Source organism: Schistocerca serialis, chromosome 4, assembly GCF_023864345.2.
Source record: "Schistocerca serialis cubense isolate TAMUIC-IGC-003099 chromosome 4, iqSchSeri2.2, whole genome shotgun sequence".
NCBI lineage: Eukaryota > Metazoa > Arthropoda > Insecta > Orthoptera > Acrididae > Schistocerca > Schistocerca serialis.
Window position 1 is genome coordinate 135389047 of NC_064641.1, and position 144179 is coordinate 135533225.

General features: G+C 42.8%; 1 protein-coding gene across 1 annotated transcript; it reads left to right on the forward strand.

Annotated features, from left to right (window-relative positions):
* Positions 1-24013: 24013 nt before the first annotated feature.
* Positions 24014-105807, forward strand: LOC126474323 (testis-specific serine/threonine-protein kinase 1-like). Its single transcript, XM_050101789.1, has 5 exons — positions 24014-24316; positions 42768-43019; positions 74000-74302; positions 105505-105651; positions 105700-105807. The coding sequence occupies exons 1-5, from the start codon at positions 24014-24016 to the stop codon at positions 105805-105807; spliced, it is 1113 nt and encodes a 370-aa protein (XP_049957746.1).
* The last annotated feature ends 38372 nt before the right edge of the window (positions 105808-144179 follow it).

Here is a 144179-nt window from a genome sequence, read left to right on the forward strand (position 1 = left end):
CAATTTGTTTTGATCTACTGATGACCTTACTAGTCGGTAAACGACAGCGTCATCTGCAAAAAACTTACGACGGCTGCTCAGATTGTCCCCCCAATCATTTATATAGATAAGGAACAGAAAAGGGCCTCTAACACTACCTTGGGGAACGCCAGAAATCAGTTCTGGTTTACTCGATGACTTTCCGTCAATTACTACGAACTGTGACCTCTCTGACAGGAAATCACGAATCCAGTCAGATAACTGAGACGATATTCCACAAGCACGCAATTTCACTACAAGCCGCTTGTGTGGTACAGTGTCAAAAGCGTTCCGGAAATACAGAATCAATTTGAAATCCCTTGTCGATAGCACTCAACACTTCGTGCGACTAAAAAGCTAGTTGTGTTTGTCAAGAACGATGCTTCCTAAATCCGTGTTGACTGTGTGTCAATAGACCGTTTTCTTCGAGATAATTCATAATGTTCGAACACAATATATGTTCCCAAATCCTGCTGCATATCGACGATAGTGATATGGGTCCATAATTTAGCGGATTAATCCTGCTACCTTTCTTTAATATTGGTGTAACCTGTGCAACTTTCCAGTCTTTGGGTACGGCTCCTTCGTCGAGCGAGCGGTTACACATGGCTCTTAAGTATGGAGGTACTGTATCAGCGTACTGTGAAAGGAACCGAACTGGCATACAATCTAAACCGGAAGACTTGCTTATGTTGAGTGATGTAGGTTCTAACAGTAAGTTACTCGTGTTAGCAGCTATTCTTGATTCGAATTCTGAAATATTTACTTCGTCTTCTATGGTGAAGGAATTTCGGAAGACTCTGTTTAGTAACTCTGTTGTAGCAGCACTGTCATCCATAGTATTTCCATTGCTATCGGGCAGAGAAGGCATTGACTGTGTCTTGCAACTGGCATACTTAACATACGACCAGAATCTCTTTGGATTTTCTGCCAGGTTTCGAGACAAAGTTTCGTTGTGGAAACTGTTATAAGCATCTGGCATAGATGTGAGCCCTGAATTGCGAGCAACATATCTGCTGACAACACAATACCTTCCGCTTTCTTTTATACCGGCGGCTACACGGGTATCAGGAGCTGTGTGGCGTGGACTGGGTGGTTTTTTAGGTTAGGCAGTCTTTCGAAAGATCAAAAAGGGCTCCAGTCTTAAAGGGTACAGGGCAAAGAAACGACGAGAATCGACCAAGCAACAGTCGGTATTGTAATTGTAAATTGTCGTAGCTGTGTTGTAAAAGTACCAGAGCTTCAAGCACTGATAGAAAACACTGAAGTTGAAATCGTTATAGGAACAGAAAGCTGGCTAAAGTCGGAGATAAATTCTGCCGAAATTTTTACAGAGCCGCAAAACGTGTCCAGAAAGGATGGATTAAATAAAGTAGGCAGTAGTGTGTTTGTGTCTGTTCGTAGTAGTTTATCTTGTAGTGAAGTTGAAATAGATAGTTCCTGCGGATTACTATGGGTAGAGGTTATACTCAACAGCCGTACCAAAATAATAATTGGCCTCTTCTACCGACCCCCCGACTCAGATGATATAATAGCTGAACGCTTCAAAGAAAACTTGAATCTCATTACAAATAAGTACCCCACTCATACAGTTATAATTTGTGAACTTCAATCTTCCCTCGATTTGCTGGCAAAAATACATGCTCCAAGCCGATAGTAGACAGAAAACATCTTCCGAAATTGTACTAAATGCTTTCTCTGAGAATTACTTTGAACAATTAGTTCATGAGCCCACATGAATTTAAATGATTGCGAAAACGCACTTGTCCTCTTAGCCACAAATAATCCTGATCTAATAGAGAGCGTCATGTCGGATACAGGGATTAGTTAACACAAGGTCATTGTACCGAAGCTCAAAACCATATCAACCTGAACCACTAAAAATAAACGCAAAATATATCTCTTTAAAACAGCACATAAAAATTCGCTTGATGCCTTCGTAAGAGAGAGTCTCCATTCCTTCCAAGCTAATTATGTAAGTGTAGACCAGATATGGCTCAAATTCAAAAATACGGTATCGACAGCAATAGATAAATTCATGCCGCATAAGTTAATAAGAGACGGGACTGATCCACCATGGTGCACAAAACACGTCAGAACACGGTTTCAGAAGCAACGAAAAAAGCGTGCCAAATTCAGAAGTACGCAAAATCCCCAAAACTGGCTAAGTTTCACGGAAGCTCGAAATTTAGTGCTGACGTCAATGCGAATGCTTTTAATAGATTCCACTATTAAATACTGTCTCAAAATATGGTAGAAAACCCAAAGAGGTTCTGGTCGTATATAAAGTACACCAGTGGCAAAAAAACAGTCAATACCGTCACTGCGTAATAGCGATGAAAATGTTACTGTTGATGGTGCCACTAAAGCGGAGTTACTAAATACAGTTTTCCATAATTCCTTCACGAAAGAAGACGAAGTAAATATTCCAGAATTCGAAACCAGAACAGCTGTTAGCATGAGTGACATGAAAGTAGATATCTTAGGTGTTGCGAAACAACTCAAATCACTTAAGAAAAAATGGTTCAGATGGCTCTGAGCACTATGGGACTTAACATCTGAGGTCATCAGTCCCCTAGATTTAGAACTACTTAAACCTAACTAAACTAAGGACATCACACACATCCATGCCCGAGGCAGGATTCGAACCAGCAGCGCGGTTCCGGACTGAAGCGCCTAGAACCGCTCGGTCACAATGGCCGGCTCACTTAAGAAAGGCAAGTCTTCCGGTCCAGATGGTATACCAGTCAGGTTCCTTTCAGAGTATGCAAACACAATAGCGTCTTTATTTGCAATCATATACAACCGTTCACTTGACGAAGGGTCTGCTCCTAAAGACCGGAAAGTAGCACAGGTCACACCAATATTCAAGAAAGGAAATAGGAGTAACCCATTGAATTACAGACCCATATCACTGACCTCAATTTGCAGTAGGATTTTGGAGCATGTACTGTACTCGAACATTATGAATCACTTTGAAAAAAATGACTTATTGATACATTAAGGATTAAGGCAATATCGTTCTTGTGCAACACAGCTAGCTCCTTATTCCCATGAAGTAATGAGTGCTGCTGACAAGGGATCTCAGATCAATTCCATATTCCTAGATTTCCAGAAGGCTTTTGATACCGTTCCCCACAAGCGACTATTAATCAAATTCCGTGCATATGGAGTACCGTCTCAGTTGTGTGACTGGACTCGTGATTTCCTCTCAGAGAGGTCACAGTTCATAGTGATAGACGGTAAATCATCGAGTAGAACAGAAATGATATCTGGCGTTCAGCAAGGTAGTGTCATAGGCCTTCTGCTGTTCCTGATTTATATAAATGATCTAGGTGACAGTTTGAGCAGCCCCCTTAGATTGTTTGCAGATGACGCTGTAATTTACCGTCTAGTAAAATCATCAGACGATCAGTTCCAATTACAAAATGATCTAGAGAGAATTTCTGTATGGTGCGAAAAGTGGCAATTAGCACTAAACAAAGAAAAGTGCTAGGTCATTCACGTGGGAACTAAAAGAAATCCGATGAATATTTTGTATACTATAAAACGCACAAATCTAAGGGCTGTCAATTCGACTAAATACCTAGGAATTACAATTACGAGCAACTTAAATTGGGAAGATCACATAGATAATATTGTGGGGAAAGCGAAACAAAGACTGGGCTTTGTTGGTAGAACACTTAGAAGATGCGACAAACTCACTAAAGAGACAGCCTATATTACACTTGTCCGTCCTCTGCTGGAATATTGCTGCGCCATGTGGGATCCTTACCAGGTAGGATTGACGGAGGACATCGAAAATGTGCAGCTCGTTTCGTGTTATCGCGCGATAGGGGTGAGTGTGTCACTGATATCATACGCGAGTTGGGGTGACAGTCACTTAAACAAAGGCGGTTTTCTTTGCGGGGAGATCTATTTACGAAATTTCAATCACCAACTTTCTCTTCCGAATGCAAAAAAAAAAATTTGTTGACACCCACCTACGTAGGGAGAAATGATCATCATAATAAAATAAGAGAAATCAGAGCTCGAACGCAAAGATTTAGGTGTTTCTTTTTCCCATGCGCCATTCGTGAGTGGAGTGCAAGAGCAGTAGTTTCAAAATGGTTGAATGAACCCTCTGCTAGGCACTTAAGTGTGAATTGCAGAGTAACCATGTAAATGTAGACAATTCCACATCACTAAGTCAAACAGATAGTGCAGATCTACACGTAGAAGAACTCGTTATGCTCTCTTACTTTTATCCAATGCCCATTCACGGAGAACGAACACCAGATACCAGTAAAGAACGTACAAAAGCGCTTTTTTGTAACATTTTGAGTAGGCTTTCATGGGATAATTGCCATCTGTCTCCAACGTCTGCAAGTTCAGTTTTGTCATCATCTCTGTAACACACTCCTATCAGTCAAAAAAAAAAAAAAAATTGTCACCGCACTTCCTCCACTTCTTTGTATACCTTCAGTACGCCCTGTCAGTCCTGTTGGTATGTGTCCCACAAACTTGGGGAATGCCATTTTGTCAAATAAAGACATGGTTGTAGACCATGGCTGTTAAGTGAAAGAAACCGTTGATGGCGTACAGCAAACAGCCACGACTTGGTTTTTGGTTACTTCATTTCAAAAGTACCGTTACCGGTTTCGAATTTTTCACAATCCATCATCAGATGGTTTTTTCATGCTTCCATCAAAACAAATTATACACTGATTTTCCTGTGAGATGCCATGAAATGTTCATCTGACGCATGTGTTTTTGCAGTTTAGCATGGCAACTCACAGGAAACCAATGTATAATTTGTTTTGATGAATGCATGAAAAAAACCATCTGATGATGAATTGTGAAAAATTCGAAACCGGTAACGGTACTTTTTAAATAAAGTAACTCAATACCAATTTGTGGCTGGTTGCTGTACACTATCAACAACTTGGGCAGTATTCTAGGATGAGTATCACGAATGTTTTGTAAGGAACCTCCGTTGTAGAACGACTGCATTTCACCAGTATTCTACCACCAAGAAACCGATGCCTGCCATGTCGCCTACTCAAGACTGAGACTATGCTACAATCCCATCTTATATTAATACAAATATTTGCAACCAGATATTTTTATGAGTTGACTGATTTCAGCTACGATCATTGGAATTTTAGTCATAAGATGCTACATGTTTCTCATTTGTTAAAGTGCTTAATTTTACATTTCTGAACATTTAAAACAAGGTGCCAAAGTTTCCGGGACTTTGACGTCTTATCGGGATCTGACTGAATATCCGTGTAGCTTCCTTCAGACAGTACTTCATTGTAGGTAACTACGCCGGTGGCCAAAATTAAAGCAACAAAGGGAAATTTTGCAAAGGTTGCGTTTATTTTGCCACAAAACAGTATAAAAATATGATAGTAAAGTAGAAACAATGTAAAGAATACAGACCGTAATCAACCTCAACTTGCATAACAGTAGACAAAAATGTTCTTCGTTTTTTTTCCCAAGTTAACGGATTTGCACACACTTTCTGACATCTGGTTAATGTACTCATTATGGGGTGTGACCATCTCTGGCAACAATAAGGGCCTGACAACGACGTGACATGCTGTAAATGATGCCATCAGTCTCATGTTGAGGCAATAACGGCAGTTCTTCCTGCAGAGATGCTCACAAGTCTTGGAGAGTGGTTGTTGTATGCTGACGTGATGCAACGCGTTTTCCTAGCGCATCCCAGATATGTTCTATGGCATTCAAATCGTGAGAGCTGGCAGGCCACGCCACGCGTGCAGTATCCTTACGTTTCCAAAAAAACATAACCCCTCATGCTCTATGAGATCGAGCATTATCGTCCTTCAATAATACGAAGTCTGGCCTTACAGCACCTCGCAACAACCGCGCATTAGATCCCAAGATCTCCTTACGCTACCTGACAGCAGTTAAATCTTGCTGATTCACCCTTACAATTTCGTGAAGAGGTATTCGCGTGGTCAACATTATCCCTGCCCACACCATTACGGGTCCTCCTCGATATCGGCCTCTTTCCACGATTTTTGGTCCCGAAATCGTGTTCCACGTGCCCTCCAGATGTGAATCCGTCGAGAATCACTCTCCAGACCAAATCGGGACTCATCTGTGAAAACAACATTGGTCCACCGTTCGACCATTCAGGTGGAATGTTGACGGTTCCACTCTAGATGTTCGCTTCTGGAAAGACAAGTCAGAGATCAACAGACAACAGGTCTCCAACAATAAAAGCCATTCTGCTGAAGCCTTGTGCACACCGTTTGCCTCGATACAACTCGTCCAGGGGATGCTGCGAGGTCAGATACCCTTACATCCAAATAACGGTCCACTCTTTCTGATGTCACACGCGGTCGGCGCTGTCCTGCTCTCCGCGGTACTGTTTTGGGCTGTATAAACTGTCGCGTCATCCGAGAAACAACAGAACGATTCGCATTAAGCAGTCGGGCACATCAGCTTGCGACACTTCTGCTTCCACTTTTCCTATGGCCCTCCACGGCAGAGAGCCTGTAGACGTCTTCTCTGTGCCATACTGCACCGTCTGTGACTGAGTGCACAGCGATTGAGGATGCGGTACTGTCATGCAAACACTATTCCGCTTGATATGTGCCCTGACTTCATTGCTGGCGTGGTTGTCCGTTCATCAGAATGCCACATTCCGTGCAGAGCACGATCGTAACTGTATCAGTTGACAATTTGTATGATTATACCGTGAATTAGATACGGGAGGAGTAAATAGTAGTTTGTTGCTTTAATTTTGGACATCAGTGTACATCGCCTGCAAAAAGATCGCGTTACTTCAATACCTCTCGATGACTTTCCACGCAAGAGAACGTACTGTGTCCGCCCTATCAACAAATCCTCAGTCCAGTCATAAATTTCGCTTGGTACCCCATATGATCGTACTTTAGTTAATAAGCGTTGGTGTGATACAGAGTCACATGCTTTTCGGGAATCGAGAAATACTGCAACTACCTGACTGGCTTCATCCATGAGTTTCAGCATCAAAGCGCGAATTGGTTTCCGCACGACGAATTCATGCTAGCTGACATCGAGGAAATCATTGTTTCCGAGGTACCTCATTATGTTTAACCTCAGAATATGTTCTAAGCGTCTACAATAGATTAATGTCAAATCTCTTGCACGCTAATTATGTGGATCTCTTCTGCAACCCTTCTTATAAACGAGTGTGACTTACTTTTTCCTTCTACTATCGTTCACAGTTTGTTTATTCGAGAATTAAAGCAGGAGGAAGCTTAGTCGTCGATTCTGTATCGAATCTGACAGGAATTCCATCGCGCCTCTCAGCTTTTTATCGATTTTAGTAATTTCTTCTATTTCTCATTGCCGCTGACCTAAAGATCCCAATAACTCACCTTTGCAGAGTGTACATCTACATGATTACACTGCTATTCACAATAAAGTGGCTGGCAGAGGGTTCAATGAACCACCTTCAAGCTGTCTCTCTGGCACTCACTCTCGAAGGGCGCGGGCAAAACGAGGACATAAATTTTTCTGTGCGAGCGCAAATTTCTCTTATTTTATTGTGATGATCATCAGGTCAGTATTCCTAGATCATCCTTTTGTAAAGTAACACTTGTACACGGAGTTTCCGTTTAGCATCGGGGAAAGCATCTTCATTCCTCAAGATCTCGCTCTACGGGAACACCGTAGCGTCGAAAACGTCGGTATGAAACATTCTCTCAGCAGCCGTTGTTTAGGTACTTTTTGGAGTATGATTTTCGTCGATGTATACTTCAGCTCTAAGATTAGGATGTTAACTATATGCTGTCCCTCCATTACTGTGGGTGAAACGCAACGTTACTATTACGCTCCTGAAGTCGACTTCCTCTACAGTCTACCTGGAAATCGAAATACGCGATGTATATTACAGTGTATTTGACGACAGTCACTTTTTTTGTACACCCGAGACATTTCTTGAGAAGCGACGCAGTTGCCTAGCAACGTTATTTTTCGCTGAACGAAAATTAAAAATCGACGAGAATGTCGCCATTTATAAATTCTTAAGTGACTGGAGCTGATGTCTGCCAGTATCGGAATTCTCAGTGGGTGAGTTCTTACGAAATGATCTTCTCTATGTCCGTAGTTACGTTCATTTTCATAAGAAGTAATTCTTGTGTCCAAAACGGTTACGTAAACGCCTTGGTCTCTTGCTGCTCCTTTTAAGACACAAAATACGCCAAAATAGTTAAAACAAATGGCAGCTGCTCGCTTCTGTCACCCTCAGGATGCATATGTCTTTCGCTAACAAGCTCTTGTTTCACATTACTGACTATTTATTTGTGGCCGTGCGGTTCTAGGCGCTTCAGTCTGGAACCGCGTGACCGCTACGGTCGCAGGTTCGAATCCTGCCTCGGGCATGGATGTGTGTGATGTCCTTAGGTTAGTTAGGTTTAAGTAGTTCTAAGTTCTAGGGGACTGATGACCACAGATGTTACGTCCCATAGTGCTCAGAGCCATTTGAACCATTTGACTATTTATTTAGCATCTTAAGATAAATTTCTATGAATAAGGTACTAGTATACATTTTTTTCGCCAGTTTTTCTTGCATATATATCACATGCTTATCGGTCTGTTTTTGGTTATAGTTATGTGTTAGTACATAAATATACGTTTTAAAAACAAAGTAACATAAACTGGTACACATTTTTGAGTCTGCTACAATACACATACCATGAAACTATTACGTCTCCTTCAATATTTTTGTTTCATCTGAGAAAAAGTCATTGACTGAAGAAAAAGGACTTTCTAAGATAAATCATATTAACTTCTGTTTGAGAATGTATCCCAAACTTCATATATGTGAAAGTAAACACTTGTATACTTTTATTGTCATACAACTGACGCTACATTTGGGCCGAATTACTTTATTCTGAGACACTCCTAGCTTCACGCAGTTTCTTGTCGAATGGCGTGTATCCAAACTTTTATTAATTTTGCTTCTTTTGCAGTATGAATACTTTATTTGCAAACATTTGAATGTCCTCGAATTTCTATACCATAGCTCACTCCAGCATTAAAGTATGAAAAGCTTTCCATTACGAGAATCTTGGCAAAAACTTTTAAAACATGTTTGGGAGTTATATCTATCTCTGCACTAAAAAATATGTTCACGATTTGATATTTAATTACTGCATCATTATATATTGTTTCTCATATTCTTCTTTGTATCATTAAGACAATTTTGTATCAGAAGTTTACGTGCCGTAAATTGCCGTTCACTGTGTCTTCCATATAACTGAAATGATATTTCATTTATTATCACCAAGGTAGATATTTCACGACACCGTTAAATACATAATTCTTTCGAATCAGTCAGCGGTTCAGTATTACTAGAGAAATAAAAGTAGCATGATACATACAAATAACACAAATTCTCACTAGTTCACTGCCGATACAAAGGACGTTCGGAGCCTCCCTATATCCGTAGGTTTCTTAAGTATAAAAGCCGACTGCATATCGATGACGGAAGATGCTACTGATAACAAACAGACGTTTGGTATTCGTTGCAGACACAGTGCATTTCAACACACCATAAAATTCGCATTCCATTATTCTCACATTGTATATGTACTCTTTGAGCGGATCTTCAACTTCCTCACCAGTAGAACTTCCTCATTTCCGTCACATTCGAAGACCTATTCCGCAGGTATTAATACGTTTTGCAGTGTTTCACTCGCAAAGCACCCAGTAACAAGTAAGAATTCTGCATCTATACCCCGCAAACAACCTACCCTGTTTCATTCGCGTGTGGGGCGTGTGAGGGACTAGTGGCGATAAACCTCAGTATGGAATTAAATTCCTCCGAATTTCTCGTCGCGGTCAGTTCGCGAGGCATATATAAAAAGGAAGTAATATGGTGGCCAATTCATCTTGGAAAGTACGCTCTAACACGTCCTACAGTAAATATCACCGTGATGCACAACGCCTCTCTTGCAGCATTTGCCACTGGAGTTTGTTGAGTATCTCTGAAACTCTCTTGCATTTACTAAACGATACCGCAACGACACGTGCCTTTCGTTTCGTCGTTGCATCTCCCCCCCCCCCTTCTTCCCCCCTCCTCCCCTCCCCCACCGCGCGCCCTCGGTCTCTACTTTTAATCAGACGAGGTAAGACGCCATTTCTAGATAAACTATATTTCCTTAATGTTCATCTAAAAGATCTCAGCCTGGCCTCACCTTTTCTCACTCCTTGTTGCATTTAACCACTCTGCTTGAGATTGCTCCTATGTACGTCTATCTCATTAGTCTTGACAATAAGTCTTCCACCATGTCTCGAACCATGTTTGACACTAATGATTACACTTGGGTTGGACGCCAAAAAAATATATTTTCTTTATTTTTCATTTCTTATAACGCGTCTCGGTATCACCATCATCGGATCTGTGGTATCAAACTGTAGCACATGATAAAGTTGAGAAAATATCTTTACAGCGACGTAGTGAAGCTGAGTTACATACCTCACTTCCATAGATAGTACCTCGCCATTTTATAAACATTCCTTCATGAAGTCAGTTCGCATACTAACTCAAGCCGTATGGCACGTTACAAGGTAAACATCTTTGCCACTACGTGGCGTTAGCGACTTTTTCAGTGCTGACTACAGAAGAAGGTAGCTACATACAATACGTTACTTGCATGATTCAACTATACGTAAACTTAAAATAATTTATACATGTTACGTCCATTAGAATAGCGTATTGCGACCGAAAAAGTTTTGCAGCATGTTAAGCGTCATTGCGTTTATACTACAATTTTACCGAAAATGAAAACGTACTAAGGTGCGTCTATTTCTCAATAATTTGGCGGCGCACATCGATGGTCATCATGACATCTAGCAGGAATACATTTTGCTTGTTGGTGGAGATAACAGCAGTTGCATTATTAATTTTATACTACGTGATGAAGTATTTCTAACCCTAGCAGTGTTTTATACTCATTAGGCCTTTTTCTCCAATCATATACCGGCGTCCTGTTATGTTGTCGTAAAAAAGTTCCTAATCCTTTGTTTCTTTTTAAAATTAGTTTCTTGTTTCTCACTGTAATTTGATGTCTTATGACAACAAGGTGCATACTGCTTTACATTACTTTTAATTTTATGCTCCGTGATAGAGTTTGTTTCAATCCCGGTAGTGTTTCACATCCGCCACGCCCTTTTTCAATTGGAACAGGGCAATCAAGTATGTTGTAGTATTAAACACTCCTGGTTCCACCTCCCTATCTTTTTTTTAAATTATTTCTTGTTATTCACTTAACTTGATGTCTTGCGATAGCACTGTGCGTACCGTTTTTATATTTCAATGAGCCTAAATTAATTCTTTTGAATATTTAGACATGTAGATAAGATCTGCATCATGATGACTATAGCTCGTCGTGTGTCCTGTGGCTGCTTACGTTTCCATACTCCTGCCGCACTCCATCATAGAGTTGCGGTATGTCACTGAGTTATCGCGATAAAATTAATGCTTTCGGTCCTTTCTTCCCATATTTCGTACTGCTACGTTTTGTCTTTCACTGCCACGCACTCTGTACTTCGATCGCTTGTTAAAACATTCCTTGTATTGTTTTGAACATTAGGTTTTGTCTTGTTTAGACGTACCTCTACAGAGCTGTATACGTACTTTAAAGATAAGTTTTGTTATTCGCTATCACTCATGATGTACTTACATGACTTGTTAAAATACTGTTTGGGACCGATGACCTCACCAGTTTGGTCCCTTATGAATTCACACACATTTAAAATACTGTTTGTATCATTTTCAACTTTAGCTTTCATATTTGTATGCATAAATCCGTACAGAATCGTATAAGTATTACCTGATATGAGGCTGGTTGTAGACTGTAAAATTTTAATGTAAATGCAATGATATATCACATACTACGAAATTTTTTTATTGCATTGACGTACGTTGCATAGATAGTGCTCAAACTACATATGACTGAACTGGGCGAGTAACATAAAACGTATGTATCTTCTTTTGTCATTGAAAATCAAAACGTCCTTCACGCCACTTAGTGGTAAAGCTGATTACCTTGTAACATGCCTTCTGCATGAAGTAATTTACGCACTAACTTAATGAAGAAATGTTTACAAAATGACACGATTTTATTTATGAAAGTAAGGTATACTGATCAGTCAGAATATTATGACAACTTTCCTGATAGTCCGGCCGGTGTGGCCGAGCGGTTCTAGGCACTACAGTCTGGAACCGCGCGACCGCTACGTCGCAGGTTCGAATCCTGCCTTGGGCATGGACGTGTGTGATGTCCTTAGGTTGGTTAGATTTAAGTAGTTCTAAGTTCTAGGGGACTGGTGACCTCAGAAGTTAAGTCCCATAGTGCTCAGAACCATTTGAACCATTTGAACCTGCCGGATAGTCGGTGTGTCCACCGGATAGCAGAGCCAATGCGTTGTGGCACAGAATCCATGGCGCCTTGGTAGACCGCTGGAGGGAGTTGGCACCACGTCTGTTGACACATAAGTCACGTGACTCGCTTAAATTCCGGGGAAGAAGGCGATGAGCTCCGACGCCACCTTCAATCACATCCATGATGTGTCCGATCGGATTCAAATCTGGCGAGATGGAGGACCAGCACAACAACTGTAACTCGCCACTGTGTTCGTCCAACCACTCCATCACACTCCTGACCTTGACAAGGCGCATTATCCTGCTGAAAAATGCAACTGTCGTCGAGAAATAGGGTCGTCACGAAAGGGGTGTACGAGGCCTGCAACCAGCGCCGTCATTGTGCCTTGGACGAGCTCCACTGGGCCAATGGATACCCATGTGAATTTTCCTACTGAATATAAGGGGGCCGTTGACAGCTTGTCTCCGTCCCACAATACAGATGTCAAGGAGCTGTTCACTGGAAGAAGATGGATACGTGCCCTCTCATTGCCATGGTGAAGAAGCTATCGGCATTCATCAGACCATGCAACACTCTGCCACTGCGCTAACGTCCAGTTCCGATGGTCAGGTGCCCGTTTGAGTCGCAGTTGCTGATGTTGTGGTGCTAACATTACCACATGCATGGGTCGTCGGCTGCGGAGGCTCATCGTTAGGGATGTTCGGTGCACTGTGTGTTCAGACACACATGTACTTTGCCCAGCATTGAAGTCCGATGTTAGTCCCGCCACGGTTCACAGCCTGTCCTGTTTCATCAGTCTGCCCAGCCTACGACGTCCATCTGTAATGATGGAGGGCTGCCCAACCCCAACGATGTCTGGACGTGGTTTCACCCTGGTTTCTCCACATGTTGAAGACACTCTTAGCTGCACTCCTCGAACACCCGGCAACTCATGCACTTTCCGAAATGCCGAGCCTTCAGGCCATCACAATCTGCCCTCGGCCAAACTGAGATAGATCACGCGCCTTCCCCATCGTACCCACGGACAGCACGCTCACTGCTACTACATTCTTTCCGCGCCAAGTGACGCTGCTATCGACTCGACGGGATTATATCGATAGTAGATCTGTGTATGTTCTGGCTGATCAGTGAATGATCACTATGCATGCTGTAAGTAATCTAATGTCGTCCCCACGATCCCTGTGGGAGCGATATGCAAGGGGTTTTAGTATATTCCTAGAGTCATCCTGTAAAGCCGGTTCTTAAAATTTTGTTAGTAGACTTCATGCGAGATAGTTTCCATCTATCTTCAAGAGTCTGTCTCAAAAATGGTTCAAATGGATCTGAGCACTATGGGACTAAACATCTATGGTCATCAGTCCCCTAGAACTTGGAACGACTTAAACCTAACTAACCTATGGACATCACACAACACCCAGTCATCACGAGGCAGAGAAACAAGAGTCTGTCTGATCAATTCTTTCAACACCTCAGTGACACTCTCCCACGGGTCAAACAAACCTGTGACCATTCGTGGTTCCCTCCTCTCTATACATTCAATATCCCTTGCTAATCATATCGGGTACGAATACCGCACACTTGAGCAATATTGTAGGATGGAAAATTTTAAACATGGCTGCGAATCAGCAACTGTATAAATGTGAAGAGGGTGAAAAAATAAGCCAAAAAGTTGCAAACCAAAGGTTTTTTTAGCCCTTCACCTAGGTTTCGATATTAATAAAAACATTTTCTTCAAAATGAGTGGGCCGGCCGGAGTGGCAGTGCGGTTCTAGGCGCTACAGTGTGGAGCCGAGCGGCCGCTACGGTCGCAGGTTCGAATCCTGCATCGGGCATGAATGTGTGTGATGTCCTTAGGTTAGTTAGGATTAATTAGTTCTAAGTTCTAGGCGACTGATGACCTCAGAAGTTAAGTCGCATAGTGCTCAGAGCCATTTGAACCAAGCCAAGCCAAAATGAGTGGGCCCTGTATATACGGTTACAAACTATTTTTACACATAAACAAAATATTAATAACAAAAAATATTTGTGAGGTAAGGATACTAACTTGTTGTCTGCCGACGGTAGCTGATTGGTCAGCGTGATGGATTGTCAATCCTCTGGGCCCAGGTTTGATTCCCTTCTGGCTCGGGGAATTTTCTCCGCCCAGGGACTGGGTGTTGTACTATTATCATCCTATCATCCTCATCGTCTGCAGGTCGCCGAAGTGGCGTCAGATTCAAAGACCGGCACTCGGCAAAAGGTCTGCCCGATGAGGGCCCTAGCCATAAGAATAAATAAATAAATAAAACTCACTTGTTACATTACATGGTGGTACATTACACTAACTGAAGCCGAGCGACTTTTGTCATGTATAAAACTGATACTAAAACCAGAAACATCAGATGCCACGGTTTAAGACAGTACCCAGATTATACTCAACGTAATTCAGAATAAATACACAAATGTATTAGCCCACTAATAAAGGATCTTGTCTACATAAAACTATAACAGGAGGCCAAAGAATAAAATATCTGAAAAACATAAGTATTCACCATGCCGGAGACAAAGACGAAGTGTTCAAAGATAGAGGCTTAAGTGGTAAGAAAAAATTGGGGTGTAGAGGGCGCTAAATACAAGAGCGTAAGAATTACGCCTAGCTTGTGTTAAGTAACAGGTTTTTACATCATAGTAAGAAAGAAAATTTCTTCTTCAAGGTTACTAATAATGCAATATGTTTACAGATATACAGTTCGTATAAAATCTCTAATACATTTTCTGACAAAGTAATAATGTACCCGGGTTCCCGGGTTCGATTCCCGGCGGGGTCAGGGATTTTCTCTGCCTCATGATGACTGGGTGTCGTGTGCTGTCCTTAGGTTAGTTAGGTTAAAGTAGTTCTAAGTTCTAGGGGACTGATGACCATAGATGTTAAGTCCCATAGCGTAATGTTGTTGCATTAATTTGTGGTGTAAGCGGTGCTGATATTCAATACCATAAAAGTGGGTTAAAAGCTGTGAGCTATGTGAGGAAGTTAACCTTGCATTACTGCGCAACTGTTTCACCAGGTATCCAGTCTAGCTTACCAAATTCCCAACGAGACTAACACTAATTATAATCTTTTAGTACTCATCTTACGAAAACCGGTGATATATATATATATATATATATATATATATATATATATATATATATATATATATATATATATATAAAGAAATAAATCAGCTTATATTTAGGCATTTATTTTAACATTGATCATTGTTCCGTTAAAATTTCAGCATATCAAACTTGATTCATAACTAAACTGATGCCTTATTTAGGATTGTGAAAATGTGAGTTTGTAATCTTACGGAACACATCAAGTAGGGAGCCAAGATTGGGAGACTACATACAACACTGCATTCATAAAATAACATACGAAGAACGTTGAAACATATCCAAGAGGAAATCAACCACAACCAACCGATTCAATTTTCACCCAAAGAAGTTACGTTCGTAGCGCAATCCTGTCCGTCATGAAATTACCACACACTGGTATACTAAATTCGTACTAACTCTCTGTGAAATCTTCCCGAAAAGAATAGCTGAGGGCTACTTTGATGCTTACACCACATGCTTCACGTGGTCAACTTGGTTTACACAAAGAGTGTAACTCCACAATAATTTTGATAATTAAAATAAATTACATCGAAACGCAATTTACAAAAGAAAAACCTCGAACTGGTTACTATCGTCTTACTATTAACCTGATGGGTCAAACAATTGTATAAGCACGTGGTACTGGTCTCACAAAGTACACCCTACGTGGGTTGAACATAAAGAAAAGTTGCTATATTGAAAAATATTGTCAAAACGAGACGTTATAATCTCACGCACATTCGCATTTAAGATTGATGATCTTAGTTAGAGTTACTGATCAACACGTGGTTCCACTTTACTCACAAAGTAGTGACAAAGCAACTACCGGAAGATATTCTGAACTTCACACTCGAATTACACTGCGTTGCAATTTAAGATAACATTAGATATTTTAGAGCTAAACCTGAAATAAAGGTGATTAAATTTTCAGTTAGGCTGAACTTAAGAAATCCATTGTCCTACGGACTTAGCAGACACGCGCTTAGCCAGAGATCTTACCACTTCAGACGCTCGCCGCGGACAGACTGCCCTGCGCTCCTACCGAGTGTGCTTCCCAGATACAAACGGAAGTGACCAGAGAGACAGCTTCCTATGCCAACATGACAAGGGACGGACAGGAACATACTAAGAATGGAAACCTCTCTGCTTTTAGAAAGCGTAGCTACCTGTTCCGACGTTGGTCCTACTGTTCTCTAGCAGACAGGCTTGTCTGCTACCATCAAGCATGCAACTAGAAATACATTTGCTCATTCATTCTCTCACACAGAAGGGAAGGGGGATGACAGTATCTTATCATATACAGTATATAAAAGAAAGCGGATGTAGGTTCCGTATGAGACTGTGTGACATGAATTAAATATAAACTGTGTTTATAGTGTAGTAGTGTGATAACTATTTCTTGTTTATGTGTAAAAGTAACACGTTTCACTGCTCAGTCTCCTCCCAGATAGCCATAAAAACCACAGTAAATTTAGAAGATGAATTTATGCCGTAAATGACAACAGATTTAAGAAATTAACATGAAAGGAATCCAACAGAGACCTTTCAATAGTGCTCAGAGCCATTTGAACGTATAATTCAGCATGCAGAAGCTAGAATTACAAAGAACCACTGTTGTAAATACGTTGGTGAGGAAGAGCAAATATGAGCTAAAACAACGTCACTGAAAAAGAAAATTCTGCTTAATACTGCGGAAGCTTAAGCGCTAAGGAAAAATTGGAATCCATTGTGCCCTATATACATTCAAGCACCAAAGAAACTGGTATAGGTTGGGTTGTTTTGGGGAAGGAGACCAGACAGCGAGGTCATCGGTCTCATCGGGTTAGGGAAGGACGGGGAAGGAAGTCGGCCGTGCCCTTTGAAAGGAACCATCCCGGCATTTGCCTGGAGCGATTTGGGAAAATCACGGAAAACCTAAATCAGGATGGCCGGACGCGGGATTAAACCGTCGTCCTCCCGAATGCGCGTCCAGTGTTCAACCACTGCGCCACCTCGCTCCGCAAACTGGTATAGGTATGCATGTTCAAATACAGAGATACTTAAACAGGCAGAATATGGCGCTGCGGTCGGCAAAGTCTATATAAGATTACAAGTATCTGGCGCAGTTGTTAGATCGGATAGTGCTGCTAAAATGGCAGGTTATCAAGATTTATATGAGTTTGAATATGGTGTATAGTCGGCGAACGAGCGACCAGACACAGAATCGCGGGGTAGCGATGAAGTGGGGATTTTCCCGTACGACCATTTCACGAGTATACCGTGGATGTAAGGAATCTGGTAGAACGTCACATCTCCGACATCACTGCAACCGGAATAAGATCCTGCAAGAACGGGACCAACGACGACTGAAGAGAATCGTTCAATGTGACGGAAGTGAAGCACATCTAGGATGCCATGCAACGTGCTCTTCAGAAGAGATCTCCGCCGCCTCTTAATCTTACATATTTATGGACAGCCCTGCACGATTCATGTTGTCAGTTCCCTCTAACACATCTTTAGACATTAGTCGAGTCCACGCCACTTCGTTTTGCGGCACTTCTGCGTACTGGCGAGGGCTCCACACAATATTATGCAGGTGTACCAGTTTTCTTGGCTCTTCAGTCTACATGCGCGTAAGCTCTACGTCAAGTAACGTAAGTTTACGTTAAAGCAAAATGAAAATCTCTCATAGAAAGCCAGTAATAAATGCAATAATTATGGAGGTATACATCAAATATAACATTATCTGTGAAGCATTTATGCGGCAGAGTGCTACTGTACGTAAATTTGGCGAGTAGAAGATAAGATTTCTACTACAAAAAATTACTTTTGTTACAATAACGTGAAGGAAAGAGTGAAATGGATAAAGTTGCATCGTCCGCAGCTCGTGGTCGTGCGGTAGCGTTCTCGCTTCCCGCGCCCGGGTTCCCAGGTTCGATTCCCGGCGGCGTCAGGGATTTTCTCTGCCTCGTGATGACTGGGTGTTGTGTGATGTCCTTAGGTTAGTTAGGTTTAAGTAGTTCTAAGTTCTAGGGGACTGATGACCATAGATGTTAAGTCCCATAGTGCTCAGAGCCATTTGAACCATTTTTTAAAGTTGCATCACAACATAAAAATGAGAAGCTTCTGCTTAACTGTACGGAGGCTTACGCAGAGAAAATATAAACCATATTACGAAATACAATTTTTTGGAATACAATTGTAGGAAAATGTGCTAAACAGGCCACGAAAAATGAAACCGAGTGATATGAAATGTCAGTAGCTCAGCAGTAGAGAGGAAGTACTTCGAGGAAAACGGCACATTCGTCGATGTTAGAAGAGGTTGGTAAACATGGATCATGTGCGCAGCAGTTAAAAGCCGTCAAGGAAGTGCTTACTCGCGAGTTGCAACTGATCGTTCAAAATATTACCGTCTCTCTTAGCAAGATGTCCATAAATTTCAAGTTCTTCTAATAAATACAGTTTCCAGCCTTTTATTTCTTTTCGAAAAATTACGGTTTCTTCTATTTTTCTTCTGAGAATGGTCATAAATAAGTAAATGTTCAGCAAGAGAGGAATTATGAACTTTTCCCACTTTCTTAGCCAACAGGTGCTCCTTATATCTGGCTTTAATAGCTCTACCAGTATGCACTACATAATAGCTAGAGTAATCTTAACAGACGATTTTATAGACGCCTATATCTGTAAAAGGTTCAGTTTTTAATGTATGTACTAAATTTTTCTTTGAACTGTTGTTAGTAGAGAAGGTAACTTTACAACCGCATTTTCTAGTCAGAAGACAGCCAGTCCTATAGGACATATTACCTAAAAATGGTATCGAAATGTATTCGCCATTTACCTCTTCATTCCTATTCTGTTTCTTGTCACTTAGTGTTGAAAAATTTTTATTTGTCCTTTTGTTACTAAGTATCTGGTCGATTACGTCTTCTTTATAAGAATTATTGCAAGCAATAGTCTTAATCAAATTAACTTCTTTCTGAAAATCATATGGGGAACGTGGCGTTGTTAAAGCACGAGTTATTGCTGAATGAAAAGAACACAACTTTTATCATCTGCGAAAAGTCTGAGGTTACTGTTACATTGTCGGCAAGATCACTAATGTACAGTATGATCAGAAAGCGACCCAACACACTCCTCTGGGACACATCTGAAGTAACTTCTACATCTGTCGATGACTACCCATGCAAGTAAATTGCTGCGTCCTCCGTATCAGGAAATACTCAATCCAGTCACAATTTCACTTGATACCGCACACGATCATACTTTTCATAATAAGCGTAGGTATGGTATTGAGTCGAATGCTTTTCGGAAATCGAGATGTGCTTTATATACCTGACTGCCTTGATCCAAAGTTTTTAGGCCGTCATGTGAGGAAAGTACCTGCTGCTTTTACGAAGTCCACGCAAGTTGGCGTAGAGGACGATGTTCTGTTCGAGACACTTCATTATATTTGAGCTCGGAATATGTTGTAATATTCCACAACAAGTGAATCTCAACGATGTTGGAGAGTTGTTTTGTGGATCACTTCTGTCTCCCTTCTTGAAGAAAAGTGTGACATGTGCTTTCTTCCAGCTACTGGGCACGTTTTTTTTTTCTTTGGGAGACATACGGTGGATAATCGTTAACAGTGGGGATAACTAATCAGTATTTTGGTTATTGAATCTTACAGGGTTTCCATCGGGTTGAGATTTAGTTCGGTTTTAATTACTTAATCTCTTTCTCAACGACACTGACACTAATATGAATAAATTGGTGCACTCCTGAGTGTTCGTTTGTAAAGGAACATTTGAAAACAGAGTTAAAGATTTCTGATTTTACTATGCTACTTCCAATTTCAGTTCCTGTTTTCTGTATGAGCGACTCGACACTACCTTTGGTACCACTAACAACCTTTACGTACGACCAGAATTGCTTCGGATTTCGTGAAAGATTTTTCGTCACTCTTCTGGTACGGTAGTCACTCAAGGTTTCACCCATTGTTCTCATGACTGCCAAACGCATTTCATTCAGCATCTTTCTGTCTGTAGCCCTATGTGTTTGTATGCAATACGTTACATTTATTTACAATCATGTTCATATTCACAGGACATTTACATTACTATGTGCTGCAGGATCGATTAGCATTTGAAACATATCGGCCCGCGGGTTCGATGTCAACATCCATATCGTGACGCAACACGACCTACCGGTAAAATGTGTCTGGGGCTCTCGTCGTCGCTATGAAGCGAATGTAACGGATCAGTGTGCTTGAGCAGACGTGCAAGATGTCTCACAGACGTATGCGAGAATCGTACCGCCAAATCAGCGAATTTGAAAGAGGGCGCATTACTGGCATGGGAAAATGTGATGCATCCATCTGGGAAATTACTGCACGTATGGAACGAAGTGTTTCGGCAGTGCAACGGGTGTGTGTAGAATGGTTCACGGAAGGCAGTAGAACACGACGATACGGGTCAGACCGCACCACCTCAGCCGCGCCCCTCCCCGTCCCCCTGAGAGGATTGACACGTGATCCGAATGGCATTGCGGGACAGATCTGCGTCCTCCTCGGCCCTGGTGCAACACGGAACAGTACACCGTCAGGGTTGACAGTCCACAGTCCATCACCGTTTATTACGGCATGGATTAGGTGCGCGTCGTCCACTTCACCACCTACACTACTGGCTGTTAAAATTGCTACACCAAGAAGAAATGCAGACGATAAACGGGTATTCATTAGACAAATATATTATACTAGAACTGACATGTGATTGATTGCATTTTCACGCAATTTGGGTGCATAGATCCTGAGAAATCAGTACCCAGAACAACCACCTCGGGCCGTAATAACGGCCTTGATACGCCTGGGCATTGAGTCAAACTGAGCTTGGATGGCGTGTACAGGTACAGCAGCCCATGCAGCTTCAACACGATACCACAATTCATCAAGAGTAGTGACTGGCGTATTGTGACGAGCCAGTTGCTCAGCCACCATTGACCAGACGTTTTCAAATGGTGAGAGATCTGGAGAATGTGCTGGCCAGGTCAGCAGTCGAACATTTTCTGTATCCAGAAAGGCCCGTGCAGGACCTGCAACATGCGGTCGTGCATTATCCCGCCGAAATGTAGGGTTTCGCAGGGATAGAATGAAGGGTAGAGCCACGGGTCGTAACACATCTGATATGTTACATACACCGTTCAAAGTGCCGTCAATGCGAACAAGAGGTGACTGAGACGTGTAACCAATGGCCCCCCTTACCATCACGCCTGGTGATACGCCAGTAAGGCCATGACGAATACACGCTTCCAATGTGTGTTAACCGCGATGTCCCCAAACACGGATGCGACCATCATGATGCTGTAAACAGAACCTGGATTAATCCGAAAAAATGACGTTTTGCCATTCGTACACCCAGGTTCGTCGTTGAGTACACCAATGCAGGCGCTCCTGTCTGTGATGCAGCGTCAAGGGTAACCGCAGCCATGGTCTCCGAGCTGATAGTCCATGCTGCTGTAAACGTCGTCGAACTGTTCGTGCAGATGGTTGTTGTCTTGCAAACGTCCCCATCTGTTGACTCAGGGATCGAGACGTGGCTGCACGATCCGTTACAGCCATGCGGATAAATGCCTGTCATCTCGACTGCTAGTGATACGAAACCGTTGGGATCCAGCATGGCGTTCCGTATTATCCTCCTGAACCCACTGATTCCAAATTCTGCTAACAGTCATTGGATCTCGACCAACGCGAGCAGCAATGTCGCGATACGATAATCCGCAATTGCGATAGGCTACAATCCGACCTTTATCAAAGCCGGAAGCGTGATGGTACGCATTTCCCCTCCTTACACGAGGCATCACAACAACGTTTCACCAAGCAACGCCGGTCAACTGCTGTTTGTGTATGAGAAATCGGTTGGAAACTTTCCTCATTTCGCGTCTGTAACATGTCATCTTCGTGGTGTAGCAATTTTAATGGCCAGTAGTGTAGGTGTAAACATGGTTAAAAGCTAAGTGGTATCATAGATTTCCGTAACTAAGTGAAATTCCGTAAGATCCTGCCTTATTACAACCTGTGGACATGCTCGGTCTGTCATTAGATACATGTGCGACTGTGTTCATGTAGCGGCGAGTTTCAGCCTCAGTCCTGTTAAACGTATAGCTACTTGCTCCGTAGGCATCTACATCTACGTCTACATGATTACTCTGCAATTCACATTTAAGTGCTTGGTAGAGGGTTCATCGACCCACAATCATACTATCTCTCTACCATTCCACTCCCGAACAGCACGCAGGAAAAAAGAACACCTAAACCTTTCTGTTCGAGCTCTGATTTCTCTTATTTTATTTTGATCATCATTCCTACCTGTGTAGGCTGGGCTCAACAAAATATTTTCGCATTCGGAAGAGATAGTTGGTGACTGAAATTTCGTAAATAGATCTCGCCGCGACGAAAAACGTCTTTGCTTTAATGACTTCCATCCCAACTCGCCCATCATATCTGCCACACTCTCTCCCCTATTACGTGATAATACAAACGAGCTGCCCTTTTATGCACCCTTTCGATGTCTTCCGTCAATCCCACCTGGTAAGGATCCCACACCGCGCAGCAATATTCTAACAGAAAACGAATGAGTGTAGTGTAAGCTGTCTCTTTAGTTGACTTGTTGCATCTTCTAAGTGTCCTGCCAATGAAACGCAACCTTTGGCTCGCCTTCCCCACAATATTATCTATGTGGTCTTTCCAACTGAAGTTGTTCGTAATTTTAACAGCCAGGTACTTAGTTGAATTGACAGCCTTGAGAATTGTACCATTTATCGAGTAATCGAATTCCAACGGATTTCTTTCGGAACTCATGTGGATCACCTCACACTTTTTGTTATGTAGCGTCAACTGCCACTTGCCACACCATACAGCAATCTTTTCTAAATCGTTTTGCAACTGATACTGGTCTTCGGATGACCTTACTAGACGGTAAATTACAGCATCATCTGCGAACAACCCAAGAGAACTGCTCAGATTGTCACCCAGGTCATTTATATAGATCAGGAACAGCAGAGGTCCCAGGACGCTTCCCTGGGGAACACCCGGTATCACTTCAGTTTTACTCGATGATTTTCCGTCTATTACTACGAACTGCGACCTTCCTGACAGGAAATCACGAATCCAGTCGCACAACTGAGACGAAACGCCATAGGGCCACCGCTTGACTAGAAGTCGCTTGTGAGGAACGGTGTCAAAAGCTTTCCGGAAATCTAGAAATACGGAATCAACTTGAGATCCCCTGTCGATAGCGGCCATTACTTCGTGCAGTAGTATCACGATCCCTTGAGGCGTTTTCATTTTACATCTTTTCGCTCGTTTCCTTTTGAATGATCCTAATAGGTGTCTGATTGGGGCTACAGTCTATCGTGCACGTTTTCGGGCTCCTGGGAGCTACAGGTGTCTTGTTCGGTGTGCTTGCTGTTGGCAGTGAGTCAGCCCGGGACAGTGACGAAGTACACGCGCTTGTCCGGCAGGGACTGGAGGGGCCATGGACAAAATGGCGCAGTCGGCGGGGCTGGGGCAGTCGCCCAGCGAGATGGCGGTGCTGGCGGAGCGCGGCTACCAGCTGGGCAAGAAGCTGGGCGAGGGCTCCTACGCCAAGGTCTACGTGGCCGAGTACCGGCGCACCGGCAGTGCCGACAACCCGCAGGTGGCGGAGAAACTCGCCTGCAAGATCATCAACACAGCCGACGCGCCCAAGGACTTCGTCCGCAAGTTCCTGCCGCGCGAGCTCGACATCATCGCGCGCCTCCACCACCCGCACATCGTGCACATGCATAGCATCTGGCAGGTCAGCCAGCACTCCACTTGTCGGTCGCCGCACTCACTGGCACTGCCTACAGTAGTAACTATCCCCACACGCCTCTCGCTGAGCTGTTTCTGCACTGCACCTACGATTTCTAGTCCTGAACATACAGGGTGTTTCAAAAATGACCGGTATATTTGAAACGGCAATAAAAACTAAACGAGCAGCGATAGAAATACACCGTTTGTTGCAATATGCTTGGGACAACAGTACATTTTCAGGCAGACAAACTTTCGAAATTACAGTAGTTACAATTTTCAACAACAGATGGCGCTGCGGTCTGGGAAACACTATAGTACGATATTTTCCACATATCCACCATGCGTAGCAATAACATGGCGTAGTCTCTGAATGAAATTACCCGAAACCTTTGACAACGTGTCTGGCGGAATGGCTTCACATGCAGATGAGATGTACTGCTTCAGCTGTTCAATTGTTTCTGGATTCTGGCGGTACACCTGGTCTTTCAAGTGTCCCCACAGAAAGAAGTCACAGGGGTTCATGTCTGGCGAATAGGGAGGCCAATCCACGCCGCCTCCTGTGTGTTTCGGATAGCCCAAAGCAATCACACGATCATCGAAATATTCATTCAGGAAATGAAAGACGTCGGCCGTGCGATGTGGCCGGGCACCATCTTGCATAAGCCACGAGGTGTTCACAGTGTCGTCTAAGGCAGTTTGTACCGCCACAAATTCACGAAGAATGTCCAGATAGCGTGATGCAGTAATCGTTTCGGATCTGAAAAATGGGCCAATGATTCCTTTGGAAGAAATGGCGGCCCAGACCAGTACTTTTTGAGGATGCAGGGACGATGGGACTGCAACATGGGGCTTTTCGGTTCCCCATATGCGCCAGTTCTGTTTATTGACGAAGCCGTCCAGGTAAAAATAAGCTTCGTCAGTAAACCAAATGCTGCCCACATGCATATCGCCGTCATCAATCCTGTGCACTATATCGTTAGCGAATGTCTCTCGTGCAGCAATGGTAGCGGCGCTGAGGGGTTGCCACGTTTGAATTTTGTATGGATAGAGGTGTAAACTCTGACGCATGAGACGATACGTGGACGTTGGCGTCATTTGGACCGCAGCTGCAACACGGCGAATGGAAACCCGAGGCCGCTGTTGGATCACCTGCTGCACTAGCTGCGCGTTGCCCTCTGTGGTTGCCGTACGCGGTCGCCCTACCTTTCCAGCACGTTCATCCGTCACGTTCCCAGTCCATTGAAATTTTTCAAACAGATCCTTTATTGTATCGCTTTTCGGTCCTTTGGTTACATTAAACCTCCGTTGAAAACTTCGTCTTGTTGCAACAACACTGTGTTCGAGGCAGTGGAATTCCAACACCAGAAAAATCCTCTGTTCTAAGGAATAAACCATGTTGTCTACAGCACACTTGCACGTTGTGAACAGCACACGCTTACAGCAGAAAGACGACGTACAGAATGGCGCACCCACAGACTGCGTTGTCTTCTATATCTTTCACATCACTTGCAGCGCCATCTGTTGTTGAAAATTGTAACTACTGTAATTTCGAAAGTTTGTCCGCCTGAAAATGTACTGTTGTCCCAAGCATATTGCAACAAACGGTGTATTTCTATCGCTGCTCGTTAAGTTTTTATTGCCGTTTCAAATATACCGGTCATTTTTGAAACACCCTGTAGGTGAGGCGACGGGGTGGAGGCAAGGAGCACTTGCACCGCACTTTAATACGGTACCTACATGCACAGTCTAACATATCTGTTGCAACACTTGGTCTCGTTTCTGTCACCCACAGCGATAGCAGCGCCCCAAGTGGCCATCAAGCGACATTTATGAGTACGATATTGGCTGGAGCGAATATTAACGTTTATACAAATGAAATTATGCAATTTTGAAGACATTACTGGCCTCATACAGACATGATTGCATGTGTATAAACTGAAGTAGCAAGCGAAAATTTGTACCATGTTCGGGAATCGAACCTGGATCTTCTGCTTACAGGGCAGGTGCGTTAACCACTAAGCAACCCTCGCACAGTGGTTCACACAACTGCACGGATTACCCTGGCACTCGCTACTTCAGTTGGTTGGTTGGCTGTTTTTTTTTTTTTTTTTTTTTTTTTTTTTTTTTTTTTTTTTTTGAGGGGGGGTGGGACAGTGGACCAAACAGTGAGGCACAGAGGTCATTGGACCGAGCAGATTATGGAAGGATGTGGCCTTCTGAAGGAACCATTCTGGCATTTGCCTGAGGTGATTTAGAGACATCACAGGAAACCTAAATCAGGATGGCCACACAAAGGTTTGAATAGTCGTCCTCCTGAAAGGAGGGCAGTGTGCTAACCACTGAGCCACCTGCTTCATTCTATACGCATTAGATCATATTTGTATGAGACTAGTAGAGTCTCTGAAATTGTGCCACTTCATTTCCATAGGTACCTGCACCTGCATTTTAAGCTGGGTCCCCCATTTACTTTCGACGCTGAGGTGCTATTCCAGAACTTGGAGAGACTCAGCAATTCTGTTCATGTGTAAAGGGGGAATTTCAAGTGGACTGGCATGGCACTGAGAATTTGGATCAAGGAGCGAGGCCTTCCAGGGTAATCCCTGCAGCTACACTATGTGATCAAAAGTATCCGGACACTCCCAGAAACATACGTTTTTCACATTAGGTGCATTGTGCTCCCACCTACTGCCAGGTACGCCGTATCAGCGACTGCAGTAGTCATTTGACACCGCGACAGAGCAGAATGGGGCACTCTGTCGAACTCACGGACTTCGAACGTGGTCAGGAGCAGTGGGGCAACCTTTGTACGGCCCCACTCTCCATTGTTGCCAAATTTATTCAAGATGGCGGCGATGATGTCATCCAAGATGGCGGCATGTAGACTTGGCAACAGCGCATGACGTCATCCAAGATGGCGGCTTTTGGCAGAAAAATAGGCCAATTGGGCTATGTCCACTAACCTAACCCCCAGAAAAAATTGCGGGAATTTCGAATTTTGGCGGGAAAATAGATCAATTGGGCTACGTCCACTAACCCTCCAGAAAAATTTGACGCCAAATTCAAATTCCAACAAGATAATGCATGCAAAACCATACTTGTCTTTGTTATTATTCATTATTAACATTCATTACCATTTATTATTATTTATTATCATTTACTATTATTTATTTATTATTATTATTTCTTTCCTTTCTCAGACGTTATGTCTGGTGAAAAATGGAAAGTGACGTGGTCCTTGATCAAGCGTGACTTCCTTTTAACTGTCTGGTATATGTTACATTGCATTTAGGTACTTTCAGATAATTGAACATGTATCAATAATTACAGATTTATGTAGTTTTATATATACGTTTGGATGTAGCTGTATTGCGTTGATGTACTGGTGGATATTGTGTGGTATGACTCCTGTAGTTGATAGTATAATTGGTATAATGTCACCTTTATCCTGATGCCACATCTCCTTGACTTCCTCAGCCAGTTTGATGTATTTTTCAATTTTTTCCCCTGTTTTCTTCTGTATATTTGTTGTATTGGGTATGGATATTTCGATTAGTTCTATTACTTTCTTCTTTTTATTGGTGAGTATGATGTCAGGTTTGTTATGTGGTGTTGTTTTATCTGTTATAATGGTTCCGTTCCAGTATAATTTGTATTCATCATTCTCCAGTACATTTTGTGGTGCATACTTGTATGTGGGAATGTGTTGTTTTATTAGTTTATGTTGCATGGCAAGTTGTTGATGTATTATTTTATCTACATTGTCATGTCTTCTGGTGTATTCTGTATTTGCTAGTATTGTACATCCGCCTGTGATGTGATCTACTGTTTCTATTTGTTGTTTGCAAAGTCTGCATTTATCTGTTGTGGTATTGGGATCTTTAATAATATGCTTGCTGTAATATCTGGTGTTTATTGTTTGATCCTGTATTGCAAACATGAATCCTTCTGTCTCACTGTATACAAGTATATTGCCTTTTCTTAGCCATGTGTTGGATGCGTGTTGATCAATGCGTGGCTGTGTTAGATGATACGGGTGCTTGCCGTGTAGTGTTTTCCTTTTCCTTTTTCCTTTCTTCCTATCTGTTGATGTTATGTGATCTAAAGGCTTGTAGAAGTGGTTATGAAATTGCAGTGGTGTAACCGATGTGTTTATATGAGTGATTGCTTTGTGTATTTTGCTAGTTTCTGCTCGTTCTAGAAAGAATTTTCTTAAATTGTCTACCTGTCCATAATGTAGGTTTTTTATGTCGATAAATCCCCTTCCTCCTTCCTTTCTGCTTAATGTGAATATTTCAGTTGCTGAATGTATGTGATGTATTCTATATTTGTGGCATTGTGATCGTGTAAGTGTATTGAGTGCTTCTAGGTCTGTGTTACTCCATTTCACTACTCCAAATGAGTAGGTCAATATTGGTATAGCATAAGTATTTATACCTTTTGTCTTGATTCTTGCTGTCAATTCTGTTTTCAGTATTTTTGTTAGTCTTTGTCTATATTTTTCTTTTAGTTCTTCTTTAATATTTGTATTATCTATTCCTATTTTTTGTTTGTAGCCTAGATATTTATAGGCATCTGTTTTTTCCATCGCTTCTATGCAGTCACTGTGGTTATCCAATATGTAATCTTCTTGTTTAGTGTGTTTTCCCTTGACTATGCTATTTTTCTTATATTTGTCTGTTCCAAAAGCCATATTTATATCATTGCTGAATACTTCTGTTATCTTTAGTAATTGGTTGAGGTGTTGATTTGTTGCTGCCAGTAGTTTTAGATCATCCATGTATAGCAAATGTGTGATTTTGTGTTGGTATGTTCCAGTAATATTATATCCATAATTTGTATTATTTAGCATGTTGGATAGTGGGTTCAGAGCAAAGCAGAACCAGAAAGGACTTAATGAGTCTCCTTGGTATATTCCACGCTTAATCTGTATTGGCTGTGATGTGATATTATTTGAATTTGTATGGATATTAAGTGTGGTTTTCCAATGTTTCATTACTATGTTTAGGAACTGTATCAATTTAGGATCTACTTTGTATATTTCCAATATTTGTAGTAACCATGAGTGGGGTACACTATCAAAAGCTTTTTGGTAATCAATGTATGCGTAGTGTAGCTACCTTTGTTTAGTTTTAGCTTGATATGTCACCTCTGCAGCTATTATCAGTTGCTCTTTATATCCTCGTGCTCATTTGCAGCAGCCCTTTCGTTCTTCATTTATAATTTTGTACTGTGTTGTATGTGTCATTAATTTCTGTGTAATGACTGAAGTTAATATTTTGTATATTGTTGGTAGGCATGTTATGTGGCTATATTTTTCTGGGTTTGCTGTGTCTGCTTGACGTTTAGGTTTCAGGTAAGTTATTCCTTGTGTAAGTGAATCAGGGACTCTGTATGGGTCTGCAATGTAACTGTTAAATAATTTAGTTAGATGTGAATGTGTTGAGGTGAACTTCTTTAGCCATAAATTTTCTATTTTATCTTTTCCAGGGGCTTTTCAATTGTGTGTAGAATTAATTGCTCAGGTGACTTCATGTTGCAAAATTATCACTTCAGGCATTTGTGGTATCATCTTGTATATGTCTGTTTCTGCTTGTATCCACCATGCATGTCTGTTATGTTGTACCGGGTTTGACCATATGTTGCTCCAGAAGTGTTCCATGTCTGTTATGTTTGGTGGATTGCCTGTTTTAATGTGTGTGTTATCTATTGTCTGGTAAAATTTCTCTTGGTTTGTGTTGAATGTTTGGTTTTGTTTCCTTCTATTTTCACTTTTTTTGTATCTTCTGCTTCTTTTCATCTAATTGCTCTATCACTTCTTGTTGTGAGATTTTACCTAACCTTTTTCGTTTCTTGTCTGATATTTCATTTCTTATAAATTGTGTTAGCTGTCCGATGTCTTTTCTCAGTTTTTCTATTCACATCTGTAGCCTGTGTTGCCACGCTGGTTTTGTGGGTTTCTTCTGTGTTTTGGTTGGTTCTGATCTCTGCCTAGTGTGTATATTTAGTGTAGTGAGTGTTCCTATATAAACCTGTAGTTGTAACTCTTCCATAGTTGTATTTTCATTTATTTTGTTGTGTATGATGGTGTTGATAGTTGTTATTGTTGTTTCGACTTGTGGGTTATTTGGTGGTCTATGCAAGAATGGTCTAATGTCTGTATTTATGTCTTTGGATTCTATATATGTCAGTTGAAATTTTTCTTCTATATCTAACATGTGTGTCACTTCGTGTTTTATTTGTGCTTGTTCTGGTGGCTGTCTTAAGATTTCGTTTTCCTCTGATTGTTTAACTGATGTGTGTTGTTCTTTGTTTGTTTGCTCTGTGATGTTTGAGTCCATTACTGTATTTTCTTCTTCTTCTGATTGCACATTGTTTTGTTCCCGTATTTGTTGTACTTGTTGTTTGATGTTTTCTAATTCTGACTGGGGTGTCCTGTTATTTTTGATTATTACACGGATCTGATCAGCTAGTCGTTGTTCTGTTAAAAAATTTAATTCTGGGTATCTGGTGATAAATTTTGTGTATACTTGTGATCTGAATCCAGTTGTGTTGGTTCCTAAGTTTGTTGCTTGGTAATAACAGAACATGAGGTGTCGGTTAACTTCCTCTGACCATCTCATCCTCTGTCTTTGTTTTCCTTCTAGAGTGGTTGCAGGAACCATATCCTGCAAAACACCTCTATTTGGATTTAAATCATTTTCCGTGTGGCTAGCAGTGTCGTTACCATTGTGGACGGGCATAGGGTTCAAGCGTCGTCGCCGACCATGACAGTGCTTGCCCGAGGTTTCATTAGTTCTGTCCTGAACCAACTAATCATACTAAAAGGGGGGTTACCCCTCGCTAAGTTAGTTGACTCTCTCTCGTGCATGCGTTGTAGTCGGACACGCACCCCGCGGACGTCCGACCGCTTACGTCACACACCCTCGGTCGCCCCCTCCATACACGTGACGGACATAGTCTTCTGTAAATATGCTAACACCCACATCGCCTACCTAACCTATCAATTACCTAAGTACTTAATTCCACTTCAATTTTAATCATATTAAATAATTATATTTACAATATCATATACATATGCAAAGGTGTTCAGCTAGCGACCTTCAAATACTTTTAGAGGACCAGACCGCAACCTCTTCCTAGGAACCCTCACCGAGTTTGAATTCTGTCAGTAAAGAAACGTCACTTCCACTTTCGCTACAAACCTAAGAAAATTGTGCGTAAAGAAAAGGCACTTGTATTAATCTCATCCACCCGACCAGCACTTCCTCCTAGGATCAGGCCCCAAGTGTGAAATCTGCCAGTAAACAAAGCTCACTTGCGTCTTCGCTACCAACGTAAGAAAATTGCTGAAAACGAAGTGTACCTCCCCCACCACTTCCTAGGGGGCAGCTGGTAAAAGGACTCAACCCGCACTAGGCTGATGGAAGGACGAAGGAGTGTACTTTATTTATTTGGGGGCAATTTATTTAGCAATGGAGTATATGCACCACAGAACACACGCTCTGACATGCCGCACACCATACAGACCTGCAAACCACTAGCACATAACTCATTTGTCCGCAGCTCGTGGTCGTGCGGTAGCGTTCTCGTTTCCCCCGCCCGGGTTCCCGGGTTCGATTCCCGGCGGGATCAGGGATTTTCTCTGCCTCGTGATGACTGGGCGTTGTGTGATGTCCTTAGGTTAGTTAGGTTTAAGTAGTTCTAAGTTCTAGGGGACTGATGACCACAGATGTTAAGTCCCATAGTGCTCAGAGCCATTTGAACAATTTTGTCCAAACCCGAACCGAACTAAACAACGTTATCACAGTCTTTAATTTCACCACAAATTTGAGTTATTACATTCGGTCCTTCTTGTGGATTTCTAAAAAAGAAACTGCTCGCCACAAATGCTCAGTGGTTGAGTACTGAAACATGCCACGCAGATACTATGAAGGCCAAATTTTCACACCTGAATATCTTTCCAACTAAACAATTCCAAAACTTCCAAACTTCGCTGAATTGTCCGTAACTACATCAGCATTTATCACGACACGTATCAAACGCGAGGAATTCAATATTCCTTCATTTTACACATAATGAGAAACATCACATTTAACATGTCCTTCCGCGACCCAAGCTGGTGAGTGATTCCCTTCTTGCAGCCTCACTCCCAGTATAACTATCAGGTAACGAACGGGAACCGTCTCAATTCTGATTGGCTGATCATACTCGCTGCCAATCAGAATGCTCGCTCATGATCATCCTCGTGCCAAAAATAGCCTGCACCAATCCTTATACACAGACACATTTGTGTCAATCTGACATCCAAATATTAAAGTAATGTTTAATAGACGAAAACGGAAAGGCAACAATTCTGAAAATATTCTTTACATGGAGACTTCATTCCAGCTGACTTTCTGGCTGCTCTGATACAATATCAATCACAGCTAGAATATGGCAGCAGCAAAGTGGGGTAAATTCCCTTGGATCATTTTACCGCAACAGGCTTGTGTAACTCTTGCCAGTTACTTAAAACAGTATATAATGCAACATTTAAATCTGACGAGTTCCCACGTACACATTCTCATTTACTCACATTTATTCCCACAACAATATTAGACACAAATAATAATTTTGTCTGATTTTTATACTACGAAAAGGAAAAATAATTAAAGTTTTAATATGAGAATCTCAATTAATTAATTCTGCACACTGAGAGTTCTTATTGTGTTTTTTTTATGATACCAAAAGATAAACTATTATATTTCCTAACTGAATTCAGTTCCCTAAGTGTCGGTTTTTTACTTTTTAGTAATTTTTTCTAGCTCTGAAACTATGATAGTTATAATGGTGAAATTTTTACACAATCTTCTCCTGAATAACAAAAGATAGTGTACCGATTTTGAAAATGATTCAATAATGTTTAATATCATTTATTTAGGTTCATAGGTGGCATGAATATACAGTCGCTCGAAGTGACACCGGAGCCGTTCTCACGCTGCAGTAGCAGCAGGTGTACATGACTCATTGACAGGACACAACTTGCGGTTTCCTTCGCAGCCTCCGGTTCCAAAACTGCAGGCTGTATACCAAAGAATGTTACTGCGCATTAACTCGCGACGTTACAGCCTGGAATTTAGTTTATTACGGACGCATATCAGCATTGCTGGTTGACTAACTCTCAGGCGAGCAGCTATTCGTTTCCTGTCTAAGGAAAGTAATTTCGGCGGTTACGCTGAGGATAAATGGCTACTACGAACGCAACCTTTTTTTAAAGCTCCTTGTGTGTTCTTCTGTACATTTAAAGTTTATTCATGGCCAGAGGTACAAGTTCTAATCAGTTGTTTCTTTCGCCTACATGCTTCGTTGTGTGGTGAGTTGTTTCGGGAACGTTTGCATCTACGCGAATTTTCATCGTTTTATCGCGTACAGTTTCCATTTTATTTTTGGTTAAATATTTCAAGTTAGTTTTGTTTAACGTAGACTGCCAGGCGAAAGAAGTGAAGCACTCGGAGGGGAAGGAGGAAATGAAATGATATTTCACGAGTTGAGTCGGAATGTAATTCAGCAATTAAAAAATCGAGTCAAATTTACAAAGAATTTGGCAGTATGAGCTATTTCATCAGTAAGACGTTGCCCCTCTCTGGCATGTATGTATGCATTGATTTGCTTGGGAGGTTGTCATAATGGTGCTGTTTCCTCTCTGAAGTTAGCTGACCCAGCATGTTGTGGCTGGTCCTTGAAATCCTGAATACTGGCTCTGGTTCGGAATTGACGTCCGAGCAGCTCCCAAAAGCTTCCTATTGGAGAAATATTTGGGCATCCTTGTGGCCACGGAGTACGTTAGCACCACGCAGACAGTTCACTGAGAGATATGCTGTGTGTGGACGAGCATTGTCCTGTTGAAGAATTTCACCTCAATACTGTCGCATCAGAGGTAACACATGGAAACGCAGGATTTCCTTGCTTCCCAGTTACGACACCACTGAAAACGCAGACATTTACGTTGTGGTGTTAACGGCAGCCTACACAAGGGGCATTAATTCCCTGCCGGCCGGTGTGGCCGTGCGGTTAAAGGCGCTTCAGTCTGGAACAGGGTGGCCGCTACGGTCGCAGGTTTGAATCCTGCCTCGGGCATGGATGTGTGTGATGTCCTCAGGTTAGTTAGGTTTAATTAGTTCCAAGTTCTAGGGGACTGATGACCACAGATGTTAAGACCCATAGTGCTCAGAGCCATTTGAACCATTTTGAACCATTAATTCCCTAGTCCAGTTGCTGCTAGTCTCTGACATTCGTACGTGCTGGTACAGAATGTTTCTGGGAGTCCGTTACTTATTCTTGGATGGCAGGCACGTATATGAAAAACAGGTTGCGATGTAGTTGGTCACAGGATGTCAGTCCTTCCTTGTATTCGTCACATGTGGTCGATCGTAAATTTGATGCGAGTATATCTGCCCTCATGTTTAGACGCGGTCCAACATCGGACCACTGTCACATCCGAATGCCGTACAACTCTGGATATTGCAGTATTCTATCAGCTGGCGAACTGGAGACCCACAATTAAGCCCCTATCAAACACCGTGTGCTGATAACGCTGACTAACACGTACACGCGGAATGTACGAGTCCTTCAATGAAATCACTCAAAGTCAGACGTTATTCACGTCCATTATATGTCCTAATAGGAACTCTTGTCATTCATTTACGCGCCGATGATGTATATGTATACAAGTTACATTGACATACAATCATGTTGTCTAGGTGCTTTACTTTTCTGCATAGAAACAAAGGCGTAGCACTTCACTTTACTGAAGGTAAAGAGGGTGAAGAGGGTTGTTGGAGGACGAGTGTCTTGAAAGGGACATGGAGAAAAAGTCTTGAAAAGGATTTGGAGGGAGGAAGACTCCAAACTAAGTGCTTGCAAAGGGAAAAGAAGGCTAGGCAGAGCAGGGAAGAGGGAATTCAGAGGGTCTCTTATATGGAGAAGGAGAGCAGTGTTCTGTTAAAGCTGGAAGGATGGGTAGATTCAAGAATGAATTTCATCGACAGGTAGTCGGAGGCGATTAAAGTTTAGGTGGGACCGGATGTAGGAAGTGATTAGGCATAAATTTAGTGGGAAGTGCAGGTATGGCTGAAGACGCGGGTGAAGAATTTGGAATTGGGCGGTAGGGTGGTCGGTGTCAAGATTATGGAGCGTGTCTGGTATCTGAAGATGTTCAGTGTGGGAGAAGAAAAGGGGAAATTAAAATAACATACAGGACTGTGGTGCGGTGTGGTAGACCGATACTGAAGACGAGGCAGGGTGCACGGTTTTCGAGAATTTGGACCAGCAGAATTCTGGTGAAGCAAAACTTTAGGCGACGCTGACATAGGCTTTCTAGGTGTGATGTATGGTGTAGCAGTGCGATGTCCATGTTCGGCCATTTAGTGGGTTCAATATACAAAGTGAATGTAAAACCTTTTCTTGATTACAAAAATTTATTTCTAAATAACTGCGCTAGATACAGCTGTGCCGTTTGTTGCAAATGGTAGTTTAATTCGTAAGGGTTTTATGGGTGTACTTCCACATGTGCTCCGTCTGTTGCCCTTAGAACGTCTAGCCGATAGTCAGTATCACTTCATGTCTTTGTCAACATCTCCTCCTTCACTGCCTCTACAGCATCTCTTTCGTGCCATAAGAGTTTACTCATAAGGAACTGGTGAACTGTGCACCTTATCCTTAAAGTAACCCCACAAAACAATCAGGAGGGGTTATGTCATTTGAACATGGTGCCCATGATGTTGAACAGTCTCTACTGATCCATTTTTCCGGATACATTTCATCCAATAATGGGTGAACAAATAATTCCCAGTTCGCTGGTGAACTATCTTGTTTAGGCACTACCCTCGGTTGAAATTCTTATAATTGAGGTGTAACGTAAAGCTACAAGATTTCCAGGTAAACTGCTGCCATAATGGTAGATTCAGTGAAAAAGAGCGATCGAATAATACTGATAAAATTCTCTCGAGCTTCCAGCCACTTCAAGTGGTTTAAAACCCTAGAGCTTTAGACCGAGTACTCCTTGGCCATTGTCTAGTGGTGCCTGTCAGACAGTGATCACTCAACAATGGGCGAGGAACACTAGTCCGATAACTCGTAGATTTTAACCGGCTCGACATGGCCAGAAGCTCGAGAGAAATTTGTTCAATGCACATCGCCGCGAAATTACGCGTACGCATATCGATGGTGGGCAATGAAAACCTCGTGACTCCATCTGTCTCTGAAAACTCGTAATTCCAGTAACCTGTACTTCCATAATCAAAGAGAGATTTCAGAGTGCATGAATTTCTCTAACTTATCAAGAAATAGGCCTCTACTATACAGTTACACATGTAGGAACTTTCTTTATCACTTTATATTATTTTGTAAGAAACCGTATTCGCTTAAGCTGCAAAATTTAACAAAATGGAGTTACGAGGTTTTCAATACCTACCATGGATATGGTCCAATAATAGTCTTGTGCATTAATGCACACCACACATTCACTTTTGGGCTGTTACTTATCTACTGTATCACAATATGTAGGTTCTCCAATCCACAGAGACATTGATATTGCGTCTGTTTACTTTCCGCGAAATGTGAAAAATCACTTCATCCGAAAAATAAACTTTATTAAGGTAGTCATTGTCTGCACTGATTCGTTTCAGCTTGTTCCTAGCAAACTCATGTCTGGACCTATGCACGAGGTGCACTTTTTGTGCCTGGAAATGCAACTGTTTGTGTGAATTCTTCACCATAGTGCTCTGAGGTATACCTGTTCCTCTGGAAATACGAATCGTCCATTTCTGCGGACTGCATTAGAATGCTGTAAGCGAGGTATCAATAATGCCGTCGCTCACTCAAAATCTACCGCTTCGACCTTTGTCACCAGCACTGCCAGTCTCCTTAAACTTTTCCTACCATAGTATGGTGCTCTTCACGTCTGGCCGATCGCGACTATGTTGTTGTTGTTGTGGTCTTCAGTCCTGAGATTGGTTTGATGCAGCTCTCCATGCTACTCTATCCTGTGCAAGCATCTTCATATCCCAGTACCTACTGCAGCCTACATCCTTTTGAATCTGCATAGTGTATTCAGCTCTTGGTCTCTCTCTACGAATTTTACCCTCCACGCTGCCCTCCAATACTAAACTGGTGATCCCTCGATGTCTCAGAACATGTCCTACTAAAAGATCCCTCCTTCTAGTCAAGTTGTGCCACAAGCTCCTCTTCTCCCCAATTCCACTCAATACCTCCTCATTAGTTATGTGATCTACCCATCTAATCTTCAGCATTCTTCTGTAGCACCACATTTCGAAAGCTTGTGCTGTCTTCTCGTCTAAACTATTTATCGTCCACGTTTCATTTCCATACATGGCTGCACTCCATGCAAATACTTTCAGAAACAACTTCCTGACATTTAAATCTATAGTCGATGTTAACAAATTTTTCTTTTTCAGGAACACTTTCCTTGCCATTGCCAGTCTACATTTTATATCCTCTCTACTTCGACCATCATCAGTTATTTTGCTCCCCAAATAGCAAAACTCCTTTACTACTTTAAGTGTCTAATTTCCTAATCTAATTCCCTCAGCATCACCCGACTTAATTCGACTACATTCCATTATCCTCGTTTTGCTTTTGTTGATGTTCATCTTATACCCTCCTTTCAAGACACTGTCCATTCCGTTCAAGTGCTCTTCGAGGTCCTTTACTGTCTCTGGCAGAATTGCTTGCTTAATATACAGATTGAATAACATCGGGGATAGGCTGCAAACCTGTCTCACTCCCTTCCCAACCACTGCTTCCCTTTCATACCCCTCGACTCTTATAACTGCCATCTGGTTTCTGTACAAATTGTAAATAGCCTTTCGCTCCCTGTATTTTACCCCTGCCACCTTCAGAATTTGAAAGAGAGTATTCCAATCAACATTCTCAAAAGCTTTCTCTAAGTCTACAAATGCTAGAAACGTAGGTTTGCCTTTCCTTAATCTTTCGTCTAAGATATAGGCACTTCAAAACTGTTGTTGAACTATAATAGGCGAGAGTATTTTACGAAACATCAGAACACAAAGCGCTTTCTCCTGCATAGTGACAGCAGCACTCCTGAATTACGCTGCCTGCAACAAGACAGAGAAAGAAAACAAATCAGACGCCCTCAGATGACACGTAGAAGTGTATCCATAAATGCTACCATTTGCATATCTATGTGGCAGTGCGTTCTGTAAAGGGCAAAAGTCATAACAGGACACAGAGCCAGAGGTGGAGCGCCACGACAGTATCAGGCCACACTGGAGTAAGCCAAGTGCCGGTCAGCGACCCACGTGCTGAGTGGACTGATACCTGTTCCGCATTGCAGTCTAACGCGTGACGAAATCAGACCGGCCACTGGCAGACACTGACCCACTGGTGGTTATGCAGCCGACCATTGGCTCTATTCCAGATGATCCGGCACGACATGCAAACGCCTCTACCACTGCAAATTCAGCAGGTAGCAGAGCATGTACATCCACTTGAACCAGCTGTCAGCACTCGAACAGCTGGACAGTAATGTGACGTTAGCCCTGTGCTGCTCAGTGCCATGCTGACGACGTAGATACAGGACATGAGCCGTTGCCTGCCACCGACGACTGCTACGGTCGCAGGTTCGAATCCTGCCTCGGGCATGGATGTGTGTGATGTCCTTAGGTTAGTTAGGTTTAAGTAGTTCTAAGTTCTAGGGGACTGATGACCACAGCAGTTGAGTCCCATAGTGCTCAGAGCCATTTTGAACCTGCCACCGAAGCATCTGGGCAGTAGGACCGACCCACACCTAGCCGTCCGGAGTACGACGTGAGGGTCTAACCATCTTTGACCATCTTTGCCCTCATTGGAGTACCGACAGAAGCCCTCTACATTCTAGGTGCTGGAGCGTGACACAGCACAAGTTTTCGCAGCAGCTGCTGCCGGACGTAACTTTCCCAACAGTTTCTCAACTTTTAAACAACTTCATGAAAAATATGACAACACAGCCTTAAACAGTTATCATCCAATTTCCTTACTATGATCTTCTTCCAAAATATTCGAAAAAGAAATGTACTTGAGAATAATAGCACACTTTGGAAACATAATACGTTTGTTTGATGGCCATCTTCCACAACAATTGTCAAAATTAATTACAAAAGTGAAGTGTAAATAACCCTAACACAGCTCAAGAAATACTGCAGAATTTCAAAAACTGCCAAGTGTATACGTGAAACGAAGTCTTTCGACATCAACCACTGCTAGCTAGGAGGGAAGGAGCAGTAGTATGGAGAATATGTAAGGAAACATTGTAAGTAACTTGAACTTCAACTTTATAAACAAAACGCTGTTTTTAATCTAAAACAACCAAAAAATGTACAAACATGTGAATCCAGTTCGCAGAATAACCAAGGAAGATACTTTATAAATGAAAGCAAAACATGTCTGATGTAAAATTCTCATTCATTAAGTTGCAGTGAACTGAAGATGGAAAAACCAATACTAACAGATTATGTGAAAACAGTTACTTAGCATATCACAGTTTGGAGTCCAGAAAGGTTACTCGACTGACAATGCTATCTATACATTCACTCATAAAATAGTACAAGCCTCAAGTAATAATATATCACGAGTTGGTATTTTTGTGATCTTTCCAAGGCATTTTATTATGTAGATCATGCTAATACTTAGAAAAACTCAAGTTTTAGGGAACTGATGGCTTTTGCACAGCTGGTTTGAATCATTCTTAACAAACAGAATCCAAACAGTCGTACTGAATAATTCAGATAAAGGGAAGCCCACAGGGTTCAATTTTGGGTCCACCCCTATTCCTTATATATGTGAATGATCTTCGAATTAACATTCAACAAACAAAATTGATGCTCTTTGCAGACAATACCAGTGCTACAATAATTCCTATTACAGAAAGCAATAGAACAGTTGGTAAATGATATTTTCCAAACTATTATTAAGTGTTTCTCTGAAAATGGACTCTCCCTAAATTTTGGAAAAGACACCAAATCTGTTTTGTGCAACAAATACAAATAAATGATGTAACACATGAGCAGGATTCAGTAAAGAGGGCGGAATGCTCCAAATATTTGGGTGCACATATTGATGAAAGCTTCAACTGGAAGAAGCATATCACTGAGCTTCTCAAACAGTTAAGTTGAGCTACTCTTGCTCTTCATATAATTGCTAATCTTCAAAATAATCATATCGGTATCCTGACATATTTTGCCTATTTACACTCAATAATGTCTTACAGAATAATTTTCTGGGGTAACTCATCATTTAGAGAGAAACTATTGATTGCAGACAAGCAAGCAGTAAGAATAATATGTGGTGTTCACAGACATCATATAGCCACCTCTTCAAGGGACTAATCATTTTAACTGCTCCGTCACAGTACATATATTCGATAATGAAATGGACCATAAATAATGTATCACAATTTGAGAAGAACAGTAATTTCAATTTCAATACCTACAACACCAGAGGGAAAATCAACCTCTATTACATACTGTTAAAGCTGTCAGTGGCTCAGAAAGGATTTCAATATGCAGTAACAAAAATCTTCGATCATTTTCTCAATAACATAAAATGTTTCAGATACAGCGAAGCAAGTTATAAATCTGATTTAAAATCATTTCTCACGGACGACTACTTCTATTCCATTGACGAATTTCTATAAAAAAAAAAACTGGTAGCTCGTAAAAAAGAATAAAAAATCGTAGTTGCATCAATAGGATTAAAATTAAAAATGTGTTCATTTACGTTAACACTATCATGTATACATATCTTGTAAACTGACTCGTTACATATCATTACGATAAAAAAGAATCGTTCAAAGATGCCATGCCATGCCATGCCATGAGATCAAGGAATACCACACCGATTATTCCGTAACTGGACATTGCGCACCACACAGTCATCCGTTGAGGGTGAAGAGTCGCGAAATGCGGATTCTCATACCCCAAATGAGCCAGTTTTGCTTATTCACGATCCCATTCAAATGGCCCCATCACTAAACCAAACCAAACATATGCATACTAATTCTCATCAAGCCCCGTCTCCAAACGTGCAATTTAAACGTCCTAATGCAAACCGTTCAGAAGTTATGAAGATTTTATTTCATATAGCTCAGTAATTGTCACCCTGTGTTAACGTGTGGGTGTATGTCAGTTCAGCCGGTGAGGGAAGTAGAGACTTCCTTGTGCTTTCTGGTAACGTAATGCCAACCTTGCTCAACTTCTCCGGTGAGGCTTGGCGAGGGGCATAGTTTCGAGTGAAAGCGCTCTCGTTTGTTTCTAAGCGAAATGTTGGTAGTGAGATCCACCCAATTCCCTTAAGTAAAGTTTTGACATCGGCCGCCGTTGGCTGGCGTATCTGAACGATTCACAGGTTCTTCTCTGCGCACGAAAGCGTTTGTCGTTCTTGCGGCTCCCCGAACCATTGGGTATCCACACCTACTCGCTTAAAAAACGGGTCCTCAGGGAAATTACCAGCGGCTGGCGTCTTGGGAAGCTCAGTCTTGGCCGGAACGCCGATGTGATAACAATGGGTGTCCTTTAGAAAACAGTTGGTACGTTTTGTGCTCCGGTTAGTGAGGGCAGACACTTGTCTTCAGTTACGAAGCTGCCTCCTTAAATTCGCTACTTGTGCGGGAGTGTTTTTCATTTCGAATCGTGAAATTTTTTTTTTAGTAATTCATACGATTAATGTCTGTATTTGAGTCTGCCCTTTGTTTGTATCAATACGGGTCATGTGCCATCAGCACTGGTGCTTCTTTAGACTCACCGCGCCTTTACTTAGAAGTAGTGCTTTATTCAATTTGAGAACGTGACGGTACTGATGTAAATGAAATCCCTGGTACAAACACGTTGATTTCGAGTAACATGCCTCCCTCAGAACCTAGTTAAAGTCTACATGATCTAAGTCGGAGTTAGTCACGAACAACTAGCTTGTAATCCGGAAGTTAATTTCGTTTTTAGATCACGAGATCTGAATTTTGTTCATTGTGGACTTGAGTAGCGATTTTTACGCGGTTCAACCACCAGATGTGCGAAAAGTGAAGACACCACGTTTAGAATGCCTTTTAACGAATTGGTTTTCCGTGATTTCCCTAAATCGTTTCAGGCAAATGCCGGGATGGTTCCTTTGAAAGGGAACGGCCGACTTCCTTCCCCATCCTTCCCTAACCCGAGCTTGCGCTCCGTCTCTAATGACCTCGTTGTCGACGGGACGTTAAACACTAACCACCACCACCACCACCACCACCATCACCAACAAATGTGATTTGTGAGACTGAGGCTGTTTTTCTACGTATAATTTTAAACAAGAGGTTTTTAGAAGAAGCGGTAACCATAGCTGTTTCTTGATTCACCTCTGTAGCTCTACCCTTTAGCTGCCGAGTAGTGTAGTTCAGGGAGATGACTACGGGCCTGGGTGCGTTTCAGCGGCGTGCCAAGTACTTCATCTTCATGCGGTTCGCGGAGCGCGGCGACCTGCTGGACTTCGTGCTGAAGAACGGCGCCGTGTCGGAGGAGCAGTCGCGCATCTGGCTGCGGCAGATGGCGCTCGCCCTGCAGTACCTGCACGAGATGGACGTGGCGCACCGCGACCTCAAGTGCGAGAACGTCCTCATCAGCTCCAACTACAACTGCAAGCTCGCCGACTTCGGCTTCGCCCGCCGCATCGTCGACACGGAGGTAGGCCGACGGAGGGTCGGCAACTGCCGCGCGACCTTCTGGGCACCTGAGTCTATTGCTTGTCCAGACGTTCAGGACTAAAACTGTATGACACCACCGTCCACAAATCCCAACGATCCCTTCTGTTCCATCGCTACCACTTTACTTTCATGTAAGGGACAGAGAAACTCATCGCAAACTACATATAGACAGTGGGCAAAATAAAACTCGCCCGGAAAGTACACTACTGGCCATTACAATTGCTACACCACGAAGACGACATGCTACAGACGCAAAATTTAACCGACAGGAAGAAGATGCTGTGATATGCAAATGATTAGCTTTTCAGAGCATTCACACAAGGTTGGCGCCGGTGGTGTCACCTACAACGTGCTGACATGAGGAAAGTTTCCAAACGATTTCTCATACACAAACAGCAGTTGACCGACGTTGCCTGGTGAACCGTTGTTGTGATGCCTCGTGTAAGGAGGAGAAATGCGTACCACCGCGTTTCCGACATTGATAAAGGTCGAATTGCAGCCTATCGCGATTGCGGTTTATCGTATCGCGACATTGCTGCTCGCGTTGGTCGAGATCCAATGACTGTTAGCAGTCGGCCGGAGTGGTCGAGCGGTTCTAGCCGCTACAGTCTGGAATCACGAGACCGCTACGGTCGCAGGTTTGAATCCTGCCTCGGGCATGGATATGTGTGATGACCTTAAGTTAGTTAGGTTTAAGTAGTTCTAAGTTCTAGGGGACTGATGACCACAGCAGTTAAGTCCCATAGTGCTCAGAGCCATTTGAACCATTTTTGACTGTTAGTAGAATATAGAATCGGTGGGTTCAGGAGAGTAATAAGGAACGCCGTGCTGGATCCCAACGGCCTCGTATTACTAGCAGATAACAGGCATCTTATCCGCATGGCTGTAACTCATCGTGCAGCCACGTCTCGATCCCTGAGTCGACAGATGGGGACGTTTGCAAGACAACAACCACCTGCACGAACAGTTCGACGATGTTTGCAGCAGCATGGACTATCAGCTCGGAGACCATGGTTGCGGTTACCGTTGACGCTGCATCACAGACAGGAGCGCCTGCGATGGTGTACTCGACGACGAACCTGGGTGCACGAATGGCAAAACGTAATTTTTTCGGATGAATCCGGGTTCTGTTTACAGCATCATGATGGTCGCATCCGTGTTTGGCGACAGCGCGGTGAACGCACTTTGGAAGCGTGTATTCGTTATCACCATACTGGCGTATCATCCGGCGTGATGGTATGGGGCGTCATTGGTTACACGTCTCGGTCATCTCTTGTTCGCATTGACGGCACTTTGAACAGTGGACGTTACATTTCAGATGTGTTATGACCCGTGGCTCTACCCTTCATTCCATCCCTGCGAAACCCTACATTTCAGCAGGATAATGCACGACCGCATGTCCTGTACGGGCCTTTCTGGATACAGAAAATGTTCGACTGCTGCCCTGGCCAGCACATTCTCCAGATCTCTCACCAATTGAAAACGTCTGGTCAATGGTGGCCGAGCAACTGGCTCGTCACAATACGCCAGTCACTACTCTTGATGAACTGTGGTATTGAGTTGAAGCTGCATGGGCAGTTGTACCTGTACACGCCATCCAAGCTCTGTTTGACTCAATGCCCAGGCGTATTAAGGCCGTTATTACGGCCAGAGGTGGTTGTTCTGTGTACTGATTTCTCAGGATCGATGCACCCAAATTGCGTGAAAATGTAATCACATGTCAGTTGTAGTATAATATATTTGTCCAATGAATACCCCTTTATCACCTGCATTTCTTCTTGGCTCAGCAGTTTTATTGGCCAGTAGTGTATTTCAGTTGCCTTAAGATAGGCAGCCCAACATACATCATCTGCACTTGGAGGTGGATGGAGTATGATGGGTTGCCTGTCCCAGGGTAACTGGCAAGTGGATGGCATGACGCTGGGAGCAGGGATTTATTTCGAACTCTGTACACCTTTTAGTGGGCCATTAAAACAATACTACGTGCAAGTAGTAAGGTGCGCTACTGTGACAATTCCGAGAAAATAGCAAGAGAAATTTTTTCGCGGCTGTTATGTAACTGATGTATCTGTACGTAGGTATTGCATGTTATAGTTCACGGTGGTCGAGTGATCTGCTTTCGAGCTTCGTAAGACGAACGTATATGAGGCGACGGTTCGACGCCGGCTCACGCTTATTTGTTCCGTCACTGGTCATATTATTTAGTCTATATGACATTTGAGAAGTAATATAGTAAAAAAGAAAACCACGTGTATTTGCATTAAGTATTTGAGTGAAGTTTCAATCTATGTTTTCCATGTCTGTAATGACAAATACTATCCTGCAACATGTGATGTCGAGGGAACATCCAACGAGTAATGTACATTACTCTTGTGGTCTGCCATTGTTACTTTCTATATTATTGATTCTGAATAACGTCATTCCCATCATTATTTATCGAGGTTTGACTTTGGCTTTCCAAGCCTGTCTCTTGTCGTTGAAAATGTAATTACAGATAGTAACTTGCCAAATAACATATGAAATTCACCACAACTTCATGAAAACGCACATGGTTTTTTCCATATATTACCTCTCAAATGAAGACTACACGGAAAGATGGCGTTAAGTCCAAATCTCACGGAAATGAGTTAGTGGTATCATTATGAAGTTCATCAGATTTACTTTCCGATGGGTGAACGTAAATGAATACGATGGATATAGTCACGGAGTTGTAGCCAGATTAAAATATGGTACACACGGAGAAAACGGGTCAACTTCGTCCAATACACCGACAGAAAGGGTGAAGTCCAGCAAGTGCGGATTTATGAGCTGTATTGATTTTTTTCTCTGCTTTTATGGAAGTCTCATTGTTGACATTGTTAAATCATTGTTGATATTTCTTATGTATTGTCGAATCTAACACAGAGCAGATTTGACATTAACTCCTATCATTTGTGGTGTGGTGGAACTGAATTTCGTGCCGTGATTTGTGCTAACACACAGCGGCCTTGACAATCCCTTCAGCGCATTGTGGTGTAGTATATAGAATTGAATTTCGTGTAAAATCCAACTGAGGTTGGTGTTTCAATTGGTGATGGAATATCCATAGTTAAGCTGCAGTGGTAAGTCTAGAAAAAGACAGACGTATGGTAGACAATCTTAAGTATCTTAAAAGCTAAGAACGATGTCACATGAAATTGGAGATCATTGTAACTGTAAGAAGAATTGTACTGATTTGCTAACTGATACAGAGAAGTCTACATTAACATTTATTTTCAATTTGCTGAAGTTTTGGAACAGAAGCTACTTTGTGTGATTATACATTTTATTATAAGGTCAGAATAATGAGAGAGAATACTTGGACGATTGTCTGTTTGTCAAAAGGCCTTTATATCGTTGCATGGGATTTCAAGGAAAAGATTAGAAACTATCAGGAATTCCTTAAAAATGAAAGCATGGCGCCAATTGATGAACAAGGGAAACACGGAAGCCAATTTCATAAACTTTCAACAGAAACAGAGCAAAACATCTGCGTTCACATCAAGTCATTTAAAGGACAGTCCAGTCATTGTAGCATAAATAAAACACACAAACTGTATTTGCCTGAAGAATTCACGATCAAGAAGATGTTCAAGATGTTTCAAGAGACATATTTCACTTGTTCTGTATCATATGAAACTTATCGTAAACTATGTAATATGAAATTTAATATCTCATTCGTTTTCGCTCGAAGTGATACATGTAGTACTTGTGATAAGTTTTCTGTAACTTTCAAAGCTCTAGAGGCACAACTCACACATGCAACAGACGAAAAGGAAAGATCAGACATTCAAAGTACCATTAAAAGAGAGAAGACTGAATATGAACTGCACCGCCGTAAAGCTGATGCATTCTATCAACATAAAATACAATCTCGACAGAGAAGCAGAAAGTTTACAAGCACAGAATCGATATGTATGGATTTCCAACGAAATCTTCCATGTCCAAACATCAGTATCAACATTGTCTGTGTCTGTTACAAGTGACAGCTTTCTCTATATCTGTATTTAACATACATCGACTCTCAGACAGTAATGCAGTGTTTTATGTTTATGCTGAAACCATAGGAAAGAAAGCTTCAAATGAAGTAGTTTCTTACCTGCATCATTATGTTACTTCGCTTCTGGATCCCGAGGTTAAAAATTTGGAAATCTTCTGTGATACATGTGGTAGTAAAAACGAAAACTACACCCTTTTCAGGTTCATCCATTATCTTGTCCATCATGGAAAGCGTTTTGAATCAATTTGTGTGACCTTCCCAGTAAGAGGACATTCATACCTGGAAAAGTGACAAAGACGTGGGCCTCATCAGACGTAAAACAAAAGCTGAGCTCCCAAAGGATAGGAGAGACATTATTAAAGATGCACGTGCGAAACCCACTCCTTTTCATGTTGTTGAAGTTGATGGCTCCATGATACGTGACTGGACTGATTTCTTGCAACCAAGATACCGACCAAACTGTTCATTCTCATCGCGAATTATTAAGGAGATGAAGATAGAACGTCACCATCCAAGGCTTATCATACATAGTGACACTTACAACGGATCTTGGATCACATCAGTTGTTACTGCTCCTGCTGGACAAATGGAAGAGTAACCAGAACTTACAGAAGGACAGTTTTTGTTCCCTTCACTCTGTTACGAAGGTAGGCTGGTAAGGACTTTAGTCACACTAAGTAAATGAAACTAGATCATATCAGCGTGTGAAATTGCAGGTCCTGCTTTATTATAACAAACCTATTGAGATACCATGCTAATAAGAGGTCGCATGTCCAATGTTTCAGGACTGCTACCTATCACTAAGGAAAAGTATCGTGATCTGCAAGAACTGAAGGCGTTCTGTGGCAGAGGGGCCCAAGAGTACTATACAAATATTCATTTCCGGCACTGAATTTACAAACAAGTTTTGTGTTATCAGTTTGTAGTAAGAAAAACGTGAGATATGAAGACTGTGGGCTAAAAAAACTGTGATTTCTGCTGATAACTGAAATTACGTCCTTTTAATTATATTTTTAATGTATGTGTTATAACCATTCATTGATTAATTGTTGGTAGTTGTATACCAGGTGATTTAAAGATACAAAAGTTGAGACATGGGCTTATTAATCATTATAATTTACATGAGTTCAGTGAAACGAAAAATGGAATATTGATAAACAATATTGTTCCAAGTAATAATGGGGAATGAGAGAAGTAAACAGATGAAACTCAATAATGGACTCCCACAAGGCTCTGTCCTTGCGCCCCTTCTTTTGAGCCTTTACATCGCTGACATGCCTGCAACCAGATCGCGCAAATTTGGTTATGCTGACTACTGGGCTCTAGCAACAGTCCACAGAAATATAGAAAGTGCCGAAGATATCCTTACGAGTGACCTAGGGATTCTCAGCGAGTACTTTAGAAAATGGAGGCTACAACCTAGTGCTACAAAGACGGAAGTATCTGCCTTCCATTTGAACAACAAAATGGCCAACAGAGAACTACAAGTCTATCTAGACGAGAAATTACTAAATCACAACAAACACCCAAAGTACCTTGGGGTTACCCTAGATAGGACACTAACATTCAAAGAACACCTGACGAAAACTGCAGTGAAACTTAAAACACGCAACAACATATTGCAGAAGCTCTGTGGCACCACTTGCGGCTCCACAGCATCTACCTTAAGAGCATCCGCACTTGGCTTGGTGTATCAAGTGGCAGAACACTGTGCCCCAGTGTGGCTCAACAGCAAACACACACACATGGTAGATAGCCAACTTAATGCAACAATGCGTATTATATCAGGCACAATCAGGCCAACTCCTACAGTGTGGCTGCCCGTTCTCATTAACATAGCCCCTCCTAACCTGCGCCATGAACACGCTCTGGTTAGAGAATTTCAAAAAATCATGACCAACCCTCAATTAAAAATCCATGAAGATACTCACGACATCCAAGGAAACCGACTCCGGTCTAGGCATCCTCCACTAAAGACCGCACAGGCTCTGCATCAAACCAAATCCAAAAGGATTTGATTGCCCTCGCAAAGTTTGGTCAACTCTTAATCGCATCAGAACCAACTGTGGGAGATGCACCGACTCCTTACATGGATGGGGTAAACTTCCTTTGGCCGCTTGCGACTGTGGCGCTGAGAGACAGACGGTTAAAGACATCATTCACGAATGCCCACTAAGGGCATACGAGGGTGACCCACGGGATTCCCTAATGGCGACCCAAGAGGCAATCGACTATTTATTATCTAAGCTGGACGTCTGCTTGTGATTGCTCTTCTGTGAGTGTAAATTTACAATTGGCGGTGTTCTTATATACAAACTGTTATTTATTGCTCTGTTTATACATATGTGATTTTTTCTTAAATCGTGTTGTTTCTGTAATTTTTACTGTGATGTTATGAGCCATACACTAAATAAATAAAAATAAATTGTTCGTAAAAGCTGATTAGACATGAACATCCTGTCCAATAATGACTACACTCAAAGATGAATCAGTCTCTGTCAAGAGAGCTGCAAGGAGGTTTTATAGTGAAGTGTCATCCCAATATCACATTACATTGTGACTTATACAATCTAATTAGTGCATTATACAAAGAAATTAAAAAATAGTCACTTAGATAAAAGACATACAGGATCCAATTTTTAATAATATTTTTTTCCACTTTGAAGGAATTCTAAAGAAAAGGTCGTTGAATGTACTGTATAAATTAGAAAAGAATATTTCAACTATCAATGAAACTGTAACATTTTAAATTTTAAAATTGATCTCCTCAAAAATCTATAGAATGGACTTAACCCCTTCTTTCCGTGTGGTTTTCAAATGACATATAAATCAAATAAAGTGACCAGGCATGAAAAAATATGGATTTAAAAAATAATTGGTAGCTGGATTCCAACCATCGCTTTGTCCACGACCCTCCTGCTAAGTGCTTACTTAACCACAATGCCTTCTTACAGCCCACACTTTCGATACATCAGTTACATAAGAGACATGTAAAACTTCTCTTGCGATTTTCTCGAACTGCCACATTATGTTGTTTTGATGTCCTACTAAATTTGCACAACTTTTGAAGTAAATCCATCATTCTGGCCTTCCCTTGTGGAGTAAAGGGTCTTTCATTAGGAGTGAGACGTTTTTTAAAATTTTATGCATAAACAAATATGAATAACAATAGGAATTGGGAGGGTAAACTGGCTGGGATGATAGCAAAATCTTTAAAGGGGCGGGAGGTATTGAAACTCATGGGAATACTTCTTTTTTAGGCTAAGATCAGTGCCCAACCATTCAACATTGATTGAAATTGAGCTTAATGAGAAGTTAAGATGGGCAGGAACTAGAGATGTTAAAATATTGCAAGATTCTCAAAACAGTACAGTAAAAAATAATGTTAGTATATTACATCAGAATATCAGGGGATTAAAAAACAAAGTAGATGAGCTTCTTGTTTGTTTAGAATACTTAGAAACTGAGAGTGGAATAGATGTACTATGCCTGTCTGAACACCATGTAGTCACAGGTATGGAAATGGTAAAAGTAGGTGAATATAAGCTTTCAGAACATGTAAGTAGAGAAGAGTTGCCATATATGTCAAAATCTGTCATAGTGTGAAAAATTTGGAAACTAAAATTTTTTGCATAGAGCAACATACAGAAGCATATGTATGTGAGCTTAAACTAAATAATGGCACTTTTATAATTGTAGCTGTGTATAGGTCCCCATTGGGAAATTTTCCACTATTTTTGAAAAATTTGGATTCTTTGTTGTGCTATCTGTCAGACAAAGGAAAGAAAATTATTGTTTGTGGGGATTTCAATGTAGATTTTCTGAAAGAATCCGATAGAAAGCTTGACCTTGAAGTATTACTTGGTTTTTTCAATTTGATGTCAGTTATTAATTTTCCTACTCAGGTGTTACAGGAGGGCTGCACACTGATATGTTTTCATAGACCAAGATAAATTTTATCAAATAAAAACTTTTCCTATTAAGAATGGTCTGTCTCATCATGATGCACAGCTAGTTACAGTATATGATACAGCTCAATACAGTTATGCAGAATGGCCCTCCAAAATAGTGCATTCAATTAACAATTTAACTATTGAAAATTGTAGGGAAAACTTACAACAGTTAGACTGGGATGAGGTGTACAGGGAACCTGATGCTAATTTAAAATTTAACCTATTTAATGATACCTTTGTGAGTATATTTGAAAACAGTTTCCCTAAAAAAACAGGGAAATATAATTAGAAGAAACCATGTATAAAACCATGGATTATTAAAGGGATAAAAATATCTTGTAAACAGAAAAGGGAAATGTGTCTTATAATTAGGAGGAGTAATGATCCTAAAACAGTGAAACATTATAAAAACTACTGCACTATATTAAGAAAAGTTATTAAAAAGTACAGAAGTATGTTCAGTATGTCTGAGATTAGCACATCTGATAATAAAATTAAAACAATTTGGAATATTGTTGAAAGGAAACAGGGCAACTGAGAGCACAGAAAGACTGTATTTCTACAAAAACTCAATGAAATATTTGTTAAGGAGTCAGAAATAGAAAACATTTTTAATAACCATTTTTAAGTGTTGTACAGAATGTAGGGTCCAGCTATTTATTAGAAAATGTAAGCAGGATATGGAAGAGGCAATACCTATGCAATTTGATAAAACTGAAATTCAACCCACCTGTCCTACTGAAATCAGGAAAACAATAAATTCACTCAAAAGTAAAAGCTCACATGGAATTGATGCCATTTTCAACAAAGTACTGAAAGCCTGATCCCAAAACATAAGTAGGATTCTCAGCCACGTATGTAGTAGCTCAATGAAACAGGGCATTTTTCCAGATATTGCCAAAAAAGGGGATAGATCTGATGCTAACAACTACCACCCAATCTCACTTCTGACAGCTTTAACCAAAATTCTTGAAAAAAGTAATGAATTCAAGAGTACCATCACATATTTACAAAAATGAAGTACTAACAAAATGTGAGTTTGGTTTTCAGAAAGGCTTTACAACAGAAAATGCTATATGATTTCACTGGTCAAATATTAAAAGCATTGAATAACTGAACAAACATCACTCATTGGGATATTTTGTGATCTCTCAAAGGCTTTTGATTGTGTAAATCACGAAATTCTTCAGTATCGTGGTATGAGTGGGACAGTGCACAAATGGTTTAATTCATATTTAACTAGAAGAATGTAGAAGGTTGAAATTAACAGTACATATAGTCTGCAAAAATCAGTAGAGTCTTCTAATTGGGAAGGTACCAAGAATGGTGTCCCACAGGGTTCAGTCCTGTGTCCCTCGTTGTTCTTAATATATATTAATGACTTGGCACTCTATATTCATGAAGGTGCAAAGCTAGTTCTTTTTTCTGATGACACAAATGTAGTAATCACACCCAACAAGCAAGAATCAGCTGAGGAAATTGTAAATAATGTCTTTCAGAAAATTATTAAGTGATTTTCTGCAAATGGACTCTCACTAAATTTTGAGAAACCACTGTTTATACAATTCTGTACAGTAAATGGCATAACACCATTGATAAATATAGACTATGAACAGAAGTCTGTTGCTAAGACAGAATATTCAAAATTTTTGGGTGTGTGCATTGATGAGAAATTTACTTGGAAGAAACACATCGATGATCTGCGGAAACGGTTAGGTTCAGCTGCTTATGCTGTTAGGGTTAATGCAAATTTTGGTGATAAACATATCAGTAAATTAGCCTACTATGCATATTTTCATTCATTGCTTTCATATGGCATCATGTTTTGTGGTAATTCGTCATTAAGAGAGAATTTATTCATTGCACAAAAGCGTGTAATCAGAATAATAGCTGGAGCCCACCCAAGATCATCTTGCAGAAGCTTATTTAAGGAACTCGGGATATTCACAGTACCTTCGCAGTACATATATTCACTTATGAAATTTTTCATTAATAACCCAGTGAAGTGCATACCTACAACACTAGGAGAAAAGATGAACTTCACTATTCTGGATTAAATCTCACTTTGGCACAGAAAGAGGTGAATTATGCTGCCACAAAAATATTTGGTTATTTGACAAATAGCGTTAAAAGTCTGACTGACAGCCAACCAACATTTCAAAGCGAATTATAAGAATTTCTGAATGACAACTTCTTCTACTCAATAGATGAAGTTTTAGATATGAAGTAGTAATTAAAAATTAATTAATTAGTTTGTGTAAAGAAAACTTATGGTAAAGTGACACGTTCCACATCATTACGAAATGTCGCATTCATGATCTATGGAACAAGGATTAATGTATGTATGTACCATTCAACATATCAAAGTAAATTGTGCTTTATTTTGAAGCTCAGACATTGCAGTTACGTTATGAACACAACACAGTTGAAACGTCCATCACGGCTTTGAACACACTGACGCACATGATGGCTCCAATTGTCAATAGCTCTGTCCGAAATTAATGGCCTTATGTCTGCAATTGCCTGACGAATGTTTTTCTCCAAATGTTCCGAAGTTTGTGTCTTGTCAACATAGACCTGGACTTTGATTTAGAACCAAAGAAAAAAATCCGTGGGTGTTAAATCAATTGAGCTGCCATTTTGGTAAAATTTCCACACTCTCCGTCACTCGGAGGTGCGTTAATATGACACGTCCAATGCCATATAACACCGACGTGGCTTTACGATAGCAAGTACCAAATTTAAAAAAAGGAACTCTTAACTCCACTGAGGTGTAAAGGAGCCGCTACTTCCAGGATTCCAAGCCGGGCTGTTATTACCTCCAATCCATACAGACGGCCTTCGAAGTGCCGTAAAATTTAAGCTCGCCGAGTAGGCCGGGAACGTTGCGACCAGGTTGCTCGCGGCGTTCACTGTTCTTCCCGTGATTTGCCGCTACCAGTCCTTAATCCAGCCGACAAGGCTTGCCTCCGACCGAGTCGCGGCTTCTCGAAGCCCGTACCGGACAGCAGCAGTCCCTTCAAAACCAACAACTTGCGAGCCGCGAGCCCTACAGCTAACTACAGTAGAACCCGCCAAATACCAACAACACACGTCTCGACCGGAGACCCTAGTTCCCGACATGTGGTCAGGGTCGATATTGGCATCCCAAGTAGTTAGTGGTGCCAGCGGAATGCCATGCCCAACAAAATTAAAGCCTCCACGGCTCAAGCGTTTTAGACATACCTCTTGAAGACGCATCAACTTTAGATTCCATGTTCGGTTGCTCCGTTTTCTCTAGGACGCAGATTCCTTTGGCTCGAGAATTTAACGTCTATGATGGCGTATGACACACAGCGCACTAGGTTGTACGACTGGTGGGTATAAATCATCACTGCTCTGCAATTCACTCCCAAGTGATTATCAGAGTCTTCACAGAATCACTTTCACATTATTTCTCGACTGTCCGTTTCTCTAACAATGCATGGGACAAATTAACACTTAAATCTGTCTATGCGAACCCTAATTTCTCGTATTTTATTATGATGATCTCTTCTCCCTATGTAAGTGGGCGTCAAAAAAATATTTCCAGATTCGGAGGAGAGCGTTGGAAGCTGAAATTTCGTGGAAAGATCTCGCCGCAACGAAAAACGGCTTTGTTTTAGTGATGCCGCGCTGGTTCACATACCATATTCGTGACACACTTGTCCTCATTTCTAAGAAAAAAAAATGGCTTGCCCTTCTTTGAACTTTTTGGGTGTTCTCCGTCAATCCTGCCCTTGTAAGGATCCCACTCCGCGCAGCAATACTCTACCACTGTGTCTTCTAAATCTTTTAAGAACAACAGAAGACATATAACAATTCCTTGGAGACGTCAAATATCACTTCTACATCTACATCTACATCCATACTCCGCAAGCCATCTCACGATGTGTGGCAGAGGGTACTATGAGTACCTCTATCGGTTCTCCCTTCTATTCCAGTCTCGTATTGTTCGTGGAAAGAAAGATTGTCGGTATGCTTCTGTGTGGGCTCTAATCTCTGTGACTTTATCCTCATGGTCCCTTCGCGAGATATACGTAGGAGGGAGCAATATACTGCTTGACTCCTCGGTGAAGGCATGTTCTCGAAACTTCAACAAAAGCCCATACCGAACTACTGAGCGTCTCTCCTGCAGGAGTCTTCCACTGGAGTTTATCTATCATCTCCGTAACGCTTTCGCGATTACTAAATGATTCTGTAACGAAGCGCGCTGCTCTCCGTTGGATCTTCTCTATCTCTTCTATCAGCCATATCTGGTACGGATCCCACACTGGTGAACAATATTCAAGCAGTGGGCGAACAAGTGTACTGTAACCTACATCCTTTGTTTTCGGACTTCATTTCCTTAGGATTCTTCCAATCAATCTCAGTCTGGCATCTGCTTTACCGACGATCAACTTTATATGATCATTCCATTTTAAATCACTCCTAATGCCTACTCCCAGATGATTTATGGAATTAACTGCTTCCAGTTGCCGACCTGCTATATTGTAGCTAAATGATAAAGGATCTTTCTTTCTTTGTGTTCGCAGCACATTACACGTGTCTACATTGAGATTCAATTGCCATTCCACCATGCGTCAATTCGTTGCAGATTCTCCTGCATTTCAGTACAATTTTCCATTGTTACAGCCTCTAGATATACTACATCATCATCCGCAAAAAGCCTCAGTGAACTTCCGATGTTATCCACAAGGTCATTTATGTATATTGTGAATAGCAACGGTCCTACGACAATCCCCTGCGGCACACCTGAAATCACTCTTACTCGGAAGACTTCTCTCCATTCAGAATGACATGCTGCGTTCTGTTATCTAGGAACTATTCAATACAATCACACAATTGGTCTGATAGTCCATATGCTCTTACTTTGTTCATTAGACGACTGTGGGGAACTGTATCGAACGCCTTGCGGAAATCAAGAAACACACCATCTACCTGGGAACCTGTGTCTATGGCCCTCTGAGTCTCATGGACGAATAGCGCGAGCTGGGTTTCACGCGATCGCCTTTTTCGAAACCCATGCTGATTCCTACAGAGTAGATTTCTAGTCTCCAGAAAAGTCACTATACTCGAACATAATACGTTTTCCAAAATTCTACAACTGATCAACGTTAGAGATATGGGTCTATAAATCTGCACATCTGTTCGACGTCCCTTCTAGAAAACGGGGATGACCTGTGCCCTTTTCCAATCCTTTGGAACGCTACGCTCTTCTAGAGACCTACGGTACACCGCTGCGAGAAGGGGGGCAAGTTCCTTCACGTACTCTGTGTAAAATGGAACTGGTATTCCATCAGGTCCAGCGGCCTTTCCTCTTTTGAGCGATTTTAATTGTTTTTCTATCCGTCTGTCCTCTATTTCGATATCTACCATTTTGTCATCTGTGCGACAATGTAGAGAAGGAACTACAGTGCAGACTTCCTCTGTGAACCAGCTTTGGAAAAAGACACTTAGTATTTCGGCCTTTACTCTGTTATCCTCTGTTTCAGTACCATTTTGGTCACAGAGTGTCTGGACATTTTGCTTTGATCCACCAACCGCTTTGACATAAGACCAAAATTTCTTAGGATTTTCTGTCAAGTCAGTACATAGAACTTTACTTTCGAATTCATTGAATGCCTCTCGCATAGCCCTCCTCACGCTGCATTTCTCTTCGCGTAATTTTTGTTTGTCTGCTAGGCTTTGGCTAGGTTTATGTTTGCTGTGAAGTTCCCTTTGCTTCCGCAGCAGTTTTCTAACTCGGTTGTTGTACCACGGTGGCTCTTTTCCATCTCTTACGATCTTGCTTGGCACATACTCATCTAATGCATATTGTACGATGGTTTTGAACTTTGTCCTCTTCAGTTTCAATCGATGACTTCTCATCCATTACTGCTAAAAGTGACGTTTTTGACAGGAAATCACGAATCCTGTCGTACAACTGAGACGATTTTCCGTAGGCACGCAATTTGGTTAGAAGCTGCTTGTGAATAACGGTTTCAAAAACCTTATGGAAATCTAGAAACACGGAATCATCATCAGACCACTATCTGAAGCGCCCATTATTTCGTGCGTGTAAATGCCTGTTACTGTTTCACAAGAACGATGTTTTCTGAATCTGTGCTGATATATCGTTTCCTTCGAGGTATTTCATAGCGTTCTAACACAGCATATGTTCCAGAATCTTACTGCAAAGTAATGTCAGTGAAAAATGTCCTTAAGGGAAATGACATTGTGACGGTCGAAAAAATTCTAATTTTTGTATTACAGAATTCGAATGTATATACAATGAAGAATTATTCCAAAAATATTATACGCGAACTCCAAAAAGTAACGATTCTGTGAGCGTTTGATGCGTGCACAACCCGCAACGCCATTGCCACAAGTCGTTATCTATGCAATCACCACTGTTTATGTCGATTTGAGTAAACCTGATTTGCGTTGTTTGGCAGGCTTTAATTAAAACGTGAACGAAAGTTTCAATAGTCTCATTCGGAGATACGCTCCAATAATAACATCCACCCGAGGTGAAATTGTCAACGTTGCTTGAAATTTGGCCGTAAGTCTATTCAATGTAAGGCATACTGCAATAGTGCACGTGGAAAATGCCCTTCAAATCAAAACCGGCGATGAAATGCTCCGATTCCGTGAAGGTAGAGACGCCAGCGGCAATGCGTTTAGCAATGAAAAGGGCTTCGAGGACGAAAATGAGGGCTTATCGGGTCAAAATAGCAGAAAGCGGCGATCCGCTATCCGGAGCGATACTTATTATGGACGAGGCATCGACGATATCCCGTAAATTTCAAGCTTTGTTCCTTTTTTGTGTGATAAATACTTGTCAAACTTTAAACGGTTTTCTCAGAAGCATGTTTTTCGGCATGGTTGTCGTCCTCACGATACAATTCTCATCCGATTTTAATGACTTTTGGACTCCCTTGAAGCAAATTGAACTCTCTTCAGTTCTTGGTAGCCGATTATTTTAATGTTGATATTTACTATTTTTTTCGGCCGAAAATGAGGGGTCAAAAAATGGGCATATTTTCCAAATAACTATAATTTTACATTTTTTTGGCAGATCTCTATGATGAACTAAAATTACATCTGTAAGGACCAGCGTGATATGTTAATTACATGTTTCACACAACCATAACAGGAGTTACAGCGACAAAAGTCCAACAACCTCCTTTCAGAGCTGCCTCGGGATAATCACAATTACACAGTTAAGATATTAATATTTTTCAATAAAAAATACCAATAAACACTTCAATGTATGCTTTATTCATTTCAGCCAACCCCATTTGTCTACTACATTCCAGTATGTAGAGAAAAAAATTCCTGAATTTGAGCAATATTTTCGTCCATCACCCCGTCGAACCCCTTTAATCAGCTTCTACATCTACATCTTCATCATATCCCGCAAGCCAGCTAATGGTGTGTGGCGGAGGGTACTTTAGGTAACACTATCTGATCCCTCCAACCCTGTTCCACTCGAGAATATTACGTGGGAAGAATGATTGTCGGTAACCCTCTGTATTGCCTCTAATTTCTCGAATTTTCACCTCGTGGTCAATAGGCGAGATGTTTGTGGGAGAAATTAATATGTTGTCTGACTCCTCCTGAAATGAGCTATCCCGAAATTTCAGTAGTAAATTTCTCCGTTATGCACAACGTCTCTCTTGTAACGTCTGCCAGTGGAGTTTGTTTAGCATCTCCGTAACGCTCTCTCTCCAACTAAACGATCCCGTGACGAAACGCGCCGTTCTTCATTGGATCTTGTCAATCTCCTCTATCAGTCCTACCTGATAGGGATCCTAGATAGATGAACAATACTCAAGAATCGGGCGAACAAGCACCTTATAAGCCACTTCCTTCGTGGCTGAGTTACATTTTCTTAAGATTCTTTCGATGAATCTGAGTCTTGTGTATGCTTTCCCACTATCTGTTTTATATGGTCGTTCCACTTAAGTCGTTCTGGATAGTCACGCCTAGATATTTTATGGCAGACGCTGTCTCCACCTGTTTGTCATCAGTAGTGTAGCTGTACGGTAGTGGATTTCTTTTCCTATGTAATCGCAAAATGTTACATTCATTTACGTTCAGTGTCAACTGCCAGAGTCTTCACCATTCATCATTTCTCTGCAGGTCGTTCTGCAAATTCTGACTATCTTCTGGCGTTTCTACTTTGGTATATACAACTGCATCATCTGCGAATAGCCTTAAAGAACATCGGACGCATTCTATTAGATCATTTATCTATATCTTCAACAGCAACGGTCATATCACACTTCCCTGTGGTACTCCGGATATTACGTATACATCTGTCGATTTAGTTCCGTTAAGAGCGACGTGTTGAATTCTATGTGCAAGTAAGTCTTGAATCAAATCGCAGGTCTGCTCCGATACTTGGTAAGCTCGTATTTTTTTTTCATTAAACGGCCATGCGGGACGGTGTCAAATGCCTTACTAAAATCAAGGAACACAGCATCAACCTGAACACCCTTGTCCACTGCCCTGTGGATGTCATCGAGGAACAGAGCGAGCTGGGCTTCGCAGGATCTATGTTTGTGGAATTCATTTTACTTTTTATACAGGAGCTGTTCGTTTTCCAAGAACGTCATAATTCTTGAGCATAAGACATGTTCCATAATTCTAGAACAGATTGACGTCAACGACATAAGTCTACAATTGTGTGGATCTGTCTTACGGCCATTCTTAAAAACGGGAATGACCTGCGCTTTTTTCGAGTCGTTAGATTCCTTTCGTTGCTCAAGCGATCTATGATAAATTACTGCTAGAAGTGGAGCAAGTTCTTTCGCATAATATTTATAGAATCTTATAGGTATCTCATCCAATCCTGAAGCCTTCCCACTACTAAGCGATTGTAGCTGCTTTTCAATTCCGCGATCTGTTATATCAATATCTGCCATTTCGACGTTCGCACGACGATTGAAAGGAGGGACAGTGTTACGATCCTACGCGGTGAAACAACTTCGGAAGAACGAACTCAGTATTTCGGCCTTCTTTCTGTTATCTTCCGTTTCGGTGCCGGTGTGATCGCTGAGAGAATGAATAGATGATTTTGACCCACTTACTGATTTTACATTCGACCAAAATCTCTTAGGATTTTTACTCAGGTCGGTTGAGAACGTCTTACTTTCGAAATCATTGAACCCGTCTGTCATTGCTCTCCTTACACTCATTTTCGCTTCGTTCAGCTTTTGTTTATCAGCTAGGTTTTTACTTCTCTTGAATCTGAGATGAAGTGCTCTTTGTTTACGTAACGCTTTTCTAACACGCCTATTAAATAATGGTGGATCTTACCCGTCCCTTAAAACCTTGCTCGGAACATACTTGTCTGGGGCATATTGAACGATGCATTTGAATTTGTTCCATTTGTTCTCCACATCTTCGTCCTCAGCACCGAATATTTTATGCTGGCCGACCATGGTGGCCACGCGGTTCTAGGCGCTGCAGTCCGGGACCGCGCGACAGCTACGGTCGCAGGTTCGAATCCTGCCTCGGGCATGGATGTGTGTGATGTCCTTAGGTTAGTTAGGTTTAAGTAGTTCTAAGTTCTAGGGGACTGATGACCTCAGATGTTAAGTCCCATAGTGCTCAGAGCCATTTCATATTTTATGCTGACTGCTGAGATATTCTGAAATTTGTATCCTGTCACGCTTGCTGAGCAAATATATTTTCCTATCTTTTTTAACATTCCTTGGAGGACCCGTCGTCATAGATGCTGTCACAGCCTTATGATCACTGATACCTTCCTCTACGGTAACTGATTCGATAAGTTCAGGTCCGTTTGTTGCCATGAGGTCTAAGACGTTACCCTCACGAGTTTTTTCTGTATCTGCTCTAGGTAATTTCCGGACAAGGCATCCAGAATGCGACATAATTCCCTGCCTGTGGCACCACTTTTGATGGCATAATACTCCCAATCTATACCTGGCAAGCTGAAGTCACCCCCCATTACAACGGCATGATCAGGAAAAATACCGATGATATTCTGGAAGCTCTGCTTGAAGTGTTCTACAACTACAGATCCTGCCCCAGGTGGTCTATAAAAGCATCCGATCACCATTTTCGACCGATCTTTGATACTCAGTTCCCCCCAGATTAATTCACATTCAGTATCCGTGATAACCTCGCTAGATTTTATCGAATATTTTACTGCAATAAACATGCCGTAATCACTGGCGACTAACTTATCCTTACGATAAACATTCCAGTTTGAACTTAGGATTTCGTTGTCATTGACGTCTGGCTTCAACCAGCATTCTTTTCCCAATAGTATCTGTGCATTATAACTTTAATAAGCGATACTCATTCTGAGACCTTTCCTTGGATGCTCCTGCAGTTTACTAATATCATATTATCTTTTCTATCTCTGATCTATGAGGACCAAGATTCTCTGAGGACACTGTGGCTGATTTAACAAGAAAATCGTGTTTGCTCCCAAGGGAGCTTCTGCTTCGTCTCTTGTGTACTGGTGTGCCTGTGCAACTTTCCCGCTCTTAGATACAGATTTTTCGCCGAGCGAGCTGTTTCAGATCATTGTTAAATATGAAGGTAATACAGCAGAATACTCCGAAAGGAACGCATTTGGTATACGTTCTGAATAGGAAGACTAGCCTTTATTAGGTAACGTATGTTGCTTCGCTAGACCTAGGGTATCTACTTCTACACTAGGTGATCAAAAGTATCCGGACACCTCGCTGAAAATGACTTACAAGTGCATGGCACCCTCCACCGGTAATACTGGAATTCAATATGGTGTTGGCCCACCCTTAGCCTTGATGACAACTTCCACTCTCGCAGGCATACGTTCAATCAGGTGCTGGAAGGTTTCTTGGGGAATGGCAGCCCGTTTTTCACGGAGTGCTGCACTGAGGAGAGGTATCGACGTCATTGGGTGAGGCCTGGCACGAAGTCGGCGTTGCAAAACATCCCAAAGGTGTTCTATATGATTCACGTCAGGACTCGGTACAGGCCAGTCCATAACAGGGATGTTACTGTCGTGTAACCACTCCGCCACAGGCCGTTCATTATGAACAGATGCTCGATCGTGTTGAAAGATGCAGTCACCATCCCCGAATTGCTCATCAACAGTGGGAAGCAAGAAGGTGGTTAAAACATCAATGTAGGTCTGTGCTGTGATAGTATCACGCAAAGCAACAAGAGGTGCAAGCTTCCTCCAAGAAAAACTCTACCACACCATAACACCACTGTCTCCGAATTTTACTGTTGACACTACACACACTGGCAGATGACGTTCACCGGGCATTCGCCATACCCACACCCTGCCATCGGATCACCACATTGTGTACCGTGATTCGTTACTCTACACAACGTTTTCGCACTGTTCAATCGTCCAATGTTTACGCTTCTTACACCAAGCGAGGCGTTGTTTGGCATTTACCGGCGTGATCTGTGGCTTATGAGCAGCCGCTCAACCATAAAATCCAAGTTTTCTCACCTCCCGCCTAACTGTCATAGTACTTGCAGTGGATCCTGATGCAGTCTGGAATTCCTGTGTGATGGTCTGGATAGATGTCTGCCCATTACACATTACGACCCTCTCCAACTGTCGGCGGTCTCTGCCAATCAATAGACGAGGTCAATCTGTACGCTTTTGTGCTATACGTAGCCCTTCACGTTTCCATTTCATTATCACATCGAAAACGGTGGACCTAGGAATGTTTAGGAGTGTGGAGATCTCGTGTACAGACGTATGACACAAGTAATATCCAATCACCTGACCACGTTCGAAGTCCGTGAGTTCCGCGGAGCGTCCCATTCTGCTCTCTCACGATGTCTAATGACTACTGAGGTCGCTGTTATGGAGTAACTGGCAGTAAGTGGTAGCACAATGCACCTAATATGAAAAACGTATGTTTTTGGGGGTGTCCGGATACTTTTGTTCACATAGTGTGTGTTACTTGTACTTGTGTTAGCGTCCGTTATTGATTTGACTTCTGGAATACTTACTGCATCTCCTTTGGTGAAGGAATTTCGGAAACCGTGTTTAGTAACTCCATTTTAGTAGTGCTGTCATCGTTAACTTTACCACTGCTATCATACAGTGAAGCTATTGACTGTGTGTTGCCGTTTATGTACTTCACGTGCTCTTTGGAGATTCTGCCGGATTTCGAGATAGCGTTTCACTGAGCAAGCTATTAAAAGCAACCAGCATTGAAGATTGCCCTTTCAACTTTCTATGAAACATCACCAGCCTTGGCGGTTTTATGTTTTTTTTTTCATAATCTGACATGCTTTTCAATGCTTCTATCACAGTGTCCTGATCTATTTTGTGTACCATGGAGGATCCGTTCCGTCACTTATTAATTTGCTTGGTACGAATCTCTCATTTGCCGTCAACATTACGAGACCCCAAAAAAGACATAATTATTTTGTAAAAGATTTATACTTTCAAATTGATTACAAAACAACCTTATCCCTTTCGAAATACTCTCCATTACAACTAATACATTTGTCCCAACGGGGCTTCCACTGTTGGAAATATTTTTTGTAGTCATCAGTCATCATTAGAAATGGCTGACAGCTCCTCCCTCGTTTTTGTCTTGACTTCTTCAATGTCGTCAAATCGGTGTTCTTTCATGCCCTTTTTCATGCGTGTAAATAAGAAAACGTTACACGGAACCATGTCAGCATATCAGACAAGTAAGGTGCGTGGGGCAGCGAAACCATAACATCTTTGTCCAAAAACTGTCTAACAGATACGGCTTTGTGTTCTGGTGCGTTGTCGTGGTGGTAGAACCAATCTCCTGCCTGCCGTAAATCGGGTCTTTCCTTACGAATACCGTTGCGCAATCTTCTTAAAATTTCCAGATAAAAGGTTTGATTGACGGTCTCACCTGGGGAAAAAACTCTGAATAAACTACGACCTTGGCACCAAAAAAGCAAATCAACAGTTGGTCGATGTTTGATTTGGTCTGACGACAGTTTTTTGGGCGGGGTGACGATGACGTCTTCCATTTTATTGACTGTTGGTTTGTTCCTGGGTCGTAACCATAGTACCGTGGCTCATCCCCAGTAATGACCTTTGACAGAAAATCTGGATCCGTTTCAAGCTGCTGTTTGAAATCACGACATGCTTCAACTTGACGTTCCTCTTGACTGTTAATCAGAACCCGAGAAACAAACTTGACAGCAACCCTTTTCATTCCCATATCTTCCGTCAAAATTCACTGAACCGTGCTCCAAGGTAACCCACTGATCTGTGGCAGTTGATCAATTGTCCATCGACGGTATGTGAGCAGAAGCTCTCGAATTTTATCAATATTTTCGCCGATTCGGGTTGTTGGTGAAAGTCCAGAACGAAGTCTGTCACCAGTCGGCATGTCGCCATTTTTAAGTAGAGCAAACCTGTCGTACACTTGACTTTTTCCCATAGCGTCTTCTTGGTAAGCCGTTTACAACAACAAAACAGTTTCAGCAGCATTTTTACCCTATAAAAAAAAATTTAGAGCTGTACGTTGTTCACTCAAACTTGCCACCACAAAAACCGAAACAAGAACAAAATAGCGCTAGCAAATAGAGTCATTTCAGATGAACAGGACTAGCCAGGATGACAACACAGGCGGCACTGAACTGGCAATGAGTTGCGCTATACACGCATACCGACAAAAATGCGTACTACACAAGCTCTCCCCACTGCAAAGTCATTCCGATTTGTTTTGTGTAACCCCCTCTTGTTGTTGTAGTCTTCAGTCCAGACACTGGTTTGATGCAGCTCTCCATGCTGTGCAAGTTTCTTCATCTCAGAGTAGCTACTCGACCTACATGCTTCTGAATCTGCTTAGTGTATTCATCTCGTGGTCTTTCTCTACGCCCGCCTCTCGTGGTCGTGCGGTAGCGTTCTCGCTTCCCAAGCCCGGGTTCCTGGGTTCGATTCCCGGCGGGGTCAGGGATTTTCTCTGCCTCGTGATGGCTGGGTGTTGTGTGCTGTCCTTAGGTTAGTTAGGTTTAAGTAGTTCTAAGTTCTAGGAGACTGATGACCATAGATGTTAAGTCCCATAGTGCTCAGAGCCATTTGAACCATCTCCCTCTACGATTTTTACTCTCTTCGCTGCCCTCCAATACTAAATTGATGATCAATTGATGCCTCAGAACATGTTCTAACAACCGATCCTTTCTTTTAGTCAGGTTGTGCCCAAATTTCCTCTTCTCCTAAATTCTGTTCTGTACCTCTTCGTTAGTTACGTGATCTACTGAACTTCACCATTCTTCTGTAGCACCACATTTCGAAAGCTTCTATTCTCTTCTTGTCTAAACTATTTATCGTCCACGTTTCACTTCCATACATAGCTACACTCCATACAAGTACTTCCAGAAATGACTTCCTGACATTTAAATCTAAACTCGATGTTAACAAATTTCTCTTCTTCAGAAACGCTTTCCTTGGCATTGCCAGTCTACATTTTATATTCTCTCTACTTCGACCATCATCAGTTATTTTGCTCCCCAAATAGCAAAACTCAATTAATACTTTAAGCGTCTCATTTCCTAATCTAATACCCTCAGCATCACCCGATTTAATTCGACTACATTCCAATATCCTCGTTTTGCTTTTTTTGGTGTTCAACTTATATCCTTCTTTCAAGACACTGTCCATTCCGTTCAGCTGCTCATCCAGGTCCTTGGCTGTCTCTGACAGAATCACAATGTCATCGGCGAACCTCAAAGATTTTACTTCTTCTCCATGGATTTTAATACCTACTCCAAATTTTTCATTTGTTTCCTTTACTGCTTGCTCAATATACAGATTGAATAACATCGGGGATAGGCTACAACCCTGTCTCACTACCTTCCCAACCACTTCTTCCCTTTCATGTCCCTCGACTCTTATAACTGCCATCTGGTTTCCGTACAAATTGTAAATAGCCTTTCGCTCCCTGTATTTGACCCCTGCCACGTTCAGAATTTGAAAGAGAGTATTCCAGTCAACATTGTCAAAAGCTATCTCTAAGTCTACAAATGCTAGAAACGTAGGTTTGCCTTTCCTTAATCTATCTTCGAAGGTAAGTCGTAGGCTCAGTTTTGCCTCACGTGTTCCAACATTTCCACGGAATCCAAAATGATCTTCCCCAGGTCGGCTTCTACCAGTTTTTCCATTCTTCTATAAAGAATTCGTGTTAGTATTTTGCAGCCATGACTTATTAAACTGATAGTTCGGTTAATTTCACCCCTGCCAACACCTGCTTTCTTTGGGATTGAAATTATTATATTCTTCTTGAAGTGTGACGGTGGTTTGTCTCATACATCTTGCTCACCAGATGGTAGAGTTTTGTCATGGCTGGCTCTCCCAAGACTATCAGTAGTTGTAACGGAATGTTGTCTTCTCCCGGTTTTTTTTTTTTGACTTAGGTCTTTCAGCTCTGTCAAATTCTTCATGCAGTTTCATATCTCCCGTCTCATCTTCATCTACGTCCTCTTCCATTTCCATAATATTGCCCTCAAGTACATTCTCCCTGTATAGACCCTCTATATACTCCTTCCAGATTTCTGCTTTCCTGTCTTTGCTCAGGACTGGTTTTCCATCTGAGCTCTTGATATTCATACAGTTGTTTATCTTTTCTCCAAAGGTCTCTTTAATTTTCCTGTAGACAGTATCTATCTTACCCTTCTCGATATATGCCACTACCTCCTTACATTTGTCCTCTAGGCATTCTTGCCTAGCCATTTTCCACATCCCGATCTCATTTGTGAGACGTTTGTATTCCTTTTCGCATGCTTCATTTACTGTATTTTTATATTTTCTCCTTTCATCAGCTAAATTCAATATCTCTTCTGTTACCCAAGGATTTCTACTAGCTTTCAGTTTATCCAGGTCCCATTTCCTTATGTTCCTACAGTTCGCAGTTTCTTCAGTTTTAATCTACAGTTCATAACCAATAAATTGTGATCAGAGTCCACATCTGTTCCTGGAAATGTCTTACAATTTAACACCTGGTTCCTAAATCTCTGTCTTACCATTATATAATCTATCTGAAATCTTCCAGTGTCTCTTCCATGTATATAACCTTCTTTCATGATTCTTAAACCAAGTATTAGCTATGATTAAGTTACGCTCTGCACAAAATTCCAGCATGCGGCTTCCTCTTTCATTCCTTTCTCCTAGTCCATATTCACCTACTACTTCTCTTCCATTTCCTATAATCGAATCCCAGTCCACCCTGACCATTAAATTTTCGTCTCCCGTAAGTATCTGAATAATTTCTTTTATCGCATCATACATTTCTTTAATCTCTTCTTCATTTGCGGAGCTAGTTGTCATATAAACTTGTACTACTGTGGTAAGCGTGGGCTTCGTGTCTATCCTGGCTACAATAATGCGTTCACATTGCTGTTCGTAATGGCTTATCAGCGCTCCTATTTTTTTATTCGTTATTAAATCTACTTCGGCATTACCCCTTTGTATGTTGTATTTGTAACCCTGGATTCACCTGATCAGAAGTCTTGTTCGTCCTGCCACCGAACTTAACTAATTCCCATTGTATCTAACTTAAACCTATCCATTTCCCTTTGCAAATTTTCTAAGCTGTCTGCCCGATTAAGGGATCTGACATTCCACGCTCCGATCCGTATAACACCAGTTTTGTTTCTACTGATAAAGACGTCGTCCCTCATGTCTTTGAATTTAAGCCACATCTGACCTACACTTACATAGTTAGTGTGGAAGAAATGGAGACCTTCTCTTAGGAGGGTGTCATGAGAATTTTTATCTGTTTTTTGAAAATGGATACACTTGGTGATTATAAATAAAGTTAAACTTTGAAACCGCTGCAGAAATAAAACCACTGGTCAGAATGACGTCAAGTTGCAACAGAATGTTATCGGAGAAGGAGTAAAACGTATGGCAGAAGACAAATAGTTTCAAAATGTATCAATAGATGGCACTGTAAGCATCATAATATAATAGTGGTCGTCTACAAATGACAAATGAATCATACAACAATGCCTAAGGCGTAAGTCTGACGTTAAATAAACTGTATTACTCAGTGTGCATGGCTGTACATGTGTGATGCTGTTAGTTACGTAAGTCCATCCACCACGGCAAGGTCATATCGCATCGGATGGTGAAAATCAGTTTTTAATTGTCATGAGGCCAAATACCGCGTAAAAAGCGTCACTAAATCGGTTTTTAACTATCCTGAGGCGAAAAACCACATGAAAAGCATCAGTCACATCGGTTTTTAACTGTCCTGAGGCCAAAAATCGCATAAAAAGCATCAATCAAAATCAAATCGGATTATTAATTTCCGTGTGACTGGCGGAAAACGTTTTCAATATGCTGTCCACCGTTTTCTGCAACAAATTGAAATCGAGCAAGAGCATGTTCACAACTGATCGAAGTGTTCCCGGGGTCGGTTCAGAATGTGTTTCTCAATGCGTGCCTTCAGTACAGCTAATTTTGCAGTCGGAACACTGCACAGAGCATCCTTCAGATAGCCCCACAGCCAGAAGTCACACGGAGTAGGATCAGGTGATCGGGACGGCCAGGCTGTAGGGAAATGGCGGCTGATAATTCTAGTATTTACGAAGCGACGCTTCAGCAGCTCCTTAACTGGATTTGCAATGTGCAGAGGTGCGCATCTTACATAAAAATGATCCCATCCACACATCCACGATGTTAGAGAGCTGGAATGACGTGGTTGTGCAAAAGACACTCTCAGCGCTTACCAGTGACGGTACAGGTAACAGGACCGGAAGCACCTGTCTCGTCGAAAAAATATGGCGCTATGATAAATGATGCCGTAAATCTGCATCACACAGAGACCTTTTCAGGATGAAGTGGTACTGGTTGATTTGCGTGTGGATTTTCCGTTGCCCATATTCGACAATTCCGCGTATTGACATATCCTGTCAGATGAAATTGGGCTTCGTCTGTCCACAAAATCTTCCACGGCCAATCACTGTCCACTTCCATGCAATCAAGAAATTCTAAAGCCAAGGTGTACCTTGCTGGCAAGTCAGCAGGAAGCAACTCATGCACATGGGTAATTTTCAATGGATAGCAAAGAAAGATGTTTCATAGGGTTTTACGCACCGTGCTCACGGGTATGTCCAATGTTCGGGCAATTCTCCGTGCACTACACGTTTGCACACCACCACTCGTCTCCTCCTCCATTGCTGTGGCCACTTCTTGCACTGACGTCGAATCAGTTCGTTTCCTCTCTCTACCGGGTTGCACACCAAACGAACCCGTATTTTTCGTATTTCCGAATCATTTTCTGCAGAGCCACGGAAGCCATCGGACCAACGCCTTTTTTCAAACCCTTCAGTGTCCGGAACTTCTGCAGAGCGACGTGTGCACAGTCATCATTCTTGTATTACAATTTTAAAGCAGAGCACGATCCGGTATTGAGACAGTCATGGCGAACGTCGCAGACGCGAGAGGAGGAAAAGCCGTGACCCGGCTTTTTTATACCAACTTCAATGGGTCGTGCGCATGACAGGTGTTTTCATTTACATATTCTCACACATACAGCTTCACTATTAATCAATTTTCCCACAGTTTTTTTCTTCTGCCATACGTTTTCCCCCTTCTCCGACAACATTGCGTTGAAAGTCTCTTCGGGTTTGCTGCCGGATCCTAAAATCAACTTGACTCGATATTTCGGCGATCCAACTGTTCGCCACCTTCAGGAAATGCTGCTTCTGCTGATGAGTCCCGCTGAGTTCTCAGCGGAACTCATCAGCAGAAGCAGTATTTCCTGAAGATGGCGAACAGTTGGATCGCCGAAATATCGAGTCAAGTTGATTTTAGGAGTCCCGCTGAGTTCTCAGCAGGACTCATCAGCAGAAGCAGCATTTCCTGAAGATGGCGAACAGTTGGATCGCCGAAATATCGAGTCAAGTTGATTTTAGGATCCGGCAGCAAACCCGAAGAGACTTTCAAGACTTATTACGCCGGGAAAGCCTACGTAGTCACAACATTGCGTTGCTTTTTATCGTCATTCTGTCCAGTGGTGTTATTTCTATAGCGTTTTGAAAGTTTAACTTGAATTATAATCGTCCTGTATTTTGCTTTTATCTTTTATGGATTTGGATGTTACAGTATTCAGACTCGCTACAACGACCTTGTGGTAACAAATCCTTGTGTCTTACATGATGCTGCCCTTTTGCTCGGGATTATTTGTTTCCAAGAGGTCACCTATGTTTTCATAATCATTCGCAGTTCGAGTAGGCGCATGAACTTATTGCTCAAAATAATTTTCGGAGAAAACATCCAGTAATATTTCCGACGATGTTTTTATGCCTACCACCAACTTTTAACGTGTATTTTACCCAAATGTTAAGCGTAAATTGAAATCGCCTGCAGCTACAACTGTATGAGTCGAGTATCTATTCGAAATTGGACTCAACTATTGCTTGAACCCTTTGTAGGGCGGTGGGTGGAATTAATTGTTTATATAAAAATGTAGAATGTAATGTAGAAAAGATGCATTTCCCGGCCGATGCACCATATGTGGGGCGGCAGGTGGAGTTAACTGTTTATATAAAAAATGTATGTTGTTTGTTCTTCCCAGCCGATGCACCATATGTGGGGCGGCGGGTAGAATTAATTGTTTATATAAAAATGTAGAATGTAATGTAGAAAAGATGCATTTCCCGGCCGATTAGCAACATATGTGGGGCGGCGGGTGGAATAATTGTTATTATAAATATTCCAATTATTTATTTAATGCTGTTGTTTGCCGTTCTCAACACTGGCTCTCTAACTACAATATTGGCAACCAGAAAGTGATTAGCAAAACGTGAAGCCTGTAATTAGAATTCCTAGTGCCCACTTCATCTGAGAAATACACTTATAGCTACAGCTTATAGCTCTGAGGAATTAGGAGATTGTCTGGGATTCATAATCAAAAACGATTCTGTCTAAAATGTTCACTATATTCTGAAAGTCACAGACCAAAAAGAATCCACACAATCCAACTACCAGAGCAGTTCAGAGTTTAATGCGCTGATGCAACTATAACTGTCCAAATTAAATGTTTAAGTGAATGCTCGCCATAATTTGATGATAATGTTCATCAAACGCCACGCTAAATAATGGTAGAATGTTTGTCCCGCGACAGCACGTGAAAATACGACATACGCAAACTGAAGATAGATCATTAAAGTCATCCCAGAATTAACACTTCATTCGAAAACGATTTCATGGTTACGCGTATCCCGAGTAACTTATTACGGCATCCGAGGCTGTTTATAGCAATGATACCGAGGCGACGCGACTCCCGGCACAGGTGGTGTGGTATTCAGCGTCTGGAGAGAACTGGGGCCTTTTTTTCTCGCGCAGCGTTCTTATACATAAAGCCGCGGTGCGGACGGCTAAGGGAAAGCCTGGTCAATTCCGCTCTCCCGACTAGCCGCTGGGCTAGTAATGCACCACTTTAAGTTATTGAATAAATCATCGCTTCCTTTGCTGATGGCCGATAAAGCTCTCAATTTAAATGTGCATTCAGCACACAGGTAAGTAATCATAATAAATGTCTGACGTGGCTAAGTCAAATATTTTGGGCGAGAGAATTAATTTAATTACACTACACGCAGTAGACGAGCTCTGAACTTGCCCTTTGGAGATACATTATTTTATAGTTATTCAATTGAAACTTCTCACATCTTTATGATTATAGCGGATCTCCCTTCTACTTAAATTTAAACATCCTAGCCTTATTTATTAGCCTACTTAATCTATCTTGCTTCCTTAATTTCTAAGACAAAAACCAGAAAATCATGAATTTCAACTAAAATTTTAATTTGTGAGATCCACAAGACTGTTTCTACTAAATTATTATGAAAAAGGAATCTAAATATAAATTTTTAAGTTTCTAGCTCTTTTCTGTTGCGTCAATGATTTTTACAGAAAAACATCCAAATTTCGAAAATGATTAAAGTTATTGAACTGATATTCAACACATATTGATTTAGTATTACTCCTGACATGCTAGAAACGTTTCAGGTTATTTACTTGATTTTTAAAGTATTGCGCAACATTTATGACGTCAGAGCTAGTTACAGCGGACTAGGCTGGCACACAATGGAACGACTGATGTGAATTTTATACGGCGTGAGTAGGCTGCTTCCCTACACCTTCAGTAACTATAACATCAGATTCGAGGTGTAAATATGTCGCCAGGAAAACGGACACAAAATACAATTTGAAAACACGAGAGTAATGGATCATTACACTGGGAGTGCATTCTAAAGAAGGCAGCTGAGACTGGAACAAACCGAGACAGTTTTAACGGAGATCAGTGGTAAACACTTAGTAGAGCAAGGGGTGGGCAATGGATACTCAGCGAAAGTGAAGACGGACGCTTGGTGCTTGTAGGGAAACGGAAGCGACAGTTTCAGTCGTGATGTCAGTCCCTCGCACCACTTGATGTCCTGATGAAGATGGCGGAGACGCTGTCGAAAGCTCTACTGTTTTATTCGAAATTACGCGACTTACACTACTGGCCATTAAAATTGCTACACCGCGAAGATGACGTGCTACAGACGCGAAATTTAACAGACAGGAAGAAGGTGCTGTGATATGCAAATGATTAGCTTTTCAGAGCATTCACACAAGGTTGACGCCGGTGGCGACACCTACAACGTACTGACACGAGGAAAGTTTCCAACCGATTTCTCATACACAAACAGCAGTTGACCGGCGTTGCCTGGTGAAACGTTGTTGTGATGCCTCGTGTAAGGACGAGAAATGCGTACCACCACGTTTGCGACTTTGATAAAGATCGGATTGTAGCCTATCGCGATTGCGGTTTATGGTATCGCGACATTGCTGCTCGCGTTGCTCGAGATCCAGTGACTGTTAGCAGAATATGGAATCGGTGGGTTCAGAAGGGTAATACGAAACGCCGTGCAGGATCCCAACGGCCTCTATCACTAGCAGTCGAGATGACAGGCATCTTATCCGCATGGCTGTAACGGATCGTGCAGCCACGTCTCGATCCCTGAGTTAACGAATGGGGATGTTTGCAAGACAACAACCATCTGCACGAACACTTCGACGACGTTTGCAGCAGCATGGACTATCAGCTCGGAGACCATGGCTGCGGTTACCGTTGACGCTGCATCACAGACAGGAGCGCCTGCGATGGTGTACTCGACGACGAACCTGGGTGCACGAATGACAAAACGTAATTTTTTCGGATGAATCCAGGTTCTGTTTACAGCATCATGATGGTCGCATCCGTGTTTTGCGACATCGCGGTGAATGCACATTGGAAGCGTGTATTCGTCATCGCCATACTGGCGTATCACCCGGCGTGATGGTATGGGTGCCATTGGTTACACGTCTCGGTCACCTCTTGTTAGCATTGACGGCACTTTGAACAGTGGACGTTACATTTCAGATGTGTTACGACCCGTGGCTCTACCCTTCATTCCATCCCTGCGAAACCCTACATTTCAACAGGATAATGCACGATCGCATGTCCTGTACGGGCCGTTCTGGATACAGAAAATGTTCGACTGCTGCCCTGGCCAGCACATTCTCCAGATCTCTCACCAATTGAAAACGTCTGGTCAATGGTGGCCGAGCAACTGGCTCGCCACAATACGCCAGCCACTAACTGTGGTATCGTGTTGAATCTGCATGGGTAGCTGTACCTGTACACGCCATCCAAGCTCTGTTTGACTCAATGACCAGGCGTATCAATGCCGTTATTACGGCCAGTGGTGGTTGTTCTAGGTACTGATTTCTCAGGAGCTATCCACCCAAACTGCGTGAAAATGTAATCACATGTCAGTTCTAGTATAATGTATTTGTCCAATGAATACCCGTTTATCATCTGCATTTCTTCTTGGTGTAGCAATTTTAATGGCCAGTAGATTTTATTCTGTCTTCATTGTCATTTGCCTAATTGTGCAGGGGATTGCCCTCTTTCGAGCAGTTGTTCCCACGTGTTATACGTGGTGGCGGCCATTGGCGTTTCTGTCAATTTGCAGGGTAAACCGATTCTAAGCACCACGTACTGTGGCTCACTGGCGTACGCGCCGCCAGAGATCCTCAAGGGGACTCCGTACCACCCCAAGGTAGCTGACATTTGGTCACTTGGAGTCATCCTGTTCGTCATGCTCAACAAGGCGATGCCCTTCGACGACACGAACGTGAAGCGGCTGCAGGAGCAGCAGATGGCGCGCCGGTGGAAGTTCCGCTCCAAGGTGGCCAACATCCTCAGCGACCAGGTCAAGCGGCTCACGACCTCCATGCTGGAGCCCGAGACCAGCAGGAGGTTCAACATCCAGCAGGTGAGTTGCCAGCGCCAAAAATGACATCATGATGGAACTACAAAATTATTTCCTGGACCGGCTGCCTAGCAGTTGCACCTGAGAGACAAAGTTTTATATTTGAAGGAATGGGGTTCATATCCCCATACACGCATTCTGATACACATTTACTGCGGCTTCCCTACACAGTCATTAACAGCTGAATTGGGCACCTTGTTATCAGCCTGTTGTACACACCTTCGCCCTGATGACTGTGACAGCTAGCAAGGCACCGACTCCACGAGACACCAAAATCATTGTGATTAAAATTCTTCTGGGTATTATGCCACGTCATTGCTAAAAACTAACAACAATATTAAACTGAAACGGACGTTTTGGCCGAATTGCAACGGCCTTCCTCAGGGCACGACTGGTTTTCCAAGGGGATTGATGCTTCTATTTATTACAGACTATCGATGTCTGACGTCACTGTTGTAAAACTTTTAATTGGTCCTGTGATATGATTGGCTGGTCATGACGTAACGGAAGATGGAAGGAAAGAGGCTATTCGTGGATGTCCATGTCGTCAACGATTGGTAGCTGTCCGCCAATCAGCGTTCGGCTCCTGGTCGGCAAGTTTTCCTCCTGGTGTGCGCAGAAGTGGACTGACAGTTGCTCTGCAGGTGTTTATGCAGATACGTCCGTGTCCCGTGTAGCTTCTACCCCGCGACCGCTAGCGGCCCGTTGAACTGGGATGGCCGGCAGCCAGGACGCCGGAAGTTTGTAGCCATCTTCTCTGATGATGTTATCAGGCTGCTTAATAATTTCTATCGCCTCCAGTAGTTTGGGTTCTCGCATCCACGGTTCTTTCGCCAGTACTCGGGCTTCTTGGAACCTGATAGGTTGCCACAGTCAAGGTGGTGTTCCGCGATCGCCGATTTATTATGTTGTTGTAATCGTACATTGCGTTCGTGTTCTGCTATTCGTAAGCTGACAGGTCTCCCTGTTTCTCCTATGTAGGCAGCTCCGCACTCTCGCCGTAGTTCGTAAACACCTGCAGTGTTAAGATTGTTGACTACATCCTTGGTGGAACTTATCATTTCGTGGATCCTGTGACTTCTTCGAAAAATTGGTTTGAAACCTCGTCGGCGGAGGACGTTGCCTAGCCGCTCACTGACGCCTTTTACGTACGAGAGAAGCTTCCACTGATACACTTACCAGTCTTCACAAGGCGAAGTTCTTAGCATAATTCCAGGAACACCGCCACTGGTCGTCCAAAGCATGGAAAAAGGTCACACGGAGTGATAGGCAGTAGTACCTGTTGGTAGACACCCACGGTACTGTTCAACTGCCAATAAGAGACCTTACAGACTGGTGGTGGCGATATTCTTGTGTGATACATGTCCACCTGGGGTGGAAAGGGGCCTCTGGAACACCTGCCATCATCTATCACAGGCGAACAGTACAGGAACCTACTGTCCGATCACAGGAATCCTTTCGTTTGTTTGCAGCATCCCAGAGCCGTTCAGTACATTCAGTAAGACACTGTACCACGGCATCACTCCCTGATTGTGTCAGAATTGCTGGAGTTAACCTCTACTGATATGAGGGAGCTTTCATGAGGGTATCCGGCGCTTCTGACACACTTCCAGAATAATACTCACGACTCCAATCCGGCTGTGACCAATTTCAGTGAGTTTTGGACTGCAGATTAGTGCTCACAATGGATACTGAGGATGGCCTAACAATGATTTTGATATAAGAACGTAGGCTTCCGCGGCCGGTGTCATAGTGATTAAAATTCCTCTGGGTATTATGCCGCGCCATTGCTAAAAACTAACGACAATAATAAACTGAAACCGATTTTTCGGCCGAATTGCAACGGCCTTCCTCGGGGCACGACTGGTTTTGCATGGGGATAGGTGCTTCTATTTATTACAGACTATCGATGTCTGACATCACTATTGTAAAACTTGCGTGGGCCGGTTCTTTGCTGTACGCTATAGTAAGTAGACGGAGCTTGAGATCACCAACAGTTAGTTGGCGAGCGATTTGACGCAGTGTGTGGCGCTGATACAATTCTTAATCGTCGATCATGACCTTTGTCATGTACACTTGGTTGATCAAGTCAGCTGAAACAGTCGGTAGCATTGGTTCAAATGGTTCAAATGGCCTAGAGCACTATGGGACTCAACTTCTGAGGTCATCAGTCCCTTGAACTTAGAACTACTTAAACCTAACTAACCTAAGGACATCACACACATCCATGCCCGAGGCAGGATTCGAACCTGCGACCGTAGCGCGGTAGCATTTCCCCACAATCTAGACATTCACGGACAACCCTTTACAATACTGCACATGAAAAGGCCAGTATATGCTCGATCTCAGAAATAGAGTGTTCGACGCATTCGACAGCAACGATCTGGCTGTGTCGAATGCTCTGATATCGCACTTCGCTGAGCCATGGGGACACCTCGTTAAGACACTAGACAAGCTGTCAAGGAGACTAGATTTCAGGTCAACTAAGCTGACAGTTGATGGTTGGAGAGACAACATCACAGTTACATGTAGTCTGCGTAAACCAGTTACGTTGGCCACTGATGCATCGTGTATGCAGATGATGTTAACCCCTTCAACATCAGCTAAGGCCTGAAGGTAGTGTACTGAAGCACCGAAACTGGTAGCCATACAATAAATTACTTCATAAGGACGGCTGTTGGTGTTTCATTTTCATACAATGGCGAAAGGCCGTAGTCACCCAGACCTCCAGTCACAAGGATGGACGTACAACAATATTTAATTTCTGTGTGATTCTACTAGGTGACTGAAGGCAAACGCCGGGATGGTTCTTAAAGAAAAGACAAAGCCTATTTACTTCCACATCCTTCGCCAACTTATCCTCTCTCTCTCTCTCTCTCTCTCTCTCTCTCTAATGGCTTTGTCGTCAATGGGTCGTTGAGGCCAAATCTTCCTTCCACTTTTTCCCTGAGTACTTTGCCAGATTTGCGCTTGATTGTCTCACGGACATCTAGCGCAGGATACGAACGCACGTTTACGCTGCAGTATGAACTGACGAAATTCTCTCGGCATCAGGTATACGCTAACAAGAAGAAAATAAATAAAATAAAATAAAATAAATGAAAATAATAAATAAACGAAAGAACGACGCAACACGAAGAAATTATGCGAATGTGATGGAAAACAGTAGATGTGATGCACGTGTATAGGCAAACGAGTCACCACAGTTTCAGAAAAATTGGATGATTTGTTCAAGAGAAAGACGTTCAAAAATTGGGCAAGTCACTGACACGTTGATCAAACTCTAGCCCTTGCTCAAGCAGCTACTCGGCTTCTCACTGACTGATGGAATTGACGAATGCCCTGCTGAGGGATACCGTACCAAATTGCGCCCAACTGGCGCATTAGACCTACATCTGCATCTACAAGGATACTCAGCAAATCACATTTAAATGTCTGCCAGAGGGTTCATCGAACCACATTCATAAATCTCTATTATTCCAATCCCGTATAGCGCGCGGAAAGAACGAACGCCTATCTCCTTCCGTGCGAGTTCTGATTTCCCTTATTTTATAGTGGTGGTCGTTTCTCTCTACTTAGGTCGGAGTCAACAAAATATTTTCGCATTCGGAGGAGATTCCGCCGCAACAAAAACGCCTTTGTTTTAATGATTACCATCTCAAATCCTGTATCATTTCAGTGACACTTTCTCCCCTATTTCGCGATAATGCAAAACGTGCTGCCCTTCTTTGAACTTTTTCGATGTACTCCGTCAGTCCTATCTGGTAAGGATCCCACACCGCGCTGCAGTATTCTAAAAGAGGACGGACAAGTCTAGTGTAGGCAGTCTCCTTAGCAGATCTGTTACATTTTCTAAGTGTCCTGCCAATAAAACTCAGTCTTTGGTTATCCGGGTTCCCGGGTTCGATTCCCGGCTTGGTCAGGGATTTTTCTCTGCCTCGTGATGACTGGGTGTTGTGTGATGTCCTTAGGTTAGTTAAGTTTAAGTAGTTCTAAGTTCTAGGGGACTGATGACCATAGATGTTAAGTCCCATAGTGCTCAGAGCCATTTGAACCATTTTTTTAGTCTTTGGTTAGCCTTCCCCACAACATTTTCTATGTGTTCCTTCCAATTTAATTTGTACGTAATTGTAATTCCTAGGTATTTAGTTGAATTTACGGCCTTTAGATTTGACTGATTTATCGTGCAACCGAAGATTAACGGATTCGTTTTAGCACTCACGTGGATGACCTCACACTTTTTGTTCTTTAGTGTCAATGTCTATTTTCGCGCCATTCATATATCTTTTCCAAATCGTTTTGCAATTTGTTTTGATCCTATGATGACTTCACTAGTTGGTAAACGACAGCGTCAGCTGCAAACAACTAAAGACGACTGCTCAGATTGTCTCCTCAATCATTTATATAGATAAGGAACAGCAAAGGGTCTATAACACTATCATGGGGGACGCCAGAAATCACTTCTGTTTTACTCGATGACTTTCCGTCAGTTACTACGAACTGTGAGCTCTCTGACAGAAAATCACGAATTCAGTCACATCACTAAGACGATATTCCATAAGCACGCAATTTCATTACGAGACGCTTGTGTGGTACAATGTCAATAGCCCTCCTGAAATCCAGAAATACGGAATCCATTTGAAATCCCTTGTCAATAGCATTCAATACTTCGTGCGAGTGAAAAGCTAGTTGTGTTTCTCAAGAACGATGTTTCCTAATTCCGTGTCGACTGTGTGTCAGTAGGCCGTTTTCTTCCAGATAATTCCTTATGTTCGAACACAATATATGCTCCAAAATCTTGCTGCATATCGACGTTAATGATATGCGCCCATAATTTAGCGGATTACTATTACTATCTTTTTCGAATATTGGTGTGACCTGTGCAACTTTCGAGTCTTTTGGTACGGATCTTTCGTCGAGCAAACGGATGTACATGGTTGTTAAGTATGAAGCTATTGCTTCAGCATACTCTGAAAGGAACCTAACTGGTATACAGTCTGGACCAGAAGACTTGCTTTTGCTATGTGATTTAAGTTGCTTCACTAGTCCGAGGATATCTACATCTACGTTACTCATGTTGACAGCTGTTCTTCATTCGAATTGTGGAATATCTACGTCCCCTTCTTTTGTGAAGGCATTTCGGAAGGCTGTGTTTAGTAACTCTGCTATCGCGCGGAGAAGGCATTGATTGTATTTTGCCTCTAGCATACTTCTCATACGATCAGAATCTCTTTTGATTTTCTGCGGTCTGTTCCTTTGATCATCCTTCTCTAGCTGAACCAGTGTTCATTCTCTATCGAGCCCACCAGTGTCAGGACATAAGAGGCAATCCTGAATTCATTACTTTCCTTTTGAAATAGCAGTTAATGATTGTTCACAATTCTAAAGTGGTTTAGGACCGGTCGACACATCCTGTACAATTCCTTTATTGCATGATAAAAAAGAATAGATCCTTTCACTTTTGGTTCCATTCGATTTTAGCCAACCCCACACGGTATTTATTTTCTTTTGGAAGAAGGTGTTAAAAACGAAATTGTTGCTTTCTGCGAATTCTTGTACCCCGACATTTCTGTTGTTAAATCCAAAGTCTTGCAATGGAGAATCGTTCATTAGCTTTTCCGATTATTAGTGTTAAAGTTCACCATTATCAACTCGTAGCACGATTTTATTATCACCTACAAATATTCATAAAGCTCTTCAGTTTGTTCATCAGGATATCAGTGCGCTGGTGCATCAACTAAACTAATATTCATGAAACATATTTTATGTATTTTTGAAACAAGTCTTGCTAATCTGTCTGAATTTATTATAATTATTATTTTTAGATTGAGTTTAGTCTTCTTGTATACCACAAAGCCCACTACTGAATTTCCTCCCTGCTGTGTTCCTCTGTAGTGAAGCACATGTCCTGAGGCTAATAGCATTTGGACTTCGGTTTTGCACTTCTGATAACCCTCTTGTATCTCAGTTGATCTTATTTCAATCCTCTTCCAACTCAACTAAACTCTCTTCTATTCCTAACTTTCTTCAATTTATTGTCTCTACATAAAAAGTAATGCAAGCATTTAGGTTTAAGCAATCCATGTTATTGTCTGTTCAGCTAAACTTCATGTGACTGGGCGTGCTCTGTGATATGAAGCCATTGCCGGACTTTCAGCAATTCACTAATTTCCATATTCTTAATGCTGTTTTGTCTAAAATTGACATAGTGAGACAGTGGCTGTGTACAATTAATGTAGGTTGATTTCAAAAGAAGAAGACAGCAACCAAACACTATTTTGGAATATTTGGAAAATACAATCCTGCAACTTCGCAACAAAATCGCGCGGAATTTTCGATGTAAGTACCATAACCACTTAACCTCGCATATTTATTTACTCTGTATTTCACCGTTTGGAGGTTAGTTACGTTCACATAGGGCGCTTCTAACACTGTTTTCTACCATAGTGCACCAACACACCAAGAACATTTCGCCACAGTTGAAGAATAAAAATCGAAAACTGACGATTATGTAAAGTGTATCTTAAAAAAAAAAATCACGTGAACAGCCTTCTGATGAACTTCTCAGTTCGAAACCGGTTACGGTACTATTTATTTAAATAAATAGCAGTATTAATAGTGGTTGGTTGTTGTCTTCTTCTTTGTAAGAATCAACCTACGTTAATTTCATATTCTTTTTTCACATTGGCCAGAATAATGACGTCACAGGAACTTAAGCATGGCAGCGGGGCCTCCGTGAACGTAACAATGCTACCTTTCCTGCCAGCATTCAAAGAGTTTGCCAGTGTGCTCATAGCAATTTCAGTTTAGGTCTGAGTGCTTCCAAGCGTCGGGGTCTGGTGAACATGACCAGTTGGTGTGCTTATCAGGCGCTAGCAGGGGCCTCAGATCCCCAGTAACGTTTCGATTTAGCAGTCAGTCTTTCTATTGACTGTTGGGTCCCCGTTCAGGATCAGAGTCGAGGAACGTAAGTTCAATGTTCGTTATAAAACAAATCTTCAATCGTACAAGATCAGCGAGTGCATTCCTCGCTCCTTTTTCTGAATTCTTAACGTAACTAAGCGTCGTGTTTGGCCACTGTGCACATTGATAAGGCCGTCGCAGCGAGAACAACAAGTTGAGGTGTGCATCAGGCTATTAGTGCGTCACCTCACCATGGAAAGGTTGTAGGACAATATAAAGGATCTTAGAACCTAAGTCAAGACTAATACTAACAGATACTTATTTTCTCTAGTGACTGGCAAAACTCATAACAAAAACTAACAGAGAACAAAGTTCTCTAAATCTGAAATCAGATTAAAAAATGATGCTAACGCTGTGGAGAGATACCAGAAAGTGTGGAAGACTGTATGCAGAAAGCGCAGTACGATCTGCTCGTCTGTAGAATCAAAGTTGATAAGATGTCACAAATTATAACCAAGTTAACGGACACAAATTGTGTGCGAAAGTAAGCAAGTAAAGTTCTGCTAAGAATAAGGATCGCGCTGCCGCAATTGCAACACTTAATGTTTCCCTAAATTCAGCAAACCATGCGCGCCCATCAGCACCAAATGGCAGCCAGTAGATAAGTGACCCTTACGGTGGGCAGCAACATTGCACAACACTCTACTTTCGAAAAAACTCTATACGGTGGGCATGTCTAAATGATTTCGCCAATATGGCAGATGAGAATATCGCTTATTTCACGAAAAAACGGGAGAACCCTGCAGAAAGTATCAACTCTTGGTGTACAGAAGACACCTTAACAAAAAAGAGTCTGGTACTAGGATGGGGCAGCCTCCCAGAGGTTGGTTGAATTCTTCATGCCAAGCACAATGGTGAGGCGACTCTGTTATATTGGGTACATCAAATTTTACGCTGGTTTTGCAGCGTCTTGGTGTGTCCTCCTTTTGATGTCTATTCAGAATAGGCAAAAAAGCTGTGCTCAGTTATTCTCTTTGAATGGCAGTGGTGGCACGGTGCCTTCTACTCAGGGCCAGGAGAGGAGCCGGCTCTGCTGAAAAATCTCGAAGCAGGCTGCAGGCTAATTTCTGCGAGAAACGCCCAGCTCCCAGGTGACCTTCACCCCTCCTAATGAGATTCGCCGACTGCCTCCTGCCGACGAAGACGACACAGAGATCACTCCAGGAGAACACCTTCCTAGTGAGAAAAACACAAAGCTTTCCTCCCAGCAAATGTGACCAGTGTACCCTAAATAAAATTAACAACGTGGTGACAGTATTGTCACAGTGTCACGTTTATTACATTTAGATCAGAATCTAGCACAATTTGACTCACAAAGGGGTCAACAGCTGGTTGGTGATCAACCCACTTATATTTGTTCCCCATAAAGCAATGCATCAGTATCGTTACCTTGTACTAGCACCTACGTAATGTAAACACCTGGAATAGAGATTATAGCCCACACCACTCTCCCAGAGTCCGTACCAGAATAATATGTATTTTTATGACTTTTCACACAATACATATTGTTGTTCTTTTTCACATTGTTTAAGAATGTTTGCTCCTGCAGGAAGCTCTGTGGGTCAAAACTAGAAGAAAAGTTCGTATAATTACATACCCAGAAACCAACACCTATTGAGATATGGGGCCAATCTGTCTACGACAATGGTAATACCATTACAATGCTCAATAACGCTTCCTCTTAGGGAATGAATATTTGACTCTAGGTACTGTTGCTTTAAATAAAAATTATAAAATTGTCTCTGATGTACTAATCAGATACAAAATAACATTATGTTGATCGTAGGTGCAGCAAACCTAAATAATGCGCACCAACTTCAGGCAGTCAAGTTTAACAACCAAGTTAATTGTTGCCAGTTTCACACAGAATGTCATAGGTTGGTGATAGATTCTACGTAATTAAATGGACTGGAATTCATCTCCATCTCTCAGTTTAGTGGTCTGAAAGCTCACTGTATAAATAAATTACATGAAATGTACGGAAATAACGATTGGTGGTCACAGTCAGATTTAATCAAACTTCACACTATCACAAATAAATGGTAGTCTAATCACCATGATGTCGATAAGTGACGGAAATAATCAATGTTCCCACTGGCTAACTGAGTTGAAAATTAGACTAATGGCAATTAACTCAAAGTCCAGATCGGTATTACCTGGTACATTAAAAGTTCTGCTGAGCAGGTAGCAGAAATAACACAGAGCCCTCACCGTTGCAAAATATCTTTTAAGCCCCCAGCGTACCCCTCCCCAGAACCATCCTCTCTTACGACGTTTTACATACAAATACAATCAAGAACCTGAATGTGCCATCAGATGTGCATTAAACATCTAAACAAAACTGATACGTTACATTTAATTCTACATGCAGTAGTTTTCCCACAGACTAATTTCAAACGATTACAAATTTTAGGAGCAGTAATAAAAGTAGTTCTTGATCTCTGTGCTTTCTCTAACTACAATGCAGACAGGAGTGGCACCACTGTATTACAGAAATATTCCTACTCTTTCCACAGATGCAATCAGAATTTACATAGCTCGTATTTGTTTCGAAGTAAGGAAAATATATGAAAATGTATACACAATTAATTAAAAATGATGATTATAAATATTAATCGTCGAAACCAAATGTTTTAGGTGGTGTGTAATCAAGTCGTGCACCACGTACTGCCAAGCTATAAAATGATAAGCCGATTTAATAAGAAATTCAATTAAAAAGTCTCTTATAGGTTGATCAATGACGTTATGAAACATATGAATAGCTCAGTCGTTTGGCATCGATGATCAGTACAAATTGTAAGCTTAATTTCTTTCGTGTGATAAAAGTTGGAAAAGATATTAATTATTTACTGGATTTCAGATAAACAAACGTCCTTGACGCTGTACCTTCCCACTCACACTACCCGCAGAGAATATCTACATACCAACAGAATCATCTTTACTTTCTCTTTAAGGTAACATATCGCGCTAATTTGTGTCTGTAATAGTTTGCGCTGCAAATGTGCAAGCTGGAACAATATACACTGATAAACCAAAACGTCATGGCCACTGCCCAGAGCGACGTTGGATGTCGTTTTGGACACGTGACAAAAGTGCACTGAAGCGCCAAATAAACTGGTACAGGCATGCGCGTTCAAATACAGAAATATGTAAACAGGCACAATACGGCGCTGCGGTCGGCAACACCTATATAAGACAAGTGTCTGGCGCAGTTGTTAGACTGGTTACTTCTGCTACAATTGCAGGTTATCAAGATTTAAGTGAATCGGAACGCGGCTTTCTAGTCGGCGGACGAACGATGGGACACAGCATCTTCGAGGCAGCGATGGTGTGGGGATTTTCCTGTACGACCATTTCACGAGTGTACCGTGAATATCAGGAACTTGATAAAACATTAAATTTCCGACTTCGCTGCGGCCGGGAAAAGAGCCTGCAAGATCGGGACCAACGACGACTGAAGAGAATCGTTCAACGTGACAGAAGTGCAACACTTCTGCAAATCGCTTGAGATTTCAATGCACAAGTGTCAGCGTGCGAACCATTCTACGAAAAATCATCAATATGGGCTTTCGGTACCGAAGGCCCACTCGTGTCCCCTTGATGACTGCACGATACAAAATTTTAGGCCTCGCCTGGGTCGGTAAACACCGACATTGTACTGCTGATGACTTGTTACATGTTGCCTGGTTGGACGAGTCTCGTTTCATATTGTATCGAGCGGATGGACGTGTTCGGGTGTGGAGGCAACCTCATGAGTCTGAAGACCGTGCATATCAGCGGAGAACTGTTCTAGCAGATGGAGACTATGTAATGGAGTGTTGTGTGTGCACTGGAGTGATATGGGACTCCAGATACGTCTATATGCGACTCTGGCAGATGAGACGCACGTAAGAATCCTATCTGATCACCTGTATCCACTCATGTCCATTGTGCAATCTCACGGATTTGGGCAATTCCAGCAGGACAATGGGACACCCCACACGTCCAGAATTGCTACAGAGTGGCTCCAGGAACACTCTTCTGAGTTTAAACACTTCCGCTGGCCACCAAATTTCCCAGGCATGAACATTATTGAGCATATCTGGGATGCCTTGCAACGTGCTGTTCAGAAGTGATCTCCACCCCTTAGTACTCTTACGGATTTATGGAGAGCCCTGTAGGATTCATGGTGTCAGTTTCCTCCAGCACTACTTCAGACTCCATGCCACGTCACGTTGCGGCTCTTCTGCGTGCTCGCGGGGGCCCTGCGCGATATTAGGCAGGTGTACCAGTTTATTTGGCTCTTCCGTGTGTGTAAGCGGAGCAGACACGGACGAGGAGCACCCGAGAGAAGATGTGGGCTGTAAGTGGGGAAAGCCATTGCGATAAGCTACTTTGACAAAGGGCAGATTATCATTACACAGAGTTTGTGAGCGAATATCTCGAAGAAAAGCAAGGTAGAAGGACAGTGAAACTACCACTACGCGCTGAATGGTTGGACGTCCACGACTTTTCACAGAACGTGGGTTCCATGAGTCTTCACAGAACATGGGGTTCAGAGGCTTGTCTGTTCTGCAGAGTATGATAGATGGTGATCTATGGCACCTCTGTCGAAAGATCACTGCGCTAGTGCACGCACAAGTATTTCGGAACATACCGTGCATCGTACATTATTGAACATGGAGCTCCGCAGCAGATCTCCCCTACGTGTTCACATGTTAACCCAAAGACATCGACAGTTACGGCTGCAGTGGGCACGAGACCATCGGGATTCGAGCATCGATCAACGAAAACGTATCGGATCTTCGGGTGAATCAAGTTTTTGCTGCAGTAGGAACACGGTCGTCTCCACTAACGGCGTCATCGAGGTGAACGGCCGCTCGAAACGCACTGCGCGCCAGGGACGCAGGCTGTTGGGACCAGTATTATGCTACGGGAGACATTCTTCTGTGCTCGTGTGGTACTTGTGGGAGTAATCGAAGACACGCTGACAACTGCGAACCACCTACAACCCTTCATGCTTGATGTCTTCCCCGACACCGTATCATCGTTCAGGTGTAGAAGTATGAAACCGGAATTTGGTTGCAATAATTATCTGAAACTGATAAACAATATTTTATTCAAAATAATCTACATTGCTATTTATACATTTCTCCCACATCTCCGACAGGCTATGAATGCCACGCCAAAAAAGCAGTCCTTTTGAAGCGAACCAGTCAACGAGCCATTTTCGCTCATGTTCATACGATCTGAAGCGTTGTTCACCAAGAGCGTGTCCCAGTGATGCAAACAGATGATAATCGGACGGAGCCAAGTCTGTAGAATAAGCCGCATGCCCTAGCATTTCCCAACTGAACGCCTCGATCGTTTGCCTGACCCGTTTTGCTTTGTGTGATGGGACGTTATCATAGAGCAATATGATTTTTGTTGCCTTTTTCCATATTCCCGTCATTTTACACTTAATGCTCGATTTAAATCGATCATTTGCTATTGGTAGTGATCGATGTTAACGGTTTCACCAGGTTTTAGTAGCTCATAATAGATGACACCCTTCTGATCTCAACAAACACAGAGCGTTGTCTTCTTTCCAAAGCGATTTGGTCTTGCAATGGATGTCGATGGTTTGCCTGGAGTCTTCCATGATTTACGATGCTTAGCATTCTCAAAATATATCCATTTTTCACCACCTGTCACTATTCGATGGAGAAACCACTTTCTTTTGTACCTGGCGAGCAGTGGTCTTTCGATTTGCTTGCTGTCTTCCATTCAGTTCGTGCGGAACCTATTTTCCCACTCTCTGCACCTTCCCCATAGCTTTCAACCGAAGAGAATCGGCTTTTCGCATCACATTCAGTTGTTCCGCGAGTTTCTGTTGAGTTTGAGTGTCGTCTTCATCCAATAAGGCCTGCAATTCGTTGTCTTCAAAGTTTTTCGCTGGTTTCTCGCGCTCGTCGTTTCTCACGTCAAAATCACCACTTTCGAATATTTTGACCCTGTGTTTTCCCAAAGAGCACATTCGCCGAAGGCTTCGACAAGCATTCGATGCGAATCTGCAGCAGTTTTATTCAATATAATGATAAACCGTAGTTGGTAGGCACAAAACTCGACATGTTTACAGGTTTTAAACAGATACCGGTGTATGGAACTTGGGTTACTGTGTGTTGACAATCGTCATCAGCTGTTACAAGAAGCAGATGGCACTGCAGATGCGGTCTCACGGGCCCTGCACTGACAGCTAGAACCATGTATAGGGAAATTCCGGTTTCATACTTCTACACTTGATAATTGTCCGTGTCTCGGAGCCAGAACCGTGTTACAGTGGTTTGAGGAGCTTTATAGTGAAGTCGCTCAACAGGTTCGCCTCATGTGAATCCTATGGAACTCACCTGTTTCGCTATCGGCCGCCATCACCTAGTACGCAAATCGGCGGCCAGTTATTTATGCGAATTACGCGCCCTGTGGGTAGAGATCTAACGCGACATAACTCCACATACCTCCACAAACCTACCAACAAACTGTCGGGTCCCTGATACGCAGAATCAGTGATGTATTTCATTCCAAAGACGGACAAACAAGCTATCGAGCAATGCGTTGTCTAGTCCTACTTAGTATCACGTGAGCTCCCGAGGCCCACCGCACGGCGTCCATGGAGACGAGGCGCACGCCAGAGTCTTCATGTCGAATGAGTGCTCATGTATCGCATTTTTAAAATGTGACTACGCCTACTCAGGCTGTTTTAGTTTTATTTATAGACCATGCTCTCTTAGACAAATTATGGGTTCGGGCCAATTATGGATTCAGGCCTTCTGAAGAAGGCTCGGTTATTTGGGCTGAAACCTAGGTAAAGGTTGGATTCATTACCGCAATCGAGGACGATAGTTTCTCATATATTATTTTAGAGTACTGTGTCCATTTAACAGCAAGTGAACGCTTCCGCAAGGACCAAATATTTAGACTCGAAATGGGGCTAATCCCATGAACTTTATTTAGTATGCTCAAGCTGGGAACAATGATCATTCACACTTTTCAGGCCTCGCATGGTTCGACGGGGGTCGGTGACTGACGTTTTTAAGGGTTAACATTTTGTCACAAGCCGTCAGCTGGGCCTATTTCTGAGTGATTCAAGGTTTGTGGGAGAAGGATGTACACTGAGGTGACAACATTCATACGACACCTCCTAGCCGGAGTGGCCGAGCGGTTCTAGGCGCTACAGTCTGGAACCGCGCGACCGCTACCGTCGCAGGTTCGAATCCTGCCTCGGGCATGGCTGTGTGTGATATCCTTAGGTTAGTTAGGATTAAGTAGTTCTATGTCTAGGGGACTGATGATCTCAGCAGTTTAGTCCCATAGTGCTCAGAGCCATTTGAACTATTTTTGAACCTAATATTTTGGTGGGCGTTCTTTTGCCCGGCATAGTGCAGTATCTCGACGTGGCACGGATTCAGTAAGTCGCTGAAAGTCACCTGCAGAAATATTGAGCCGTGTTGCTTCTGTAGCCGTCCATAATTGCGAAAGTGCTGCCGGTGCAGGACTCTGTGCACGTACTCGATTACGTCCCGTGAATGTTACATAGGTAGGCAAATTACTCGCTCGAACTGTGCAGAATGCTTTCCAAACCAATCGCGAACACATGTGGCCCGGTGACATGGCACACTGTCATCTATAACAATTCCATCGCTGATGGCTGTAAATGGTTTTCAGGTAGCCGAATGTAGCCATTTCCAGGCAGTGATCGGTTCAGTGGACCACAGATCACAGCCCATTCCACGTAAACACAGCCCACACCATTATGGAGCCACTACCAGCTTACACGATGCCTTATTGACAACTTGGTTTCATGGGGTTTGGGCCGCACTCGAACCGCACCGTCAGCTCATACCAACTGAAATCAGGTCTCATCTGACCAAGCCACAGACTTCCAGTCGTCTAGGGTCCAACTGAAACGGTCACGAGAAGAGCAGAGGCGTTGCAGGCGATGGCTCGCTGTTCGCAAAGGCACTCGCTTCGGTCGTCGTCTGCTGTCACAGCCCATTAACACCACGTTTCGCCGCGCTGTCCTAATGGATACGTTCGCGGTATGTCACGTGTCGATTTTTGCCGTTATTATTGCTTGTGTGTTAGCACTGACAACTCAGATGCCCTCGGTCGTTAAGTGAAGGCCGTCGGCCACTGCGTTGTCCGTGGTGAGAGCTGATACCTGAAGTGTGTTATTCTCTGCACGCTCTTGACACGGTGGATTTCGGAATATTGAATTTCCTGACGATAACCGAAATGGATGTCCCATACGTTCAAAGTCTGTTGATTCCCGCCGTGCGGCCGCAATCACGTCGGAAACCTTTTCATATGAATCATCTGAGTATAAATACCAGTTCCACCATCGCCCTGCTCTTCTATACCTTGTGCACGCGATACTACCGCTATCTCTATACGTGCATAATGCTCTCCCATGACTGTCACATCAGTGCGTACCTCCAGCACGGGAAGAAGGCAGCGTTATCAGCTTTACACTACATGGAGAGTTCTCCAGTAGAGCTTTCTCTTTTGTAAAAACATTCACTTCCGACACACATCTTCCTATATTCTCGGTTTGGTTTCGTGCGATGAAGACTATATAGGTAGCTACCAATATTATAAGTTGTGTTTTACGGATTTTCTAGAATCACGGCACTGATTAGATACACTCAGCAATTTTGAATACGTACCTGTCATCTGGATGTGCTCTGAATGGTTTCCAGTGTCTTTTTTTAAATCGAAACAACTCTCAAAAAATTTAGTATGCTGTGACGTATGTACTTGATAATTTACAGTCAGACAAAGATAAGTGTTCTCTGAGCCAAAACGGCAAGGTGCCATCTTATGGTAAAAGTTTCATTCACGTATCGTTGTAGTACCGAATTCCACCACTAGGAACTTCAGAAGACTGAAAATCAAAATGGTGGATTTCACAGGACGTGCTGAATAAAGTGTGGCAAGAAATTGACTTCGGATGCGACATTTCCTGTACGACAAATGGCAGTCAGATTCAGCCAAAATGAAAGTTAAAACTAGAAGTTAAAACGAATGTATCGGATGAAACAGCTGTAACAAGGGAAAAAGCACAGTCGTGTAGATCACCACACATGAAGTCTGTAAATAGTATTTTAAGTTATCGTTACACCGCACAAAAGCAAAAAGTGTCAGAATTGTTTATAACCTATACAATGTCATAGGCTAGAACCCCGTCTCGCTCCCTTCCCAACCACTGCTTCCCTTTCGTGCCACTCGACTCTTATAACTGCCATATGGTTTCTGTACAAATTGTAAATAGCCTTTCGCTCCCAGTATTTTACCCTTGCCACCTTTAGAATTTGAAAGAGAGTATTCCAGTCAACATTGTCAAAAGCTTTCTCTAAGTCTACAAATGCTAGAAACGTAGGTTTGCCTTTCCTTAAGCCGGCCGGAGTGGTCGTGCGAATCTAGGCGCTACAGTCTGGAACCGCGAGACTGCTACGGTCGCAGGTTCGAATCCTGCTCGGACATGGATGTGTGTGATGTCCTTAGGTTAGTTAGGTTTAAGTAGTTCTAAGTTCTAGGGGCCTGATGACCTCAGAAGTTGAGTCCCATAGTGCTCAGAGCCATTTGAACCTTTCCTTAATCTTCCTTCTAAGATAAGTCGTAAGGTAAGTAGTGCCTCACGTTTCGCAATATTCAGACACAAATCTTTTTATTTAAACACAGATGCAATTAACTTTACGTCTACATTGCTAAAAGTCCTCTGCTCGGCGTCTATCTCACTACGCGTCTAACTTGAACTCCCGCGCTCCTCGCTGCCAAACAGCGATGACAAAACAAAGCACATCTTCCAGCGACACAGTTACTCTCACCAAAGACTGCCCGCGAACAATAGGGGCTTCAAAATTGTCGCTTAGCATTTGAGACATCCCAAGTATGCACAAATTCCAGAAATTCAAAGAACAAACTAAAAAAAAATGGTTCTGAGCACTATGGGACTTAACAGCTGTGGTCATCAGTCCCCTAGAACGTAGAACTACTTAAACCTAACTAACCTAAGGACATCACACACATCCATGCCCGAGGCAGGATTCGAACCTGCGACCGTAGCAAAAGAACAAACTGTCGATAGAGTAGTTTCAGTTGCTCTGTCACACCGCCATGGACTGGATTAGGTGCTACGCATCACTGACCTCCTCAGTCTGTGAAGCTCTTTCTGTTGAATAAATCATCCCATTTATCTGAAATTGTAATCATTTGTTTGTCTGTAGACATACATTACATCTAACAGTTTCCGTCACATCTGGATAATTAGTTCTTGGTGCGCCCTTTCGTCTCTCTTAAGGTGTATTACCCGGAACGGAGGACGAAAGAACTACAAAAGCTAAAGATTGGGTGGATAACTCCGTTGTGTGGGATGTAATAAGAAATGGAAATTTTACAGCCCTGCCCCCGCCCCTCAGGAAAAATTTCTGCAGATGGCCGATGGTGTTAGGTAGGACTGTTGATAAAATGTTGATACATCATGATAATTAATCGAAACCCTCAGCTGCAGACAGGTGTTGTTGGTATACCTCAATGGGGATAGCTGAAAATGCGTGCCCCGACCGGGACTCGAACCCGGGATCTCCTGCTTACATGGCAGACGCTCTAGCCATCTTTTTTTTTATTTCTTTGTTGATCTCATTATGTTCTATTTTGTTCGTTGCATATGTTCGGGTCGGACGTCTCATGACACCCGTTCAGGTTGTTCATTGACCCGTTCACTCAGTTTTTTTTATTACAAAGAGTAATTAACCCTCTGACCGAACACGCTGAGCTACCGTGCCGGCAATCCATCTGAGCCACCGAGGACACAGATGAATACCGCGACTGCAGAGATTTATCCCTTGCACGCTTCCCGTGAGACCCACATTCCCAACTGTCCAAAATCTACATTCGTTATGTTCCTAACAGATATTTGCCCATCCACTCATTACTGGCGCCAAGTTAGGTGACGATTCCCGTAAGAGTTCGGGTAACCTGTGCGCATGTCGATTAATTATCATTTATTCTAGAGAAGCTGCACGGTCATCAATTGTATCTGTTCTTTCGAGAACAGTTACTATCTTCATACATAGTTAAAGGCTACCCAGCCATTGACCTTCGTCTGAGCGAATGCGCACAGATTGCTCGAACTCTTCACCTTAGTTGGAGCCAGTAAGGAGTGGATGGGCAAATATCTATTAGGAACATTACGAATGTAGATTGTGGACAGTTGGGAATGTGGGTCTCACAGGAAGCGTGCAAGGGATAAGTTCCTGCAGTCGCGCTATTCATCTGTGTCCTCGGTGGCTTAGATGGATAGAGCGTCTGCCATGTAAGCAGGAGATCCCGGGTGCGGGTCCCGGTCGGGGCATACATTCTCAGCTGTCCCCATTGACGTATATCAACAACACCTGTCTGCAGCTGAGGGTTAGTTATTTATTCTAGAGGAGCTGCACGGTCATCAATGGTATCTGTTCTTTCGAGAACAGTTACTATCTTCATATTTTGATACCTCGATATAACAATATTTTCTTCCAACGGATGTCGATATGTATCGACGATAGCTTCTTCACTGATATATTGATAGGGAAAGAACAATATCTGGTACCGACATTTTTATTTCATTTTTTCTTTTTTCCTTTTTTTTTTGCAATTTTCGATAAATATTTGAAGATTTTTTTTTTTTAATTGTAGTAGAACATAGTTTTACTTTCACTGTGTGAAGGAGTCTTACTACTTTTTGAGCTTTCATCACGTCCATTCTTTCTCTTTCACTGTGTGCAGCAAGTATAGATGGCAAAAAAGAAGAAGAGTGATTGCACTACGGTGTGGCGGTGTGAATGGAAGAACAAGAATCTCACTGAGGAAATATGACATCAGTTGCGTTAAAAATGGTTTTTAACGCGACTGTGTGCTATTACTTCACATCGGCATTCTTCAACCGCAGTTGCTGAAAATTATGAATAAAAATCTAAATGACAAGACTGGACTTGCGGTTGGCGGAGATGTGTGGGGGGAAATGCTGACGCAATCGGCGCTCGGCGCTACCAACACAAACTGCAACGTTTAGCTTCACTACGCAAATCTGACGCTGCAACGGCTAGGTCAAAAATGGCTTTGAGCACTATGAGACTTAAAATCTAAGGTCATTAGTCCTCTAGAACTTAGAACTACTTAAACCTAACTAACCTAAGGACAGCATACACATCCATGCCAGAGGCAGGATTCGAACATGCGACCGTAGCAGTCGCGCAGTTCCAGACTGAAGAGCCTAGAACCGCTCGGGCACAGCGTACGGCAATTAATGAACAAAATTTACATACGATCACTTAAAAAATATGGTAATGGACACCACAAGAAACACAAGACGCTCCTCGTGACGTAACTGCTAGAGAGCGAGGCCCACGAGAAAGACAAGTCGCGGCGCGTACGTCACAAAGGTAGTCCTGAACTCGCTCGCTCAGCTCAGCAGACAAAATGCGTTTCTAGACCTGTTAACTCGCAGCTGGGAGTGTAAGTACTATTGAGAATTGCATCTTCCACTGGAATCTGCTATTACGAATTCTTACTGATTAAAAATACTACAGCAAAATTTAATTTAAGATCAATACTCGATATAAATGGTATAACGGCTTGTTTACAGCATTTAGTCTCTTCTGCTTAACAGTACTCCTTACATGCTGGAAGTGGTGCCTTATGCAACTGATATTCATTTTAGCGTGATTTTATTTTATTGTGTGCCAGTACAGCTGTAACAAATTATAAGTAGGCCCATGGACTTCCCATCATTATAGAACTAATAACAGTAAGATTCCATAATAGCGGATTCCAGGAGAAGATTCAGTTTTATTTTGTACGGACACGCCTAGTTACGAGTTAACAGGTGTAGCTCGTTTGCTGCATTGAGCGAGAGAGCGAGCGCAGGACTGCCTTCGTGACGTACGCGCCGCGGCCTGTCATTCTCACAGGCCTCGGTAGAGAGAGCCTGGACTGAGGTGATTCGTGTGCAGTTTACATACAGTACTATACCGATACTTACGTTTCGCTGTTATTGAGATACTGATATGGTTTTAGCATAGGCGTCCGCAAGGAGGGAGGCGGGGACGGTAGGGGGGCAAAGGGGCCCTAACTCCCCCCCCCCCCCCCCCTGGCCCCCCCTCACCACTCTGATAAATGGAATACAGAGTCTCTATTCGTTACAGAATTCTCATACACTTCTAGAAGTCATTTCTCGTGAGTCCGTAAATCTCTCGTTAAGCCAGTTGTAGCATTACGTGGCTGATCACAGTGAGTCAGTACTACAACAACTACCATCTTCCCTTTGGAAACTGCAACACCAGACATCCGCTTAGGGGGGGCTTCATTCGTTCGTGAGTCGTTCTCTGAGAACGCTGCAGTACAGCGGATCAAACGAAGGCGGAAAGAAGTGGCCATACCTTTATGATTCCTTTATTGCATTCTTCGTAGTACTGTCAAGTTGGTTACGAGGCGTCTCCCAGCTGTAGCGGAATCTAATTCCCCTTCTCGATCTTCTTAAGCTAATCAAAAATAGCTAAACGCAGCGCTTCCTGGAGTATTGTTTCGTTTCACATAATGCACTGCAAAAAAATGGTTCAAATGGATCTGAGCACTATGGGACTTAACATCTGAGATCATCAGTCCCCTAGACTTAGAACTACTTAAACCTATCTAACCTAAGGACATCACACACATACACGCCCGAGGCAGAATTCGAACCTGCGACCGTAGCAGCAGTGCGGTTCCAGACTGAAGCGCCTAGAACCACTCGGCCACAGTGGCCGGCGAAGTTTGGGTATGGGTTTTGAGCAATGATGTAGATGGGTTGCATATACGATCGTGTAAGAGCCCAATGAGGTGCGTCCTACGTAACTTTTAAATCCCGCGGTCTGCGTCCGTGGTCAGTTGCTCCTTGTTCTATTCATAGCCCACTTACTGAAGACGAATGTTGTCAGTTTAGACCAACAGCACCATACTCTTATTATTTTCCAGCCATATGTTGATTATGTTCTGGTGTTGTTAGAAAGACATGAAGATATTCTTTCGCTGTTGTTCTGTATGAACGAGCTTCTTCTTCAAGCAAATACATTTACCTGGGCACAAGTTCATTTTCACAGATACCATAGTGCAAGTTTTGTAAAAGGCGATCAAAAAGTTTCCGTTTGAGGGCGTTGCTGCAACGTATAAGCAACGTAGCGCGACCCAGATGCGAGTGTATAAGCACTGACATCCAGGTAAGGGAACAATGTGGCATTCGTTTCCTTCCAACGTGCGGCTGGTAAATGTGGAAACGTGAAATACGGCGACGTTATTACCAAATATTCAAGTGGCCACTGATACCAGCATCGTTGCGCAGCTGACGCAGCACGTCCAACTTGTGTGGCAACTCTGTGAAAGGACCGTCCTGCCACTCGGAAGGCCACAGTTTGAGCCCTTTCAAACTCGCTCAGTCGGCTATAGGAAGCACGAGTGCGTCCCCGTGGCATGGTTGCCTGATTGCTTAACATGTTTGCACCACTCTGCGTCTTCTGGCTGCGAGCGTTCGTTTTTAAAAGAGTAGACACAGATGGCACCCTGGTAGATATGCCGCTAAGCTATCTGTTGAATTTTCCAAACAGGACCAACGTGCTGTTGTTCTTTTCTTGGCTGCTGAAGGACAAACACCGGTAGAAATCCATAGGAGAATGTATATGGGCGGCATATCTATCGAAAACCACCGTTCTGGAATGGTGCGCGACTAGGTGTGCCGCTACTGCATGATAACGCCCATCCCCGTATCGCAGATGTCGTAACGCAGAAATTATGCCAACGCAAGTGGGAGTGTTTCGAGCAGCCGCCCTATCGTCCTGATCTCTCCCTATGCGGTTGTCGCGTCTTCAGTCTCTTAAAAAAGGCCTTTAAGGGTCGGCGACTCCTGTCGGAGGAGGAAGTGCAGCAGACAGTTATGGATTTCTTCACGCAGCAGAACAAAGTGCTTCACCGAAAGAGTATCGTGAACCTAGTGCGCCGGTGGGATTATTGCCTCAGTGCTCACGGCGATTTTTCCTGACTGACGTACCCATTCTGGACTGTACGGCCATCGAACGCAAACTTTTTGATCACTCCTTACGGTGTGCTCACCCCATATTTTCCCATTCTCAGGTCCCATAAATGATTTCATAACCGATTACGACTTCTTAGAAAGTCATCATTAGCTGTTCTGTTTGAAAAAAAAACAAAATGGGCTCCGTAATATTCTAAACCGAAAACTGACAGTGGCTTTCCTACACAGCTATACGCCCTTGAATGCTGAAATCATGAAATAGAACAAAACCCCAGGTCCTATGGAATCCCTATCACAATCTTTACCCAGATCACGGCTGGGTTAGACCCTCTGTTAACTATAATCTATAGTAGATCCCTCTAACGAAAAAAACTGTGCCCAGTTGTTGGAAGAAAGGACAGGTCACACAGGTCTTCAAGAAGGGTAGCAGAAGTGATTCAAAAAACTACAGTTTAATATCCTTATCATCCATTAGTTGTAGAATCTTAGAACTTATTATGAGCTCAAACATAATGTGGTATGTTGAACAGAACGATCTCCTCCAGGCCATCCTGCATGGATTTCGAGAACATAGATATTGTGAAATCCAACCCGCACTTTTCTCATACGACGTACTGAAAACCATGTATCACGACACTCAGGTAGATACAGTATTTCTCGATTTCCGAAATGCATTTGACTCAGTACCACACCTCCGCTTACCAAGAAAAGTACGATCATATGGGGTATCAGACGAAATAAGTGACTGGATTGGGGATTCTTAGTAGTGAGAACGCAGCATATTATCTTGGATGGAGAGGCACGGCAGATGTAGAAGTAACTTCAGTTGTGCCCCATGGAAGTGTGTTCGGACCTTTGCTGTTCATGTTCCGTATTAATTTCCTTGCGGAAAATATTAATAGTAACCTCAGCGTTCTTGCAGATGGCACAGTTGCGTACATCGAAGTAGAATCTGAACGAAGCTGTAGAAATATTCAGTCAGACCTTGATAAAATTTCAAAATGGCGCTATGATTGGCAGATTTCTTTAAATGTCTAAAAAAATAACTTAACAAAACAAGAAACATAGTATCCTATCAATACAATATCAGTGGGTGATAGCTGGATTCTGAAAACTCATACAAATACTTGGGTGTAACACTTAGAAAGGACATGAAGTGGAGCGATCACATAGGTTCAGTCGTGGGTGAAGCAGGTTGCAGACTTTGGATTATTGGAAGAATACTAGGGAAATGAAATCAGTCTACAAAGCAGATTGCTTACAAATCTCTCGTGCGACTTATCCTGGAATATCGGTTCTGTACCAGATGGGACTATGAGGGAATATCGAACGTGTACAGAGAAGGGCAGCGCGAATGCTGACAGGTTTCTTTGACACTCGGGGAGAGTGTCACTGAGATGCTGAATGAACTGATCTGTCATATTCTTAAAAAAAAGGGTTCAAATGGCTCTGAGCACTATGGGACTTGACTTCTGAGGTCATCAGTGCCCTAGAACTTAGAACTACTTAAACCTAACTAACCTAAGGACATCACGTACATCCATGCTCGAGGCAGGAGTCGAACCTGCGATCGTAACGTTCGCGCGGTTCCAGACTGAAGCGCCTAGAACCGCTCGGCCACACCGGCCGGCACGGCTAGGTCACTAGCGTTTGTAGAAATGAAAAAAGACAAGGAAGTCGACATGAAATGCTGCGGACAAATCCGATATGCGACGAAACGGAACGACGGACCTGTCGTACACCTTTTATTGTGCCACTTACTTGCAGTTACCATTATCAGCAAAGTGGTTGTCGCCAAGGGTGAACGTGCATCGTTTTCCTTTCAATCCTTGCTCTGAGGGGGATAACCAGGCTGCCAGCTTGTTGATGATCAGAGTATCTAATGATAAATCAATAACTAAATATACAGTCCTAAAACTGGGAATATACAAGGTATATCAGAAAGAATCAGCCAATTTTTAAAAAATCATAAGTGTTATGTTATTTGAGATATATGCGTGGAGCAAACTCTTGAGTTTTACGTGGTTCTCGCTAGGTAGCAGCAGTGTCTGCCGACTTCAGTTCCAGTGAAAATGGTGTCAGGATAACAAAAAGCGTTTTGTGTTGTACCTTTTCCGCAGTGCGGATCAGTAGTAACTGTTCGGCGTGACTTTCGTACTAGGTATGGCGTGGATCCCCCTACAGCACAGAGTTTAGACGATGTCAAGAACAATTCCGAGAAACAGGTTTTTTGCGCACAGGGAAATCGCCGAGCCGTCCCCGAGTGTCTGCCACAGACGTCGAACGTATCCACCATAGATCCACAAGGAGTCCGCAGAAATCCGTTCGCTGTGCAGCTCGACAGCTCAACATGGCCTCGATGTCCGTCTGGTGTGTGTTCAGTCGACGTTTACACATGAAACGGTACAAATTTCGACTACTGGAAGCCCTTCGTGAAGGCGACAAACAACAAAGTGCGGAGTTCTGTAATTTCATACTTGGCAAGATGGAGGATCACAGTTTTTTCCACGCTTAGTGTTCAGTGAGGCAATATTGCATTTAAATGGAAGGGTGAAAAGTTACAATGTGAGAATATGCGGTACGGAACAACCATAAGAAGTTGTGCAACATCAGAGGCACTCTCCAAAATTAAATATGTTTTGTCCTCTTTCACGGGAAAAGGTGTATGGCCCATTTTTCTATCCCGAGAACACTGTTACAGGAAGCACATATCTCGATATGCTTGAGAACTTACTTTTGCCACAGTAGGAGACTGATTCGAACAACTTCTTTTATCAACAGAATGGTGTGCCGCCACATTGGCATCTGGAAATGCGAGAATTTTTAAAACAAAGGGTTCCTGAACAATGGATCGGTCGCACTGGACCAAATGATGCAGCCTTACATTACTGGCCTCCAAGGTCACTGGACTTGATTGTATGTGATTATTTCATGTGGGGGGTCTATATAAGACGCTGTTTATGTGCTACGCTACCAACAACAACGAATAAACTAAGACATCGCATAACACCAGCTTTGAAAGCTGTAGCTCAAGACACGGTCGCCGCAATGTGGGAATAGTTTGAATATCGCATTTACAGATGTCGTGCATCTCAATGGGGGCATATTTAATATGTATGATGTTGTTGTGGTCTTCAGTCCTGAGACTGGTTTGATGCAGCTCTCCATGCTACTCTATCCTGTGCAAGCTTCTTCATCTCCCAGTACGTACTGCAACCTACATCCTTCCGAATCTGCTTAGTGTATTCATCTCTTGGTCTCCCTCTACAATTTTTACCCTCCACGCTCCCCTCCAATACTAAATTGGTGAGCCCTTCATGCCTCAGAACATGTCCTACCAACCGATCCCTTCTTCTAGTCAAGTTGAGTCACAAACTCCTCTTCTCCCCAATCTTATTCAATACCTCTTCATTAGTTATGTGATCTACCCATCTAATCTTCAGCATTCTTCTGTAGCACCACATTTCGAAAGCTTCTATTCTCATCTTGTCCAAACTATTTATCGTCCATGTTTCACTTCCATACATGGCTACACTCCATACAAATACTTTCAGAAACGACTTCCTGACACTTAAGTCTATACTCGATGTTAACAAATTTCTCTTCTTCAGAAACGCTTTCCTTGCGATTGCCAGTCTGCATTTTACATCCTCTCTACTTCGACCATCATCAGTTGTTTTGCTCCCCAAATAGCAAAAATCCTTTACTACTTTAAGTGTCTCATTTCCTAATCTAATTCCCTCAGCATCACCTGTCTTAATTCGACTACATTCCGTTATCCTCGTTTTTTATGCTGATATTCATCTTATATCCTACTTTCAAGACACTCTCCATTCCGTTCAACTGCTCTTCCAAGTCCTTTGCTGTCTCTGACAGAATTACAATGTCATCGAAAAACCTGAAAGTTTTTATTTCTTCTCCATGGATTTTAATACCTACTCCGAATTTTTCTTTTGTTTCCTTTACTGCTTGCTTGTTTTTGATACTTGCATTGTTTAATTCATAAATTTCGGGCGTATTATAGTATTTGAGAGTGTAGCATCGCGTTTTAGTACCTGAATAGTGTAATTTCGCTTAGTCTCCTTCCGCCGCCGTGCAGTGTCAGCAGTGCGCAAGTAGCAGCATTACTGCATTTACTAGGCAATCTTGTATTTTAATAACCGTTTAAATTTTGTCGATTTGTTTGCGCTCTCTGTAGATTAGTTCAGACGTTCTTTGCAAAACAGTTTTTAGCATGGATAGGGACTGCAACTGCTGTGTTCGGATGCAGGCTGAGTTGGCATCCCTTCGCTCCCAGCTTCAGGCAGTGTTGGCTTCGGTCACACAGCTTGAGGCTGTTGCCAATGGGCATCACTGTGGGGGTCCGGATGGGGGTTTGTCGGAGACGGCCAGCTCGTCCCACGCATCCCCTGATCGGACTACGACTGTGGTTGCCCGGGATACTGCCCGCATTGAGGCTGATCCCTCACCTGTGGTAGAGTGGGAGGTCGTTTCAAGGTGTGGCAGGGGGCGAAAGACATTCCGGAGGGCTGAACGGAAAGCCTCTCCAGTTTGTCTGACGAACCGGTTTCAGGCTCTGTCTCAGGCTGATACTGATCTTCGGCCTGACATGGCTGCTTGTCCTGTTCCAGAGGTTGCCCCTCAGTCTGCAAGATCCGGGCAGTTGCAGAGGGTGGGCTTACTGGTAGTTGGGAGCTCCAACGTCAGGCGCGTAATGGGGCCCCTTAGGGAAATGGCAGCAAGAGAGGGGAAGAAAACCAATGTGCACTCCGTGTGCATACCGGGGGGAGTCATTCCAGATGTGGAAAGGGTCCTTCCGGATGCCATGGAGGGTACAGGGTGCACCCATCTGCAGGTGGTCGCTCATGTCGGCACCAATGATGTGTGTCGCTATGGATCGGAGGAAATCCTCTCTGGCTTCCGGCGGCTATCTGATTTGGGGAAGACTGCCAGTCTCGCTAGCGGGATGAAAGCAGAGCTCACCATCTGCAGCATCGTCGACAGGACTGACTGCGGACATTTGGTACAGAGCCGAGTGGAGGGTCTGAATCAGAGGCTGAGACGGTTCTGCGACCGTGTGGGCTGCAGATTCCTCGACTTGCGCCATAGGGTGGTGGGGTTTCGGGTTCCGCTGGATAGGTCAGGAGTCCACTACACGCAACAAGCGGCTACACGGGTAGCAGAGGTTGTGTGGCGTGGGCTGGGCGGTTTTTTAGGTTAGATGGCCTTGGGCAAGTACAGAAAGGGCAACAGCCTCAACGGGTGCGGGGCAAAGTCAGGACATGCGGGGACCAAGCAGCAATCGGTATTGTAATTGTCAACTGTCGAAGCTGCGTTGGTAAAGTACCGGAACTTCAAGCGCTGATAGAAAGCACCGAAGCTGAAATCGTTATAGGTACAGAAAGCTGGCTTAAGCCAGAGATAAATTCCGCCGAAATTTTTACAAAGGTACAGACGGTGTTTAGAAAGGATAGATTGCATGAAACCGGTGGTGGAGTGTTCGTCGCTGTTAGTAGTAGTTTATCCTGTAGTGAAGTAGAAGTGGATAGTTCCTGTGAATTATTATGGGTGGACGTTACACTAAACAACCGAACTAGGTTAATAATTGGCTCCTTTTACCGACCTCCCGACTCAGCAGCATTAGTGGCAGAACAACTGAGAGAAAATTTGGAATACATTTCACATAAATTTTCTCAGCATGTTATAGTCTTAGGTGGAGATTTCAATTTACCAGATATAGACTGGGACACTCAGATGTTTAGGACGGGTGGTAGGGACATAGCATCGAGTGACATTATACTGAGTGCACTATCCGAAAATTACCTCGAGCAATTAAACAGAGAACCGACTCGTGGAGATAACATCTTGGACCTACTGATAACAAACAGACCCGAACTTTTCGACTCTGTATGTACAGAACAGGGAATCAGTGATCATAAGGCCGTTGCAGCATCCCTGAATATGGAAGTAAATAGGAATATAAAAAAAGGGAGGAAGGTTTATCTGTTTAGCAAGAGTAATAGAAGGCAGATTTCAGACTACCTAACAGATCAAAACGAAAATTTCTGTTCCGACACTGACAATGTTGAGTGTTTATGGAAAAAGTTTAAGGCAATCGTAAAATGCGTTTTAGACAGGTACGTGCCGAGTAAAACTGTGAGGGACGGGAAAAACCCACCGTGGCACAACAACAAAGTTAGGAAACTACTGCGAAAGCAAAGAGAGCTCCACTCCAAGTTTAAACGCAGCCAAAACCTCTCAGACAAACAGAAGCTAAACGATGTCAAAGTTAGCGTAAGGAGGGCTATGCGTGAAGCGTTCATTGAATTCGAAAGTAAAATTCTATGTACCGACTTGACAGAAAATCCTAGGAAGTTCTGGTCTTACGTTAAATCAGTAAGTGGCTCGAAACAGCATATCCAGACACTACGGGATGATGATGGCATTGAAACAGAGGATGACACGCGTAAAGCTGAAATACTAAACACCTTTTTCCAAAGCTGTTTCACAGAGGAAGACCGCACTGCAGTTCCTACTCTAAATCCTCGCACAAACGAAAAAATGGCTGACATCGAAATAAGTGTCCAAGGAATAGAAAAGCAACTGGAATCACTCAATAGAGGAAAGTCCACTGGACCTGACGGGATACCAATTCGATTCTACACATAGTACGCGAAAGAACTTGCCCCCCTTCTAACAGCCGTGTACCGCAAGTCTCTAGAGGAACGGAGGGTTCCAAATGATTGGAAAAGAGCACAGATAGTCCCAGTCTTCAAGAAGGGTCGTCGAGTAGATGCGCAAAACTATAGACCTATATCTCTGACGTCGATCTCTTGTAGAATTTTAGAACATGTTTTTTGCTCGCGTATCATGTCATTTCTGGAAACCCAGAATCTACTATGTAGGAATCAACATGGATTCCGGAAACAGCGATCGTGTGAGACCCAACTCGCCTCATTTGTTCATGAGACCCAGAAAATATTAGATACAGGCTCCCAGGTAGATGCTATTTTTCTTGACTTCCGGAAGGCGTTCGATACAGTTCCGCACTGTCGCCTGATAAACAAAGTAAGAGCCTACGGAATATCAGACCAGCTGTGTGGCTGGATTGAAGAGTTTTTAGCAAACAGAACATAGCATGTTGTTATCAATGGAGAGACGTCTACTGACGTTAAAGTAACCTCTGGCGTGCCACAGGGGAGTGTTATGGGACCATTGCTTTTCACAATATATATAAATGACCTAGTAGATAGTGTCGGAAGTTCCATGCGGCTTTTCGCGGATGATGCTGTAGTATACAGAGAAGTTGCAGCATTAGAAAATTGTAGCGAAATGCAGGAAGATCTGCAGCGGATAGGCACTTGGTGCAGGGAGTGGCAACTGACCCTTAACATAGACAAATGTAATGTATTGCGAATACATAGAAAGAAGGATCCTTTATTGTATGATTATATGATAGCGGAACAAACACTGGTAGCAGTTACTTCTGTAAAATATCTGGGAGTATGCGTGCGGAACGATTTGAAGTGGAATGATCATATAAAATTAATTGTTGGTAAGGCGGGTACCAGGTTGAGATTCATTGGGAGAGTGCTTAGAAAATGTAGTCCATCAACAAAGGAGGTGGCTTACAAAACACTCGTTCGACCTATACTTGAGTATTGCTCATCAGTGTGGGATCCGTACCAGATCGGTCTGACGGAGGAGATAGAGAAGATCCAAAGAAGAGCGGCGCGTTTCGTCACAGGGTTATTTGGTAACCGTGATAGCGTTACGGAGATGTTTAATAAACTCAAGTGGCAGACTCTGCAAGAGAGGCGCTCTGCATCGCGGTGTAGCTTGCTCGCCAGGTTTCGAGAGGGTGCGTTTCTGGATGAGGTATCGAATATATTGCTTCCCCCTACTTATACCTCCCGAGGAGATCACGAATGTAAAATTAGAGAGATTAGAGCGCGCACGGAGGCTTTCAGACAGTCGTTCTTCCCGCGAACCATACGCGACTGGAACAGGAAAGGGAGGTAATGACAGTGGCATGTAAAGTGCCCTCCGCCACACACCGTTGGGTGGCTTGCGGAGTATCAATGTAGATGTAGATGTAGATATAGATGTATACAGATTGAATAACATCGGGGAGAGGTTACAACCCTGCCTCAATCCCTTCCCAACCACTGCTTAAATATGTATGAAAAGGTACAAAAAAAAAACCTTTTAGAGTTTCCCGTTCATCAGAAAACAAAATTCATTGTATATGTTTATTAGTTTCAGAAATATAGAAATATGGTAATATAGACGTGATTCTTTCATATACACCCTGTATTTACAATGTGCAGCTGATTCTTTGTTTTATTTTTTTTATTTGGTGGAACACTGATATGCTGATATTTCTAGCAACGATATGTCAATATATCGATAATTTTTCTCGATATGTCGTGGGCTGACGATGTTTCTTAAATATTGATATATTGGGTACCCGATGTTATTAGAAATGTCAACAGTCCCAGTGTTGGGTGCATGGCAGAGTAGTGTGGTACTCCGGTGTGTGCTGTTGCTGAACGCGGACTTCTTCGAGATGGAGCATAAAATCGATATATCAGGTACCCGACGTTCTTAGAAATGTCACCAGTCCCAGTGTTGGGTTTGGGTAGAGTAGTGTGGTACTTCGATGTGCGCAGGTGCTGAACGCTGACTTCTCCGCGATGCAGCTTAAATATTGATACATTGGGTACCCGATGTTTTTAGAAATGTCAACATTCTCAGTGTTGGGTGCGGGTACAGTCGTGTGGTACTTCGGTGTTCGCAGGTGCTGAAAGCGGACTTCTTCATGATGGAGCTTAAATATCGATATATCGGGTACCCGATGTTTTTAGTAATGTCAACAGTGCCAGTGTTGGTTGCGGGTACAATAGTGTGGTACTTCGGTGTGTGCAGGTGCTGAATGCGGACTTCTTCGCGATGAAGATTAAATATTGATATATCGGGTACCTGATGTTTTTAGAAATGTCAACATTCCCAGCGTTGGGTGTGGGTACAGCAGTGTGGTACTTCGGTGTGCGCAGGCGCTGAACGCGGACTTCTTCGTGATAGAGCATAAATATCGATATATCGGGTACCCGATGTTTTTAGAAATGTCAACAGTCCCAGTGTTGGGTGCGGGTACAGTAGCGTGGTACTTCGGTGTGCGCAGGTGCTGAACGCGGACTTCTTCGCGATGGAGCCGCGTCTGATGCAGCTGACGCCGGACGAGAAGAACGCGCTGATGGAGGCCCGCGCGTCGCGGCGCCGTAAACCCGGCGGTTCGATGGAGATAGCGGCGGCGGCGGCGGCCAAGGAGGCGGCGCGTGCCGCGGAGGCGGGGCTGCCCGAGGTGCACATGCTGCAGGCGCCCGTCGGCTCCTCGCCCAACTTCGCCAAGCACTCCGTCATGGCGCCCAACTTGCGCCCCTCCGAACACTCCGAGTCCTCCTCCGTCTCGCGCAGCGTCAAATAAACACTCTGCCCAAATCGCAACGCACGCCGCGTCCTCTTCATTCCCGTCACGCCCCACGCACTCTGACGTGAACGCGAGCCGATGACCGCGTACACTGTGCGAACAAAAGCATCCGTTATCCCGCTACGTAACGCCCGACTGACCGCTCACTGTCACGAGAGACGGACCTGTCACTACGTGGGTGATTCGGACAAAAACCTTCAGTGGTGCTACACTGAAGAGCCAAAGAAACTGGTACACCTGCCTAATATCGTGTAGGGCCCCCGAGACCACGGACAAGTGGCATGGACTCCACTAATGTCTGAAGTAGTGCTGGAGGGAACTGACACCATGAATCCTACAGGGCTGTCCATAAATCGGTAAGAGTACAAAGGGGTGGAGATGTCTTCTGAACAACACGTTGCAAGGCATCCCAGATATGCTCAATAATGTTCGTGCCTGGGGAGTTCGGTGGCCAGCGGAAGTGTTTAAACTCAGAAGAGTATTCCAGCAGCAACTCTGTAGTTATTCCGGATGTGTGGGGTGTCTGATTGTCCTGCTGGAATTTCCCAAGTCCGTGAGAATGCACAATGGACACGAATGGATACAGGTGATCTGACAGGATGCTTTCGTACGTGTCACCTGTCGTCGTATCTAGACGTATCAGCGGTCCCATATTACTTCAACGCCACACGCCCCACATCATTACAAAGCCTCCACCAGCTTGAACAGTCCACTGCTGACGTGCAGGGTCCATGGATTCATGAGGTTGTCTCCATACCCGTACACGCCCATTCGCTCGATACAATTTGAAACGAGACTCGTCCGACCAGACAACATGTTTCCAGTAATCAACAGTCCACTGTCTGTGTTGACGGACCCAGGCGAGGCGTAAAGCTTTGTGTCATGCAGTCATTGATGGTACGCGAGAGGGCCTTCGGCTCCGAAAACCCATTTCGATGATGTTTCGTTGAATTGTTCACAAGCTGACACTTGGTGGCCCAGCGTTGAAATCTGCAGCAGTTTGCGGAAGGGTTGCACTTCTGTCACGTTGAACGATTATCTTCAGTCGTCGTAGGTCCCGTTCTTGCAGTGTCTTTTCCCGGCCGCGACGATGCTTTGGTTGTTTTGGTTGCATATGAAGTACCACTCCACTGTGTCTGCCTTCAGAATGCGCCAGAGGTTTACGTGTAGTTGAGAGTTTGGGGTTCTGTGCGTGTTTTCTGTGTGTATGTTTGTGTTTGGTGTTTTATGCGTGTGTTAATAGGTCCCTAAAGAGGCGTGTAAGGATTAATTCTGGGCGTTTGTGAGAAGCTTCTGGTGCTTCGTTTGCTAAATTTTGTATGAGAAAGTGGGGTGAAGTTTGTATTGTTTCGTAAGATTTTGTGGATTTGTCTTGAATAAGTGTGTAAATGGTTGTTTGGCCTAGGAAGTGTGTTGGGGACTTATCTACCAGCGACTGAGATGACACGGAAAACTTTGTCCTGGAGACTTTGCAGTCGGGTTAACGTGTGTCTGACGCCATAGCCCATACCTCCGAGCCGTACAGGATGACTGGAAGTATGAGCTGGCGCCAGGGGAGGAGTTTACACTGGACGGTTATTCCGTCGCCTTCCAGCAGGGAATATAACTTACAGAAGATGGCGCAGCCTTTGTTTGCTGCTGTGGTGAGGTCCCTGTTGCATGTTACGCGTCGATCTATTTCGAGGCCCAGGTAAATAACTGAATTTCTTCAAGTTATCTCTCTGCCGTCAGTGGTGAGCTGGCGATCAGTGAGCTTGATTTTAGGAGTGAAATACACTCATGCTCATAAATTAACGATAACGCTGATTCATGGTGAAACAATGCTCTGGTGGACGGTTTGCGGGTTTCAATCACCTCGTGGTATGACCATGCAATGCATTTGACCTGCGGTCGTCGCACAGTGGCACTGGCAGCAGTCCACATGCGCAGGGGTGTGCTGGAGCATGTCAGAGTACGGTGCAGCGAGTAAGTGTGCTGACATTTTCAGACGTGCTAATAGCGACCGTGTGTTGAAAATGGCTCAAAGAACACATATTGATGAGGTTGTGAGAGGTAGAATACTAGGGCGACTGGAGGCTTGTCAAACACAGCAGGTCGTAGAACGGGCCCTCTGCGTGCCACAAAGTGTGATCTCAAGATTATGGCAATGATTCCAGCAGACAGGAAACGTGTCCAGGCGCTACAGTACAGGGCGTTCACAGTGTAGAATACAACAAGAAGACCGATATCTCACAATCAGTGTCCGCAGACGACCACGGAGTACTACAGGTAGTCTTGCTCGGGATCTTACCGCAGCCACTGGAACGGTTGTCTTCAGACACACAGTCTACAGACGACTGAACAGACATTGTTTATTCGCCCGGAGACCTGAAAGGTGCATTCCACTGACCCCTGGTCACAGGAGAGCCCGTAAAGCCTGGTGTCAAGAAGCACAGTACATGGTCATTGCAACAATGGTCCCAGGTTATGTTCACAGACGAGTCCAGTTATAGCCTGAACAATGATTTTCGCTGGGTTTTCATCTGGAGTGAACCAGGAACCAGACACCAATCCAAGGTCCTTGAAAGGGATGTATATGGATGTCGTGGTTTGATGGTGTGGGATGTGAGTATGATTGATGCACGTACACCAATGCATGTCTTTGACGGAGGAACTGTAGGAGGACAGGTGTATCGGGACGTCATTTTGCACCAGTATGTCCGCCTTTTCAGGGGTGCAATGGGTCCCACCTTCCTCCTTATGGATGATAACGCACGGCCCCACCGAGCTGCCATCGTGGAGGAGTACCTTGAAACAGAAGATATCAGGCGAAGGGAGTGGCCTGCCTGTTCTCCAGACCTAAACCCCATCGAGCACGTCTGGGATGCTCTCGGTCGACGTATCGCTGCACGTCTTCAAACCCCTAGGACACTTCAGGAGCTCCGACAGGCACTGGTGCAAGAATGGGAGGCTGTACCGCAGCAGCTGCTCTACCACCTGATCCAGAGTATGCCAACCCGTTGTGCGGCCTGTGTACGTGTGCATAGTGATCATATCCCATAATGATGTCGGGGTACATACGCAGGAAACAGTTGCGTTTTGTAGCACATGGGTTTAGAGACGGTTTTCTCACCTTATCATCAATACCGTGGATTTACAGATCTGTGTCGTGTGTGTTCCCTATGTTCCTATGCTATTAGCGCCAGTTTCGTATAGTGCCACGTTGTGTGGCACCACATTCTGCAATTATCCTTAGTTTATGAGCATGAGTGTAGGTCGCCTGGTTCTTGGTAGGATTGATCTTTATTTTCCAGCTGTTGCACCACTACGTTATCTTATCGAGAAGTTGGTGGAGGTGAATGTGTATCAGGAGGAGGCTGCGACTGCTTCTGTATATGGCGGTGTCATCCGCATAGAGAGCAATCTCTGCACCAATCTGTCTATGGATGTCATTCGCATGACCTAAAACCGAACCTTGCGATACTCCCGCCGCAATCCGTCAAGTCTGGCTGGACTTCCGTTCCTTACGAAGAACTGGGTCATGTAAGGAAGGAGTCTATGACCCTTTCTGATCTAGTCTGTAGCTTAGGTTATCGTAACAGAAGCAGTCAAATATTTTTTCTATATCCAGGAACATTGCTCCGCTTGCTTCTCTCCTTGCCCTGGCCAGACGAATGTGTCCTACCAAGCAATTTCCGGCCGCGGCGATGCCGGAGATTTAATGTTTTACCCGATTCCTGAAATTCACGGTACACTCATGAGATGGTCTACGCGAAAATCCCCACTTCATCGCTACCTCGGAGATGCTGTGTCCCGTCGTTCGTTCGTGCGTCGTCTGTGACACCGCGTTCAACCTCACTTAAATCTTGATAACATGCCATTGTAGCAGCAGTAACCGATCTAACAACTGCACCAGAACCTTGTTCTCTTATATAACTGTTGCCGACCGCAGCGCCGTATTCTGCCTGTTTACATATCCCTGTATTCAATACGCATGCCTATACCAGTTTCTTTGGCGCTTCAGTGTATAATAATACACGGGGTACCAAAAAGAATCATCCGATTTGGCACGTCAATATTTCTGAAACTAATAAACATATACAAAGAATTTTGTTTTTCGATGAACGGGAAACTCAAAAAGGTTTTTCTTTTTTCATACATTTTCATAGGTGTTCAGTACGTCCCCCTTGGGATGCACGGCATACGTCATTGTAAAACTTTGAACATAGCTGCAAAGGTTCAGTGACCGTGTCAGAATTATATTGTAACAAATAAGCCCTCGGTCACAAATATTAAGTCGAAATTGACCTGGTTTCGACGCTACTATGAGCATCGTCTTCAGAATTAGACTAACTGTACTAAAACATTAGGTATATAGTACATTAATAAAATTAAAGTTTGTACTGACTCGAAACGATGCAGTACTTACAAGTCACATATTAAAAAAGATCTCGGCCGGAAAGGCGAACAAGACATGTTGCAACCCCTGTCCACAGTACGAGCAGCCCTTAGCGGCTCGCCATCTGACAAGTGTTCATGACGTCGCCTTTCCGGCCGAGATCTTTTTTAATATGTGACTTGTAAGTACTGCATCGTTTCGAGTCAGTACAAACTTTAATTTTATTAATGTACTATATACCTAATATTTTAGTACAGTTAGTCTAATTCTGAAGACGACGCTCATAGTAGCGTCGAAACCAGGTCAATGTTGACTTAATATTTGTGACCGAGGGCTTATTTGTTACAATATAATATGTCAATGTGGTATTCAGATTGTTCCCACACGCGTCTTGAATTACAGCTTCTACAGCTGGTGTTATGCGATGTCTCAGTTCATTGACTCTTTGTGGCAAAAGAAAGTTCTCAAGCATATCGAGACATGTGCTTCCTGTAACAGTGTTCTCGGCAAAGAAAAATGGACCATACACCTTTTTCCGTGAAAGTGGACAAAACACATTTAATTTTGGAGAGTGCCTCTCATGTTGTACAACTTCCTGTGGTTGTTTCCTACCCCACATTCTCACCTTACGACGGGTCATCTTTCCATTTAAATGGAATGTTGTCTCGTCACTATACGCTAAGGATGGAAGAAAACATCCTCCATCTCTGCAAGAACGAAATTACAGAACTCCACACGTTCCTGTTTGTCACCATCACAAAGAGCTTGCAGTGGCTGAATTGTGTTTGGTTTCATGAGTAAACGTCGACGCAACGCAAGCCAGACGGACATCGGGGGCATGTTGAGCTATCGAGCTGCATGGCGAACTGATTTCTTCAGAAAATGGTTCAAGTGGCTCTGAGCACTATGGGACTTAACATCTGAGGTCATCAGTCCCCTAGAACTTAGAACTACTTAAACCTAACCAACCTAAGGACACCACACACATCCACGCCCGAGGCAGGATTTGAACCTGCGACCGTAGCGGTCGCGCGGTTCCAGACTGAAGCGCCTAGAACCGCTCGGCCACAGCGGCCGGCTAACGGATTTCTGCGGAGACTTTGTGAAACCACGGCGGATGCGTTCGACGTCTGTGTCAGACACTCGGAGCCTCCCGGCGATTTGTCTTTACAGAAAGGACACCATAACTAGTACGAAAGTCACGCTGAACAGCTATTACTGACCCGCACTGCGTAAAACACAGAACACAAAACTCTTTCTGTTGCGCTGACACCTTTTTAATAGAACTGTAGTGGGCGCACACTGCTGCTACCTAGTGGTAACCATGTAAAATTCTTGAGCTTGCTCTTTCCAACAGCAAGTTGTTCACAGAGGTATCTCAAATAACATAATCGTTATGATTTTTTAAAATCGGATGATTCTATTTGATACACCCTGTATTTTTAATCGTAACAATGAACAAAAAAACGTAAGAGGTCTGTTCAAAAAATTCCAGAACATTCGGAATTTCGCGACAATGGTGTGTTGAAGTGAAATGCATCCCTGCACACACCCGAGTTTAGTGTGTAACTGCCGAAAGTTTCATTGTTGTATGTCTGTTATTTATTGTCCAGTGCTGTATCGAGTAGAGCGTTGTGTCGCACAGTTTTCGAATTTCGAGATGGACAATTAGAGGAGCTACGCGTCTGCGTTAAATTTCGCGTGAAACTCAATTAACCTTTACAGACACATTCCAAATAATGCAGTAAGCCTACGGTGATGAATGTTCAAGCTGTACTAGGTGTTACGAATGGTTCACACGGTTTGAAAATGGTCGGACAGAAATTGAAGATGAACCTCATTCGGGACGGCTTTCGACGTCTACCGTCAACAATCGTGTCATGAATGTCAACGAAATTGTGCTTGCCAAACGAAGACTGACTGTCTGAGAGATTGGAGTAGAATGTAACATTTTAGTTGGATCATGACATGCAATCCTGACACAGCCAAGCCAAGTTCGTCCCATGGCTCATTAGTCAAGACCAGAAACACCTTCCGGCTCACAGTTTGTCAAGAACTTTTGGATCGCGCACATGAAACGTGCTACTTCGTCCTCCATACCCTGCAGACCTGGCCGTGTGCATATTTTTTTATTTCCAAAGTTTAGACCCCCGTTGAAGGGCTGAAGATTTGCACCGATAGACGAGATAAAGGAAATTCGCAGACGGCGCTACGCAGGATCTAGCAAGAGGTGTACCAAGACGGCTTCCGGAAGTGAAAACAGCGTTGGGAGCAGTGTATGGATTATGGTGGAGAGTATTTCGTAGGAGACAATGCACAATAAATAAAAGGTAAGCGCAGAAAAATTTTGTGCACAAAGTTCCGGAACTTTTTGAAGAGACGTAGTCTCCCTGTTGAATTAACGTATTCCACCGCTTCAGAAGTACACTGATGAGCCAGAAGATTATGTTCACTGTCCACCGCGAGATTCACTGGCTGCCTGGTCTCTCTTAGGACATGTGACGCGGTAAGAGAGATACATCAGAAGAATAGAGAAGAATGTGAAATCATCCCCGAGCGACTGGAAAAAAGCGCAGGTGACTCCAGTAGTAAGGGTGTAAAATAACGGACCCGCAAAATTACAGACCAATATACCTAATTCATTTTTGTTTCAGGATCCTTGAGCATACTCTTTGTTCGAATATAATAAATTTTCTTCACACTTAGAAGGTTACGTCCACGAATCAGCACGGTTTTAGAATGCATCGCTCGTGCGAAATTGAGCTTGCTCTTTTCTCACATATACTGAGAACCATGTATGAAGGGCAACAGGCAGATTCCGCATTTCTAGATTTTCGGAAAGCATTTGACACGGTGCCCCACTGCAGGCTGTTGACGAAGATACGAACATATGGAATAAGTTCACAGATATGTAAGTGGCTCGAAGGCTTCTTAAATAATGGAACCCAGTGTGTTGTCCTCGAGGGCGAGTGTTCATCAGACACAAGGTTTATCGTCAGGAGTGCACCAGGGAAGTGTGATAGGACCGCTGTTGTTCTGTGTATACAAAAATGATTTGCCAGGTTGGGCAGCAATCTGCAGTTGTTTACCGATGATGCTCTGGTTTACGGTAAGGTGTCGAAGTTGAGTGACTATAGGAAGATACAAGAAGGCTTAGACAAACTATCCAGTTAATGTGATGAATGGCAGCTAGCTCTGAATGTGGAAAAATGTAAATTAATGCGGGTGAGTCGTAAGAACAAACCTGTAATGTTCAGATGCAGTATCACTAGTATCCTGCTGGACACTTTAATTCGTTTAAATATCTGGTCATAACGTTGCAAAACGATATGAGATGGAACGGGCACGTATAGAAGGTGAATGATCGACTATGGTTTACTAGCAGAAATTTAGGGAAAAGTGGTTCACCTGCAAAGGAGACCACATGTGGGACGCTTGAGCGATCTATTCTTCACTACTGCTCGAGTGTTTGGGATCTGTAACAGGTTGGATTGAAGGAAGACATCAAAGCAATTCAGAGGTTGGGTGCTAGATTTTTTACAGGTAAGTGGAACAAGACAGAGATGTTTCGAGAACTCAAACGGGGATCACTGGAGGGAAGGAGACGTTCTTTTCGAGAAACAGTATTGAGAAAATACCGAGAACCGGTTTCTGAAGCTGCCTGCCGAACGATTATTCTGCTGCCAACAAACACTACTGGCCATTAAAATTGCTACACCACGAAGATGACGTGCTAAGGACGCGAAATTTAACAGACAGGAAGAAGATGCTGTGATAAGAAAACGATTAGCTTTTCAGAGCATTCACACAAGATTGGCGCCAGAGGCGACACCTACAACGTGCTGACACGAGGAAAGTTTCCAACCGATTTCTTATACACAAACAGCAGTTGGCCGGCGTTGCCTGGTGAAACGTTGTTGTGATGCCTCGTGTAAGGGGGAGAAATGCGTACCATCACGTTTCTGACTTTGATAAAGATCGTATTGTAGCCTATCGCGATTGCGGTTGATCGTATCGGGACGCTGCTGCTCGCGTTGGTCGAGATCCAATGACTGTTAGCAGAATATGGAATCGGTGGGTTCAGGAGGGTAATACGGAACGCCGTGCTGGATCCCAACGGCCTCGTATCACTAGCAGTCGAGGTGACGGGCATCTTACCCGCATGGCTGTAACGGATCGTGCAGCCACGTCTCGATCCCTGAGTCAACAGATGGGGACGTTTGCAAGACAACAACCGTCTGCACGAACAGTTCGACGAGGTTTGCAGCAGCATGGATTATCAGCTCGGAGACCATGGCTGCGGTTAACCTTGACGCTGCATCACAGACAGGAGCGCCTGCGATGGTGTACTTAACGACGAACCTGGGTGCACGAATGACAAAACGTCATTTTTTCGGATGAATCCAGGTTCTGTTTACAGCAGCATCATGGTCGCATCCGAGTTTGGCGACATCGAGGTGAACGCACATTGGAAGCGTGTATTCGTCATCGCCATACTGTCGTATCACCCGGCGTGATGGTATGGGGTGCCATTGGTTACACGTCTCGATCACCTCCTGTTCGCATTGACGGCACTTTGAACAGTGGACGTTACATTTCAGATGTGTTGCGACCCATGGCTCTACCCTTCTTTCGATCCCTGCGAAACCCTACATTTCAGCAGGATAATACACGACCGCATATTGCAGGTCTTGTATGGGCCTTTCTGGATACAGAAAATGGTCGACTGTTGCCTGGCCAGCACATTCTTTAGATCTCTCACCAATTGAAAACGTCTGGTCAATGGTGGCCGAGCAACTGACTCGTCACAATACGCCAGTCACTACTCTTGATGAACTGTGGTCTCGTGTTGAAGCTGCATGGGCAGCTGTACCAGTACACGCCATCCAAGCTCTGTTTGACTCAATACCCAGGCGTATCAAGGCCATTATTACGGCCAGAGATGGTTGTTCTGGGTACTGATTTCTCAGGATCTATGAAAGCAAATTGCGTGAAAATGTAATCACATATCAGATCGGAGCGTGTAATTTCATATCCATTAATCGGGCAGGTAGGTTAGAAAATTTAAAATGGGAAATGGATAGGTTAAACGTACATATAGTGGGAATTAGTGAAGTTCGGTGGCAGGAGGAACAAGACTTTTCGTCAGGCGAATACAGGATTATAAATACAAAGTCAAAAAGGGGTAAAGCAGGAGTAGGTTTAATAATGAATAAAAAAATAGGAATTCAGGTAAGCTACTACAAACAGCATAGTGAACGCATTATTGTGGCCAAGATAGACACGAAGCCCATGCCTACTACAGTAGTACACGTTTATATGCCAACTAGCTATGCAGATGATGAAGAAATAGATGAAATGTATGATGAAATAAAAGAAATTATTCAGATAGTGAAGGGAGACGAAAATTTAATAGTCATTGGTGACTGGAATTCGGTAGTAGGAAAAGGGAGAGAAGGAAACGTAGTAGGTGAATATGGATTGGGGGTAAGAAATGAAAGAGGAAGCCGCTTGGTAGAATTTTGTGCAGAGCATAAGTTAATCATAGCTAACACTTGGTTCAAGAATCATGAAAGAAGGTTGTATATATGGAAGAATCCTGGAGACACTAAAAGGTATCAGATAGCTTATATAATGGTAAGACAGAGATTTAGGAACCAGGTTTTAAATTGTAAAGCATTTCCAGGGGCAGATGTGGACTCTGACCACAATCTATTGATTAAGATTAAAACTGAAGAAACTGCAAAAAGGTGGGAATTTAAGGAGATGGGACCTGGATAAACTGACTAAACCAGAAGTTGTACAGAGTTTCAGGGAACAAATGACAGGAATGGGGGGAAGAAATACAGTAGAAGAAGAATGGGTACCTTTGAGGGATGAAGTAGTGAAGGCAGCAGAGGATCAAGTAGGTAAAAAGACGAGGGCTAGTAGAAATCCTTGGGTAACAGAAAAAATATTGAATTTAATTGATGAAAGGAGAAAACATAAAAATGCAGTAAATGAAGCAGGCAAAAAGGAATGCAAACGTCTCAAAAATGAGATCGACAGGAAGTGCAAAATATCTAAGCAGGGATGGCTAGAGGAAAAATGTAAGGATGTAGAGGCTTCTCTCACTAGGGGTAAGATAGATACTGCCTACAGGAAAATTAAAGAGACCTTTGGAGAAAAGAGAACCACTTGCATGAATATCAAGAGCTCAGATGGAAACCCAGTTCTAAGCAAAGAAGGGAAAGCAGAAAGGTGGAAGGTATACATAGAGGGTTTATACAAGGGCGATGTACTTGAGGACAATATTATGGAAATGGAAGAGCATTTAGATGTAGATGAAATGGGCGATATGATACTGCGTGAAGAGTTCGACTGAGCACTGAAAGACCTGAGTCGAAACAAGACCCCAGGAGTAGACAACATTCTATTAGAACTACTGACGGCCTTGGGAGAGCCAGTCCTGACAAAACTCTACCATCTGGTGAGCAAGATGTATGAGACAGGCGAAATACCCTCAGACTTCAAGAAGAACATAATAATCCCAATCCCAAAGAAAGCAGGTGTTGACAGATGTGAAAATTACCGAACTATCAGTTTAATAAGTCACAACTGCAAAATACTAACGCGAATTCTTTACAGACTAATGGAAAAACTAGTAGAAGCCGACCTTGGGGAAGATCAATTTGGATTCCGTAGAACACGTGAGGCAATACTGACCCTACGGCTTATCTTAGAAGCTAGATTAAGGAAAGGCAAACCTACGTTTCTAGCATTTGTAGACTTAGAGAAAGCTTTTGACAATGTTGACTGGAATACTCTCTTTCAAATTCTGAAGGTGGCAGGGGTAAAATATAGGGAGCGAAAGGCTATTTACAATTTGCATAGAAACCAAATGGCAGTTATAAGAGTTAAGGGGCATGAAAGGGAAGCAGTGGTTGGGAAGGGAGTGAGACAGGGTTGTAGCCTCTCCCAGATGTTGTTCAATCTGTATATTGAGCAAGCAGTGAAGCAAACAAAAGAAAAATTCTGAGTAGGTATTAAAATCCATGGAGAATAAATAAAAACTTTCAGGTTCGCCGCTGACATTGTGATTCTGTCAGAGACAGCAAAGGACTTGGAAGAGCAGTTGAACGGAGTGGATGGTGTCTTGAAGGGAGGATATAAGATGAACATCAAGAAAAGCAAAACGAGGATAATGGAATATAGTCGAATTAAGTCGGTTGATGTTGAGGGTATTAGATTAGGAAATGAGACACTTAAAGTAGTGAAGGAGTTTTGCTATTTGGGGAGCAAAATAACTGATGATGGTCGAAGTAGAGAGGATATAATATGTAGACTGGCAATGGGAAGGAAGGCGTTTGTGAGGACGAGAAATTTGTTAACATCGAGTATTGATTTAAGTGTTAGGAAGTCGTTTCTGAAAGTATTTGTATGGAGTGTAGCCATGTATGGAAGTGAAACATGGACGATAAAGAGTTTAGACAAGAAGAGAATGGAAGCTTTCGAATTGTGGTGCTACAGAAGAATGCTGAAGATTAGATGGGTAGATCACATAACTAATGAGGAGGTGTTGAATAGAATTTGGGAGAAGAGAAGTTTGTGGCACAACTTGACAAGAAGAAGGGACCGGTTGGTAGGACATGTTTTGAGGCATCAAGGGATCACAAATTTAGCATTGGAGGGCAGCGTGGAGGGTAAAAATCGTAGAGGGAGACCAAGAGATGAATACACTAACCAGATTCAGAAGGATGTAGGTTGCAGTAGGTACTGGGAGATGAAGAAACTTACACAGGATAGAGAAGCATGGAGAGCTGCATCAAACCAGTCTCAGGACTGAAGACCACAACAACAACAACAACAACATGTCAGTTCTAGTATAATACATTTGTCCAATGAATACCCGTTTATCATCTGCATTTCTTCTTGGTGTAGCAATTTTAATAGCCAGCAGTGTACATTCATATTCCTCCTGCTCTCAAAGCCGATAGCAATTCCTGCGGTTGTCGATATTGCGTGTGACGCAAAAATTACGTCACGTTTGCAGAAAGTCTTGGAAATGAGTATTATGCCAAGATGACTGTGCGTAGGGTTTTAAAAAGAATGGACTGCAACGGTCGAGCAGTTCCTCATAAGCCACACGTTTCTGAGTGAATGCTAAGCGTTTCTTGAGGTGATGTCAAGAGCGAGGCCATTGAGCAGTGGATGACTGGAAAACGAATGATTGGGAGTGAGAAATCGCGCTGTACCTTTCGGTAATTCGACGGAAGGGCTTGCGTTTGACGAACGCGTGCCAAGGTTTACGTGTCGTCATGTGTGGTTCTAACAGTGAAGTCTGTACGAGGTGGTGTTACATTATGCTTAGCACAATGAGGTGATAAAACTCCTGGCATTTCTCCTAATATCGTGTCGGAACTCCTTTTTCCCGACACAGTGCAGCAAACCGACTTGGCATGGACTCAACAAGTCGTTGGAAGTCCCTTGCAGAAATATTGATCCCTGCTGCACCTATAGCTGTCGATAATTGCGAAAGTGCTGCCGGTGCAGGATTTTGAACATGAACTGAGCTATCGATTACGTCCCATAAATTTTCTATGGGATGCATGTTGGGTGATATGGGTGGCCAAATCATTCCCTCGTATTGTCCAGAATGTTCTTCAAACCAATCACAGACATTTGTGGCCCGGTGACAGGGCGCATTGCCACTCATAAAAATTCCGTCGCTTTATGGGAACATGAAGTTCATGAATGGCTGCAAATGGTCTACAAGTATCTGCTCTCGGTCGTTAAGTGAAGGCCGTCAGCCACTTCGTTGTCCGTGGTGAGAGGTAACGCTTGAAATGTGGTATTCTCGGCACACTCTTGACACTGTGGGTCCCAGAACATTGAATTCTATAACGATTTCCGAAATGAAACGTCCCATGCCTCTAGAGGCCGTAATCACAGCCAAAATGTTTCACATGAATCACCTGAGTACAAATGACTCCTTCACGAATGCACTTCATTTTTATACGTTGTGAACGCTATACTACCGCCACCTGTATGTGTGTGGCTGTGTGTATGTGTGTGTGTGTGTGTGTGTGTCTAGGGGACCGATGACCTCAGAAGTTGAGTCCCATAGTGCTCAGAGCTATTTGAACCATTTTTGAACCTGCAATGGCGTTGTCTCCGTGGTAGATCTGAAATGAGAATTCCCTACTCTGGCCTTGACTGAATTCACTCAGTTGCAACTTTCCTACATTCCGTAGAATATTAATCTCTCCCTAGTCAAAATAATGGCTATTGCACACTCGCTATGGGTTGGAACGACGTGCTCAATTTCTTTGCCCACAAAAATTCCCCCAGAAATAATTAACAACTGCTTGCTATCTGTCGCCACAATACATGAAGCGTATCGTCCTCACTTCGCAGAAAAAAAAGCTCTCAATGCCCTCGCTTATTTCCACACACTTGTGCAGTCCGCAGCAGGACGAGAGAGAGAGAGACAGAGAATTAAGGTCTCAAAATGTTTTTATATAGTGGGGATTTCCCCATCGTGACTAGTCTCCGTTGCCAGCCTTAGGTGGCCGAGCGGTTCAAGGTGCTTCAGTCTGGAACCGCGCGACCGCTACGGTCGCAGCTTCGAATCCTGCCTCGAGCATGGACCTGTGTAATGTCCTTAGGTTAGTTAGGTTTAAGTAGTTGTATTCTACAAGTATCTCACCTGAGCAACAACATTGTGCTCAGTATATCACGGTTTCGAGTTCAAAAGAGTTGCTCTACTGAAGTGCCTTTTACACGTTCACTCACCAAATTTTATAAGCATTAAATAACAAATGATGATATTTTCTGCGAACTATCTAAGGCATCTGACCCTGTGAATCACAAAATTCTCCTAGTTAATGTGAGGTGTTATGGAATGATGCTATAGCCATCCAATGGATGTCATATCTAAGCTAAAGCATGTAAAAAGCTGAAGTCAATAATTCAACAAATGGAGTCAGGGGACATTGTTGTGACAGGGGAGTAATCACGTATGGGGTTATGCAGGGTTCAGTATTAGACCCACTATTGTCCCTCATATATGTAAACAATCTTACACTTAATATACAACAAAAAGAAGGAGTTCTTTTTCAAGCGATCCTAGTACTGTAATCAATCCAATCACACATACAGCGACAGAAGAAATGGTAAACAGTTGTGTTAAATGTTCATTGACTGGTTTATGTGAATGGTCTCATCCTCAATTTCAAAAAGGCACAACATATTTAGTTCCGCAGATACAGAGGTACTACACCAATGACAAGTGTAACACATTGTGAAGAAATAATAAATAAGGTGGAAAGTTCAAACATTTTATATGTCCGTATTGATGAGAATTTACAATGGAAGAAGCACATTTTGAAATTTCTAAAACAAATTAGTTCAGCCACATTAGCACTTAGAATCATTGCAAGTTTTAGGGAGCGACAAATCAGTAAGTAGACATATTTTACGTATTTCCATTCAATAATGTAATTTGGAATAATGTTTGGGAGGGGGGGGGGGGGCGCTCATCTTTAAGAATGAAATCTTGATTGCTCGGAATCGTACTGTATGAATAATATGGGGTGCTCACCCTCTATCATCATGTAGATATCTGCAATTTTATCCCTATTCTGCCAATGCTATTTTACCCTTTGAATAGGCACACTTTTCAAAAGAACTATAAGTGATAAACAGCTAACTTTTTTACTGCATATATATAACATATATGCCTCAATTTACTAGTAAAATGAACATAACACCTCTTATGGTTTTGAAGAAAAAATAATTTCATTCTTTCAGTAGCAAAGTTTAGCTTTTTCTGAACATTAATTATTATTTTCGATTATTCCCATTTAAGAGAGCGTTTGAACTTGAATTCCTTTATGATGATTGTTTGTGTTTTTTCTGAGCCCAAATTTTCTTCATGTGTTCACTGTGTTGTTTCTTTCGCTCCGCTGTCCATTTGCATCCTGGTCTCTTCTGTGTTGTGGTGCCAAATTTATGTTTTTTGATGATGTTCCTGAATTCAGTTCTGTTTTCTGCATCGTTTACTGTTATTTGTGCTTGTCTGAGGTCCTCTTCAACTTCTTTTATCCATTTTGTTTTTCCCCTGCCTGAGTTGATGACTTTAAGAATTCGCTTTGAAATTCTGTTTTCATTCATCCTGTGGATATGTCCGTAGAACTGCATTCTTCTTTTCCTTACTGTATCTGTAATCTTGTCTGTGTATTTATATAATTCTGATGTTGGTCTCTTCTTCCAGATTCCTTGCTCTTGTATCGGGCCAAAAATTTTCCTGAGAATTTTCCTTTCTTGTTTCTCTATTTCTTTGATTTTAGTTTGCCCACCTATTTGTGTTGTTTCAGATGCATACAGTGCCTCCGGAAGTACGACAGTGTTGTAGTGCCTCAATTTTGCGTTAGTGGATATGGACTTTTTTGTTATAATAGTTCCACGTGAGTTTATATGCTTGCTGTAATTTTTTTTATTCTTTCCTCATTGGCCTTTAGGTTGATCCCTGATGGCTGAATGATTTCTCCCAGGTATTTAAAATGTGGTACTTGTATGATTTTCCCATGGGTTGTCACAATAGGCAATTTGTCTTGTGGCACTCTTTCTATGTACTGGGTTTTCTCATATGAGATTTGCAGGCCAGTTCTTTGTGCAATTTCGTGTAACTTCTCTATGGCGTTAGTGGCTTCTTTTCTATTATTTGTGAGGATTGCAAGGTCATCTGCAAAAGCTAAACACTTCACATTGAATCTATTATCTTTTCTAATGCCAATTTGGATTCCTTTGACTTCTTTTTCCCATGTCCTGATGATTTTTTCAAGAATGATATTAAAGAGTAATGGTGAAAGTCCGTCACCCTGTCGCACTCCAGTTTGGATTACAAATGGTTCCGAGATATCCCCCATAGATTTAACCTTGGAGACTGTGTCAGTTAATGTTTCCTGAATGATTGCTCTTGTCTTTCTGTCAATGCTGAATTCTTCCAGCGTCTTGCAGAGCACTACTCTGTCTATTGAGTCGTAGACCTTTTTAAAATCTACAAAAGTAACCACTGTGTTTCGGGTGTTTCTCATCTGGAGAATCATTTTCAGATTCCAGATCTGCTCTATGCATGATCGTCCCTTGCGAAAACCAGCCTGGTATTCTCCTATTTGTGGGTCAGCTTGTTCTTCTAATCTATTCATGAGAACTTTTGATAGGATTTTATATGTGACCGGTACGAGTGAGATACCCCTGTAATTATTTGGTTCAGTTTTGTCCCCTTTTTTGTGGAGTGGATGGATGAGTGCGCATTTCCATTCAGAAGGGATCTGTTCTGTTTCCCAAATGTTTAATATGATTTTGTGAATTTTTCCTGTTAATCTTTCATCATTTAGTTTCCATAGTTCTGCAATAATTCCATCTTCTCCTGGGGCTCTATTGTTTTTCAGTGTCTTGATAATTTCTACAATTTCGTTGATGGTTGGCAGTTTAGCGTCAGGATTTGGTGTAGACGTCTCGTAGTGAATGTCCTCTGTAGGTCTTTCACAGTTGAGAAGTTTGTTGAAATAGTCTGCGAGGATTTGGCAGTTATTCTTCGTGTTAGTTTCTAGTGAACCATCCAGTTTCTTGAAGCAAAGATTGGGTGGCTGGTATCCTGCAATATGTTCTTTAAACGTCTTATAAAAATTCCTGGTGTTGTTCTTCTTAAAGTCTTGTTCTATCTCATCTAGTCGCCGTTTGTCATAATTTCTTTTTTCCCTCCGAATAGTTTTCGATGTTTGTTTTCGGATTACTAGAAATTGTTGCCATTTTTCTGATGTTTTGTGACTATTGAAGTTTTTCCAGGCATTGGTCCTTTCTTCTATTGCTTGGTCACATATTATATTCCACCACCTGTGTTTTCTCCTTCTCGGGGGTTGACCCAATTTCATTGTGGATTTGAGGACGTCCACAAGTTCTGTCCAGTTTGTGGTGTTTGTCTGACTAATTTACTGTAAGATGTTTTCCTTGTTGAGTTTTATGTACTCGGGGTCTGGTCTCAGCACTTTGTTTAGTTTTGGTTTTTTTCTATTGGGTTGTAATCTGGTCTTTATCTGTAGAAGATGGTGGTCTGAGTCAAAAAATCCTCTTCTCGTTTTCACATTCAGAATTTCTGCTGTGTTACTCTTGGAGATGGCCACATGGTCTATCTGGAATTCACCCAACATTGTGTTGGGCGACTTCCAAGTATACAGTTTCTTGTTGGGTTTTTTGAATTGTGTTGACATAATTACGAGGCCGAAATTTTCGCAAAAGCTTATCAATCTTTCCCCATTCTTGTTAGTTCTCTCGTGAGCTGTATGGATTCCGGTGATTTTCCTGTATTTTTTCTCTTTACCTAATTGTGCGTTAAAGTCGCCTAACAAGATTATTACATGGTGTTTGGCAATTTTGTTTGTCGTCTCTTCAAGGTCATTCCAGAAGTCATCCACTTTCTGGCAGTTCGTCTTGTTATAGTTATTTGTGGGTGCGTGTGCGTTGATCAAGGTATATGCTTTGTTGGCCGATTTGACGGAGAGCGTTGATATACGTTCTGAGGCAGACTGGAAGTCAATGACAGAGTCACTGATAGATTTGTGGACTGCAAATGCTGTGCCAAACTGTTTGAGTCCTTTCTCATTAGTTTTAACTGCTGGTTTTCCTTTGTAGATCCTGTAGTTGTCTGTATCAAAATGGGTTTCGTCCGTAAATCGTGTTTCCTGGATTGCAAGGATTTTGATCTGGAATTTTTGCAGCACGTCTGTAAGTTGTTTGATCTTGCCCAGTTTGAAAAGAGTATTAGTATTAAGTGTACCGATGAAGTGTCTTTGTTTTGTGTGTAATAATTTGGACGTCGTCTGGTTCTCAACCTTAGGCGTAACATGATGCTCCTGGTCCCCCGGAATCCGATGACCTGGTAAAGCCAGCCTTGCGACTGGTGCCCGGGGTAGTGGATTCATTCCTTGTGTTATCATCATGTTTGGTTTTCAAGTTGAAAACTAACTTGGTGGTGGTCCTTCCGAGGAAAGATCACGAGGAATACGACTTGATTGTTGAGATCAAGAAGGTTGCTGCAGCCGCACCATCTAGGCGAACAGACGCTGACCCCTAACCGCTGGATACCAGGCAGACGTTAGTGGATTTCGGTTGATAGTTTTGGTCCACCCCGGGTATTTTATTTCCCCGGTACCCTCCATATCTGGAGAGCATTCCCCTATCCGCCACCTGGGGAGGCGCCCGATGGGAGACTATCAACTCCACACGGGTTCTGAACATTAATTATTATAAAACAGTTTATGATTGTTTGGTGGTTCTCAATTTACTTGTAATAACTTATTACTATCTGCACTATATTTCATGTTTATAACCTCATTAGTTTATGAAAAAATGGTGCCTGAAAGTAAAAAAAATGTAGTTATGAGAAAAATCCATTTAAAGATTGCAGTTCTAGTATAGTTATTGATGAGAATTACTTTCCACTATATTTTCCCGCACCATACTGAGCATCATCTGTATCATACTGATCTTCTTTCCTTCTCTTGGTCCCTCTTCTTTTCTGTCTGGCTTCTTTTGTGCATTTTAAAATAGCAATACCTGCTTTACGGATTCTCTCTTTATCTATTTGCACCAAGTATTTTGCAGTATTTCCACTAGATTTTATGCCCAATAAATCCAAAACATCTAGTTTTCTAATTATGCCAACATTGAAGCATGAACTAGCATCATAAACACCAAATTTGAGTGTTGTGAGCCGAACAAATAGTTTTCGGTAACCGGTTCCAAATGACAGAATTGACACATTCATTTAAATTTTGGGTTTTCCCTTGAAGTCATTTCTTCGAAAAGGTATCTTTACAAAGGTCTCTAAATATGGGTTCAATTTCATTTCCTTTAATTAAATGCTGTACATTATCTCTGCATGACGCTAAAAGGCGTGGCGTTTAAATGCTAGATTGAACAGAGCGTCAGGAAAACCATCAAATCTCACGAAAAAATTGTCGTATTTATATAAAACACGCAGGAAACACCAGGCATTCCAAATATGCTGAAATCTAATAATCTAATTTTTGAAGCCCACTTGGCTTCCGTCTCCCCTTAAGGAGTTAGGCATTCTGACTGCTGCTTCAAAGTATATTTACTCCCTCATGAAGTTTGTTGTAAGTAATCCACTGCCGTTCAAAAGGAACAATAATGTATATAATTACGGGAATAAAAAAAAGCATTCACTATGGCACATTAAGTTTGCCTTTAGCACAAAAAGGTGTGCTCAATGCTACAACCAAAATTTTTAATCACTTACCTTGTGACACAAAATGTGTGACAGACAGCAAAGTAAAATTCAAAAACAAACTGAAAAAGTTTTTCCTTGACAACTCCTGTTTCGTAAAAGCATTTACATCATTGTAATGCGGAAAAGAAGCTGGATGGGAATTACTAACTCACATCTGTATTTGTTACTTGCATTTCTCAAAGAATATACATTGTTGACGGTCCACAACTGTACGAAGTACTTCGAAGTATATTCGCTGTTTGCGAATTTCATGCCATCGGTTGTATCAATACAGATGTACTACACATTAGCGAAGTACGAAAATTTGTGCCAGACCAGGACACAAACCCATTTGGTTCAAATGGCTCTGAACACTATGGGACTTAACTTCTAAGATCATCAGTCCCCTAGAACTTAGAACTAATTAACCTAAATAACCTAAGGACATCAAACACATCCATGCCCGAGGCAAAATTCGAACCTGTGACCGTAGCGGTCGCGCGGTTCCAGACTGTAGTGCCTAGAACCGCTCGGCCACAGCACCCGGCCAAACTCATTTTTTCCGCTTGTCGTAAGGGGTCACCTGAGGCACTTTGGCTATTTGTGCACGCTCCCCAGACCGATCTAAACTGCCATATGTCACACTGTCTACATCCTTACGTCTTCCTCTGCTGTATTCATCACCTAATGATCGCAACATTGCTTCTATTCCCGCAGCAAGGAGCATAAGACTGCGGAGAATTGAGACCATTTTTTTTTTCAAGGAAACTTGTAAATGATCAGCATGTAGCTCTATTTACAAAATAACTGGTGATGTGAATACAAAATCACTCGTTCCACGTCATTACACTTCATCGTGCAAATTATCCGTTGGGTATGGAACTAACTAATAATCTGCATATCACGTAACTTTCTCTTGTAGCCAGCCTGACACGATGTCACAACACACATAAGTTTCGAGGACCATTATCATGAGCGGACCGTAGGAATGCACTTCAGCCCGCTACATATGGCTGCCATAGCTACCGGGTAGACACCTTTACACTAATTACAGCACCCACAGAGCCATTTAAACAATTCTTTTTTTCCTGTGGTCCATACACAAATGGAATGGGAAGAAACCCTAACAAGGGGCACAATGGCTTGTCCTCACTGCAGTTCACTAAATAGTGGTCAGCACTGAATGGCTGCAGGCTGCAGGACAAATGTGGGTGAAGTGACAGTGGTCACCAAGTAACCTCCGGTACACGTCGTAAGTGTGTTCGTCATCCTCCTCGAATTTCGAATTTTTTGCTGTAATAGCTTACATTCAATTCGAATATCATTTTTTATAAATTTCTTTAAATTTGTTTAAATGTCTATAAATTTGTTTAAATTTATTATCTACTTGCAGTATTAGTTTCATGTTACCACCACAAGAGGCTGAGATATCGATAGCTGTATTACGTACACTCATTCAGCTCAGCTTTATGTAAGCAATTAGAGCAACTACCACCATCAAGTGTGGCCGTTGTCCAAAATTGCGACTTTTGGCGGGAAGATAGGTCAATTGGGCTACCTCCACTAACCCAAGTCACCTCGTCCTACGAACCCGCGAGAAGTTTAAATTTTTGGCGGGAAGACAGGTCAATTGAGCTACCTAAGAAAATGGTTGAAAAGAAAGGGCAATTGGACTACCTCCACTAACCTAAGTCACATCGTCCTAGGAACTGGGCGGACATTTGAATTTTGGTGTGGGGGTAAGGGATAGGTCAATTGGGCCGGCCGCGGTGGCCGATCAGTTGTAGGCGCTTCAGTCCGGAACCGCGCGACTGCTACGGTCGCAGGTTCGAATCCTGCCTCGGTCATGGATGTGTGTGATGTCCTTAGGTTAGTTAGGTTTAAATAGTTCTAAGTTCTAGGGGACTGATGACCTCAGATGTTAAGTCCCATAGTGCTCAGAGCTATTTGAATCATTTTTTGGGTCAATTGGGCTACCTAGGAAAAATGGCAGGAATCGGGCTACCTAGGAAAAATGGCATGAAAGAAGGGGCAGTTGGGATACCTCCACTAACCTAACCCACCTCCTCCTAGGAACTGGACGTAAGTCTTTATTTAAACAATTACAAGCAGTATCAACATCAATTTTGTTAACCATCCTCTTGGAAAATTTTGCTGAGCAGAGTTGGTATGGTGTCGCCCCCACTAGAGGCTGCTCATTTAATTCGAATATTATTTCTATAAATTTGTTTAAATTTGTTTAAATTTCTTTAAATATGTTATCTACCTACAGCATTAGTACTGTGTTACCACTACAAGAGGCTGAGATATCGATAGCTGTATTACATGCGCTGGACATAAGTCTTTATTTAAACAATTACAAACAGTACCAACATCAAGTTTGCTCGCCATTCACCTCCAATTTCGAAATTTTTACTCTAAGAGCTTGCATTCAATTCCAATATAATTTATTATCTGCATTATTAGTTTCGTATTACCATCACAAGAGTCTGCGCTTCGCGAAATGTCGCGTTGTACTACGAACAACACTCTACTAGCCTACTCTCACACCCGTTGATGTCAGCCGAGCACAAACATTTTCACTTTCTATCGCCCACCTGCGCCCGGCACCCGCTGACGTATGCTGGACACACAAACATTCTCACAAAGCTTTACATAGGTAAGAAATGGGGTTCGCTACGCTTTCAACTACCTAGCTTCAACGACTTTTCAAGGTCATCCAACCACATTTCCTACAGACATCGAGGGACGTATGTCACCTAGTTTATTACGCTGATACAAAACACTCACCCTGCCGGCGGTATGGAGGGAGAGAAAATAGGTGTGAAAAACGAATCAGCATGTTCGGAGCTGCTGGAGAGAGGAAGGAGTGTACTTAGTTTATATTTTGGACAATTTATTTACCTGCGGGTTTCATCTAATTTATTTATTACGCTGATGGAAAACACTCACCCTAACATGCTTGGAGTCACAATATACAGTTTACAGATCTCGAAAGTACTCCTAAATAATGCATTACGCTGCTGTGTAGAGACGCAAAAAACTAGTAAATTACGAGGACAAGCAGGGGCTAGCACACTAGACTCGCATTCAGAAGTCCCTCACAACGTTTAAACACCTGAAAATAATTCAACGCACAAACACTCAGTGCAAGTAAAATTTATCAACCACTCGAACCTTGATGGTACTGGGTGGAAAGCTTAACGACTGGAAACTCTCCAGATGCTGGAAACTGACCCAAATATCCATCCTAATTACATAATTAATCACAAATATCGGTCCTAATTACACAACTATATGCATAGCGCTACATAAGGACGGCTTAAAATCGCAAAAACTAATTATACAACTCACCTTATCATGCTTTAACTGCACAACTACGTATATGCATAGCAATGCACAAGAACCGCAATGCTACGCAAAAAACTGACAAATCGTTTTATCTTGTTTGGGAAAAAAGTTATACCACTCGAAACCAGCGACAGAAACTCTCAAACTCTACACTACACCTACAAGCTAGGGGAAAAACGTTCAACTAACTAGATCCTTCTGTTCGACTGAGAAGAGTTCAAAAAGTCTATTAGCTTCAAGCACATACCATCTATCACTGTTTGACATCGGAGTTCACTACACACGCCTACTAAAAAATCACCCTAACCGAAGCCAGTGGGAGATCCTCGTCCGAAAAGACTGCCTTCTCATCCACATACAACCACAAACTATGTGATGGAGCTACTACGCTAACAGTCTCACGGCAGATGCCTCCCCGAAATACCTCGCCATGAAAGCCCCGCTTTCCCCTTCATATAGGTAAGAAAAGGGGTTCAGTTTACTTTCTACCTAGTTTCAGATACTTTTCAAGGTCATCCAGTCACCCACTTCCTACATTCGAAATAAAGATGACCTTGAAAAGTACTTGAAACTAGGTAGTTCAAAGTACAGTGAACCCCTTTTCTTACCTATACGAAAGGGAAAGCGGGGCTTTCGGGGAGGCAGGTGCGGTGAGACTGTTAACGTAGTAGCTCGATACGTCCCTCGATGCATGTAGGAAATGTGGTTGGATGACCTTGAAAAGTAGTTGAAACTAGGTAGTTGAAAGCGTAGCGAACTCCTTTTCTTACCTATGTAAAGCTTTGTGGGACTTCGGCCTCACGTAAGGATGGCCCACGAGGACCTGAGTTTTCTTAGAGAAAATGAGAATGTTTGTGTTCGGCTGACGTCAGAGGGTGTGAAAGTAGGCTAGTCGGCTGTAGATCGTATTATCAGCGCGCGACACACACACAGCCTGACGACAACGTGACATATCGCGAAGCGCACCCTTTTGTGGCGATAACATGATACTAATGCTGTAGATAAAAATTATATTTCAATTGAATGTAAGCTCTTAGAGTAAAATTGCTTAACATTTTCTAAGATGGTGGGGGTGGGGGCACACTTGATGGAGGTACTGTGTATAATTGTTTAAATAAAGACTTATGTCCTTGTAATACAGCTATCGATATCTCAGCCTCTTGTGGTGGTAACACAAAACTAACACTGTAGGCAGATAATAAATTTAAACAAATTTACAGATATTTAAACAAATTTAAAGAAATTTATAAAATTATAATCTAATTGAATGTAAGCTGTTAGAGCAAAAAATTCTAAATTCGAGGAGGATGGCGAACACACTTGATGGCGGTACTGTTTGTAATTGTTTAAATAAAGACTTACGTCCAGTGCATGTAATGCAGCTATAGATATCTTAACCTCTTGTGATGGTATCACAACGCTAATGCTGTAAGTATATAATAAATTTAAACAAATTTAAATAAATTTAAACAAAGTTATAGACTTTTACAGAAATTTAAACAAATTAATAGAAATTATATTCGAATTAAATGAACACCCTCTAGTGGGGCGACACCATACCAAGCCTGCTCAACTAAATTTTCCGAGAGCATGGCTAACAAAATTGATGGTGTTACTGCTTGTAATTGGTTAAATAAAGACTTATGTCCAGTTCCTAGGAAAACGTGACTTACGTTAGTGGAGGTACCCTGAGTACAAATTCTTTGCCACCATTTTCTTAGTTCCTAGGACGATGTGACGTAGTTTAGTGGAGGTAGTCCAACTGCCCTTTCTTTCCCACCATTTTCTTAGGTAGCTCAGTTGACCTATCTTCCGGCCAAAATTCAAACTTCTCGCAAGCTCGTAGGATATGTGACTTAGGTTAGTGGAGGTAGCCCAATTGACCTATCTTCCCGCCATCTTGAATGACATTACTCGCATCATCAGCTGACTTCACACCCGCCATATTGGATTCGGGGTGACGCCAGCCTTGGGTGACGGCGGCCCTTGGGGTGACCTACTTTGTGGTGGTGACCCCCTTGTCCCACTGCTGTCATAAGGTGGCTTCTGGGTATTGCAGGACATTTCACAATCCTTGTTACAGGTCTCTACAGGCCATAGAAGGGACTTTACAAATAAAGTTTTAATAAAGAATCTAAGTCTGGAATTGCACCATTTGGATATAAGATAATTTTGAAAACCGGATTACTTTCAAATCTCCTGCTTCAAGGTACACTCACAAACTGAACAAATGAGACCCACTAGAAAGACAGGCCGTGGTGTGCACGTCACAGCATGTGACACTGCAGATCTTACGAGTGCCAGCAGCCATCTCCAGTGAGGAGCGAGTAACTATTTCAGAGGAGTTTAATAATTCTTAATGACACGTTTAAATGCATGTGGATACTCGATAGTACACGAAAAATTAAGCTCTTTAGTGGATACCTTCTAATTAAATATTGATTACCCATGGGCCCTGCACAAACGTTCCTGAAGTGTGGTGGACAAGCCTGCTCGAGGCCTACGAGAAAGACGTGCTGCTCAACTCAGCAGACAAACTACGTTTCTACATCTGTTAACTCGTAAGTAGGTGTGTACGTACAAACTAGAACTGCAACTTCTACTGGAATCCGCTGTTATGAGTCTTACTGGTATTAGTCCTACAATGATCGGAAGTCCATAGCACTCCGTCTTCAGGCCACAAGTGGGCCATCCGGACCATCCGACGGCCGAGTCATCCTGAGAAGAGGATGCGGAAAGGAGGGGCGTGTGGTCAGCACGCCACTCTACCGGTAGTTATGATGGTTTCCTTTGACCGGAGCCGCTACTATTCGGTCGAGTAGCTCCTCAGTTGGCATCACGAGGCTGAGTGCACCCCGAAAAATGGCAACAGTTCATGGCGGCCCGGATGGTCACCCATCCAAGTGCCAGCCACGCCCGACAGCGCTCAACTTCGGTGATCTGCCGGGAACCGGTGTATCTACGGCGGCAAGGCCGTTGCCGGAAGTCCATAAGCATGGTTATAACTTCTACTGAGGCACAATAAAATTAAAATCATGACAAAATGGTTATTAGTTGAGTAAGGCACCACTACGTGTACGAAATGAGGACCGTTAAGCAGAAGAGGCTAAATGTTATAATAAAGCCGTTATACAATTTATATCGAGTATTGATCTAAAATTAAATTTTGTTGTAGTACTGTTCATCAGTAAGACTTCATAAGAGCAGGTTCCAGTAGGAGGTGCATTTCTTGTTAGTACGTACAGGCCCAGCTGCGAGTTAGTAGGTTTAGAAACGCATTTTGTCTGCTGAGCTAAGCGAGTGAGCGAGCTCAGGCCCACCTTCGTGACGTACGCGCCGCGGCCTGCCTTTCTCGTGGGCCTCGCCACTACTAGTGTGACGTCACAGGTTCGTTGCAGGAACCTTATATCTCGTTGACCCTTGTGAACAGAGCGCTGTCGTCAGTCCCTGTTGTGCTTACGACGTCACACTCCATTTTCGCCCAACAACATCAACAGCTGAGAGAAAGTGGTACATTCACAACTATTGTAGAAGGAATGATAATTAATCGAAACCCTCAGCTTCCGACAGTGTAGTTGATTTACCTCAATGAGGACAGCTGAAAATGTGTGCCCCAACTGGGACTCGAACCCGGGATCTCCTGCTCACATAGCAGACGCTCTATCCATCTGAGCCATCGAGGACACAGATGAATAGCGAGATGAATAGCGCGACTGAAGGGACTTGTCCCATGCACTCTCAGATGCCAGTAGTGTCATAGGCCCTCTGCTGTTCCTAATAGATATAAATGATCTAGGTGATAATCTGAGCACCCCCTTAGATTGTTTACAAATGACGCTGTAATTTACCATCAAGTAAAATCATCACATGATCAATTCCAATTACAAAATGATCTAGAGAGAATTTCTGTATGGTGCGAAAAGCGGCAATTGACAATAAACAAAGAAAAGTGCGAGTCATCCAGATGGGTACTAAAACAAGTCCGATAAATTTGGGGTATACGGTAAATCGCACAAATCTAAGGGCTGTCAATTCGACTAAATACCCGTTGTTGTTGTCTTCAGTCCTGAGACTGGTTTGATGCAGCTCTCCATGCTACTCTATCCTGTGCAACCTTCTTCATCTCCCAGTACTTACTGCAACCTACATCCTTCTGAATCTGCTTAGTGTATTCATCTCTTGGTCTCCCTCTACGATTTTTACCCCCCACGCTCCCCTCCAATGCTAAATTTGTGATACTTTGATGCCTCAGAACATGTCCTACCAACCGGTCCCTTCTTCTTGTCAAGTTGTGCCACAAACTCCTCTTCTCCCCAATTCTATTCAATACTTCCTCATTAGTTACGTGATCTATCCATGTAATCTTCAGCGTTCTTCTGTAGCACCACATTTCGAAAGCTTCTATTCTCTTCTTGTCCAAACTATTTATCGTCCATGTTTCACTTCCATACATGGGCCACACTCCATACAAATACTTTCAGAAACAACTTCCTGACACTTAAATCTATTATCGATGTTAACAAATTTCTCTTCTTCAGAAACGCCTTCCTTGCCATTGCCAGACTACATTTTATATCCTCTCTACTTCGACCATCATCAGTTATTTTGCTCCCCAAGTAGCAAAGCTCTTTTCTACTTTAAGTGTCTCATTTCCTAATCTAATTCCATCTCCATCACCTGACTTAATTCGACTGCATTCCATTATCCTCGTTTTGCTTTTGTTGATGTTTATCTTATATCCTCCTTTCAAGACACTGTCCATTCCGTTCAACTGCTCTTCCAAGTCCTTTGCTGTCTCTGACAGAATTACAATGTCATCGGCGAACCTCGACGTTTTTATTTCTTCTCCATGGACTTTAATACCTACTCCGAATTTTTCTTTTGTTTCCTTTACTGCTTGCCTAATATACGGATTGAATAACATCGGGAAGAGGTTACAACCCTGTCTCACTCCCTTCCCAACCACTGTTTCCCTTTCATGCCCCTCGACTCTTATAACTGCCATCTGGTTTCTATACAAATTGTAAATAGCCTTTCGCTCCCTGTATTTTACCCCTGCTACCTTTAAAATATGAAAGAGAGTATTCAAGTCAACATTGTCAAAAGCTTTCTCTAAGTCTACAAATGCTAGAAACGTAGGTTTGCCTTTCCTTAATCTATTTTCTAAGATAAGTCGTAGGGTCAGTATTGCCTCACGTGTTCCAACATTTCTGCGGAATCCAAACTGATCTTCTCCGAGGTCGGCTTATACCAGTTTTTCAATTAGTCTGTAAAGAATTCGCGTTAGTATTTTGCAGCCGTGACTTATTAAACTGATAGTTCGGTAATTTTCGCATCTGTCAACACCTGCTTTCTTTGGGATTGGAATTATAATGTTCTTCTTGAAGTCTGAGGGTATTTCGCCTGTCTCATACATCTTGCTCACCAGATGGTAGAGTTTTGTCAGGACTGGCTCTCCCAAGGCCGTCAGTAGTTCCAATGGAATGTTGTCTACTCCCGGGGCCTTGTTTCGACTCAGGTCTTTCAGTGCTCTGTCAAACTCCGCACGCAGTATCGTATCTCCCATTTCAACTTCATCTACATCCTCTTCCATTTCCGTAATATTGTCCTCAAGTACATCGCCCTTGTATAGACCCTCTATATACTCCTTCCACCTTTCTGCTTTCCCCTCTCTGCTTAGAACTGGGTTTCCATCTGAGCTCTTGATATTCATAGAAGTGGCCCTCTATTCTCCAAAGATCTCTTTAATTTTCCTGTAGGCGGTATCTATCTTACCCCTAGTGAGATAAGCCTCTACATTTGTCCTCTAGCCATCCCTGCTTAGCCATTTTGCACTTCCTGTCGATCTCATTTTTGAGACGTTTGTATTCATTTTTGCCTGCTTCATTTACTGCGTTTTTATATGTTCTCCTTTCATCAATTAAATTCAATATTTCTTCTGTTACCCAAGGATTTCTACTAGCCCTCGTCTTTTTACCAACTTGATCCTCTGCTGCCTTCACTACTTCATCCCTCAAAGGTACCCATTCTTCGCCTACTGTATTTATTCCCCCCATTCCTGCCATTTGTTCCCTTACGCTCTCCCTGAAACTCTGTACAACTTCTGGTTTAGTCAGTTTATCCAGGTCCCATCTCCTTAAATTCCCACCTTTTTGCAGTTTCTTCAGTTTTAATCTACAGTTCATAACCAATAGATTGTGGTCAGAGTCCACATCTGCCCCTGGAAATGTCTTAAAATTCAAAACCTGGTTCCTAAACCTCTGTCTTGCTGTTATATAATCTATCTGATACCTTCTAGTATCTCCAGGATTCTTCCATGTATACAACCTACTTTCATGATTCTTGAACCAAGTGTTAGCTATGATTAAGTTATGCTCTGTGCAAAATTCTACCAGACGGCTTCCTCTTTCATTTCTCTCCCCCAATCCATATTCACCCACTATATTTCCTTCTCTCCCTTTTCCTACTGTCGAATTCCAGTCCCCCATGACTATTAAATTTTCGTCTCCCTTCACTACCTGAATAATTTCTTTTATCTCATTATACATTTCATTAATTTCTTCATCATCTGCAGAGCTAGTTGGCATATAAACTTGTACTACTGTAGTAGGCGTGGGCTTCGTGTCTATCTTGGCTACAATAATGCGTTCACTATGCTGTTTGTTGTAGCTTACCCACATTCCTAATTTTTATTCATTATTAAACCTACTTTTGCATTACCCCTATTTGATTTTGTATTTATAACCCTGTATTTACCTGAACAAAAGTCTTGTTCCTCCTGCCACCGAACTTCACTAATTCCCACTGTATCTAACTTTAACCTATCCACTTCCCTTTTTAAATTTTCTAACCTATCTGCCCGATTAAGGGATCTGACATTCCACGCTCCGATCCGTAGAACGCCAGTTTTCTTTCTCCTGATAACGACGTCCCCCTGAGTAGTCCCCGCCCGGAGATCCGAATGGGGGACTATTTTACCTCCGGAATATTTTACCCAAGAGAACGCCATCATCATTTAACCATACAGTAAAGCTGCATGCCCTCGGGAAAAATTACGGCTGTAGTTTCCCCTTGCCTTCAGTCGTTCGCAGTACCAGCACAGCAAGGCCGTTTTGGTTAGTGCTGCAAGGCCAGATCAGTCAATCATCCAGGCTGTTGCCCCTGCAACTACTGAAAAGGCTGCTGCCCCTCTTCAGGAACCACACGTTTGTCTGGCCTATCAACATATACCCCTCCGTTGAGGTTGCATCTACAGTACGGCCATCTGTATCGCTGAGGCACGCAAGCCTCCCCACCAACGGCAAGGTCCATGGTTCATGGGGGTAGGACTAAATACCTAGGAATTACAATTACGAGCAACTTAAATTGGAAAGACCACATAGATCATATTGTGGGGAAGGCGAAACAAAGACTGCGCTTTGTTGGCAGAACACTTAGAAGATGCGATAAACCCACTAAAGAGACAGCCTACATTACACTTGTCCGTCCTCTGCTGGAATATTGCTGCGCGGTATGGGATCCTTACCAGGTAGGATTGACGGAGGACATCGAAAAAGCGCAAAGAAGGTCAGTTCGTTTTCTGTTATCGTGCATTTGGGGTGAGAGTGTCACTGATATGGTACGCGAGTTGGGGTGGTAGTCACTGAAACAAAGGCGATTTTCTTTACGGCGAGATCTATTTACGAAATTTCAATCACCAAGTTTCTCTTTCGAATGCGTAAATATTTTGTTGACACCCACGTACGTAGGGAGAAATGGTCATCATAATAAAATAAGAGAAATCAGAGCTCAAACTGATAGATTTTTGTGTTCCTTTTTCCCACGCGCCATCCGAGAGTGGAATGGTAGAGAAGTACTATGAAAATGGATCTATGAACCCTCTGCCAGGCACTTAAATGTGAATTGCAGAGTAACCATGTAGATGTAGATGTGGATGTTTTGCTGCTCTTAGTGGGTGCGGTGTGGCATCCTCCAGAGTGAGCTGGTGCTGGAACCACGAGGTGCAGATTCCGATGACTGCTCTGCTCCAGAACTGCCTGCAGTGGCTCATCGCAGTGAACATTCGGAGAACGACTGGGCACCATGCTAAATATACGCCCGGCAGAGTGATATCTGCTCGGCGTTGGGTGGCATGTAACTCGGGGAGGCAAAGTAGTGCTTCCCACTCGGACGCTGTTGTCTGGTAAGCGCGAGCCGCAAGTGCCATCGTAGAAGGCTACTCCGACTTCAAGGAGTAAGATGAGGAGATGCAGGGAATCACTTTTTTTAATACACTTGTAGGGTCAACTTGCTACTGTCCATACGTCGGTCCGCAAAATACCTCAAAGCACTGGAATGACGTCAAATTGCTATTGTTCCAAGGAACGTGACGTGGGAGAGGAACAGTCAGGCCTAGAAATTGTATGTCGCGTATGGAGTCTCGCAGGACATCAATCTTATGACGCAATTTCGTATCCCATTTAAGTACTGCTTACGTAATAGTATCTACACCCATTTCTGCACGTAGGCTGACAATACGAGTGTACCGCCTGGCGCTCAGTATCCACCGAAGGAACTTCTCTCGAAGAAGATGCAGGTGGTCCACTTGACTTGCGCTGGCCAACCCCCAAAACCGAGCTGTCATATGGGGCCGTGGAGAGTACGGTTGCTTTCTACAGCCGTAGTTTCGCTGTGGTGCTCAATTCAGTATGCGTAAAAAGATGGGACGGGTTGTTTGACCAATCCATACACCTTATTCCGAAGTACTTCCTTGTGTTCACGGAGAGAAAGCTGTTTCTGTATGTCTATCTTTTCAGAGATGGTTTCGGGACTCGGCTGTTCGTTACAGGACGTCAAATGAAACACCTTTCAGCCGTCAAGTTTCCAAACTCACTTGGCTTCCAGTTTCGACGATTTACTACGCCATCTTCAGGCACCTGACCGACGTGTAGGAAGATTACTGCTCGGTTCAGATCAAAACAGGGGCCATCAATACTGGTATTAGTAGATTTTTGCTTGCTATAGCGAACTGTTTACCCAAAATGAACCGCAGATACTTCACCGTCGGACTCCAGGAGATAATTTGCGCACGTAACATCAATTTCACTGGAATTGAAGGCCGTTTGTTACTAAAGTACGAGGGTAATCCCAAAAGTAAGGTCTCCTATTTTTTTATAAGTACATAGACCTCTTTATTTCTACAATAGTTTACGTCAGTTTACAGCTTGAACATTTAGCTATTTTTCGACATAATCACCATTTCTGTCGATGCATTTTTGTAGACGCTGTGGCAGTTTTTATATGCCCATGCCATACCAGCTCGCTGCCATGCTGTATAGGAAGTTATGAACCTCTTCTTTCACCTCGTCGTCGGAGCTGAATCGCTGGGACCACAATTAACGCTAACGGGTACTGTGTGACTTTGAAAAATCTCAAACGGGCAATTCAGAACCGGAGAAGAGGAATGTTGAGCAAGGACGTACGCATTCTCCATGACCACACTCGCCCACACATCGCTCGGCAAACCGTTGCTCTCCTGCAACAGTTTCAGTGGAACATAATCACCCACTCACCCTATAGTCACTTGGTGCCCAGTGACTATCACCTGTTCCCTAGGTTAAAAGTACATTTGGCCGGAAAGCGATTCAGCTCCGACGACGACGTGAAAGAAGAGGTTCATAACTTTCTGAACAGCATGGCGGCGAGCTGGTATGACATAGGCATACAAAAACTGCCACAGCGTCTACAAAAATGCATCGACAGAAATGGTGATTATGTCGAAAAATAGCTAAATGTTCAAGCTGTAAACTGATGTAAATCGCTGTAGAATTAAACAGGTCTATGTACTTATAAAAATAGTAGATCTTACTTTTGGGATTACCATCGTAGACAGCCGCTGTCTTTGCCGCATTAAGCTGCACCTTATTAGCAGTGGCGTCCAGTTGAGCGTCTGATATTCGCCTGTACATGTTGTCCGCTGGAGACAAGGGCCGCGTCATCAGCAAATTGAGTTATCTGGACTACTTCAACAGTCTGCATGTCATTCGCGTAGACGTTAAATAGGATTGAGGACAACGAGAAACCCTCAGGCAGCCTCTACAGTGACAACCATCATCCTGTCCATAAAAAAACTAGCAATAAGCTACACGTAACAGTTAGGAATTGACATATTCCCATGTAGTATGCGGATCCGTTGCAGCCCCCAAATTTTGTCGTAGGCATTAGCGATACCTAAAAAGCTGCAGCAGTGCCTGTAGTCGAATTCAACTTCCGTATCACTACTTCCGCAAAGCGTGTAAGTTGTATCTCTGCAGAGAGCTTACGTTGGAACCCATACCGTTCCACTCTAATCGTGCATTTTGCAGCAGAATGCGGACGGGTATGACTCTCTCAAACGTTTTGTCTAAGCCGCTAAGGAGCCTGAGAAGTCGACAGTCATCAGCAAGCGTCAAATTCTTCCATGGCTGGGGATCGGGACTACCCTAACCTTTTCCACACCGGGTGCCTCTTTGCCATTCAGTTTTCTGATAATAGCCCTCACTTCGTTGGGCGTCATTAAACGCGGTTGCAGACGGTCGTCCGCCGTGATGATCCTGTAGGCGAGCTGGAACACATAGGTTGATACTCCCTCTGTGCAGCAGTCAACAGTTCTCGCAAGAGCATCGTCTGTTGTTCAAAGGCTGTACCAAACATTTCCGCCATAGTGACAGGGTCGTTTGTAAGCACTTGGTGGTCCTGAAGCAGTTGCTTAGGACTGAAGTTGGCCTATAAATTCTTGATCAACTCTCACTGTTTTTTGGTCTGTAGGACGAAGGAGGACATCTTGTCCTCCCACGTCGCCATGCGCCATTCCAGAAGCCGACGTCGGAGCCGCCTTTCCAGTTAGTGTAACTGTCAGATCGGCTGCAGTTTCACTTACAAACAGACAGGCACGTTTTGCACCCAACCCAAGTTGACCTTTTTTGTGGTTGATACGCTGTAGCTGCCCTGCTCTTGCCGCCTGGGTCTGCTGAGGGAGTGTCTCCTGCAGATCTGGAGCGCGACCAACTTGCAAAGCATTCATGTATTGCTGGTAGCTGCCGTTGCAGGCGAAGGCATAGAATATATCAGTATCTTCATCACAACCTTACCAGCTAAGTCCTCTCTACAACCCCTAGAAGCCTGTACTAGGAATTGTGAGACACCATATAGAAGTAGATGCAGTGGAATTCCAACCCACTGAAACGTCCCCTTAGAAAAATTTAATGAATAACTGTGCTGATAAACCTCTTACATTATTTGATTTTCAAACAGCTGAGCAGAACTGAACGTACTCAGACATTTCGCTCTTTACCTATTCTGAGCAACACTAAACTGACACGCAATATTTTTAGCGCAGCGTAATCTGAAAAATCCCTACAAAAGAATAGCCCTGACTAACAATAACCTATACCTTTCATGAATCACTTACCTCACAAAAATCTTCGTTACTCGAACTACTGCAATACAGCGACCGCCAATACTGCCAGCTAAATAAAAGATTCTAACTATTGAAGGGACTAACTACTGATAGGCGTAGTTAGCAAATGAAAGATTTTGATAAAGAACAAACAATGTATTTACCTTATTAGTGTTCAATAGTCATAATATATATATCAGTTCATGACATCCAGTCTTACAAATTTACTGTCTCTGATGGACACACGTCCAGATCATCCGCTCTCAAAACCCCGCCATCTCTCTCCCCACATCCACCACTGCTGGCGGCTCACCTCCAACTGCGCAACGCTACGCGCTGTTAACAGCCAACTGCCCAACACTACAATAGCGACCATTTCAACAATGCCACCCAGCCACAGACTGCACACAGCACAGCCAGTGATTCTCATACAGAGCGCTACGTGGCGTTACCAACATAAAAACCTAAACAGCCTACTTACACCACAAATTGCTTTCTCCTACAAAGTTCTTTGGAAAAGGCCGTAAAGATTAACATTAGAGACTTTCCTGCTGATACGTAGCTTTACGAGTATCATTCTTCCCGTGCACCATTCGATGGCTGCATAGGAAGTGAGTGGAAGTGTAGCAGGGCTGACCACAGCAGATGAAACACCTGCCGCCACACACAATCAGGACGACTGCGCAGTACAGTTGTAGGTGTACAGCTGTTTTCCTAGGTGCGGAAATTTATTGACGCATGCTACGAAATACGCTTGCGTCTCCCTCTGGCCGATACATCAGGATGCTGCGTGAAACATCTTCCTAGGCGAGGGGCGGTGCCCGCCAGAGCGTAAGAAATGGCAGTGGTGTATTTTATAATTTGGCAACTCTACATGGTAGAGTGATACAAGATTTACCTTTTGACCCCTTTTTTTTAATTCAATGAAAACTTTGTATTATTGAAATCGAGAAATATTTAAGCTTGTAAGAAATAGCGATTTTTTTGCGATTCAGTATTTATCACGCCATATCTCCTAAACTTTGTGTCGTACAACATAATTTTGTACTATATGCCGATAACATGTGGAAGCTTTCTGTCCAATAGAGTGAGCAACAGCGAAGTAATAAATTAAAATTTAGCGTGTGACGCGGAACATTTACAAAACCAGCATTCGAAATGTACTGAACGACAAACCTTTTCCCTTACCTTTTTTCAAGGGGGACGAAAGCGAGAAAATGTTTAAGAAAGGGCAGAATTTATTTTTGCAGTTTGTTAGAAGTCGGTGGGTGCTATAGTTTCCTCTAGACGAGAGCGGTACTGTGCGGTTCACCGGCGCGACGCGACTTCCAGCGCACTGCAAGGAACACTTCGCTAGGTGCTCGACAATAGCAGCGGAGACGGCGAAGGTCGAAAATGCAGCCCGAATCTAACAAGATGTTAATTTCGGCACTCCGAACGTTTATGTAAGCTAGGGAAGAGGAGGAAGACTCTATGTTATTGGGAAGGGTGCTCAGGAAGCGCAAAGCAGTCACACAAATGTTCTTACATCTTGAAGGAGGAACGTATAACATTTTAGTAAGAAAACATTTGCTCGACGATGTGGAGGAATCTCAGTGCCCATTGCCTTATAACGCAGACGTATCAGTAATTAATGAACTGAGCAAGGACGACATGGGGTAGCTTTAATAGGTACCGGCGGTTATGTCAAAACTGAAGGATTCACTGTTGGAATTGGATTCAGTCATTATTTCAATGACCCGAATTTTAATCGTCTTTTACAATACTGATCACAATAGCAACAACATCCAGCTCGTTATAACTATGGTTGAAGAATCATTACAAATACATTTACAAATGTATTACATTGAAAGTAATAAAATACATTTCTGCATACTTGTTTTATTAATTTTTCTTTCGTTTCCTGCCCAGAATATTTCCTTTTTATTTTGTTTTTCCACTCGGCTTCAGCCATGTTCCGCAAAATACTCTGTTCGGACACCAGTCGATAAGCTGTTCATCATGTGAGGGAGAGGAGCGATCAGCCGACACTTCTGGAGAACGTTTCAGCAATTAGACTGGAAGAGTTAGCTTCTCTGTTGACGCCCGTGCTCGTGAAACAAATACTGCAGCTGTCGTATTACTGTTTCATCATAAGAACAAACCTGATATAAACATTGCTCCATGTATTCTTCCGCGTTTGCTAGAGTCTCACAGGATTTCGTTTCACGTGGAGCGGAAGTGAAGTTGTGACCAGTCTAGTCAAGCACGATCGTAGGGATACGTTTTATGCTGTGTTACACGCACATAGATTGACCGATAACACAGGCCAACGAATTTTTTTTTTAGAACTTTTTTACTTTGATATCTGATCTTTATAGATTTTTATGAGCTGAATCCAAATCTAGCCTTAGTTTTTTTGTGTCACCCATAGTTTTCGAGCAATATACTTTTTATTATATAGCATAATAATCCTATGCTATAGAGTTAACGGGGAAACTGATGAAACACTTTTGTTACAACATAAGCATGGTTTGTATTTACAGTAAGCGACTTAAAACAATTATATGTGTTAATAAAGGTTTCATTTGTCAGCTGGAATTGGTTTGTATTTTCTTTCCCGTTTTTCTTTCAAGCTTCTTGGGTAGCTTTTTCTACGATGAGTCGCTTGCTGGACTTCTTGGTGAAGTACCCACAGTCGTACCCCATCATGTCTGTGTTCCAGCGGCCTTGGTAGCGCTTTTCCATCACTTTAATGTCCTTGTGAAAACGCTCTCCTTGCTCCTCACTAACATCTCCCATATTGTCCTGGAAGTAATCAAGGTGACTGTTCAAAAAGTGAACTTTCAGGCTCATGAAACATCCTAAAGTTTTAAACTTCCTTAACATTGTAGCTATAACAGATATTTTGAGTCTTTTTCATGTCCTAAGAACTTTGTAACGACTTGTTTGAATGATACCCTTGCTTCTTTCTCATTTAAGGTCATTTTGGAAACATCAAACATCAATTTTCTAAAGTCAGGTCCGACAAAGACGCCTTCTTTCAGTTTAGCTTGTGAAAGTTGTGGAAACGTTTGGGAGAGATACTTAAAGCATGGCCCATCTTTAGGCAAAGCCATTACAAACTGTTTCATTAGGCCTAACTTTGTATGTAGAGGTGGTAGGAGTAGGTTTTTTGAATCTACAAGGCTTGTGCGTAGAATGTTCTTCTCACCAGGTTTTAAAGACTCCCTCACAAGCAAGTTCTTTTTGCACCAGTTTTGATCCCTAGCCCTACTGTCCCATTCACACAAGAAACATGGAAATTTGGTAAAGCCACCTTGCTGACCAAGGAGCATGAATGTTACTTTTAGATCGCCACATATCATCCAACCCTGAGCAGAATATCCTGTTTTATTTAGCACTATTTTTAGGTTTTCGTAGCTTTCTTTCATATGTACAGAATGTGCAACAGGTATAGATGCATACGCGTTACCATTGTGTGATAAAGAAGCCTTTAAACTAGCCGGCCGTGGTGGCCGAACGGTTCTAGGCGCGTCAGTCCGGAACCGCGCAACTGCTACGGTCGCAGGTTCGAATCCTGCCTCGGGCATGGATGTGTGTGATGTCCTTAGGTTAGTTAGGTTTAAGTAGTTCTAAGTTCTAGGGGACTGATGACCTCAGATGTTAAGTCCCATAGTACTCAGAGCCATCTGAACCATCAGAGAGCCAGCCTTTAAACTAGTTTTGGATGAATCAATAAACAGCCTCCAGTCTTTCTTTTTGTATTCAATACCAAACTCATTCATCATTCATCAGACTGGGAATGTCTGAGCAGTACACTAAATCACCTTCTGGTTGAAAAAACCTTAGAAAATTGCTGCTCTGTCTTTCTATACATGTATATGCTGGTTCCAATTGCCAATAAGTACGGGAGGGAAGCATTCGGCTGACTTGCTTCGCATCCGCATCTGCTCGCTCCTGCTCTGCTG

What these genes read in the sequence shown, in the direction of transcription:
- LOC126474323 (XM_050101789.1), top strand. Translation starts at nt 24,014, where the DNA reads ATGGACAAAATGGCGCAGTCGGCGGGGCTGGGGCAGTCGCCCAGCGAG. An exon ending in GCCGCATCGTCGACACGGAG is followed by an intron (nt 43,020 to 73,999) that starts GTAGGCCGACGG and finishes GTCAATTTGCAG; the next exon opens with GGTAAACCGATTCTAAGCAC. An exon ending in GGAGGTTCAACATCCAGCAG is followed by an intron (nt 74,303 to 105,504) that starts GTGAGTTGCCAG and finishes CGGTGTGCGCAG; the next exon opens with GTGCTGAACGCGGACTTCTT.